The 121,896-nt window shown below is 45.6% G+C and overlaps 2 protein-coding genes and 1 pseudogene across 4 annotated transcripts in view; all 3 read right to left on the bottom strand.

Annotated features, from left to right (window-relative positions):
- Positions 1-485: 485 nt before the first annotated feature.
- Positions 486-67,059, bottom strand: LOC146337918 (IgGFc-binding protein-like). The gene is made up of 23 exons (XM_084816337.1): positions 66,897-67,059; positions 54,467-54,563; positions 52,211-52,261; positions 50,907-51,028; positions 48,910-50,136; positions 44,443-44,783; positions 42,219-42,792; positions 40,409-41,010; positions 39,194-39,761; positions 37,543-38,135; positions 31,507-32,086; positions 28,185-28,384; positions 26,697-26,838; positions 25,093-25,421; positions 21,021-21,594; positions 17,221-17,819; positions 15,469-16,033; positions 12,738-13,315; positions 11,831-12,401; positions 9,595-9,794; positions 6,489-6,869; positions 2,209-2,495; positions 486-712 (listed from the first exon to the last, which is right to left on the bottom strand). The coding sequence occupies exons 1-23, from the start codon at positions 67,057-67,059 to the stop codon at positions 703-705; spliced, it is 9,354 nt and encodes a 3,117-aa protein (XP_084672463.1). The 3' UTR covers positions 486-702.
- A 207-nt stretch (positions 67,060-67,266) lies between these two features.
- On the bottom strand, positions 67,267-69,177 carry LOC146337917 (fish-egg lectin-like; annotated as a pseudogene).
- Positions 69,178-109,981: 40,804 nt separating this feature from the next.
- The window catches only part of LOC146337916 (fish-egg lectin-like), a 37,257-nt gene continuing 25,342 nt past the window's right edge, over positions 109,982-121,896 (bottom strand). For 2 of the 3 annotated variants that reach the window (XM_084815452.1, XM_084815453.1), the window contains 3 exons: positions 120,403-120,636; positions 117,018-117,357; positions 109,982-112,619 (listed from right to left, as the gene is read on the bottom strand). In XM_084815452.1, the coding sequence (XP_084671578.1) occupies positions 112,475-112,619; positions 117,018-117,357; positions 120,403-120,636 (719 nt within the window). In that variant the 3' untranslated portion in view covers positions 109,982-112,474. The remainder of the gene's footprint in view (positions 112,620-117,017; positions 117,358-120,402; positions 120,637-121,896) is intronic. The other variant, XR_014785122.1, reaches the window with a different exon arrangement.

The following is a 121,896-nucleotide window of genomic DNA, read 5'->3' as shown; positions in this document are numbered from 1 at the left end:
ATGTGCCTTTCCTCCATCCTGGGTGCTCTAATTCAATCAGGGCCCTATAATTAGAAGTATTTTCTATCAACCCCCTATTTCAGGAAAGTGGAGGATGGGAATGTATCTCTCAAAGCCAGTTACACACTTACTGATGCATTGAAACTCATGAGTGAAGCTGCTAGATTATCTTCTTACAAGAAGATGTTGCAATCTGGCTATGTAATATGATTTTGATTTATATAATCCTCTCACCTGTATGACTAATTCCCCCCCCCCAATGTTACCTGTGGGGAATTGAAGCTGAGAGACAGACTAGCAACCAAGGCCCCCCCAAATAGTCCAGGACTGAGCACAGACTGGGCCCCCAATCGAAGTTCAACACTATCTGCCACTAGATCATATTGTTTCCTGACTTCCTTGTTTGTGTGTAGCTAACAGAGCCTCTTTTTTTCTTCATGTATCCACAGAACCAAAATCATGCAGACAAAATGATGTCACCCTAGAACAGTTTAAAAAAAAAAAAAGATTTATTGATACTTAGGAGAAAGGACCATCATTGTATTTGGCAATCAGAGTACATTTGATAAGGGGCTGAGCTGCATGAAATGTGACTCCGGAGAATACTCTACACAGAAGAGTTTTGCTCCAGAACTTGAGCGTGAATAGTTGCTACCGATGGTGAGCAGCGTAGAGAGAGATCCACAGTGGCTCAGATGGCTTTTAGGCATCACTGGAAGAGAAAAGTGTGAAGAAGTGAATGGTGAGCTACTTTGTGCCTCAGTGAGAATGAATAAGCTCGCCATTCTACAATTTTATTTCAAACATACTGGCTCTGTCTATGGGTATTTTGCTCTCTGAGAGGTAAGGATGGGCAAACAAGCAATGTTTGAGATTGCCAGAATTCTCTGAATGTCATCTCGCCACTCATCCCATCCCCAATTCCCATTCATGTTTGCAATTGCTGCTCGCTCTGTGCAACCGGGAAACTTGCATGAATCGAGCAGTGATCAAATGGGAGATTTACCCAAGTTTCCCCAAATTTGCGCAACTTTCCTAAACATGTGCAACTTTCCTAATTTATGCAACTTTCCTCCATAGACTGAAGCAGGGCTGTTTCAGTCTAATGGAGGAAATTTGAGCCAATCAAACTGGGAATCGGGCACAAGACGGACATGACAACATGCTCGACAATTTACAAATATTTTCGCTGGACACGTTCTCATGCTTGCATTGTGTTCAGAGCTTTGAACAGGGCATGCTCGCATGGTTTTGTGAGCAAAAAGGAAATTCTCATACATCCCTACCAAAAGGATTTATGGATGGGGGATATAACTTTGGAAGAGTACACTTGTTGGGGGATGTACTGGAAAAAATATGATGCTATGTGTATACTCTACACATACGAATTTTGCTCCAGACCATAAATGTGAATAGTTCCTTGCTTCCAAGGGTGAGCAGAATAGGTAGGGGGGCAGAGTAACTCAGATAACTTTTAAGCAACACTAGAAGAGGAAAGCATGAAGAACTTATAGTGAACTTGTTTATGACTCATTGAGAATCTTCCAAATACTTCCCCAGGCCGTTGTACAATTTTATTTAAAAATGTAAGAAGACCTGTGCTGTATCAGATCAAGGCCTGTATACTTCGGCCTTCTGTTGGCACTCATGTGGTACTACTATGATGATACAGGCTCAGTTGATGGGCATTTTGCTCTCTGAATTTATTCTAGGGATGTCCATCGCTGTGGAATCTGGCCCTTTGGGGGCTTGACAGACTCCCGGTGAGCACCTCATTTGGCTCACATTTGCAGACCAAGCCACTGGGCTTCTCCTGAGATCTGGGAACATTTTTCTTTTAAAAAAAATCCTAAATAGAAAGTGCACAAATTGTGGGGCACAATCTGTATGGTTTATTTGTGGACATTTCTATTTATGTAAATTAAAAAAACCCGGGAAAATCCACAAGCCCAACTTGATGCAGACTGAGTTGAACCAGCTTGCAGAGAAATGAGTCAGAGTCTGGGGTGCTGAGCTGATGGAAGCTCGGTGAGTTCCACCCCCTGGATGGATTCCTCCAACATTCCTAATTTATTCATCCATTCCTTCTGCTTTACGAGACTGCTGTCTGCTGCCAAATGCTACTATTTGCTAACTGTATGGAGTGCTTGAAGTGCCAGGTTTATCCTGTACCCTTCTTAGTCAAAGACCACCCATAGAACCACTCACCAGCCAGAGAAATCAATGGCCTTCCAGGCATCAATGACCTCTGCAATACTTCCTGCCACCTTCCCATTAGGCAGTTCCAGATCATCGGCACTATTCCCATTGAAGTTCCCACAGGAGGCACACAGTTTTCCTGTTAGGCTATCACTGACTTGCACCAGCAGTTCCCCACAGGGTCGGAGGAGAACTTTTACTTCAGAGGCCAGCTCAATCATGACCCCATCCTTAGAGAGGCTTACTGACACATCTTGAGAGGTCTTTACTGGGAGTGTCACTAGGTGGCCATTTACCTGAAATGCAGAAAGGCATTGGGTTACTGCTGCATAAAGGAAAAAAGAGACCACTTGCATATGCCCCTGCTAGAACAGACACAAATGTTTTGCCTCTCCTTCAATGATCTTGAGAAGTACTTGTGCTTCCTGAACCCCCTACTGCTTCGCAATATCCAAAACAAGTCTAAGAATGGAACCTCCAAGTTTGGACACAGTGACTCACTACCAGAGGTTAGGCACAAACAACACAGAATGGCTATTGCTATTAATCCCTCACCGTGAGAGACTGTCAGGATTGCCCATTGCCTTCTGAATCCTCCAGTAGCCAGAATCAACACACAGAAAGGGCTGCTTTCCAAGGCTTTAATTTCATTCAGCCTAACAGATGCTAATTGCCTGAGACTCAGAGGAAATACAAAGGAACAGCCTACCAGGGGTTTCTAAGAGTTAGGACATCAGTTCATCTCTGTTTGGGGAAAAGTGCAGCAACTCTCTGAATTTAAGGAGTAGGAGGGTAAGGTCTCCCCCTCTCTTGGGGCCTTGGGGCACAGCTGTTGACATAGAGCCAATTGGGCTGAGCACCTGAGCTCGGCTCCCACAACCTCTTGCTTGTGCCTGCGCCTGTGCCTCATGTCTAAAAGCTCAAGTTGTCCCTCCCTTTCCATGCCAGGGTCACTGTTGCTCCCAGGAATGTGAGCCAGGGGGGTCCCCCCCTCCAACTGCACCTCTGAAACCTGAGAGAGTTCCTTTCCCACATATTGTATCTCCTCCTCAGAATCAGAACTGCTTTGGGACTCTATGGGCTCAGATCCAACCCTGACAGAGACTAACCAATGAATAAGAAGCTCTTCTCCTCCCTCCTTACTGTTGGAGAGGTGACAACATGTGAATAGTGACATAGATGAATGCATTATTAATTGGTCTGCTTCAACAGTGGACCATAGCTTCAACAGTATGTAGGAATGAGCGAACTCACCTCCGTCCGGGTTCTCTGGATGCCTACCGAGCCCGTGCCCCCACGGTCCCCGGACCATGCTCGAGCCCCTCCCATGCTCGCAAGCAGCCTGCACTCACCTCAGTGGCCTTGTCAAGCTCCACTGTCACCATTTTTTTGAAAAATAAAATGGTGACGGCAAAAATGCACATGTTTTTGTATGTGTGAAAATGTGCACTTTTGCAAAGGTGCACATTAGTGTTTGTGAAAATGTGCATTTTTTGGAAAATGCTCATTTTTGCACATACACAAATACCCAATTTGCAAAATGCGCATCTTCACATGTGTGCAAATATGCGCATTTTTGCAATCACCATTTTATTTCTCAAAAAATGGTGACCGCAAAGCTCAATGAGGCTGTCGGGGTGAATGCAGACCAAGTGCGGGCAGAGGGCAAGCGGGGTCAGGGGCTCGGCGAGCCGAGCTCGGGGGTGCGGGCAGGAACAAGTCCGCTGGATTCCCGGACTGAATTGGATGCCCATGCCATCCCTAACAGTAGGCCTCTAATTGCTCTGCTCCAACAGTAGATGCAGGTGTAACCTATCTTATTGGTTTGACCTTTGTTTTTTGTTTTTTCTTCTTCTTTTTCTCACAGTTCTAAGCACCTTCTTCTCTTAACTCCCTATTTGTGTTTTTCTGCTTACATCATGCTGGGTAACATTCATTGCAGTGTTTTTGTGTGTGTGTTGTGTTTTTTTTGCAGTAAAGGAGTTATAAAATGCAACTTTGCTATGTGTGAGAGGCTTCCCCAGCTCTGTAATACTCTGCTAAAACTTACTACCTCTATGCGATGCAAATTCATTTCTTGTCTTCGGTACCTTTTGTTGCCTTTTCTGACTTTCTCCTGCCATGGTTCTTTTTCTACCTGGGGGCTTCCGCCCTGATCAGCAACCCTTCTTCAAATCCCCTACTTCAGACTCATATCATAAAGTTATCCCCCTCCCCATAAGATAGGCAGAGTAACTCATTTCCTGTAGGACTGCTTGAAGCCTGACTGAGTCAACAGAGGCAGGCACCACACCCAGATGAACTGACTCAGTGTGAGGCACATCCAGATGAAATGTGCCCAAGTATCCTACAGTCTTGCAACCATTTCATCAGATCTTTGCTCCTATCTGGCCTTCATCCAGGGCCAGCAATGTCGGCATCCTTGGGCAACAGCCAGGGACCACTGCTGATGCTTGCCCTGCCCACCACACCTTTTTTTCCCTTGGTTTGGCACTCCACTCTAGCCCCCATTTTAATTTCCCACAATGCCCTGACATAGCGTTTCTTTGGGGCACTGTAGGAAATTAAACTTGTGGCTAAACTCCGCCACGCAGTGGTGCTTGCACCACTGGCCTCCCCACTGCCAGTTAGACCTAGTGGGGCCCACTGATTGGGCCCACTAGAAGGCACTTTGTCAGCTTTCCCCTCCCCCCTAAAAGCCTGGAGCAGTCCCTGCCTCTGGCTTTAAGGTGATTGCACCTAGCCCTTTCCAGCCTTGATCTACCTGCACTTTGCTGCCATGCAACTTTGGCTTGGCCCATCACTGCTTGTTCGTTGATTGCTGGGCCCCTGATCTCTCTCCCCTCATCCCATCCTTAAATTATCCTTCATAACCTTTAGATTATATATGGGAAAATGCAAGGGCTGTTCTCTATGCAGCCCACAGAGCTGTGGGGTGCCCTGCCCACTTTCCCTCACTACTCAGCTGAACAGCCATCATCTAGGTGATGGGAAACAGAGAGGTTGCATAGTAGATCTCTGTGGAACACAGCCTGCCTTCCACTTCTGCATTGCCCCTGACTTTTCAGTTTTCATTTTGATCTGGAGTGGCAGTTTTAGAATAGGGTCACATGTCCTTCCTTTAAAACAATTGGTCATAGAATCATAAAAGAGTAGGGTTGGAAGGGGCCTATAAGACCATTGAGTCCCACCCCCTGCTCAATGCAGGTATCCAAGTCAAAGCATCCCTGACTAGGAATGGACGAGCCCATCTCCGTCCGGGGTGGGGGAGCTCGACAAGCTGCCCCACACAGCTTGCGCAGCCCGGGCCTGCTCAGCAAGCTTCCTTGCTCGCCCCACCTGCCCGCGAGCTGCACAAGACACCCCTCTTCCTAGTGCCGGCTGTCAAAGGTTGGCCCAGGAAAGAGGGGCCTCAGCTCAGCCAGCCCCCAGCCTCTTGCCCTGGCTTTCTCTAGAGGAGGCCAGGGTGTGAGCGCTGGGGTGCTGCCGTCGCCTCTCTTCTGTGTGCCGCCTGTCAAAGGCCAGCGTGGGGAAGAGGGGCCTCGGCGCAGCCGCCCCCCACCCTCTTGCCCTGGCCTCTAGCAGGTTGGGGGGCGGGAGAGAAGAGGATAGGTGCCTCCTTCTCCCCCCAACCTGCTACAGTGGTGGTGGCAAGGGACAAGCTGGTCGTTTTCTGTAAGGCCAGGAAAACTTACGGAAAATGACCAGTGTTTCCCATGCCGCTGCCACTGTAGCAAGGATGGGGGAAGGAGGAGAGGCGCTGCCTTCTTCCCCTCTCCTTGCTGAGGGAGCGGGCGCCTGAGCGCTTGCCCCACTCAGCACACCGCAAGTCAGGCAAGAGCTCAGGTCTGCGAGCTGGTGTCCGGGGGGTCAAACCAGCAACTTCTCGGTGGGCTTCGAGCCCCAACTGGACGCTCGCGACATCCCTATCCCTCACTGATAGCTGTCCAGCCTCATCTTGAATGTCTCCAGTGTGGGAGAGCCCACTACCTCCCTAGGTCATTGGTTCCATTGTCGTGTTGCTCTATGTTTTTCCTGATGTTCAGCTGGAATCCGGCTTCCTGTCACTTGAGCCCATTATTTCATGTCCTGCACTCTGGGATGATCGAGAAGAGATCCCGGCCTTCTCTGTGACATCCTTTCAAGTCCTTGAAGAGCACTATCCTATCTCCCCTCAGTCTTCTCTTCTCAAGGCTAAACATGCCCAGTTCTTTCAGTCTCTCCTCACAGGGCTTTGTTTCCAAAGGTCCATCCTATCTGATCCATCCTATCCTGATTTGGGCACTTACCCATGTCTCCTTGCTCTTTTTCACAGTGATGAAAACTCCTTGGAAAAATACATGTATTGTTGACACAGCTGCCAAATCCCACTCCTTGCATTCCTGGACAACCGCTATGATCCTGAACCAAAAGGGGTCATATTCATTGCAAAGGGAAGCCATATCATAAACCCCTTTGTAGAGTATCTCCCCAGAGACACCATCAAAGGAGGTCAGCCGTGCACCAGGGATGACTATGCACTCGCCCTGCTGGCCCATGCAACCACGCACTCCATTATGAACAGTGCATATGTCTCCTTCCTGGCAGCTAGTTTCCTCACAGATGAGCTGGCTTGATGTGTGACAAGTGCAGTTCTTCAGACAGCCTTCTAAGACAAGACTTTCTCCAGCCTGCAATGTTTACAGCAAAAAGGGAGTAAACATTAACAATTAAGATGCAAACTTTTGCGAATTGACAGTGAAGCAGAGAGCCTCTGCCAAACATACCCTGCAATCTCTAAAGGAAGAACAAAATACTGTGCCAGTAGATGCAGTACAGCACATTAAAAAAATCTTATGATTATTCTGTATATCTGAGAACCAGGTGGGTGGCTACAAGAGAGAGGGCCTTCTCAGTGGTGGCACCCCATTTTTGGAATAAACTCCCCAAAGAGGTTCTCCTCACACCTACATTATCTTTTCGGCACCTGGCAAAGACCTTTCTTTTCTCCCGGGCATTTTAGAGACCTAGTTCTAGGTTATGGCTGTTTCATCAATTGCTGTGCTGTTTATTGTTTTGCATTATATTGCGTTTTATTCTTTTAAATATTTGTATTGCATTTTGTATTTTTAACTGTGTTTTAAAATGGCATTTTAGTTTTTTAACCAGTTGTAATCTGCCCAGAGAATATCAGTTATTGGGCGGATTAGAAACGTACTAAATAAATAAATTAACTAATATATATTATACAAAATAAGAGTAAGATCCTGAAAAGAATTCTATCATACAATGAAGTGATGGGCTGCCTGCCCCCTCACCCATTCAATTTGGAACTGATCTGATCAAAACAAGTTTGGGGAGGGGCCGTAGATCAGTGTGACAGAGCACCTGCTTTGCGCATGCAGTAGGTCCCAGGTTCGATCCCCGGCTTCTCCAGGTAGGGCGAGGAAAGAATCTTGCCTGAAACCCTGGAGAGCCGCTGCCAGTCAGTGTCAACAATACTGGGCTAGATGGGCCAAGGATCTGACTCAGTATAAGGCAGATTCCTATGTTCCTAAGTTCTTTTGGAGGATACTGTGATGCATCCCTCTGGAGCTATTGCCCTTCTCAACCTGGATGGGACCCTTTCTACCACCTACACACCAACTACACGTTGCTTCTTTTAGGCGGGCGTGCTGGTGGTGGCAGAGGTGGCCCCCTCCAGGCAAAGGCGGGCCGTCTTGGCTGCTTCCATGTATGTGTGGCTCATCCAAGGCATCTAGATTAGGGGTGCATGAGAATTTCATTTCTGTTCACAAATCATTGGCATTTGCCCCATTCGCAACTTCAAATGTGAACCGATTCCCCCCCAAGCTCACACATCATCATCATTTTATATAGTGCCATCAGTGCAGATGGCAATAAAATGGCAAATCCCTGCCCCAAAGGCTTGCATTCTAATTAAAACCAAAAGGAAGGGAATGCACCGAACAGGCACAGGAAACGCTACAAATATAAATCATCAACATGACTAAACAGTAAATAAAATCTAAAGTAAGGTTCTAAAAGGGTTGGAAAACAGATTTGTTTAAAAAAAAATGAGATTTAAAAACAGGAATTGAATCTTGCTACCATGTTCAAAGTAATCTTGCTATCATGTTCAAAGTAATCATGTCCACCCCTCCAAAATGGGCCCAAAAAGCAGCCCCCCCACCCCAAGTATAACACAACACAATGGATGTGTGTTTCGAGTTTAAAAGCCCTGTCATTCCAGATAGATTATTAGAGTTTAGTTTTGTGAACAGGCACAATTCACTTCCTGTAGTGACCCTTAAGTGTGTTTTGGTATGGGCGGTGAGTAGAATTTCATTCTTGTTCTCAAATCATGCAAACGTAACCCATGCTTCAGTTGTTCCTCCCAGCATTGTTAAAAGAGTGGTGACTCTAGCATGCCTGTGTTTGCTAGTACTGGGTGGGGTCATTATCCCCCCCTCTCTTTCCAGAACCAGCTGTTGGAGCATGTTCAGTAAGTGCTCTTCTGCCTGGGTGGGCTGGCTTCAGTTCTTTGTGAAGATTCCAGCAGTCCAGCCTTGCTCAGAGCTGCTCCAGAGGGAAGGCCCTCTATGCAATTTGCAGGCCTGCTTTGCTTGTTTTTAGGATACAAGCAACTAAGAATGAAGATTTAGATTCCTGCACAAGAAAGCTGCAGGAACTATGAAAGGACTGTGAGCTCATTGTATTGTTCTTCTTCTGTGCACCCCGTTAATAGCTGGAAGAAATTGTGACTTCTCTGCTGCTATGAAGCAACAGCGACCAGACGGTCAATGATATCGAGCGTATTGCTGTCACTTGACTGTGTATTACTGTTCTGTGTCCCAATGAGAATTATTTCTTTTATTTCAATATACATTTAAATTTCATCCCTATTGTTGTTTCTTTTCTTTGTTATTGCAAATATGGATGGGAATCACACTGTCAGAAAAGACTGAACCCGTCCGCTTCTCCTAACTAATGCAGAGATGTTGTGGGTTACGCAAACGTGTCCTGTTTGCAAGCCCAAACATGAATGCGAGCAGGAGCATAATTTTTTTGGGGGGGAATTTGCGACTTCCCAAGCTTGTGCATGTCCACACTTTCAAAGATGTGCACGTGTGCAAGTGCGGACTTCCAAAAAGGTGCATTTCCCCCAAATATGGATCCCCAGTTACTCTTGTAACTTCAGCAACAGGCTTCTTTGTTACTTCCAAACACAAGAAATGAACACTCACTCCTGAAGAACTCCAGTACACACTGAGAGAGGGAGCACATTGCATCTCTCAGCTTCAAAGCCAGCATTAAGAGAGAGGCCTCAAGGAGAAATTAAACTAGCTCTTACAGGCTTACTTAAAGCCATGCACACATCTGCATATAACACAACTTAATGAGGGCTGCGTTTACCTTGACGTATCTCCCATTATGTATACAGCCACAGTCCTCCATTGCCACACATCTGTTACCATCAAACAGAAAATCGCTGTCACACTGGCAGCCTTCAAAGCATTTTTTGGTGCATTTCCCTGGGGTAGACAAGCTGGTGCAGGTGAAATCACAAGTCCTTGTACACAACTCATAATGGCTACTGGATGGACAGGTGAGGGCTGAAGAGAGAGCAAAAAAGAGAGAGGACCAATAAAAGTAGGCAGGAGTGGGCAAGTATGTATGGAGTACTAGCCAAACATTCTTCTTAAAAAACAAAAAACAAACAAACAAAAAACATTTCACCCATATTCATCTGAGTGTATGATATATGCACAAGGTATCATAGAAATTCAGTAAAATACGTATTCTATTTTCATAAGTTGTGACAGCGCTCATGCATGTCCATTCCTTTATTATTTTAAGCCAGAGTACTGGTTTACCTAATTACACCTAATTTTTGCTCTAATTACACCTAATTTTGCTCTAATTACACTGAGGGCATCTCTGCCTGTATTCTCTACAAAAGTCCCAGAAATTCACTTTCTGGAACAGACAATATGAATCAACTACACTTTTTTAAAAGGGTGTTTTTTTTTTGGGGGGGGGTGCATAAAATCTCTCAACCTGATTACTGTATTGTGAACTGGATATTTGAATCATTGGCTTCATTTGTTTCTCTTGTTCTTGACCATGGACAATCTGTCAGCAAGAGGATGAAAGAGGGCAGTAGGATGTGTGACCTTCAGCCAGGAGGACAGAGATCCTTCTAGGACAAAGCTGCTGCACCATCTAAATGCTTGGAATATTTGCCAATGTTGCTAATGCATATTTACACATATAGCCAGAAACAGCAGTGCTAGAAATTTGCTTTTGCTTTTCCTTTTGTTTGTTTGTTTTTGTTTTTTAAGAAAGAGCTCATGTTATCTGCATTTCACATCCAGGTGCCATTCAAAAATCTACATTAATACCATCATGAAAGAACAACAATTCATGGTGTCAAGAATGACTGTACCAAACTGCCCACTGCCTTCTCACTTATGGCATCACTTTCCTCATACTGCATTGCCCAAATTGCACCCACATGGTTACCTTTGGAAACTTCAGTTAACATAAGAACATCAGAAGAGCCCTGCTGGATCAAGCCAAGGGTCCATCTAGTCCAGCTTTCTGTGCACTCGGTGGCCAAGCAGCTGCCCACAGGAAACCCACAAGCAGGACTTGCGTGCAACAGCACCCTCCCACCCATGTTCCTCAGCAACTGGTGTACACAAGCTCACTGCCTCTGATACTGGAGGCAGCATAGAGCCATCAGGACTGGTAGCCATTGATAGCCTTCTCCTCCAGGAATTTGTCTAACTCCGTTTTAAAGTCTTCCAAACTGCTGGTGACCATCATCACTACGTCTTGTGGTAGGGAATTCCATAATTTGACCATGCGCTGTGCAAAGAAGTCCTTCCTTTTAGCTGCCCAGAATCTCCCACGAATCTGTTCCATGGGATGATCCCAGCTTCTAGTATTATGAGAGAGGGAGAAAAATGTCTCCCTATCCACATTGCCCAGTCCATTCAGAATGCAGCAGGAAGAATACTAGTGGGCACTTGTCTTGAGGAACATGTCACATCGATATACTGCAGCAGCTCCACTAGTTGCTGGTTTGTTTCCCAGCACAAGTCAGAGTGTTGATAATTACCTTTAAAGCCCTAGATGGCTTGGGTTCAGGTTACCTAAAGGACGACCTCCTTCTCTACCACTTGGTGGGGTGTCCTGCCTATGATGGAAGCAAGGTTGCCTGTGGCAAGAAATAAGGACTTCTCCATGGCCACACCAAAATTATGGAACCGCTGGCTTGCCCCATGAAACCCAAGTGGCTACCTCTCTTGCTGCCTTCTGCTGGTTGGTGAAGAGTTAAAAAAATCCATCAGGATTTTGCCTTGCTGGACAGAAAATGCTTTCATTTGAAGAGTTGTTTTTTATCCGTTATGCCCAACTCTGCTGTATTGTATCTTAATGTATTTTATTTGATAACGTTGTTTTATTGTGATGCTGTATTTTAATTGTTGTAAGCCATGCTGAATGCTGCATAAGCATTTGAAGGGCAGGGGAGGTATAAATCACTTCTGTTGACCTTCTATAACACAATGGACATCTGAAACATCAGTGTGGTGGGGGAAACAGGGGAGTGAACATGGAAATGTAGATTGCTGTGCAAACTTACGGCAGAAGGTGTTTGTTCTCCAGGCTTCAATCATAACTCCAGCAGCTTGGCACACTGCCACGTATGCCTGAATGCTCTGACACAGGGTCTCCCCTGCTCCGTTGGACACACACATATCATAGAGACAGTAGTTGAAGTATTCAGTAGGATCCACTAAGGAATGACAGTCTTTGAATGGGCCTGATTTAGCTTGGATCATTCCACAGGAACTCTCAGGTCTGTATGGTGCAGTCTTGGATGAATCACAGACAGGACATTCCTTGCCACACCCATCAGAACAACTGGTACCATCAATAGGAACCTTCCAAGAGGCCCCAAACTCATCAACATTCTGGGTGTTTTTTCCACTGGGCAGAGTGAAGTCATCTGTTTTGTTATTATTGAAATTACCACATAGGCCACTGATATGCCCCTGATAGGTGCTGGGCACAGACACAAAGACATAAGAGAATGAATCATAGAGGACTTTGAGGCTGAAGTCAGACTGGACAATGATGTTGTTCCCTTCCTGGTTGGCCCAGAGTTTCCCATCATTTGTACTCATTGGCAATGTATATAGCTCTCCATCCACCTATATTAATAACAAAGAATGTGACTGCAGACACTTTCATTACATGCACATATGTCCAAACATAGGCAAATTCCCAGAGTCACAGCATCAGATGCAAATATCTTCAAAATAGAGATGGGTGAGCCCTCCTTAACTCAGCAGGAACAGCAATTAACACAGGGAGGGAGAAAAGCAGAGGGAAATTTTCTCTCCTCCCCTCCCCTCCCCTTCTGCAGCACCCTGTTGCCCTTCCTAACATTGTCATATGGCATCGGAGATGAAGTTCTTGCAATTATAGGCTCTTGCAATTATAAAAATTTCAGGTGAACTTTGCAGGTATCTTATTTAGAGACTTACCTTGACCTGCCACTTCATTGCCTTCTCAATGACAACAGTATATCCATGAAAAGAAACCACAACTGTCTTTGTCAGGGATCTCTCATTCTCCACTAGCACAGAGAAGTTAGCTAGCCAAGAATCCTTTCCATCAACTTTAGCTAAAGTGTAAGTGCAGGTACCGTGGAAGTCATAGCCCCGTCCGTCAAAAGTCAAATAGTGGGATCCTGCTGTCACACTGCATTTGCCAGAGCCCACAGGATGGCAGCCTTGGATGCCATTCTCCACTTTGCATTCCTCATGGGGCCCACAAGAGATTTTCTCGCATTCAACAACTCCATTGTCAGTGCATTGGCATCGCTCCTGGCAGGAGGAACTGGGGTAGAAATCCTCTCCTTTCTTGTAGTACTTGCCCTGGTACACACAGCCACAATCACCGATAGGAACACACTGGTCCCCACTCAGGACAAACCCAACATTGCAATAGCATCCTTCTTTGCATGATGCCACACAGCCATTTGGAGCTGAGAGGCCATGGCAGGTGACAGGACAGCCATTTCCACAGAGCTCATAGTGAGAATTAAATGAGCAGGCAAGGCCTGGAAGAAAGGACAACACAGACAATGGAGAATTTCAAGCTAACAATGAAGTTATTTTGGAGGAAAGATGGTCCTTTGGGGATGGGGAGTGGAATAGGTCTTCAATGCTCTGTTGCTGGTTCTGTTTATGGAGTGACATCTGCTGGTTAGATTAGACATTACATTAGCTCAATCTATAATCTGACTAAAAAGTTGCTTTCTCATATTGAGCAATCCATAGAGAGCAATCCTATGTCCCCTAGACAGCATCTGGGGGAGATAGGATTTTTTGGTTTCCCAGCTCCGAGCTCATAAACAGACAGCACTACTAGCTCATAGCTGAGAAATTGTGCTCCCCATCCACCCCCTCCCCTTCCCTCTCATAGCTGGGGTGGAGAGAACCACTCTTGTAACACAGAGCATGGACAGGGCAAAAAGGAGGCATTCCTGGGGGCAGGGAGGGGAGGAGACCATGGAAGCTGTTCTAGACAGCTTCCTATGCAGTTTCCAGCCCCATTCCCGCCCCCTCCCAGAAGCCGAAATCGGGCATCTAAGGAAAACTGCAGGGCAGCCAGAACATGGAAGGAATCCTCTCCTCCGTGCTTTAGCCACCCTGCATTGGATAGGTGATCACCTTTGACTTTAGAGGAAGTTGGAGGAGACGGTCTATCTCAATAGGATTGTGCCCTTAATGGATTAGCTTTGTTTTACAAGAAGACATATCTCAGTGCAAATAATTTTTCCTAGCATTGTCCTATGAGCCTTGAAACTGCTGAATAAATACAAAACCAAGCTGTTAAAGATGTAGCAGTATCTGCAAGGGTGGGATAGACCAAGAATATGCTGTTCCCACACCTTGCTCAAGATTTAATAATGAACATACCTGGATTATCAAAGGTGAAATGAATTTGATATTTATCATTTAAGAGTGCAATCCTATGCATGTTTAGATATATTTAGGCATGCTGGCTGTGGAATGCTGGGAGTTGTAGGATGATTTGTTTGTTTGTTTCATTTCTATACCACCCAATAGCAGAAGCTTTTTTTTCTGCCTAAACATGCATAGGACAGCATCCTTAAATGTTCAAACTGAATCTGAATGTGGATACCAGAAAATTCAAACAAATCTGAATTTCAGATTCATTCTATGCATTTTAAATTCAGGTCAGTTTGTTTTTAGTGACCTGTATGTATCAGGACTTAGATGTTATAACTCGGCCCCCCCCACAAAAAAAAACCCAAGTAGCCTTTGAAATACAGTTAGTATGTTTCTCTTCTCTTAACCCACTATATTCCCTGAACTTATGTGTGTGACATATTTTAAGCCCTTGCCTCTGCTGAGTAACAGAGAGAAGTCAATGATTTTTGGTACAATGATCATATTCAAGCATTCTAGTTAACTGTTAATGTTGGAATAGATTTGGAAGGGTAACTCTCCAAACAAAACCTCATATTTGAAAAGTCTACGAATGTCATATTTTTGCAACCTGTTCTTTCAACTCCTTCAAGTTTACATCTGGAATGTGCTTGCTTAGTAGGGGTGTATGGAACTCACCTCCGAGTCCGCTGGGAGGGTCCGCGGGGGGGGGGAGGCGATCTATTCCTCCCCCCGGAATCCTCCCTGGCTGGCTCCACTCTGTGGCGAGTCTGTGGAGCTGCCGGCTGGGTCTGTCCGCTGCCACCCTGCCTGTCTTCCGACGCAAATGGCATCCGGTGTAGCAGATGCCATTTGTGTCCCTGCCATTTGCCGTGATAGGCTACATAAATCTTAACGTAGCCTATCACAGCGAACGGCAGGGATGCAAATGGCGTCCGCTACACCATTTGCGCCCCTGCTCTTTGCTGTAATAGCCTACATAAAGATTTACATAGCCTATGATGGCAAACGGCAGGGACGCAAATGGCATCCACTACGCTGGACGCCATTTGCGTCCAAAGCCAGGCAGGAGCAGACAGGACAGGTGGCAGTGGACATCTGGCAGCAGGTAGGATCTGCTCCTGCGTGGATTCCCCCAGGTGGTGGAGGTGAGTCTTTTGTTCCGCTGCGGACTCTGGGTGGGCGGATTCTTAGAATCCGGTTTCATTGGAGTCTGTGGCGGAATTCTCCGCCATCCCTATTGCTTAGCCATTCCCTACAGAACTGTGCTAAAGCAGGTTGAAGAGATGACACTTACTGCAGAATGAGTCCGATCTCCACTGTTCAATCTGAATGCCCAGAGCCTGACAGGCTTCCACATAAACACTGATGGCTTTACACAGAGCATCATGCTGACCATGGTACTGGCAGGTGTCAAAGACGCAACTATTAAAGTAGGGTGTTGGGTCGATGGTCGCATGGCATTGCCTGAATGGCCCATCCTTTTTGATGAGAATTCCACAGTATTGGTCACCCTTATACATTTCCTCCTGTGTCTCTCCACATACTGGGCAATTGTTAGTGCAACCCATTGAGCAACCGGGGACGTCTGCCACTTTCCAGCTCTCTGCAAACTGAGATATGCTTGATGCTTGGCTTCCATCCTTCATGGCGAAGTCATCATTGGGGTTCAAATTGTTGTTGCCACAGAGGCCACAGACAGCATTGGCATATGTGCTGGGTACAGTGATTTTGACATAGCTATTCCAGTCAAAAGTTACTGTCATGTCAAAATCAGTCTTGATGAAAGCCTCATTCCCCTGGATGTAAGCCTTTATCTTGTCTTCATGGTAGAAAGGCAGGTTCACAAAGATTTTATTAACCTGAAACATGATGAAACAGGAAGGAACTGTCTTTAATGTAATCTTACCCCTTGGTTTTTAAAGCCCCCCCCCTAGTGAAACTGTCTTGAGATGCTCAACTAAGATGAACACATTTGAAAGTCCACACCTGAGTAGACCTGTATAAATGTGTGATTTCAAAAAGGCTTAGCAAAATAGTTGGTGACTGTTAGGGATGTCACGGATGCCAGACTGGGTCTGGGAGTCCGTCAGGAATCCCCCCCCCGGCTGCAACCCCCAGACCACGCCCACCAAGCCCCTGCCCTTGCTCACCCCCCCTTGCACTCTCCCAGACTCACCTCGATCTGTCTGGCGAGCACCCACCATTTTGCAGCCTTTTATGGAAAAAAAGGAGTGTACAAAATGTGCATATTTAAATATGCTCAATTTGGGGCTGGGAAAGCTTAATATGTGAAATATTGGAGGTATTATGGGTGGGCCCGGGGTGAGTGCAGGTGACTCGCCAAACCCGTGGGGGCTTGAGCGTGGGTCCCGAGTAGGGAGTGGGGGTGGCACTTCAGCGGGTGCCTGGAGAACCTGAGTTGGGGTGGGTTCTCATCCCTAGTGACTGCTTCATTCTATCTTAATTTTAAAAGGATCCGTAAAGCAGTTCCAAAAGGTCTGCATATAAGGCAAAAGTGGTTCTCACTGGGACCTTACAGAACAAGCAATGTAGTTAAAGCCCTCACATCTTTGGATGGTGAGATTGGATTAGATCAGCAGCAGCAGCAGCATCCTTGCCCCCTATAAAAGCTTCTGGGTCAGTGCTGCTCACCTGAGCAATGAGGAGTCCTGTTCTTGCTGACCACAAACTACTGTTGTGCTTCTCCCATGCTCTGGATCTGGACCTGACAGCACTCCATTGGCTATCAAATGCATATATTTGATGAAGAGTCCTGATGGCTCTGGAGCCTTACCTCATCAACATTCTGAATGTCAACAGACCCAATAAGGGCTATGAATAAACCCAACAATTAAAATCACAATGGCTGAAGAGATTTCTTACAGACTGCCACAACTGAGCCCATCGCCTCTTTCAAGATTCAGCCAGGAGCTATTAGTCAGTGTTTGCAGGATCTGCAACTGCTTCAGCAGCCAGCCCCTCAAAAGGTCCTGTAGGAATACAAAGAACCTCCACATGCATCCACCAATGTTGCCTATGTCAATACCTTGATCCTACGAGGATGCTCCTGGCTCAACACCATGCTTAAATTGTAAGCCTCCAATGTTACCACTTTGGTGTAGGACACCTTTTTGTTGCCTCGGTTGTTGTTCTCCACATTGATAGTGAATGGCTGGAGAGTTGGGTCAGCAGAGCAATGTCCAGCCAGCTGGTAGATACAGGTGCCCATGAAATCATATCTCTTTCCATCAAAGGTGGTATAGTGAGGGTCCCCAGATGCTGAACAAGTAGCAGAACTGATGGGATGACAACCCCGGACCCCGTCAATCACAGTGCACTGCTCACTAGCTTTGCAGCCAGCTGGTTTACACACCACTATGCCCACGGTGGAATCACACATGCAGTGAGTGCCACAGTTCTCATCAGCCCAGAATTCCTCCCCGGGCTTGTAGTAGAAGCCATTGTAGCTGCAGCCACAGCTCCCTACGGGCACACACTTGTCGACGCTGAGGACGTAGCCATCGTCACACTGGCAGGTCTCCACGCATGGCTCTTGGCAGCCAGATGGAGCGGTGGGGTCAGAACAGCTGGCTGGGCAAGCATTACCACAGAACTCATAGTGGCTGTTCTCAGAGCATGGCAAAACTGGAAAGAGGAGCGAAGAAGAAGAACAGCACATATTTAACGACTGGCAAAATATGTGCTAAAACCTCAATCTGATAAGAGCCAATGCTAATGTTGTATACCAGGGGTGGGTAGACTTCAGGCTTGTGGAATCTACTTTGTTTTTGTTTTTGTTTTTAGTGGAATCCTGAGGTCCATCAACGAGCCCATGCTCAGCTTGGGAATGTGTAGGAGTGTCCATCATGTGCAAATCTAGCCCTTTGGGGGCCAGATGGATTCTCATTGTCCACCCAGCTCAGTTTGCATTCTCTAGCCAAGCTGTGGGATTTTTTCCTGAAATCCAGGAACTTTTTTGGTTCCCACACCCTGCCCCCATAAATAGAAATAGAAATTCACACAATTGAGCCTGTGATTTTCATAGTTTGCACAAATTACAGATCAAATTTGGGTAAATCACACACATTGTGGCTGCAATTTGCACAAATTTCTATTTATGAAAAAAAAAGAAAAGAAACATGAACATCTGCAAGCTGGCCTGACTCGATGCAGAAGGCTAGCTTGCAGGGAAGCAAGCTGAAGTTCAAGGGACCAAGCTGATGAAACCTTGGTGAGCTCCACCCCCGCCCTGCCCCCAGATGGATTCTTCCGACATCCCTAGGAATTTGAGATCAATACCAACGCTCAAGCTTACAACTCCTTTCACACACAAATCCACACCTGGATTTCCCTCAAGTGTTCTTTTTTTTCCAGTGACCTAATTTCAGGGGAGAAAAATGTTTGAGCTTTTGATATTGTTCGACAAGCTGGGAATCAGATCTAATGCAAATCACCCAGAGATCTACTAGTAGATGCCGATCTACCTTCTGCTCCCCACCCCTGTTGCATATTATACATACAGAAATGTTTGGATTTTCTGGGCAAAAAATGGCGTATAAGAATTGTCAACTAAGAAGTCTTTCCCCCCGTCCCGAACACTGAAGAAATCCTTGCAGGGTGCTCGGGGAGAGATGAGGCAGTTGATGGCTATCTTGTGTGTTTGCTCAACCACAAGTTCATCCAGAGCTAGGGATGGCCGTTGTGGGGAAATCTGGCCCTTTTTGTGCTTGCTGGATTCCTCTGGAGCCACGAGCTGAGTCATGGGCTTTGCAAGCTGAGCCATGGGCTTCGCAAGCTGAACTTTCTTAGGGTTCTTCTCCTCCCTTAAAATCACAATTAACACAACTTTCGGCTATAATTTGTGCAAAGCGTGGCCAGAACATGCTTAGTTTTGTGCAAAGTGCATCTGCAAGTTGCTCAAAATTAAGCCTATTACAATGTCAATTTGCACAAATTACACAAATTATGGCTGAAATTTGCATGAATGGCAAGTTTAAGGGGGAAACCTCCCTGGAAATCCATGAGCTGGCCTGATTCGATACAGATCAAGTTGAGCCAGCTCACAGGTAAGCAAGCCGGAATCCAGGGGGCCAAGCTGCTAAAAGCTCTGCAAACTTCACCCCCTGGACAGATTCCTCTGACCTCCTTATTCAGAGCAAACAAGGTTAGATACTCAAGATCTAATCCAATAAGGGACAAATAATCTTTCTGACACATACAGAACCTAGCTGTCCTCCTGTGCATGCACGCTTGTCTCAATGGTACATAAAATATAGTTCTGAATCATTAACTGCAAATTTCTTCCCCTTGAGCTGATCAAACTTCCCTTTTTATTTTTAAAAATGCTACTCTTAAACAATGTGCTGCCAAAAATAAATAGAGGCCATAGCATGATGTAGTATTATAATGAGTGATTATTGAACCAGTATACTGCTATTAAAAGCAATACGTCCCACCGTTATTAGAAGAGCAATGAGCCAGTGTGGTGTAGTGGCAAGAGTGTTGGACTACGAGCCGGGAGATCCGGGTTCTAGTCCCCACTCGGCCATGGAAGCTCACTGGGTGACTTTGGGCCAGACACAGACTCTCAGCCCAACCCACCTCACAGGGTTGTTGTTGTGAGGATAAAATGGAGAGGAGGAGGATAATGTAAGCCGCCTTGGGTTCCTTGCAAGAGGAAAAAAGGTGGGGTATAAATGCAATAAATAAAATAAAAAATAAAATAATAGTGGGAAAAGGCCAGGAGAAACCTTAATCCAAATCCCCTGCTGTCCATATGATCTATCACTCTACTCGTTCAATCCTGCTATTACCCACTGGAAGGATTTCTAATTAGGCATGAGTGAGAATTTTGTTTGGTTCACATTTTGATGCAAACCTATATAATTTGTATTCCCTGAATTTGTACACAAACTGGAATGCACTTGAGCTACAAAATCCGCACTTTTACAAATGTTGTAATCAAGCTGGTCAGTTTAAATTTTTATTTTCCCAGTGATAGGCTAATAGCAGCCACCATTAGCGTATCGCCTTGTATAGGGAGCTGGAGAGTCGCTCTGTGAACTGCCCCAGACGGGGAGCAACTCTGGAGGATTTTGAGGGGCCTTGGGTGGCACGGATGGCCCCTCTACAACCCTCCCAGACCAGAAAGTGGGGGGTTTGTACATCACTAAGTCTATGTGAACTATCCCTTTGCATAGAACAGCAGGAGCTGCTGCTGTGTCATAGAGATGTGCAAATCATCATAGCTGCTGTAGGGATGTACAGATTTTGTAAAATCTGTTCCATCTGTGTTTCATGAATTGTCAGGTGCCTTTCTGTCTGCTCATTGGCAGAATTGGATTTTTGCCATTTCAAATTTGTGCAAATTCACACTCATGCAAATTCACATTTGCAAATACGTGCAAATTCCCCCCAAATGTGCAAATTCCCCCATGGGCATTTTCATGCTTTAGCCTATGGGGGAAATGTACATTTTTGGCTGTATGTGTTTTTTTAAAAATATTTTTCTATGACTAAATTTGCATAAAATACCAGAAAGTAAAACAAATAAACCAAAATCTGGTCTGCAAGTCCACGGAATCTGTGCAAGGTGGGAAAAGCCAGTCTGCTGTAGGTCAGATTCATAGAAATCCAAACTCATTTGATTCAATTGAAGATTTCTCCGATATCTCTAAGATGCTGCTACCCTGAAAAATGTTGGTAATCTTATCAAAATGATGATAATGTTCCTCACAATGTCTACAGATTTTTTTTTTTACCAGAGTAGGACCTTCCAAATTCACTCAAGCTATGTGTGTAGTTAAGTGAACTCAGGCATTTTCCTGTTGGGGGAAGAGTACTCACCACAGCCGGATGGTGTCCTCCAATCGTATATTATGGCACCTGCTTTCCTACATGTTTTTGCATATGCCTCCAGTGCTTGGCAGAGGATGTTCTTGGCTCCCCCATTTAGGCACACATCATAAATGCAACTATCAAAGAAGTTGTTTGGGTTCACTTTGGCATGACATTCTCTGAAGGGTCCATCTGAGGTTTTGCTGATCACCCCACAGTACTCTTCCTTTCCATACAACTCCTTCTTGTTGTCATCACATGTTGGGCAATTCCCTTGGCAGTAATCCCAGCAGAAGGGGTCCCGATCCTTGACTTTCCAGCTGCTGGCCCAGCTTACGATGGAGGAAGCCTTGGTCCCATTGGGAAAGGCCATATCATCCCCAGGGTTTTGATTGAAATTTCCACACAGCCCACACGTGGCATTATAGTAGCCGCTGGGGAGATTGATCACCAGGTGCGTATGCCAGTCATATGTCACTTGGAGGCCAAAATCTGTTTGCAGAACAGCAGTGGGGCCACTCTGGTAAAGCTTGATTTTTCCATCTTCAAGAGTCAATGGCAGGCTGAAAATTGCATCATTTAGCTAGAGGCAGGATGACAAAACAGAACAAAACACACACCGGGAATTATTGCTTTGGTTTTCTAGAGTTCTGCTCTTTGGAAATTGTGCCAAACAATTCCATGCAGCCTTCTATTCTAGGAAAGAGGAATAAGTGAGCTAATGTTTGGATTGGAAGAAACAAGGAAGTCAGGATGTGCAAACCCGCCCCTGTCTGGGTTGTCCAGGTGCCCGCCCAGCCCCTGCTCCCACTTGCTGGTCCCCAGACCATGCTTGAGCCCCTCCCGTGCTCAGTGAGCATCCCACAATCACCTGAGTGACCTTGTCGAGCTCCGTGGTCACCATTTTCTGAAAAATAAAATGGTGATTGCAAAATGCAAATTTTGGCAAAAATGTGCATTTTTGTGCATACGCAAATATGTGCATTTTTGTGATCACAATTTTATTTCTCAAAAATGGTGACCACAAAGCTTGATGAGGCCACTGGGGTGAGTGCAGGCCATTCTCTGAGCGGGGGCAGGAGACAAGCAGGGGCAGGGGCTCAGCAAGCAGGGCTCGGGGGTGTGGGCAGGGGCGGTTCGTCCAGATTCCCAGATGGAATTGGGTGCTTGCACCATCCCTACAGGGAAGTAACACTTACCATGCAGCAGAGTGAAGCAGTCTGCTTCAAGCAGCAGAATATAGGGGTTAGATGAAAGTAGGAACTGATGTCTGAATGGTGTTGCAAAACTTTTCTTTAGAGTTGGCCCTTGTGAGTTGGATGTTTGGGAGGGGGGAGCACAATTGGGTGCATTGCTTCAGGCAGCAAGATGTTTGAGGCTGTGTTTGGGAAGAATTTTTCCACATCTCTAGCCTCCATTTCTAAGATTAGAGGAAACAAACAAACATCTTAGGTGAGATCCAACAGACCCCTGCTGCTGATGGCCAGCACTGCCAGGCACTGTTGGATCCTTCCCCTTATCTGGAAGCCAGGCCTGCTGATCTGGAGAATTTGCACTGAATTTCAAATATGTGGGCACAGTGTCAGATGGGAATGAACTTTTTCCATGCTCAGAGGCAGCCTCTATTATTATTTAACACGCTCTAGGAAACAGACTTTGTACCAAACTCAGGTTCAAATAATCACTGGCACATATTAACCCCAATCTTCCTTAGAATCTGTCCCTAAGTGGTGGAAGTAGGATATTTAATACTGAAGTAGGTTGGTGTTAATTGTATCCCCCTTAAAAAAAAAAATGCTGGTGGTGAGGGGTGGAGATAACGTTATATGTGTGGAAAGAATTATCTGCTCATCATGTAAAACTATTCAGGGAGATCTGCCAAATCCAAGCCTGGATGTTTTTCTTATTTAATTGGCTTGGTGTGATGCCTTTGTATTGGACTCTTTTGGTACTCAGTGGTTCTTGTCATCATCATCATCGAGCTGAGTCACTGTTCCTACTCATTCTTGGCTGTGGTAGTCATGTCTCAACTCATCCCAAGTGACCACAAAGATGAGCTTATTTCCATGAACAGTGATTATCCTGAGTCCTTGTTTATACGCAGGCTGGGAATCTACAGGTATTTTAACCACAGCATCTAACCCATTGTTACAGGTCACCTCTCCACCGATCCCTAATTGTCTCTTTTGGTAGCTTAATTTTGTCTGTTGTTCTTGAGCACATTACTTGGCAGACCAGAGAAGTCTGGCTGGTTTAAGAGCCCCCCATGTTTTGGCAGTGTGGTCACAGAAGTGGTTTAAAGTCAGTTTGCACAAACATTTAGCATGTGAGGGATGGATCTGGATTTCCACTCAGCCTACATTGATGGAGTGCTGAAGTTAGGACAGGGACACGTCTCTTCATGAAGTAGCCTCATCATCTCATAATGGCACAAATGCATTGTAGGTACAAGCTTCCAGAAATAAGACTGCTGTTCTCACTTCCTTGTGAGTTCATCTTGAGAGATGGAGACTAAGAGAGTCCATCTTGACAAAAACCAACAAACCACTTGAACTGGGGCCCATTGGACAATATGTGGAATGCCTACACACATTTTGACATATTGTGAAACCAACCCAAGCCCAGACGTATTGGCAGCTGCTCTTACTCTGGCTTCAACATGTGAGGCCAAAACAGGGATCCATACTGCCTTTGCTTGCATGCCCATCTTGTAGGATTTAAAGCCTCCCTTGAAAGCCTTCTCCAACCTGTCTTCCAGATGTTTAGGACTTCAACTCCCATCCACCCCAGCCAACATGTACAATGGCCAGGGATGATAGGAGTTGCAGTCAAAAACCTTTTGCCAGGACCCTAGCTGGGGAAGGCTGATGTATAGCATTATTACTCAGTGTGAACATCACACAAGATGAACTGTAGGATGGACCCATATTGGATCGATTCAGAGCTCATTTTTGCCATGTTATAGCATGCATCTACCCCAAGTTCATTTGATCTTGCTAGGTTGGGTAACTAGATCTGATAAATTGTGTGACTTCAGATTATTCCATTCATTTTTCTACATGGGAGCAAATGGGCATTATTTTCTTGGGATAAATCATCAATAACACCATCATAGCCAATTTGTACTTCCCCCCTTCTGCACCCTACTTTAGTCTACTGTCCTTATCATACTGCATAGTAACCCTAAGATAACAACATTTTGAGAGCACATCTACTCTGATGTAAGACCTATTGAGTTTGATGAGACATTCTCCAAGGTAAGTATGTACAGGATCACAGTTATAATCACATCAGTATCTGATCTCACCCCCCACCTCATTCTTCAGTCAGATTCAAATTCAAATGCAGAGTGAGCTGAAAAATGAGATCGAATGTCCCTGGATAATCAAGGCTTTTGGTCATTATCTCAATTATTTAGAGATGAATCAGATTTATTTATTTATGTATGTATTTATTTATTTATTTAAAAGGTTCAAAAGCTGCTTGTTAGGCTAATCCCTTAAACAAAGTTCCTGAGAAGGACTTGCAATAATTGCTTAATATCCCTCATTCTGCTATATTTATTCTTTTTATTCTACATAGCCCAATATTGGTTCTTTAAGAGGCTATATATAAGCATGAACTTGATTGTATTCCATGGGGTCATTCCTCCTAGCTATCTGACACAGGGATGGGAGAAACAGAGATTTTCAAGCTCACCTACACTTCAAAGCTCAGTTTTGGCTCACTCATGTTTTTGTTTTTGACCTTTTGTTTCATTTGGCTTGTTCAAACAGGAAAGGTATGCATTTCAAATGGGGAAAGTGCAAATTTCTGTGCATATTTTTCAAAAGTGCACACTTTTCCTCCATTGACTAAAACATGAAAATGTGTATGTATATATATATATATATATATATATATAAAATGTGTGTAGAAAGGTGTGCATTTTTAAAAAAATATACATTTTTTGAACACAATTGCAAATATGGGAATTTGCAAACATTTTTGGGAAAAAAGTGCTCCTGCTCATGACATGTACACATTCAAGATCGTGAATGGGACAGAAAGGAAATTCTCACACATCCCTAATCTGACATACCCTGATTCTTCCAATTTCCTGCTTGTAGATTGAGATCTTGTACCCGTAGACATAGACGTTGGCCAGGCGCACATAGGACACAGCTTGATTGCCCCTGTTGTCATTCTTCTCATCTATAGTAAAAGGAACCAGCGTAGAGTCATTTCCACAGTACTTGGCAATGGTGTAAGAACAGGTGCCCTGAAAATTGAAGTCCATCCCATCAAAGGTATGGTAGTGCGGATCTCCCCAGCCCCAGCAGCTTCCTGTGAAGTCAGGGACACATTTGGCTTGGCCGTTCTCAATTTTGCATGTTTCCTTTTCTCGGCACTTCAAGGCTTGACATGGATCTGAAATGAAAGGCAAAAACATGAGTGAGTGCTAAAATCCATATAGCATGAATATATGTGCAGAGGAGGAGGTGAGTTTTAGCCATAGATCCAGGGGAAAGCAAAAGACAAGAACAACATGTAATCCTCACTTTCTGTCCCTGTTTTACTAGGTCAACTGTTTATGGGTTTGACCAATCATATTCTCCATCAAAAGTGCTGAAAGTGATGTACAGCAGGTGTGAGCAGAAGGTAGATCAAGATCTCCCAGTAGATCTTGCAGTAAATCAGCAAGGATTTCTGAATCCCAATGGTTTAATAATAGTGAGAACAAAAAAACAGTGTTTTGAAAGCCACCATAAAGGGAATCATTTTGCTAGCATCTCTTTATGGGGCAGGCAGCTATAATTGCCTGGCATGGGTCACCATCCAAATGACAGCATTCAGTTAGAAACAGGAAGTGCTGATCAAGCATCAGCCAAGCAATTACATTATGGTAGCCCTTTCTGACAAGATGTCAGACAAAGGCAATCCCCAAGGGAATTACTTCATCTAAGGCAGAAACCTTCAACTCAAGTTGTTGTTTATATGTATTGGGAGCAATGATACTGAACTCATAGAGGATGTGGTATCAGGAAGAGGAATGAACACCTTTCCTGATAACACCAGATTTGTCATGGTGGTGTAACAGAACCTGAAAAGAACTCTGTGGCCAGAGTAATAGCAATGTGGGCTAGAGCAACCAGTCACCGCTGCCAAATAACAGCTGAGGAGGGCTAAGAGCCCAAGTGCTTGCTGACTGCCACTGATAAATGGTCCCAGGGGTGAGCTCAGCATGGGGCAGGGACTGCCATGCCACAGCTGTTCAGAAGCTTATGATGGCCTACATAGTGGTCTGCATTGTCATGAAGTAATTATATCACTGACCTTTGCTTATTCACCTGTTTTAACCAAGAGTGGCTTAGAGGAGAACAGGGTGCAGCAAGAATGCAGCACAGATGGAATCTGAATCTCTGGGGTCCCAAGGGGTGTGTGTGTGTGTGTGTGTGTGTGAGAGAGAGAGAGAGAGAGAGAGAGAGAGAGAGAGAGAGGATATGAGTTATGGAGAAGCAGTGGTTATGAGGGAAAGTGCCTTTGTGGGGGAAAGATAAGGTCTCAATCAGTGACAGAGGGGACCATGGCTCTTGACCAAACAAAACAAGCCTTAGGCTTTCAATCTTAGGTTTTCAACCATCTGGCCAAGACTTTCACTGAACCTCTACTCGCCTGAGTGCTTAAATGAATATATCACCTTACCCTTATTTATGCAACCCATGACTCCATCTTGGATCTTGCAAGTCTCATCGGTGGCACAGCTGTGGGCCTCACAAATTACCCCTTGGCCTGGGATGCAGCGGCAGCTCTCTTGGCAGTTATTCAGCAGAACCTTCTCATTGGGCTGGTAGGAGATTTGAAAATAATGCAATATAACAGTAATGGGATTACAGCTGAGGACACTGGAGAAATTTGAGATGGACTAAAAGGAGCTCGGATTTCTAAAATTCCAACATGTGGAATCGGCTGCAGAGCAACCCCCTCAGGCAGCACGGAGCCTGTGGACTTCCAGATGATTTTTTTTTTTACTTTCCCCAAATTTACGCATATAAATTCACAGGAAAACATGTAAGTTTCTGCTGAGGAAACGTTGAATGGAATGGGGGACAATATACTAAATGTTACGTACTGAGGTAAATTATGTAAATACTTACATAATTATTTTGAATATTTTCCCGCACAATGGAAAAAAGGATATTTACATCAGTCTGTGGGCAGACAATGGAATAAAACTGGCACCTGACAATCCGCGAAACACAGACAGAGCGGATTTTACACAGCCGTACATCTGTAATTACTGCTGAATTAGATCTACATCATCCATCAAGAGAGATGTGTAGGTGCTGTATCATAGTTCTGGATGATTCTGCAATTTGATTCATTTCCTTGTATCAACTAAAATTCATTTACTAGGATTTTATCTCTTTTGCATTTTAAAGAGAATTATTTAGGTATTTCAAGACAGCTTTAAAAAAAAACATGGCTGGTGGCTCCGATTAAAAGTAGGGATGGTGAAGAATTCTGCTGCAGACTCAGATGAGGCTGGATTCTTTGGAATCTGGCCTCTGGAATCCACGGTGGAACGGCACCACTCACCTCTGCCTCCCAGAGATTCACCATGGACCGGCACTCTGGCTCCAGCTCCTTTGCGATACGGTAATGGCAGCTGCTGTTACTGTATTCTTTGGAGAAATACAGCTGCGAATGGCGTAGTGGATGCCACTTGCGGCCGTAAAGCGCTGAGTTTAATCTAAATGCAGCTGTTTATGGCTCTATTTAGGTGAAAACCCGTGTTTTACAGCTGCAAGTGGCGTCTACTATGCCATTTGTGGCAGTATTTCTCCAAGGGATATAGTAATGGCGGCCACCATTACTGTATTGCAAAGGATCCAGAGCCAGAGTGCGTCCCCTCAAAATCCTCCGGATGCAGGGCCACTTTGAAGGATTCCAGGGGGGAGGAACGGATCACCTCCTCCCCTGCGGACCCCCCCCCCCGGAAGGTAGGAGTTTCATACATCCCTAAAAAAGGCTTCTGAGAGCTGATCAGAAGTGGTTTTGATTTTTGGTTGGAAAGAATATGGAAATGAGGAAGCATGGGCAGAAAAAAAGAAAAACATAACCTGATCCCTGATGATGAAAAAAAGAAGGGAGGAAGCGGGATGGAAAATGAGGTCTAGAAGATCGGCCTACCTTGTAGTAGCGTCCATTCTTGAAGCACCCACAATTTTCTGCAGTAACACAGCCAAGGCCATCAAAGAAGAAGCCATCATCACATTGGCAGCCCTCAGCACAGGTCTCCGGACATGGTCTGGGGTCTGAGATCTTGGCACAGCTGGTGGAACCGAGGTCAGCACAGACCTTGTAGTGACTGTTAGCTGGGCACTTTAGAGCTAAATTGGAAGGAAAGACATATTCGATCTAAATCTGAAGATCCACAGTGCTACTCAAGATGAGAGGGCACAGGAAAAGTTAACCTGAGAATCTGTTGGGAAATGAAGACAGAGTGAGGGACTGGTAAAGGAAGGAACAAATCACGGATGGCTGTTGTTTTCTAAAGCACTTAGAGAAAAAATTAAGAACATAAGAAGAGCCTTGCTGGATCACACTGAGGGGCCATCCAGTCCAGCATTCTGTTCACACAGCTGTGGACAGGAAACCCACAAGCAGGACACGAGTGCAACAGCACCCTCCCACCCATGTTCCCCAGCAACCAGTTCACATAGACATACTGCCTCTGATACTGTGGGTAGCATTTGGCCATCAGGTCTAGTAGCCACTGATAGCCTTCTCCTCCAAGAATTTGTCTACCCCCCACTTTAAAGCCATCCAAATTGGTGGCCATCACTACATCTTGTGGAAGTGAATTTCATAGTTTAACTATATGTTGTGTGAAGAAGTAATTCTTTTAAGAAAAATGGGTTTCATAAAAAGCTGGAGCTGGAATGAATTTGGGGCAGAAACTTTATTTTTTTTCCCATAACCCCCCCCCCCCCATTACCAGTTCTGGATATTGTTGGATTTAGGAAGTTTAGAGAAAGCAAGGTGTAAAGCATTGAAATTAGCAACCTGATTGCTTCAAATTTCAAAGGAGCAGTTTAGAAACAAATTGCAGTCCTAATCATCACCTTTGAATTCTAATTTTTTAATAAATTTCAATTTTGAACTGTATTTCATTTCATTTGTAGAAAGATTCCCTGACAAGTGACTCATACACTTGTTAAAAATCCCTTATCAACCATGAAAGATGTCTGATACTACGTTTGTTTTATATACAAATACTACAATACTACTATACAAATACTACAAATTTATATACAGATACTACGTTTGTTTTATTACATTTATTCATCACCTTGTAAGAAGATTCTCTTGTATTAAACAACAAGCATGCTTTCCAATAGCAAACTTAGGTGATTGAATTCCCATCAGTTGGAAATAGGGATGTTGCAGGAGTCCGAGAGAGGGGTAGAGTCCATTGCCCCCCCCCACTTGGCCTCTTGGACCCCATTCTCTCAGCCATCACGCTTCCCAGGCCCTGCTCGCCAAGCCACCATGCAGTCCACAAGCACCCGGCAGCCACCCGGCCCCTCAACGTGCTGCCATTTTTTGAAAAAAAAAATGGCAGCTTGGGTTTTTCTGTAAACAATGTTATGTAAATGGTGGCCATAAAGGGGCCATTTACTCAACATTACAAGCATAAATGGTCCATTTACGCCTGTAATATTGCAGAAATGGCCCCTTTATTGCTGACATTTATGCAACTTTACATTAATGGAAAACCCCAAGCTGCCATTTTTTCACAAAATGGGGGCTTGCTGAGGGGCTGGATGGCCACTGGGCACCTGCTGACCATGTGGTGGCTCATCCAGGGTGCTGAACAGGGGCGGATGGGAGGCAATGGCTCAGAGGGCACCTGGCAGTGCGGACAGAGGTGAGTCCGTCCATTCATAGTTGGAAATGAAATTAGGGCCACTCAAAAAATAAAGTCTTAGTAACTATATACTATGAGGACCCTCTAGGTACACATATGTAAATAAATTTGTAAATAAAAAGAGCAGTTTATAGTTTAAAAATAATAATAACCAAGTTGTGCTGTCAACTTCTAGGACCTAAAGCCGAGCAAAGGGCCGGATGTGCCCAATTTCGTCTGATTTCATAAGCTAAGCAGGGTCAGCCCTGGTTAGTACTTGGATGGGAGACTGCCTGGGAATCAGGCTTCCTGCACTGAGCAGGGGGTTGGACTCGACGGTCTTGTAGGCCCCTTCCAATCCTATGAGTCTATGTCTATGTCTATGTCTATGACCTATGAATGTTGAGGAATAGAAACAGGAAAATCTAGAAAGCAATTCTATGGTCCTATGGATTAGTCCCTGGAGCCATAGATGAAGCTAAGATCTTGAAGTGTCCCCCCCCCCATTTTAGAGTCTTCCTTCCAGACCCGTTTAGAAGGTTTCCATGGTGGCTGGCTCCGTCTATGAGGTCAGAGCCCTGCCCTTCTTCATTTGCCAGCAGGGCTTGGGATAGATCTGGCTCCTTGCCTTTAGGATTTTAGGGCCTACCACTAGCAGAAACACCACTGGCAGCAGATCTGTGTCCACACAGGGCTTTCCATGGGGCTATCAGAGGCCTCCATGGTAGACATGCTCTCCCACCTGCTACCAGCAGAGCTCCTTTCTGCCAGCAGAGGGACTCTTCTATAACATCCAGTTCCAGACTTCCTCCAGCCAGTGCATCTATGAGTTTGTATTACTCTGCCCATTACTGAAAGAATTTGATATTATCCACACAATAACTAAGATTTGTTTAACCCCATCCATTGATAACTAGCCCATATGAGACAATTTTACTGGTGGGTTTGAAAATTCTCAAGTGTCTGTAGGGGAAGGAAGGGACTCCATAACAGAGGGGCAGTACAGTCAGTGTTTCAGAGATCTGAAACCAGCAACTCTCACAGTGGAACCCACCCCAAGAGTTTTTCAGTCTCACCACAATGGTAGGCTATCAAAGACTGAAGCTGCTTGCCCACTCTTCTGTGTTTCAGCACCACTATTACTTCAGATGGCCAACAGGTGGTATTGCAGCTTCTAACTCAAAAGAGGTCCAATGAGGCAATATGTGTCCTTATAGTCCTATAAAGTTGCTGTCTCTGACCTGGCTCCTCAAGCTGAGCATTTTGTCTCTCAGGCACAAACTGAGCTTCCTGAATATTTCTGCTTGCCTGCATTCCAGCTTATTTCCAGACTGCTGGTTCAGGCAAGAATTCACCAAAAAAGCTTTCTAGATGCCTTTGTTGTTTGAACTTGGCACTAGGATGGGTGAGGGATATAATCAAGATGGTGCTTTCAGAATTTGAAAACTTTCCTCTGAGGCAATAAGGCCCAAGAGACTTAGGACATTAAAAATGAAAACACCCAATTTTGTGTCCCAAAGTAATATCTAGTCAGGCTAAGATGCTGCTCCTATTACACTTCTCCATGTATATATATCCCAGTATTCAGTCAGCATTACTCACGACAGAAGGATGGGCTCCTCCAGGGTTCCACAGAGACCCCGGCCTCTTGGCAGGCTGACATGTAGCTCTGGATACTCTGGCACAAGATCGTGTTCTCCCCATTGCCCAGGCAGAGGTCATAGATGCAGTTACTGAAGTAGACACCGGGGTCCACCTTGCTGTGGCAAGCTCTGAAGGGGCCATCAGAGGCAGTGAGGAGCCCACAGTAGTTGCGCTGTTTGAAAATATGCTTCTTCCTTTCCTCGCAGACTGGACAGTTACTCCCAGAACATCCATCTGAGCAGGATCCATCTGCCCCAGGGACTGAGACCTTCCAGGCAGCGCCAAATGCAGCCACATCAGAGACCACCTGGCCATTGGGGAGGAGGAACTCATCATCCTTCTGGCCATTGTAGTTCCCACAAAGGCCTCGCATCTGGCCCTGATAAGTGCTTGGCACAGTGACTTTCACATCATAAACCAGATCATAGCTCACAATGAGGTCAAAGTCAGTTTGCATGAAGACTTTGGTGCCGTGCTGATAGGCTCTGAGCTTCCCAGTAGAAAAAGTCATGGGGAGAGGCTGGAAGACACCATTCACCTGTGGGAAAGAAGGAGTGCATTGAGCAGGGGGTTGGACTCAATAGCCTTGTAGGACCCTTCCAACCCTACTATTCTATGATTCTATGAGTGCATTTGTTGAGTGCAGCGGTTGCTGAAGAAGAGGTGGTTGTTGGTGGTCATGAAACACCTGAAAGGATCCTATTTTATCTCACTTCTCTCAGCCATATTGACCCAATGCTACAGTGCCGGATTTAGGAACAAGTAGGGATGTATGAAAATTCTGCCACGGATCTCGGGGAGGCTGAATGCCAGCACATTCGGCCCCCCGAAATCGGTGGTGGAACAGCCAGACCCCCCGCCCCCCCGGGACAAGACTTACCTTGGGCAGATCTTCCTGGCGGCGGCGGCTCCGGCGGCGGTGCAGCAGCAGCGGCTGCGGTGGCCGGTCTTCCGACTGGCTGCCGCCGCCGCCGCCATTTCCAGTTTTTTTTTTTATAAAAAAAAACACGTGATAGGCTACGTAAAGATTTACGTAGCCTATCATGGCTAGGTTTAAAAAAAAAACCGTGATAGGCTACGTAAATGTTTACGTAGACTAAGATGTGCCAAAATAACAAACGCAAATAACAATTACGAACGCAAATAACAATTACGCGCACAATTACGTAATTACACAATTATGTGCGTTGTTTTTTTTTTAAAGTCAGCTGTGATAGGCTATGTAAACATTTACGTAGCCTATCATGGCTGACTGCAGGGATGCAAATGGCAGCAGCTATGGCCGCCGCCATTTGTGTCCCTGCTAGCCAGCAGCCAGATGTCTGGCTGCTGGCGGAGCCGGCTGGTGGCTCGCTCCGCAGAATCCCTGCGGAGCACAGCTGGCCGGCCAAGATTCCGGGGGGGGAGGAACGGAGCGCCTCCCCCCCGGCGAGGATTCCGGGGGGAGGGACGGAACACCTCCCCCCCAACCATAAACATAATCCGCGAAAGGTAAGTGCCTTTCGTACATCCCTAGGAACAAGCCAAGTAAGCCATGGCTTAGGGCCTCATATTATAAAGGTTCGAAATACTTTGGAGATAACTAAGATGTTATCATAATTGAAATCGCTTTGGCTTAAACAATGTTTCATATACAATCCACCACCTAAATACTGAATCCTGACCTCCCCATCCCAATCCACACCCAGTCCCATTGACGTCCCTTCCAGGGCTGCTGGCAGCTCACATCATCCACAGGTTGCCCAGCCTTACCTCATAGGAGACAATGGGAGCTAGGATTGCTGCAAGTGTGTTTCTGTTTTGTTTAGAATACCAGTATTATTATTTTTCATTACAAGTTACGTTGCTGCTTCCATTAACTATATTCTGATCTCTGCAGTTGCTCTTGTGTTCTTATAAATTAAAAGTCTTCAGTTTCATATATGGCAATTAAGAAATCATAAGGTATTTCCTAATGCAAATAAAGCTTTTTGCAATAAGTTTCTTTTATTTAGTTGTTTCTCATTGCATCTTTGCCTATGTAAATATGCAGATATAATGGTTTACCTTTCTGTTATCATGTAATACATGCTTTTCTCCTTATTCTTTATGGTATGGGGCCCCTGAATCTTTTATTTATTTATTTATTTATTTATTTATTTATTTATTTATTTATTTATTGCATTTATACCCCGCCTTTCTCCCTCTCGCAAGGAACTCATCTTGACATGGGTTAGGGCCTCAGCATGACTTAATCTGGCCCTGCGATTCTATCAGACCCCTAACAGATATTTGGTCTTAATTACTCCATTATCAATTAGACAAGGCACGGGGAATGAGTGGCTCTTCAGATACTGTTGGACTGCAAATCCTATCAGTCCTAGCAAGCATAGCTGATGGTGACAGACAACGGAAGTTGCAGTCCAGCAACATCTGGAAAACCACATGTTCCCCATCCCTGTACTTTTTTGTTCAGTCGTTCAGTCGTGTCCGACTCTTCGTGACCCCATGGACCATAGCACGCCAGGCCTTCCTGTCCTGCGCTCTCTCCTGGAGCGTGCTCAAGTCCATATTCATTGCATCGGTGATGCTATCTAACCATCTCATCCTCTGCCGTCCCCTTCTCCTTTTGCCTTCAGTCTTTCCCAGCATCAGGACTAGACATATAAAATTTCTGGAAATTTTGAAGCCATGCCGGGGGGGAGGGGGGAGGTTGCATACACACATACACACACACACACACACACACACACACAGACACACACACATTGCTGACCTACATTGGAATATGAAACTTTTACTTACTACTTTAAGGACATGCAATGAATAGTATATAATTTGGTTAGCTATTAGCACATAAAATAGTACTGCTGAAGTTTAAAAAAGGGGAAAAAAGAGAAAAGTTTGTTTCCAAACAATAATTAACCCAGCATAGTGATATATGGCTTTTGTAAAATCTGTTCCGTCTGTGTTTCACAGATTGTGAAATGCCTTTCATTCTCTCGTCTGCTCAATGATCCCAACTTTGCACAGATTTGCATTTGTGCAAATTCACATTTGCAAAAATATGCAAATTCCTCCCAAAATGCATAAATTCCTTCCAAAAGGTGCAAATCCTCCACTCAGGAGTGTTTTCCTGCTGTAGCTTCTGTGGGAAATGCACATCTTCAGCCAGGTTAAAAAAAGAAGAAGGTATTTTTCTATGACTAAATTTGCGTAAAATCCTGGAAAGTGATTTTTTAAAAAAACATTCTGCAAGACTGCAGAATCTGTGCGACTCAGGAAAAACTGGTCTGCTGCAGAGTCTTTGGGTTGGATTCGTAGAAATCCGGTCATTTGATTCTGCTGTGGATTTCTCCCAGTGTTAGCGATGGAGCTGCATCGCTAAGTTATGTAAGCCAAACTTTATGCTCCTTGGCAAGTATGAAAAGATAAAACAAAAGCTGGAAATAGAATACTTTAATTGACTATAACACTGTCACTGTGGAAGCAAAAAAGGAAAATTATAGCATTTCTGCACAGAAATAGGGTGTCATCCTCAGTATTATTCTGGAACAGCTGTGTTTCTTCAAACCATATTTAGAAATGAATCTGTCCTGAATGTAATTAAGGTCCTCCCCCACCCCACCAGTTATATATCTCAACCAAACTACCAAAATGTTTGTACTGAAACAGAGGAAGAAATAGAGAAAAAGGAGTCCCCCTGGCCATTTTTCTATCCCCCACCCCTCACCTCAGCCTTTATAACTCTACTATCAATGCAAAGTTGAAGCTGATGGCCATAATTTGCATTTTGCTCCATTCTTAGGGATGTACGAAAGTCACTTACCTTTTCGCAGGTGTGATTCACGGTGGGGGGGAGCTGTTCCGTCCCTCACCTCAGAATCCTCCCTGGCCAGCTCTGCTTTGCGGTGGCTCTGTGGAGCTGCCGGCCAGGGCCATCCACAGCCGGAGTTCTGGCCGCGGCCAGGCTGCTGTGGACACAAATGGTGGCCGCCATAGCGGCTGCCATTTGCATCCTGCCAGGCTGCCATGATAGGCTATGTAAGTATTTACATAGCCTATCACGGCAAAGAGCAGGAATGCAAACGGCGGCCGCTATGCTGTTTGCGCCGCTGCTCTTTTCGTGATAGGCTACGTAAGTATTTACATAGCCTATCACTGTAAAGGCAGCCACGCAAATGGCGTCGTGGCCGCCATTTGTGTGGTTGCCTTTACAGCGATAGGCTATGTAAATACTTACGTAGCCTATCACGGAAAGAGCAGCAGCGCAAATGGCATAGCAACCGCCGTTTGCGTCCCTGCTCTTTGCTGTGATAGGCTACGTAAATACTTACGTAGCCTATCATGGCAGCCTGGCAGGACGGAAATGGCAGCCGCTATGATGGCTGCCATTTGCGGCTGCAGCAGCCGGCCGAAAGACCAGCTGCCACTGCCGGATCCGCCGCCGTCCCAGGTAAGTTTCATTCCGGGGGGATTCCACGGGGTGGCGGGGGGTGGGAGGCTGTTCTGTCATGGGTTTCGGGGGGCCAAATGCCAGTGCATTCAGCCTCACTGAAATCCGTGGCGGAATTCTCCGCCATCCCTAGTCTGGAGACTTAGCACGGTGATATGGCACAATCACCATTTGCCAGCGATGCGGAGCAGGCGGCCAGCTCCATAGGATCAACGTGGAGTGGAGCTGGCCTGGAAACCCGTTCCACCCGAAACCCATGGCGGAATGGCCTCCCCCCCGCCCCCCCGCGGAATCCTCCCTGGGATGAAAGCTTACCTGGGGCGGATGTTCCGGCGGCAATGGCTCCGGTCGCAGCTCCAGTGGTGGCGGCGGCGGCGGCAGCAGCAGCTGGTCTCTTGGCCAGCTGCTGTGGACTCAAATGGCAGCCACCACGCCATTTGCGTAGCTGCCTTTGCCGTGATAGGCTATGTAAATACTTATGTAGCCTATCACGGCAAGCAAAAACAACAACAACCGCGTACACAAATGGCAGCGGCTATGGCAGCCGCCATTTGCATTCCCTTTTTTTTGCTGATTTAGCCTACGTAAATATTTACATAAGCTATTACGGTGAAAAAAGGGGAACGCAAATAGCGTAGTGGGCGCTATTTGCATTCCTCCCCCCCCCCGCCGTAATAGCTTACGTAAATATTTACGTAGGCTAAAATGGCAGGAAAAAAAGGAATGCAAATGGCACCCAGTACACCATTTGCATCCGGAGACTTAGCACAGTGATACGGCATGGCAATGGCTGCCGGCCATATCACCAGCGATGCAGAGCACAGAGGGATCAGACCCAGACAGATTCCGGGGGGAGGCGGAGGTGAGTGCTCCATTCGGCCACGGGCCCCAATGGGGCCAGATTCTTGGAATCTGGCCTCATTGGGGTCTGTGGCAGAATTCTCCCCCATCCCTAATTTTAAATCTCTGCATCACTGCTAGGTTTTATTCTGGTTGTACTGTTATATTGTGGTTTTAAGCATTTATGTTTTATTTATGCCACTTTGTGGTTCCAATTTTTGTGAACCACCCAGAGAGCTTCAGCTATTGGGTGGCATAGAAATGAAATGAAATAAATAAATACACTTCACTTGCAAGTCTTGGGAGGGAAGTCAACCTTTTGCAACTGTTTACCATTCTGTGCTTGTTCACAGATTTATAGGGAGCAGCATTGCAATAGAATATTAGATGCATCGTGAAAGAGCCTCCCCTCCCCTACATGGATTGACTTGGGTGTAAACTTGGCCTTCTGCATGAGCTGCCAATCATGCAGAAGCCCAGATTTCGTTATTATTCCTCTACACACACACACACACACACACACACACAAACACACACATTGAAGGGGAAAATAATATGAACCAAACCCCTGCATGCCATTCCCAGAGTTGTCCAGATTCATACTGGAGGCTACCTGCCTGGTGGAAGGCTGAATATATGAACCAAAAGAATGCATTTATGCAAAAAGGACTGGCTAAAGGCCTAACGATCAGCATCTACTTGCAACATAATGGACTCACCTTCACCTGCCCCTGCTTGTTCTGCAATAATGCGAGTGTAATGCCATAGACTTTGACAGAGACCATCTTGGTAACAGAGACCTGTGAATTCCCCCAGGGCTCATTCTCCACATTCACAGTGAAGGATATCAGGGCCTGGTTATCTGTATTGGCTTTAGCCAAGGTATATGTGCAGATGCCCTGGAAGTCATAGGCCAGACCATCAAAGGAAAGATAGTGTGGGTCACCAGCAGCGGAACAGGTGGCGTTGCCAAGAGGGTAGCATTTCTGGATGCCACCTGTCAACCTGCATTCCTCGTGGGGTCCACAGGAAAATGTTGCACACTTCACAGTCCCCCCAGCTTGGCACACGCAGCGCTCCTGGCATGTTGGATAGAAAGTCTCTCCTGCTAAGTAATAGCGGCCTTGATGGAGACAGCCACACTGGGATAGCAGGACACATTGATCGCCACTCGACACGAAGCCCTCATCACACACACAGCCTTCCTGACATTGAGCTGGACAAGAAGAGTCTGGAACATAGATGCTGCCACAGGTCTGGCCACAGCCTCTAGCACAGAGCTCGTAATGGCTATTTGGAGCACAGGAAAGACCTGCCGATGGGAAAATGAAAAGGTGAGAGGAAGGACTGGAAAAAAGCTCCAGGATCCTATGCTAAAATGGGTTATAAACATGGCATGGGATTCTTAAAGGCAGCTTCGAGGCTGAGAGCTGTTCTCTGATCTCTTATTCCTATCTGGGTCCAGATCCCATCAAATACATCCTTGCATCCCCCCTTTTCAGTGATTGCCTCTGTCTAGAGCAGAATGCTCAGCTTAGGAGCAATGAGACATCCTAACAAGCAGCTTCAAGTAGGGATGTCAGAGGAATCTGATTGCAGGGTGGCGCTTGATCCCCCCCCAACCCCCAAATCCATTCTGACTTCTGCCGGTTGGCCCTACTTGGCCTGCAGTGAGAGTCAGGCCAGCTGGCAGATTTTCTGTCTTGAATATATATATATATATATATATATATATATATATAGAGAGAGAGAGAGAGAGAGAGAGAGAAAGTATATATGCATAAATAGGCATTTGCGCAAATTGCAGACACAATTTGCATGATTTGCATAATTTGTGCAAATTTCAAGCAGCATTTGTGCAACTTGTGACTGCAATTTGTGTGTCTATGTAAGCTTTTTAAAAAAAAAACCAAAAAAACCCTGAAAACATTTGTGGATTTCCAGGAAAATCTGTGGCTCGGCTTGCAAATGCCAGCTGAGCCGTGGGCGCCGTGGACATCCGACAACCTCCCACTGGATTTCCTGGTGGTGATGGGCATCCTTAGGTTCAACACAGATGATCAGTTATCAGTTATGATGTGTTAGACTTAAGGCCCTGTCTGAAATGGCACACAAATACACTACTTCTTCTTTTTTAAAAAATGCCATACTCTAACTCAGAACATTTGCTCGGGATATTTGCACACAGTCCAGAAACTGTCAGAGCTCTGAGCCTAGTTTTAATGAGTAATGTGTGCTCCAAGCCAGACTATGGTTGTTTACAGGTCTTATCTAAAATGGCATGCAAAGACACCACTGCTTTTCATATTAAAATCGTCTTGCTTTTGCTCTCTTTTGCTCAGAAACGTTGCTCTAGAAGGTTGCACTTACTGCAGAAGGTCTCAGATCTCCAATCATACAGGGTCACCCCAGCTGTCTGGCAGGCTGCTGCATAGCTGGCAATGAGCTGGCAGATCACAGCTTGTTGGCCTTCAAAGAAGCAGTAATCATACACACAATCTTGGAAGTATCCCTCTGGGTCAATTTTGCTGTGACACTCTCTGAAAGGGCCATCCTTGGCTAGGATGAGCCCACATTCCCTGCTGAGTTCCCGTTGGTGTTTTTCGATGGCTGATAGGTCAGAGCACTCTCCCTTGTCTATCTCCGTGCAGCCTGGCACCTCCCGCACTTTCCAGCTCTGACTGAAGGCTGATGGATTTGGAGCCACTGTGCCATTTTTCATGGTCATCTCATCTTGTTTGTTGTCATTGAAGTTCCCACAGAGACCACAAAGGGCACCAGCATAAGCACTGGGCACAGTCACAGTGACACGGCTTTGCCAGTCAAAGGTGACAGTCAGGTGGAAGTCAGTCTGGACCACTGCCTCTTGCCCTCTCCTGTACATGGAGATTCTGTTGCCTTTGATGCTGTTTGGCAGGTTGGTCAGCAGACCGTTCACCTGGGATTATTCAAACAGGGAGAAATGGGAATTTCAGAAGCGCCTTTGTAATGCAAGAAAACCGCAAAGCACATCAATGTGATTATTTCCAACTCATTTTTTTTCCTGCCCTGTTAGGTATTAATTCTCTTCTCAAAGATATTCACATACTAATCTAGAGTTTTTGCTCAGTGTGTTATCTTTCTTAATGCAAAAGCATGTATACTTGGTTTATCTGCTTCATTTCTCTGATCTCTGGAACCAACAAAACAGCTCTCTATATTACATTAATGAAGTATGATGATTTTCCTTTTGTAAAAAAATAATCACTGGCCAAAACAGATTTGTATGATCACAGTTATGAGAAAAATGATAATGTTTTCAAAAACTTTGAAAAAGGCAAAACAGCTCACTTAACCTTCCCCCGCCCCGGAAACTAGCCATGAAGATGAAAGGAATAATGCTCACATATCAAAATTAATGAACGTTTCAAAATGCTGAGCTTTATACAGCAAATAAAGCCAGACTGTAGATTTCCCATGACTTGTTGGGCATCTAGCTAGGGATAGATAATAAATAGATGTGGAAATGAAGGAAAAAAACAGATGACATAACTGAATGGAAAAGTAATCATCCATAGAAAAGGAAACAATATCTGGTCAACTCACCATGACTTTTGCAGGGTTTTTTCTACTAATCACAATGGATGTCTCATACACATAGATCTCTACATCCCGGGTAAAGGACACAGCCTGGCTGCCTCGATGGTCATTTTGGACAAGAACCAGAAACTCCACCAGGTCCTTTCTATTCTCACACAGCCCAGTGAGCTGATAGACGCAGGTGCCTTGGAAATCAAACTTCGGGCCATCAAAGCTAATATAGTGAGGGTCCCCTGAAGCAGAGCAGGTGGCATAACTGGTGGGGTAACAGTTCTGAATACCATCCTCCACCCTGCATTGCTCCCCAGTCTTGCAGCTTGCTGCCTGGCAGGTCACTTGTCTCGTCTGTGCATCACAGATGCAGACTTTGGTGCATGTGCTGTCTCCCCAGAACTGCTCACCAGGGGAGAGGGGCTTCCCCTCAAATACGCACCCACAGGCTGCCTTGGGGATACATTTCCCAGCATCCAGCACAAAGCCCTCATTGCACTGGCAGGTCTCCACACAAGGCAAGGAGGAACAGTTCTCGGGATCAGCTTGATCATTGCAGGTTGCAGGACACGGCACTCCACAAGCTTTGTATTGGCTGTTCTCAGGGCAGGGGAGATCTGTCAACGAGAGAAGGTACTAGTCAACAGTGCAAGATTAAAGGACATGGAGGCCATACGCTAAGCTATATTTTGCTAGTGTGGTATGGAGGACGGAGTGTAGGACTTTGACTAAGAATTCTGTTAGCCTAACCTACCTCACAGGATATTGCAGAGATAGGCAATCTGGTGTCTGCAGGCACCAGTCTGTCCCCAGACACCTTTCTTGGCTCCCACCAAGTTGCCCTACCTCTCCCATTTATTTTTAAATTAACACATTTTCTTACCAGCAGCAGGGATTGCTGTGAAATAGATTTCTGTTGGTGCTGAAAAATGTAGAATCAAAGAAGTCGCTCAGTGTGTTGGGTCTCAGACCTCACCTCTGCCTTGCACTTAGTCTTTTAGGCAGGTCACTTGTCCTTTGCCACATAGTGGCCATTTTGTGGTGGTTCCCAGGACAATTTCACAAATTTCCAAATGTGTCCATTGCCCCAAAAGGATGTCTAACCCTGGTGTCTTGTGTGGATACAATGGAATAGCCTCATGTACATGTCCTTGAACTGCTTGGAAGATGTGTGCAAAACAGATGCAAGCAATAAGATGCCCCTTTGCCTTCCTGGCCACATACCTCAATCCCCCTTCTGCTGATAACATGTAGATGGTCATACAGATTGACAAATGCATTTTCCTCTGTTCCATAATTATGAACATCATTTATATTGCACTTTTTAGTTTTGGATGTGCTTCATATGCATATACAAAAACCCTGTAAGGTAGATTGCTACTACTGTTGTCCCTGTACTGCAGATGCAGGGCTGAACTTCAAAGTGGTTTGCTTAAAGCCACATGGTGATTTGCAAGGGGCAACAGCATAAAATGGCAACGAAAACAAATGAAGAATGCTGTATAAATGAGTTATGAAGTGCCAGGTGGCCAGGCAAGGATGTTCTGCCTCTACTGTCATCTGTCATTCTGGAGACACTTTAAATCATGTCTCTGTAACAATGAGGACAAGAATCTTGCTTAACAATGAATGCTATTATTTTCCCAAGAATCCAGTTCTATGCTAGGTCCAGTGTGAAAATCCATATGGAGAGAACTGCAGAAAGTGAAGTGTTCTGGCTAGACCCTATGCATCTCATGATAACTGGGGAAACACCATATTTGAATCTGCATTACTAAAGTAAAATCTACTACTTTTTGCTCAGCACCCAGGCAGGAACACTCACAACATCCAGTTGGAGTCCTCCAGTCAGAGATAGCAACTCCCTCTTTCTGACAGGCTTGTGCGTAGTTCTTCAGTGCCTCACACAGCACATCTTTGAGGCCATCATTCAAGCAGAGATCATAGACACAGTTCTCCAGAAAGATGTTGGGGTCAATCACAGAATGGCACTGGCTGAATGGACCATCTCCTTCTTTGCTGATCCAGCCACAGAATGGCTCAGCTTTATACTTGTTGGCCATCTCCGGTGAGCAGGTTTTGCATTCCCCATGGCAGTCATCCCAGCAGAACCGGTCACCATCCTCCACCTTCCAGCTTTGCCCAAACTCCACAGGATTGGGAGCCAAAGCCCCTTGGGGGGTACTGAAGTCATCTGTGGGGTCTCCATTGTAGTTACCACAAAGGCCACACATGTTTTCTGAAAAGCTACTGGAGATCTTCACCACCAGGTAGCTCTTCCAATCATAGGAGACCCTCAGTGAGAAGTGAGTCTCAATAAAGACAGAGCCCCCACTCTGGTAGAGATGGAGTTTCCCTTCATTCAAGGAGATAGGCAGCCTAGTCCGTTGGTTATTTATCTGAAACAGAGGAGTCAGATGCAAGTGACAGTATAAGGATTTTTTCCACCCTCATGAAGTAATCATATGTTTTGCCAAAGAAGTTGGATTTACAGAGGGATGTTGGTAACAGAATATGGCTATCGAAGAAGAAGAAGAAGAAGAAGAAGAAGAAGAAGAAGAAGAAGAAGAAGAAGAGATGAATGGATTTAACAGGGATGTGCAGAACATCTGAGAAATCTCAGTAGCCTTATCAAAGCTCTTTTCTCTCTTGCAACACCTCAGATGTTTTCTACAAACAGTAATGTCCAAATTCATTTCCAAAATTAGACCCTATTCATATTGCTGAGCCAAAAGTTCTCAGAAGAGAACTTTCAACTTGAAAGGGGGAATGGAAAGTCAGGTTCCCCAAACGGGGGAATCCTCTAAACAGAGTAGGAGTCATAGCTGGCAGAATTGGTGCTGATGCTTGCCTTTTATTGCTTGCAGTGATAGGAACAATAGAGTGCCTCTGTGGCCTGGCAACCATTTTGTTCCCTCCATAATGTCAGTCTGAGGTAGCATGGAAAAAAGGGGCAACTGCTACACACGCATAAACAAACAAAATCAGCCTAGGCTGCAGAATAAGCTGATTTACCTTTCAGTCTTCAAATCCCAAGGATTACTCTGCCTCCACCAAGTCTTATAAAAACCCCAGTCTCAGAGAATGATCTCCAGGCCGAAAGCTACTTGTTTCACTGACAGACTCCTTGCTTAGCTAGGTTTCTGCTCCCTTCCCCCAGTATTGAGAAAGTGACATCTATAAATATGAAGCTGTCTATCAAAGCTTATCCAGAAGCAAGATTGCCTCAAGGAAGAAAAAGGGTTTTGTGCACTCTACAAATTCACCTGGGGAAAACGCTATTTGCATTAGCACTTCCTTGCTGGGACAATCCTGTCACTAGAAGATCTGCCAGACATTCTGAGAATCTTGGGGAATTAATAAAGTAAAAGGCATAGTGTTTATGACTCACATGTCACATGAAAACAATGTCGACACATCAACACAACACCTTCCACACTCACCAAAATGGTTTTGCAGTTCTCAGCATGAAGCTTGAGAAGGAGGACCCACTGCAAATGCAGTATTATGGACAGGGATGTTGTGAGTGCTCAGGTTGGTCTGGGAGACTGGCGGACTCTACCATGCCCTGATGGACCAGGCTGCCAAGCACCCTGGAGCTGGGTGAGCAGCTTGGAGAAGCACCGAGGACTTGTCCTGCCTCTGCCAGTTATCAAGGAAGCCCTTGACAGACAGCAGAGGCAGGATGGGCCTCGGAGCCCAAAGTGCTCTAGCCCTCTCCTTGTGAGGAGGAGAGGGCTAGAGCACTTGGGTGCATAAGTGCTGAGGAGGATGCTGGCAGTCAAGCTCTTGTGCACATAAAGCACAAGGGCTTGATTGCTGGAGTCCTTGGTGCACAGAGGAGGGGCGACTCGTGCTGCTTGGTGGGTGGGGGAGGGACAAGCAGGGAGGCTTGCCGAGCAGGTCCAGGCTCCACGAGTGGTGGTGAGTCCATCCATCCCTATTTATGAAAACCATTGCATCATGAAAACAAAGCAAACCCACAGCAAGTAGGAGCTTAGGAAAGTGAGAGAGTAATAGAGATGTATTTGCCTTCCAGTCTTACTTACCCTCACAAATCCGACCTCAGATCTGGCGACAGAGATGGTGATGTTATAGACTATGACTGTCACAAAACCAACATAAGAGATGTGGATATTGCCCCTGATCTCGTTCTTGGCCTCAATGCTGAAGGAAGGAAGAGATGCATCCTGTCCGCACGTCTTGGCAATGGTATAGGTGCAGGTGCCCATGAAGTCAAAGTTCCTCCCATCAAAGGTGTGATAGTGAGGATCTCCCTGTGCCCAGCAGGTGGCTTCAGACCGTGCTACACACACTGGCTGCCCATCTATGATCTCACACTTCTCCTCCTTCCTGCACTGGATCAAGCTGCATGAGGGCATTGGTTTGCCTAGAATGAAACAATTCCAGCATCATTGCAAAATCAAGAACAGTTGGTCACTAGTAGAGGGGGTGCCCATAGACAGAAATGAGACCTTTGTATAAATATTCAACAGTCCATATACACATTTGTGAAGTCACCCAGCTTCGGGTCACATTTTGAGTACTTACTTACTATGGTGATAGAGAGAGAGAAATGAGGCATAGGATTAAAGTAGGCTTGTGAGCAGCTGTCTATTTAGTTGTCATCCCCCATTCAGTAAGGATGACAGAGGAATCCATCCAAGGGTGGAGATCACAAGCTTTCATCAGCTCATGCCCCGCCCCCTGGACTTTGGCTCATTTCCTGCAAACTGGCCTGATTCAATCTGCATTGAGTTGGGCCAGTTTGTGGATTTTCCATTAAAAAAAAAGCGTAAATGGAAATTCTGCAAATTTTGGCCACAATGTGCATCATTTGCACAAATTAAAGTCTCAATTTGCATAATTTCTATTTATGTAACTTAAAATAAGAACAGAAAAACTTCCTGGATTTGGGGGAAAACTCAAATGTAAGCTGAGTCAGGGGTGGGAATGCGGGAGAAATGCAAGATGGAGTTAAATGAGCTTGGATTTCTAAGAATCCGGCCTGCAGAATCCATTGCAGACCAACCTCCTCAGGGCTCAGGCCATGCAGAGTCTGTGGATTCAGATCTCTTTTTTAAAAAAACTTTTTGAGGGTGAAAGTGGAGAGTGCAAAAGCTGGTTTGAAACTCAGCATTAAAAAAAACTAAGATCATGGCATCGGGCCCCATCACTTCCTGGCATATAGAAGGGGAAGAAATGGAAGCAGTGACAGATTTTATTTTCTTGGGCTCCAAGATCACCGCAGACGGTCAGTGACTGTAGCCATGAAATTAAAAGATGCTTGCTCCTTGGGAGGAAAGCTATGGCCAACCTAGACAGCATCGTAAGAAGCAGAGACATCACCTTGCCGACAAAGGTTCGTATAATCAAAGCTATGGTTTTCCCAGTAGTAATGTATGGCTGTGAGAGCTGGACTATAAGGAAGGCTGAGCGCCGAAGAATCGCAATGCGTTCAAACTGTGGTGCTGGAGAAGACTCTTACGAGTGACAAGTCCCCTGGACTGCAAGGAGGTCAAATCAGTCAATCCTAAAGGAAATCAACCCTGACTGCTCATTGGAAGGACAGATACTGAAGCTGAAGCTCAAATATTTTGGCCACCTAATGCAAAGAGAAAACTCACTGGAAAAGACCCTGATGCTGGGAAAGATTGAAAGCAAAAGGAGAAGGGGACAGCAGAGGATATGCAATGAATATGAACTTGAGCACACTCCGGGAAAGAGCGGAGGACAGGAAGGCCTGGCATGCTATGGTCCATGACTCCATGGGGTCATGAAGAGTCGGACATGACGGAATGACTGAACAACAACAATTCAAAGGAAAATAAACAAGTTTTTGCTGAGACTGCTAAATATACACAGGGAAAAGTTTAATGGAATGGAGGACAATGTGATAAGTATTACATACTAAGGTAAATTATGCGAATTGTTGCGAACCCTGTTACGTAATTATTTGCAGATTTTTCCGCATAACGAAAAAAAAGAAGAATCTGTCTGTGAACAGACGGTGGAGCAAAAGGTGCCTGACGATCCACAGAACACAGACAAAGTGGATCTTATGCAATCCATACATCCCTAGCCAGGGTGCTGTGGAAATCCAGCAAACCTCCAAAGGGCCGGATTTCCCCTTGATGTTGATGGACATTCCTAGTTGCCTGTGTTGAATAAGAATTAACTGCAGGTAGGGATGTGTGAGAAATTTGTTTCAGTTCATTTCTGATCAGGATTTACCTAGTTCACTCCTTCTGGACTGAATACAGACTTGGACACTATCTGCAGTTGAAGTTCATACATTTCTGAGCTCACAATGTAATTCGTGGACCAATTTGCTTTCGACAGCATGTGCACATTTGAAAAATGCATATGAAAAAATGTGTACTTTTGAAAAATGCACACAAATATGCTCTTATCAATAGAAGGGAAATGCATGCGTTTCAAAGAGGTGCACAAGTGCTGCATGCATCTGGAAAAAATATGTATGAAAATGCACACAGAATTTCATGGGAAAAGAGAACAATCAAACAAAGCTCACAATGTGATTCATTCAGACTCAAGTTGGAATGAGCCTTGAGATGGAATTCAGAGAATTTTGGTGAGCTTGAGTTTTGCTGATTCATACACCCCTAACTTCAGGCAATGAGGTAGGGAAGTTTTTATAAAAGTTGCATCTTCTTCTCTTGTAGGCCATAAACAAATCCAACAGGTGTGTGGAGGCAGAAACACTAGCAACAATGTTTGCAGACTAATGACTTATATGGACTTATTTGCAAGGCTGAATTAATAATGAACACAGAGATGTACAGAACAACTGCATGCTTGCTCATTTAGTCTAAAAATGGAATAAATGTCTGTAGTTGCTGACTGCAAGAGCTCTGTCTTCATTTGATTAAAAGGAGCTCTCCGTAGCCATTGGCTCAGTCACTGAAAGTGTTCTAAAATGAACACTCTAAGCACCACTGTGAATTCTGAGTGCTCTGAATGCTACTCAAACGTTTTTAAAAAGTTGTTATCACACAAAGTCTTGGAACAAGTGGGAATGACTGTAGCAGAGAAGGGAGTACACATCCTATACCAGTATTGGTCAGCTGAGAGACCAGTTGGTCAACTGAGAGAAGCATTGGTCAAGTATGAATGGAGGAGGATGTGGGGAAAATGAGGGGAAAATGTACACTGAGAAAGTATCACACACACACACACACACACACACACACACACACAAACCCACATCAACACATCTATGTGAATCTCCACATTCACATTTGCAACTAAATGTCAGATTAATGGAAAGATTGCTCCTGGAGCTTTCCATCTCCCAGCCCTAGCCTTCCTACAGCTCTTAACAAAATCTGTTGTCCCTTTCTGTTCTCCATGCCCCCTCCATCTTCTGCATCATTGTCATTTAGGGACAAGGCTACAGCAGAGATGGGCAGAAAGTAGATCTCCAATATTTTGGACTTCAGCTCACAACTAGGGATGTCAGAGGATATCCAGTTGGGGCTCAAACTGGGGAATTTCTCTCCAGCTCGGTCTCCTGGACACCAGTCTATGGATCCCTGCACTTGTCTGACTTGGCATGCGCTGAGTCAGGCAAGTACAGGGATCCCAGCTTAACAGTGAGAGCCATTTTGTATAAAAATCACAGGTAAGCTACTGATGTAAATGGTGATTTCTGCAAAACAGTAGCCATAAATAGCGCTGCTTATGCCAAATTGCATAATTCGACCATTTATGCCTGTAATTTTGCATAATTGGTGCTGTTTATGGACACTATTTGTGGAAATTGTGATTTACGTAAGTAGCTTGCCCACGATTTCTATGCAAAATGGTGGCTTTCAGGAAGAAGATGAGCCACTCGCCACTCACCGCACGCTTGCAGACTGTCTGGCACTTGCCCAGTGTGCCAAACAGGCTTGGGTAAGTGGCAGGGGTCTGGTGAGCGGCATGTGGGGTGGGTGCAGGGGGGTCGCCTATCTCTGCTCCCAACATTCTTGACCATTGGCCATGCTGGGAGGGATTTATGGGACTTGAAGTCCAAAACATCTAGAGATCTTCCTTTTGTCCGCCCTGTACTAGAGGAGACACAATTCAGTTAACTAACAATTGTGTGAATTGTTTTTTAAAAAGTAAATACAGGATGCAGGGCCCACAATCTGGATCAGTGCCCTGGAAAGCTCATAGGTTGGTTTTAACCCTTTGCTCCCCACTCCTGTTCTGATCCAGATTGGGGGAGAACATGCCTGCTATTTGCATTTGGTGGGGTATGTGTGTGTTCTCATTTGTGTAATTTAACAGTTCCTTTAATCTATATATGGAAGGTCTTCCAGCCTCAATGGAACTGAGATAAAAAGTAAACCATTAAGGTACCCATAAATGATAACTTACCTAAAATCTGTTCTGTATTTCTTCTTATCTCCTGTGGTATCTATAGAATTGGTATGCATATCTGCTCACTTTATGCCACATTCATTCACTGCATGAAAGCCAAAATATAATACACAAATTAGGATACTTACTGCAGTTGCATAGGGCCACGGAACCATAGCCATCGCCTTGTGAGACTCCAAGGATGAAAAGCCCAAATGGTGTGCTGGGGTGCTCTGCAGAAAAGGCACTAGCTTCTCTGCCCAAACTGTATTCACCCCATGAATATTGGGTACCCTGGACTGGTTTCCATTGGATGTTTCCAATGGCCTTCTTCTGCAATGTGATTCCACTGGATTCTGAGGTTTTGGCGATCATGACAGCATAATTATCATACCGTGCCATCCCATCAATGTGGTATGATACGCAATAGCTGGATAAGGATGGGATATTGATGATGAATGGGTCATAGGCTTCATGTCCCCTTGTGGCACCAGTGAAGAAGAAAACAACCTGGATTCCAGCATCAGCAGAGAAGTATATTGGCTGAGAAAGGTGCACATCAAACTTGAGAACTTGTCCAGCCACTACATTATGGGAGTTTTGTGTGTGCCCAGATTGGGATTTGATGCAAGTGACTTGGGAGGCAATTACATACACGAAGTCAAGTCTACTTTGGAAGGACAATGGGGGGACAATGAAGGTGTTACCCCAGCTGGGAACAGGCAGGAGCTGTTCAGCAACATGATCACAGCTGGTGAGACTCCAGGCACAGCTGTGCCCACTCAAGACAGCCACAGGTTCCTTTGATTCAACCATGCTGCCAGATAAATCATCTGAGCTCTGCAGCTGGATTGCTTGGAAGGCCTTGAGGTCAGCTACAAGCCTGCTTCCTGCAGGATATACCTGCCCTTTGAATATGACAACCCCTTTTAGGTGAATATCGACTCTTGTGGGAAATAAATAGGCGACAACGGCAAATTCCTTGAAAGTGTTTGCCATGTTACCCATTGGAGTTATGGCATAATGCAGTGTGCCCAGCTGCTGAACTGGGTACACCACTGTTGTAGCACTTGTTTCGGACTTGTAGTTGCGGGACAATACAGAGATGTCCTTGTCCGCTTGGATCAGCACGGTCTGATCAAAGAGGTTGGTCCCCACCATCTCTATGGAGGTAGGGACCTCAACTGACACCGTCTGTTCAGCATTGATAGGTGTGGTTCTCCGGAACATGGACTTGTTCACTGTCACTATGACAGTGGTTCCAGGATGATGTCCAGTGATAAGCAGCTGGAATTTAGGATGGGCTTGGTTTTTCCGGCCGTTATACATGAAGGCTGTGATGAATTCCTTCCCACGGGAACTTGCTCTGCAAGGACCTGAAAGAAAGAAAGAAAGAAAGAAAGAAAGAAAGAAAGAAAGAAAGAAAGAAAGTCAGGCAGACAGACAGACAGACAGACAGAGCGAGCAAGTGTCATAATGCAGTTATACAATTCTATGGTGATATTTAGATGACATTTGAAACACTTCATAATGTTCTGGTTGCCACATCTCATAAGGGAAAAAACAGCAACTAAGGGTGCAATCCTATGCATGTTTAGACAGAAAAAAGTCCTACAACTCCCAGCATTCCCCAGCCACCATGGCTGGCTGGGGAATGCTGGGAATTGTAGGACTTTTTTCTGTCTAAACATGCATAGGATTGCACCTTAAAATGATCAAAGGGCTGGAGCATCTTACCTGTGAGGAAAAGGCTAAAGTATTTTCGGCTATAACTGTGATACTAATTAACTGTGAACTAATTAGACCAGCTACACCTCTAATTTTGCATGAATGATGCTATTTATGGCCACCATTTTGTGCAAATATTGTGATTTCTGTCATATACCTGTGATTTTTGCACAAAATGGTGGCTTGTGGGACTCCCCATTGCTGCCTGCCAATCCTTTGTTCTCTCCTTGCAAGCAGAGTGTGAGGGGTTGACAAGCGGTGGGGGCAGGAGTCCCTATCGCTTCCTGCCAACCCTTCATGTTCTTCTTTCAAGGAGAAAACAAGGGGTTGATTGGTGGTGCAGAACTCCTGCCCCTGTTGCCTGTCAACCCCTCATGCTCTTCTTGCAAAGGAACTCCTGCCGCCGCCACCCACCAACTCTTTGCACGTTCTCCTCCCCGATGCATCAGCAAAGAGGTCTGAGGGGCTGGCAGGTAGCGGAAGTTTGCGAGCTGGCTTGACTCATACTGGTTGAGTGAGGCTAGCTCACAGATGAGTGACCTGGAATCCGGGGCAGGGGCGGGGGGAGGCAACCAGCAAAACCCCACAGAGCTCTACTACCCCCAAACCAGATTCCTCTGACATCCCTAATATTAATTTGGTATTTTGAGGACCCAGGACAAGTTTGGGTGTTGAAAGTTTAACAAATGAAAATAGATGCAATACATTGCTGCAAAGTATTATACATCAATGTGCTGCCTTTGGATGTCCCTGTCTTTCAGCCACAGATCCCCATCTGTAATTGCCCCAGTACCGCTTGAGTCATCCTTATTTCCTGCTCATTCAGTGCTGTGACTTAAAATCAGTGCAGCTTATTTCATCAGAGCCTCTGCAAGCAGAACTCTTACTGGAATATCCCCCTTCTACTGTTAGATCACTTGTTTAATAAGAGAGTTTGGGGGGGGGGTACACACACTAAAATTATTGTGCCCAAGGAAAAGCAATCATCACATACTCTATATCTCAATGTCCTATTTCCCAACCCAAGTATATTGTTCAAGTTTGCTAGCTCCTTCCTTCTCTTTTTAGTATATGGTTTTGCTCATGTCATCTGGAGCACCCAGTTCTGCAACCATTCTGAGAACTTGGAGATAATCTTCATGGGGTTGGAGAAGTGATGGACCTGTTATTTGGCCTCAAGAAAAGGGATTAAAAATGGCACTTTAAGCAAGTCCATCCTTGGAGTAGTGGAGGACAGGACTACTATACTGTCTGTATATTTTTCCTCAAAGGCTAGACTTGTGTCAAAGCAATTTATAACACACTGAGATCTGTGCCAGCTGCCAAGTAATCACGCTCATCTATTGGAATGCCATTTTTTGTCAAGAAGAATGTTGCCAGGGACAGGCACAGCAGGTCAGAGCAAGTCTGTGTTTTGTCAAAGTTCCCAGTTGCTCTAAAGCAGCCATCACCAAGTGAATGTCATCCAGATGTTGTGGACTACAACTCCCAGCATTCCTGACCATTACCCATGCTGAATGGGGCTGATGGGAGTTGGTCCAAAACTTCTGGACAACACCAGGTAAGGGAAGGCTGCTCTAAAGTGATGAGTGCAAGAATTGTTGCATTGCATAGGCGGCCTCAATAGGAACTAAAAGCAACATTGCCACCTAAGGGATGCTGCAAGAATGACATTGAAGAACTGGGTCAACCTGCATGTCCTATCATAGATATCAGACTCACCACATAGGAGTGCCAGCCAGGTCCAGAGCAGCAGCCATTTTGTTGTCATGACTAGAACATAACAGAAGAAAGAAGCTCAGATAATCCAGATTTATAGGCTGTCTTCCCCTCAATCTCATCAGTAGCACCCTGAACACCTAGAACTCCTTTTCCAGAAGCTAGATGAGACCAGAAGAGTTTGCACTCCCAGGGCCTCCTCCCCTCGCTGTGAGTTCAAGCCACTCAACCCCATTTCTTCCAAAAGGTTGTGTTTTACTCCCATTATATAGCATGCCATATTAACATTTGGTCTTGGTTATAGAAAAAATGGATCTGCCTTTATATAGTTTTGCCATATATTTGTAGTATATTTGATTTCAAAGGTCTGACTTCAAGACTGTAGAATGTCTTTACTGCTTATATGGTACAGGAGTTAAGGCAGGAGAACCTGACAATTCCCATGCTTTCTGATTTACAAATAAACCTAGAAAAGCCCCAGTCTTGCCCTAAATGGAACATTTTTTTTTAAATCCTAGAATTTCCAATTTTGAAAAGAAAATCCCTGAATTATGTCAGCTTTCAGTGTGTTGATGGGAGAGGGACACTGTAGGGTGGCCGTATGTCCTATGTAACAGAGGACAGACCTCTGAAGGTATCCTCTATTTGATGTACCAAGTCCAGTTTAAAGAGAAAGAACCACAAGGAGGGAGACCTTGAAGTTGCCCATCAGCACCTGAACAGCAGACAAAACGGGTAGACAGGAGCTCACTTGGTCACAGTTTCCCCCACTATTGCAAGATCACTATACTTCTATTTACATGATAATCATCTTTCCTAAGTATGCATCGTATACCTATGAATTAGTGTATGCAGATGTGTCCTCTTTTTTGGGCAATGCCTAAGGGACAGCAACAAAAACGCAACTCCATCATTGCTCTATCAGATGTCACATTAATACTCTGCTTGGCAGTGTTCTCATCACTTCACATACATAGGGATGTCACAAGGAATCAAATACGGTGCCTGTAAAAGCAAGCACCCCTTTTCATTTCCTCGTGAGGAGGTGTGGGTTGAACAGGGCCATGCTTATGGCTTGCTTTGAACAGGCAAAGAGCAAGGATCACTTGACCTGCGCCTCGAGTGCCTTCAGCTGCTGATGCTGCCTCTGCCTTCTCCTTCTCCTTCTCCTTCCTCATCTCTCCTAGGGATGTTGGAGGAATTTGTTTTGGGGGGTGGAACTCAGCGAGTTTTCGCCATCTCGACCACCCTGCACTCCAGCTTGATCATCTGCAAGTTAGACCAACTCAGCATGTGATAAGTTGGGCCAACTCACAGATTTTTTGGAGTGTGGGGGGGGGGATGCACAAAAACATGATTTGTGCAAAAATGCAGCCATGAATGATGCAATTTGCACAAAATTGTGGCTACAAATGGTTTAATTTGCACAAATTAGACCATTTACAGCTGTGATTTTGTGCAAATTGTGCTATTTACAGCAGGTATGTGTGTGTGCGTGCAAACTGGCCCACAATTTTGCACAAAACCCCCTTGGTAAAGTTCCCGGGTCCATCTTGGGGATCTCTCAGGCCCCCAAAGGGCCAGATTTCCCCACAACAGACAACCTGAATCTCTCCCAAGGACCCGCCATATTTACCTGGTCAGGAGAAGGGGAAGATAGAGGGAGTGGTGGGTGACCCCAGTGCTACTTTCCATCCAGAGCAGGCACTGGGACTCCAAATCCCAGCAGCCCTTCCTTTGATGGGAAGTTATACTCTGCTTTTCTCACTAAGGGAGAAATCCCACAGGGGACCTTGCAAATGGCACAGAGTGCTTTTTTCTGCTGGAGATGCAGACCGGGGATGTGAAAACAAGCAATGTTGGTGTTCACCCAGATTCTCTGAACATTGGCTTGCTGTTCATCTGTCTTCAGTTGGCACTTGCAGTTGCAATCTCTGTTCATTTTGTGCAAAGAGGGGAAATTGCACAAAATGAGCGTGATTGAATGTGAAAGCTGTGCCAGAAAAATCTGAAATTTCCCAAATAGACTAAGCGTGAAATGTTGTTCAGTTGTGATCTTTATTTTTGTCAGGATTTGCATATGTTTCTAACGCGAGCAGGTGTTTTAGAATTTGCAAACATTTTTGGAGAACTCGTTCTCCTGGTCTCGCTCATGTTCAGGATTGCGAACAGGGCATGCTCACATGTGTTGCAAGCAGAAATGAAATTCTTGTACATCACTAATGCAGAGTCCCCAGTGAGGAAATATGCTCCACTCACCTTTCCTGCTGAGGGAAAAAGACCTCTGGGGCCTTTTCCCACAATGGGAATGGTGCCTTCAGTATCTCTTTCTCTCTAGGGAGGGGACAACCTTCTGCTGGCAATTTTAAGGCAATGCATATCAGGCATATCAAAGAGGCATATCTAAAATGGTTGTCTGAACCAAAGTTTGCTTTTGACCTATTTCTGGCAGGAAGCTTTATGTGGGGAAAAGACACATTCTTCCTCGATAAGGTTCATGATCCAGACAGTTCAAAACCACAAAGGACAAGTTGGGAAATGTCTATGGAATTGTACAAGTAAAAACAAAACACCATCAAATACGAGTAAACATGAAGAGGTTGGATTAAAAGGGAAAGTAGCTGATCAGAGTACATCAAGCAATCGCATCACACACCATGTTCAAATGTAAAATTATAAAAGTAAAGGGAAGACTGGTTGGGGTTGCTCCTGGCAGGGAGTAATCTCTGCTGACAGAAATCTGTATTGGTAATGTATGCATGGTGCATCGTATTGTTTTCTTTCCTATTGTAACTTTTGTCAACAAATACCATGGTATCAATTTCTTTCTATAATTCTCTTAAATACACTTGCTTGGTGTTAATAAATGTTGAAATACACTTCTGTGCATTTTAAATCTGTGAGCATCTATTTGTAAAGCAACTGTGCTGAGGGTAAAATGGCGTAGACGCGTAGTTCTTCTCAGCATCAGGAAAGCCGCGTCTATCTATATGGACCCAGGGATAGACAGGAAGTAGGACTAGAGTCCGTCAAGGTGACAAGAGTTCTGCTGAATTAGATTTATTACCCATAAATTATTTTTCCTACACTCCTCAGGGGGAATATGCTACCGAGAGCACCCACATACTCTACCTGCGACTTCTCCTGTCCTGTCTAGTGGGTGGCAGGGGAAGGAGGGGGCAGAGGCTGCACAGACTTTGCTCAAGTGCTTTGGGGGCATTTGCAGGCATTCTCTTGGAAAGAATGTATCACCATCAAGACTCTGTGCACATTCAGATGGAACTTGTGCAAAGCCCGGCCCCCTTTCGCAGCAAATGGGCGTGCATCTATTTTTTATGTTGTCTAAAAAAATCCTTTCCTGGCTCTGTAAGACAAGGCATTTTTATTATTATTATCATCCATGTGTTATCCCCATTTTTATTATTGCCCCCATAGTTTTCCAATGCTTAGAGAAGAGTACTCAAGATACATCAGCTCTGCAATGTAGTCCATTACTGTTATCTCTACTGTGGACTGCCAAGGGGCAGGGTGTGCCTCAGCAGTGAGGCTGAGACAGAGTCTCATACAACAATCCTCCAATGTAGTCCTGGGTTGTTATCCTATAATTGCCCGTAAGGATTGGGGAGTGAGGCTAGGGCTGATCACAACACTGCTCCAACCACTTCCACCCAAACATACGTCCTCTCACACTCTGTATTGGAGATTGATGGAGCTTCCAAACCCAACCAGAAGGTAGTTTGTATGTGTGCTAAGACAATCTTTTTTTAAAATATCTCAAATATTTTCCATTAAACAAAAAGTGGCCTCAATGTTTTATTTCAATCCAGGAAACATTGTAGCACACCTAGATCTTCAAGCAAGTTGGGCAGCACACAAGATAATTCCTTGAATGGCCCATTGCACAGATATTCATTGTTTCAAATAAGTAATTTAGCCAGGGAGCATCAAAGTGGAGAGAGTGAGGTGGTGCATGGATGTTCTACTCACCACACACACGTATACACACACACACACCAATTCACCTGCTAGCTACTACCACTGCTGTGTCTACCACCACCACCTCCCTCCTCTGCCACTGAACATGCCTGGTTAACCTTTTTTGGCAGCAGCATGAAGGCCATTTGAAACCGCATGACACTCAGTTGCCAGCTTTTTCCTCCTCCCACTCTAGCTTCTCTGGCCAAAAAGTGACCTGTGCTGCATAGCATACCCACACTTTCCTCTTCGATGAGTAAAACGGGGAAGTTTCATCCTCCTACTCAGAAATTTTGACGGACCCTCCTAGGGCTTTCTTCCTCACAAATTTCATAACGATAGAACAAATTGTACCAATTGTATAAAGATCACAAGTGTTGCACTTTATCGTGGTAGAACTCTAACCAGTGGTCACACCTTAACTACAGAACCATTCTCAGAACTGTATCTTTAGAGGGATTGCATTCCAAATGCCATGTCTACAAGCCAAGGAACAGATGACATGGTAGTTACTTATCTCTCCTCCCCATAGCAAAGCAACATGAAGTTAACAGGGAAAGGAACAACGTCACTTACCTGCTGAAAGCATCTGGCTGGTTCAGTACTCAGAGTAGCTGGACTTATATAGTAGCTTACTCTCTAATGCCCCAGCCAATGCTGGGGGTGGGGTTGCTAGGGAAAAAGACAGCATTTGGCATAATTTTCTGAGCAGGAAAAGCTGATAACATTATTTAATCAACTGGCAGCCCAGCCCTTGCAAGATATATATGCACAACTTATAATGACAGTTTATAAAACCTATATTATGTAATGAGGATATGGAAGAGGGCAGAGCTCAAGGGAGGCAGGAAGTTTCAGAGTAACCTTCAGAAGCAGGAAGAAGAGTTTGTACCTGTGAGGCTAACTCCTTTCTAGCCATCAAAGCACATTAAAAGCCACGCAGATGGTCTGTATTTGTATGTTGGCAACTGCTCATCTGTTCAGGAATTATTGATCCATGGGCTCAATGATTTATAGCCATTGCACCTAAAATTTCAGAATTCCTGTGTGTTTCTCAGCGAGAGCTGTGGCAGACACCTTGGTCACTGATCTCAGCAGCTATGACTGCCATTCATCCTCAATGCAGCGAGAACAGGTGGTATGCACCAAATGGGACCACCCATCTATTGATTCTAATTCATCTCCTACACAGTAAAGATTTCAGTGCAGATAGGAGTTAGCCACTTCAGCTAGTCCTTTTGAATTGTCGAACAATGATCTTATGGACATCTGAAGATGTCTTACAGTGAGCCAGACTATGGATCCCATTTAACGCAGATTGTCTCCTCTGACTGGCTCTTCGAGGTGTCAAACAGTGGTCTTTCCAGACCTTCCTACCTGAGATCCTTTAACTGAAGAGGCCTTGAATGCTTCATGTTTCCACAGCATGTACATTCTATCACTAAGCTATGATGGTGGAAAAGGCATATGTGGATATGGTGGGAAGGGAAGGCTACAGGCAGCAAAGCACTCCTTCGTTTGCCAGGTCAAGGTTCAGTGGAAACCACTCCAGCTACCAACCTTCATCACCAAGGCCATCAGAGGGAGGAGAGCTTGCTAACTTCTACTCCGCCATCATGCTCAGATCCAGCTGAGAATCCCCTCTGTTATAATCTGAGGCCATTGACACTGCAGAGGCCCTTTTCTGTGTACTCCTGGAGAGAAGGCCTTGTCTGCCATGGTGTCCAAATTGTGGAATGTTCATGCTCAGTATCTTAGCCTGGCATCAACATCAAAACCTGCTTGTAGAGATCCAATCTTAATCCTGCAAAGAATCTAGAAACAGAAGTAGCAGGTTAAAAAGCCTCATCTAGAAAAGCTCAATATTTCCTAAGAGAACATTGGCTTTTTACATTGCACCAATACTTTGAGCTGACATTGTCAGGGAATTTTTCAATATAATTACAAGATCTTTACCCTGGGGTGGTCACAGCTTGTGCAGACCCCATCACTGTATATGTAAAGTCAGAACTTTTTCTTTTCATTTCTGCCAATGTATATTTACTTTGTACTTATGTTGCATTTCATCTGTTATTGTGTAGACAACTTGCCCAAGTCTGTAAAGGCCCTTTTGTAGTTCTTCTTAAGTCCTATTCAGACATTTGGTACCCATGGGTACTGAATGCATGAACACATAAATGGGGCCAGTGGGAATGTGAAGGGCTAATCCTGCCCCCTTGACACCATGTGCACTGGCCATGCCCCCCACTGACATGTCGGCAGTGTCTATCTGCCAGAGGCTGCTTCTATGAGCATAGGATTCCCTCCATGGGAACAGAAACTATGATTGACCTACACTGGAAACCCTACACACATATAGAAGCCAACCTCCTTCAGGCTGAGCCAATCACACATCAGCCAAGAGAGTCATGAGCAGCTCATGCATTACTGTCGAGAAGGTGGAGTTAGTGTAGCACATTGCAACTGGACCCTCGAAGACCATCAAGTCCAACCCCTGCTCAATGCAGAAATCCAAGTCAAAGCATCCCTGACAGGTGGCTGTCCAGCTTCATCTTGAAGGCCTCCAGTGTGGGAGAGCCCACCACCTCCCTAGGTCATTGATTCCATTGTCGTATTGCTCTAACAGTCAGGACATTTTTCCTGATGTTCAGCTGGAAACTGGCTTCCTGTAACTTGAGCCCTTTGTTTCTTGGGATGGTACTATCTTGAATAACTTGGTGTCATATGCAATCTTGTCAGCCTCACTGTTCACCCTGACTCCACACCAGATAGTCTGCAAATTATTAAGTAGCACCAATCCAAGTATAGTCCATGTTCGGTCTGGAAGGTGCAAACTGGGTAAATCTTGATCAAACCCCAACTGAAACAAATTTCTTATGCATCCCTAGGGACAATGGGGGGGGGGTGTCAAATGAAGCCTCCATATGTTTAAGGAATGTGTGAAGGGGGTAATGGGAATGTGCCTGAAAGCCATGCCCCCTGTAAGCCATTGTGTGAGAGCTAGTGGTGTCAGTCCCAGAAACCACTGGCTATGCCCCCTGACTGCCAGTTGTTGGTCAAAGATGCATGTGGATCAGGGCAAGGCTGTAGCTCAGTGGTAACTACATACTTTGCATACAGAAGATCACAGCTTCAGTCCCCAATATCTTCAGATAAGGTTGGAAAGACCCCTGCCTGAAACCCTGGAGAGCCGCTGCCAGCCAGTGTCAACAGTACTGGGCTAGATGGACCCCTGGTCTAACTCAGTATAAGGAAGCTTCCTATGTTCCTATGCCTTCACCATATAAATGGGCTCCTGTTCATATAGAGGAGGCCTGTACATTGCACATGCATCTATATGAGTGTAAGCTCCCTTTTACACTAGTGCTGAATGTGAGGAGGCTGGAGGTGAGGCATACAGGCATGTTGGTGTGTGTGCGTGTGCATGGGGATTGTGACCCACTCCCCACTCACATGTTCATTGAATGTGTGTGGATGTACACTTGAACACTGCTTTTGTCAAATGCCAAAAGCCATCTGAACATTTAAATTTACTATGTATCAGATACTTCACCCTTGCCGGAATTCTTAAATAATGAATAAATGAACCTTTATTGTTCAAAGCCATGGGCCATCACAAATTAAAAACAAACTGGAAAAAATAGAATAAAAAACAATAAAAAAAACCAGTACACAAATAATGGTTAAAATGACATGTTTACATCTCACTAGGGATGTATGAATCCCTTACCTGGCTCCGTTCCAGGGCATCCGTGGTGTGGGGGAGGCGCGCCATCCCTCCCCCCAGAATCCTCCCTGGCCGGTTCCACTCCATGGTGACTCTGCGGAGCAGCCGGCCGGGGCCGGCTGCAGCTGCAAACGGTGGTAAGTATTTACGTAGCCTATCACGACAAAAGGCAGGGATGCAAATGACAGCCGCTACGCCATTTGCATGGCTGCCTTTTGCCATGATAGGCTACGTAAATACTTCCGTAGCCTATTGCGGCAAAAAGCAGGGGTGCAAATGGCGTAGCGGCTGCCATTTGCACCCCTGCTGTTTGCTGTGATAGGCTATGTAAGTATTTACATAGCCTATCATGGCAAAAGGCAGCCACTCAAATGGCGGCCGCTATGACGGCCGCCATTTGCGGCTGCAGCAGCCCAGCAGTGGCTGGAACATGAGCCAGAGCCGCCGCTGCATCCACCACTGCATCCACTGCTGCATCCACCACCTTATCAGCCGCCTCCAGAGCTGCCGCCAGATCCACCGCCGCCGCCACATCCACCACCAGGTAGGCTCCATCCCGGGGGGGTTCCTCAGGGTGGCGGGGGGGATTGCTCCGTTCTGCCATGGACTCCAGGGGAGTCAGATATTGGAGTCCATGGCGGAATTCTCCAACATCCCTACATCTCACTTCCCCTCCAGAGTACCAGCCACAGAGTCCTTCCCCCTAGATTTATAAGAGGGTACAGTATGAGTAAGGGGTCGCGGTGGCTTAGTGGTTAAGGTGCTGAACTGCAGACCGGAAGGTCAGCAGGACAGTAGTTCGAGACCCGAGTGCTGCGTGACGGAGTGAGCTCCCGTATTCAGTCCCAGCTCCTGCCAACCTAGCAGTTAGAAAGCAAGAAACTGCAAGTAGATAAATAGGTGCCTCTTCAGCGGGAAAGGTAACAGCGTTCCGTGCACCTCGGTGTTCAGTCATGCCAGCCACATGACCACGGAAGCGTCTTCGGACAGTGTTGGCTCTTTGGCTTAGAAATGGAGATGAGCACCACACCCTAGAGTCAGACAAGACTTGTTACCTTTACCTTTACGGTATGAGTAAGCAAATTAGTAATACGTTTATGACTCAATCCAAATATCATTGCAAAAGATGCAAGGTTAGAATTTAAAATGCTATTATGCAATGTCAAAATTTACACATAAAGCTAAAACAACTAAACTATAAAATACATATCAAGTCTTTACTGAAGTTAAAATAGGGTGGATATGCAACAATAATATAGCATAAAGGAACATTTAATCAATGTCATGGCAGTCACCATATATCTCTGAATCTTTATAGCAGTTTACGCCAATAGCATCCAAAAACTTTGCTCTACATCCAGTGGCTTTCACCCCAAATACCGTGACCCTCTGTACCACATATGGATTGGTTGATTGTAATAAATAAATCAGTTTCTCCTTTACACTGCTATATTTCACTTCCTTTACAAGAGGCTCTAAATAACTTTCTCTTACGTCTCTGTATGCATGACAGTCTAGTACATAATAAGCCAGTCTAGGGATGTACGAAACACTTACCTGGTTTTGTCCAGGGACATCCGCGGTGGGGGGGAGGCGTTCCATCCCTCCCCCTGAAATCCTTGATGGGGGGGAGGCGATCTGTTCCTCCCCCTGGAATCCTGCCTGGCTGGCTCCGCTCTGCGGCCAGGCCGCAGAGCTGCCGGCCAGGCCAGCCTGCAGCAGGGCCTCCAGCCACTGCTGGGCTGCTGCGGATGTAAATGGCGTCCTGAGTAGGCGATGCCATTTGCGTCCCCGCTTTAGCTGTGATAGGCTACATAAATATTTACGTAGCCTATCACGGGCTACCATAGGGACGCAAATGGCGTCCCCTACTCAGGACGCCATTTGTGTCTGCAGCAGCCTGGCAGCAGCCGGAGCCACCACCGCCACCAGAGCCGCTGCCGGAGTTGAAGCCGCAGCCGGAGCCGCAGCCAGTTAGGCTCTGTTTTGAGGGGCTTTCGCGGGGTGGTTGGGCGGGTTGCTCCATTCCGCCATGGATTCTAGGGGGCTGAATTCACTGGAATTCAGCCCCCCCTGGGATCCGTGGCAGAATTCTCTAACATCCCTATAAGCCACATCCTTGAGGATTAGTTCTCCACAAATACACAACCTATCTTCTTCTACTAGACAAGACTTTTTACAGAAACATTGCTGATTCTTCCTCAGCTCAGCAAGACTCTATGTTTGCCCATTCTAACCTTAGTAATTTATCAGGTACAAAATGTAGACTAAGAAGTCCGTAGTTTCCTGTATTGCCTACAGCTCTCTCTCTCTCTCTCTCTCTGGGTGAAATGGTGTTACATTGGTTCCCTTCCAGTCCCATGTTCAAGGGGCTGACTTTCATGCTAATATACATAAAGAAGTACATTTTGGCAATTTCTGGATCTTTAATGAAGGTGCCATTAATGCTGTTGTTCTAGATGTAGTGATGGACTACAAGGGTGGGCTGGGCTTCTGTTCACTTCTATGAGGATAATAGAATTCGAGTCTTAACAATGCAATCCTATATACATCTGGTCAGAAGTAGGGCTCATTCAATTAAATTAGGCTTACTCCTAGGCAAATGGGTATAGGATTGCAGCCTAAGGGTGCAATCCTATGGGGATAGTCGGTCGCCTCCGAACTCAGACTGTTCAGTGCAGGGTGGGAGGAGTGCAGAGGGCATGTTCTCCTCCACCATGCTCTGGTGGTCCTGCCTTTGCGGCTAGACAGCTGATTTCTAGCCACAGTGCATCAGAGTGGGGGTGGGGGGGACTCCGCATAGGAAGTGTGGACAGAGTGCAGAGGGAACGTTCTCCTCCATGGTCTGGCAGTCCTGCATTTGCAGCTAGACAGCTGATTTCTAGCCACAGTGCGTCAAAGTGGAGGTGGGGCGGTGGGACTCCACATAGGAAGTGTGGACAGAGTGCAGAGGGAACGTTCTCCTCCATGGTCTGGCAGTCCTGCATTTGCAGCTAGACAGCTGATTTCTAGCCATGGTGCGTCAGAGCGGGCGGGCGGCAGGACGCACATAAGAAGCATTGTAACGGCACTTCCACAGTCTTCTCCCCTCCCCACTCCCACGAATGCCCCCTTTTTGGCCACTCTGCATTGCTCTTATGAGTGCGGAGCCAAGGATGAACTCTGCCACATACAAGATGGTCGGGGAGGGGGTAAGGAGTTGGGTTTCTGGGAATCAAGCTTGGAGTATTGGCTCTGAGCTTGGTTCCCAGAAACTGAAAAATCCTTTGGCTATCTAGACACCATCTAGCAGCCATAGGATTGTGCCTTAAGCCATATTTAGTTATGAGGAACCAAATTAGAGTCTGTGTCAGACTGAGCTAGGATGCATCTTGTGGAAGGGCAAACCTGGAGTAATGTTCCTTCAATTTTAATAAACAATTCATTATTTCTGTTCATGTTTAGTATAAGCAGAAATAGATTAGGTTCACAAAGACAAATCTATCTGGCCAGAATTGCTCTCTGGCTAAACTAAACATGGAAACTATTTGCTTTCTTAGATATCCTTCTCCTGGTACTTAACAAACATTCAAATTGCATAGCTCCTGTTTGCAAAAGATGTTAGTAGACAATTTTCTATAAGGGCAAAAGCTATCAGTAACAGTATAATATCCATCACTGTCTCTCTAGCATTGCCAGTGTTCTGTATAGTGCAGAATGCAAGAATGGCAAAGCATGAAAACCAACACAGAACATTTAATTAGCAAAGAGATGTCCTTCCCCAGCCATCATTAATGCATCCAGCTGGATACAGCTCCCCAGTTCCATTGGTAAAGTGCACAGATGAATGGTTCAGTCTGCAACGTGTGGGCTGGTGCTAAATGAATGTAAGAAGACAACATTCTTATGAAAATCCTCCTATTTCTAATTCCTTGGAAATATTCAAATTTATATTCTAATTATTTTCTCCCACAACAATCCCAGTTAATGATTTTATTGGATTTAGAGATTTCCAGAAGGGATAAAAGAGACAAAGGAATGTAGGTTGCAATCATATGCACACTTACCTGGGAGTATATCCCATTGAACACAATAGGGTTTACTTCAACAGGAACAGGGTTGCACTGTTACTTTATCAGGTTGGTCTTTAAACTCAACAAAGGTCTAGTGTTAACAAACCTCCAGGTGCAAATTTCAGAAAGAAAAGCATGAAAATGTTCACAATTTTAAAAAGTTGACTTCTGAAATGCATCCGATTTTGATTTTTTTTGCAAGATTTTGTTGCAAGAAGGTGTTTTGCAAGAAGCCGTGAACCCCTTACACTATATTGTTGTGCTGCCCCAAAGAATCCTGGGAGTTGTAGTTTCATGAGGCCACAGAAAGTTCTCTTGTAGAGGTTCCTGTCACCTCACAAAAATATACCCCCCCCCCAAGTCCCCTGGAGATAGAGAGGATGAGTCTTAAGCCAGTAAATCTGTGGCGTTGATATGATATGGCACAGCCTGAGATAACAGTTAATGACAGGCTTTAGCTAAAGAGGGCATTGGGTGGGGGGAGGGTTCAGAAATTAGATTCCTAGGATCTGCCCCCATCTAAACCAGGATCAGATTCAGTTAGGAATCAGGATTAGAATCATATCCAGATACATCCAAAGTCCAGGGATGATCCGAATGGGATCAGTTTCTCCCTATCCACTGCAGCACCCCAACCCTATCTCTTCCTTTCCCCGGGGTGGGAGGGGAAGGGGAGAGAGACAGCTTCTATCAGATATGGTGGTAGGCCTCTGTTAGGCCAGATGCTCATGTGAATATATGCACCATAGCTTCCAGAGATGTTGGGAACTGTGGGAACTACTTTTCCCATGGTTCCCAACATCTCCAGGTACTGCTACATAGGATTATAGCAGCACTCAAGGCAAACAGAGGTCCTATTGTACCACCCACCTAGGAAAGCTAGGTTTTATTCAGGTTGTACTGTTATACTGTGGTATTTATTTATTTATTGCATTTATATCCTGCCTTTTTTCCTCTTTCAAGGAACCCAAGGTGGCTTACATTCTCCTCCTCTCCATTTTATCCTCACAACAACAGCCCTGTGAGGTAGGTTGGGCTGAGAGTCTGTGACCGGCCCAAAGTCACCCAGTGAGCTTCCATGGCCGAGTGGGGACTAGAATCTGGATCTCCCGGCTCCCAGTCCAGCACTCTCACCACTACACCCCACTGGCTCCCACACTGGTTTTAAGCTTTCATATTTGATATTGTTTTATGCTGCACTCTGTGGTTTTAATTTTTGTGAACTGAGCTTCGGCTATTGGGCGGTATAGAAATGAAATTAAATAAATAAATGAATAAAAAAAAAAAAAAATAAAGCTTGAGCGAATTGATCTTTGTGAATTCTAATAAGGACTGACCTGATCAGCAACTCCCAGGGCAATGTGCAGATCAGAACATAGTTACCCACCAGCTTTTGCATTTCCCAAATGTTCTAGCGCAGTTCTGGACTCAAGAAACCATATCAAAATGCATTTAGTAATGTGTGTTTGGGGAGAAAATATGCTTGCAAATATATGTTTAACTGCAATTTTCACATGCTTCTTTAAAAAATGCTGGTGAATGAGGGAATGTGATAGAATGGATTTATGAGTGAACACATGAAAATAACAAATAAAATAACAGGGACCAGAGAAATAGGCTGATTCTTCCATCCCAGTGACCATCCCAGATCTTCTCTGTAGCCTCACCCCCCCCCCCACGTCGATACATTATGGAAAAGGGAGGTACATTAGGAGAAGGGCTTGCATCAGGTGCTGTGTAGGGGGTCCAATTTTCTCCAGACCAAATTGAAACCCAGGTTATTTTTCCAAATGCCAAATAAGCTGGGTTCCCCAAATTATTTTTGGAACAGAGGAGGGTGGGGGTGGGTCCATCACTACTCACAATTTCCCTTCATGGGACACATTATGAAGTCACGTAGTTACAAGTTCTAGCCAATAGCAGGAGCTATGCCCACAACCAGCACTGCTGAAACACAGGCCCTTGAAGAAGATGATTTCAGTAGGGGTTCCTTTGTGTTTGAAGTGGGGAAAGGAATTAAATAACCGAGGCACTAGCAAATCGATGGAAGGCGGGGAGAAGCAGTAGTTCTGCAGTGCTACAGCTGGCATCGTAGAATCTTGTCATCCTGGGTGATCAGCCATAGAGTATTCAGGTCGTAGCTCAAGTGCTTGACCCGGGCATTGATGCATCTGACTTGTGTCCATGTGGTGCCTACAGCATTGTTATCTGTGTTCCCATCCCTAAAATAATGGTCAGAGAAATGGAGATAATGCTAATTTGATAGGCAGTCACAACTGTCAGGATCCTGAATTCTACCCCACATCACCCAGCCCTGTCTGCCACTCCTTTGGTATTTATCTTAAATGGCAACCCCTAAAATATACCCCAGCTCCCTTTTTTTTTCAGGGCGGATTGATACAATGTATGCATTCTTTATTATTAACAATTATATCATATAGAATACTAGGGTTGGAAGGGGCCTACAAGACTAAAAAGCCATCAAGGTGGTGCCTTTTGCACACAGCTAGTTAGGGTTGAGTAAATCCTTATTCAACCTGACCACATGGAAAGGTGTTGTGTGGCTTCACCACTTGCTTACCTTGGTAATATACATTTGAACATAGGGATGTCAGAGGAATCCAGTTTGGGAACTAAGCCCAGCGAGTGTTCACCAGCTCAGCTCCCCAGATGCCAGCTTGCGGATCCCTGAGCTTGCCAGAGTCAGCACATGCCGAGCTGGGCAAGCTTGCAGTTCCCCGCTCCTCTGTGAGCTGCCATTTTGTGCAAAATTGTAGGTGAACTATCAAAATTGCCATTTCCCACAAAATGCCAGCTGTAAATAGCACAATGAAGCAAAATTGCAGATGTAAATAGTCTAATTAGACCATTTACACCTGCAATTTTCATAAATCATGCTATTTATGCAAACTGGAGATTTCCGTAAATAACTCACCTGCGATTTTGCACAAAAGGGTGGCTTGCAGACAAGTGTGATGCCATGAGCTTTCGCCAGGTCCCTGCAGAGCTTCTGGCAGCTTGTCCCACACACCCGCCAGGGTAGAGAAAGCGGCGTCTGGCGAGTGGCACACGAGGCAGGTGTGGGGGAGTTCTCCCATCCCTATTTGCACATTTCCCCCTTTGTGAGCTGGTGTTTGAACTGAGCAATGGGCAAAGCCTTCATGAAGAGGCCACTACTTTTCCCTGCAGAAGTCAGGTACTGGTCTCTGTTTTCCTGTACCCCACCATCCCACTATACAGAGCTTATCCTGGAGAACCTAGGATTTCCCTAGAGAGGCACTCAAAAGCTCTCCAGGAGGCAGCCATTACCTGTGATAGACAATCCTAGCTGTGTGGACACTTCCATAATTCCCAGTCTCTATCATGGAAAATGGGGCTGGGACTGGGACCTGCTCCCAACGGGTTCCCTGGCACTTGTGTGGCCAGATACCATGACAAAACCAGACTTCATTGACAGAGTTCGTGTCCCAACAGCATCTCCAGCCACAGCTGAAGTATCTCAGCTGTCCATCCATATATATTAGTCCAGGCTACCAGGGAGCCCGGCCCCATTGTGACTAGTCCAGAACTGGAAAGACACGAGGCTTCGGTGTACGGGTTGACTCCAACCACAAAGAGACTTCCTCCAGCATCAATCTGACTAAATAATCCTGGGAAAGAGAGAAGGAAGAATTGATACAGTGAATTCATCATGCTTGTCACTTTATTACTACTGCTTTATATTTGCTTTCCCTGATGGTTCCCAGAAAGCTGGGAACTCTATTCTCTCTAGAAAAACAGCAATCACATGGTAAACCTGCCCCTGGACTGTACCACTTCCGATTGCTGGTAAATCATTACAAGGCATGATTGAATGTTATGCACACAGACAAAACTCTGCACAGAGAAAATTAGCAAGACCAGGAGAAGACTAGGCCTTCTCCCTAACCTCTAGTTTTCTATGTCCAAGGGAGTTTCATAAGGGGAACATGGCCAGCCCAAGAAATTTTGCTTCCTGAGGTGAAGGACAAGATGGCACCCCCTCCCCATTCCATGTACGAAAAGTTGACTGGACTGGCTGTTCAATCTTTCTTCAACACTGACAATGGGGCAGCACCCTCCACCACACTTGAAAACAGCAGGCTAACATTGGGGGTGCAGGGCAAGCCACATGGCCACAACTCAATTCTCCAGTATCTTGCTGCCATCTCCCAGCATCTGCCACCTGAGCCACCTGCCTCAATCTGCCTAATAGTAGGGTTGGCCCTGAAGGGGGAAGCATTCAGTCATTCCATCTCCCATTTGTAGTTCAGGAACAAATTCACCCACATGATAGGCTATTTGTCTAGGGAGTCTCTAAAGCCAGAATGCTGATTATATATATTCAAATATTGGGCCTTCAGTCACACCCTATATTGTGAGGTTCTGTACTTCCTCTTCCTCTCTTCCTCTTCGTAGATACCTGCAGGGCCAGCCCAAGACATTTTGCTGCCTGAGGTGAAGGACAGCACCCTCTCCCCAGTCTACATACAGAAGGTGATGGGACTGGCAATTGAACCTTGCTTCAACACTAGGTTCCCCCATCACACTCAAGGTAGCAAGATAGTTTAGGTGGGTCAGGACAGGCTGTGTGGCATATACACCTCTCACCTCCAATAGAGTAGAACAGCTGGGAGGCTGCTACTGCTGCTCCCTAGCATCTGCTGTCCAAGGTAATTGCCTCACTCTGCCTAATGATAGGGCTGGCCCTGAGTACCTAATACTTTTTCCACTTTGCCTCCTATCAGCTGATAGGCACGGTCATATATAGTTGTCGATCATCCACACACCACCGGTGCCAGCAGACACATGCTTCATCCCTCCTGCCAAATAGAGGTGGTTTTCTTTTCCAAAAAGCATATACATCTCCTATTGGATCCAGGCCAATCACAAGCCCATCACCAGCTGTTTTAAGCTTCCAGGAACCTGGGTGCAGAGCTGGGCTGGATAAACACAAAACGAAGTTGACATGTAATTCAGGTACAAGAGTTGGGAGGGGGGAATGGATGAGGGAGATGTTGAAGGTACTGGACTGAATTTCTTGTGTCTTTAGTGGATTTTTGTTCCCTTCTCCACCCCACATATCTCCCATTATGGGGAAACCAACTAATCTTAGCCTAGAATAGTTAGGGATGTGTGTCCAACCAAAACTCAAGTTTGCTGAAGTTCTCTGATTTCTACCTGGAAGCTCGTTCCATCTGGTGCCTAAAGAAGATTGTGATCTTTATTTTTTGTTTTCTTTTTGCATGAAAATGCATGCATATTTTTGTCCATATTTTTTTCCAAATGTGTGCAGCAGTAGTGCACATCTTTGAAATGTATGCATTCTTCTCCCATTGATTAAAGTGTGTTTGTGCACATTTTTCAAAAGTATGCCCGTCTTTGCACAAAACGTTTCCTTGAGATCTCCAATTTTCTTGAAGAAATCTCTAGTCTTTCCCATTCTGTTGTTTTCCTCGATTTCTTTGCATTGTTCATTTAAGAAGGCCTTCTTGTCTCTCCTTGCTATTCTCTGGAACTCTGCATTCAGTTGGGTATATCTTCCCCTTTCTCCCTTGCTTTTCGCTTCCCTTCTTTCGTGAGCTACTTGTAAAGCCTCATCAGACAGCCACTTGGCTTTCTTGCATTTCTTTTTCTTTGGGACGGATTTCGTTGCTGCCTCCTGAACAATGTTACGGACCTCCGTCCATAGTTCCTCAGGCACTCTGTCTATCAGGTCTAATCCCTGAAATCTATTCCTCACCTCCACTGTATATTGAGAAGGGATATGACTGAGGTCATACCTGAACGGTTTAGTGGTTTTCCCAACGTTCTTCAATTTAAGCCGAAATTTTGCAAGAAGCAGCTCATGATCTGAGCCACAGTCAGCTCCAGGTCTTGTTTTTACTGACTGTATGGAGCTTCTCCATCTTTGGCTGCAAAGGACATAATTCTATCATTTTTAAGATTGTACCCCAGTACTGCTTTTCCCACCCTTTTGTTGACTATGAGTGCTACTCCATTTCTTCTAAGGGATTCTTGCCCACAATAGTAGATATGATAGTCACCTGAATTAAATTCACCCATGCCTGTCCATTTGAGTTCGCTGATTCCCAAGATGTCGATGTTCAATCTTGCCATCTCATGTTTGACCACCTCCAGCTTACCTTGATTCATTGATCTGACATTCCAGGTTCCTAAACAATATTGTTCTTTACATCATCGGATTTTCTTTTCACCACCAGACACATCCACAGCTGAGTGTCCTTTTGGGTTTGGCCCAGCCGCTTCACTCTTTCTGGCGCTACTTGGAAATACCCTCTGCTCTTCCCCAGTAGCATATTGGACACCTTCCGACCTGAGGGGCTCATCTTCCGGCGTCATATCTTTTAGCCTTGTGATACGTTCCATGGGGTTTTCTTGGCAAGAATACTGGAGTGGGTTGCCATTTCCTTCTCCAGTGGACCACATTTTGTCAGAACTCTCTGCCATGACCTGTCCGTCTTGGGTGGCCCTGCACGGCATAGCTTATGGCTTCATTGAGTTATGCAAGCCCTTCGCCACAACAAGGCAGTGATCCATGAAGGGGCAGGAAGCATATATCCCCTTCTATATGCTTTCACCCTCAACAAGAGGCTCTTTAGATCTTCTTCACTTTCTGCCATTAAGGTGGTATCATATTAAGGTGGTATCTGCGTATCTGAGGTTGTTGATAATTCTCCCAGCAATCTTAATTCTGACCTGTGATTCATCCAACCTGGCATTTCTCATGATGTACTCTGCATATAAGTTAAATAAGCAGGGCGACAAATCAATATGAAGCCTTGTCGTACTCCTTTCCCAATTTTGAACCAATCGGTTGTTCCATGTCTGGTTCTTACTGTTGCTTCTTGTCCCTCGTACAGGCTTCTCAGGAGACAGGTAAGGTGGTCTGGTACTCCCATCTTTTTAAGGATTTGCCACAGTTTGTTGTGATCCACACAATCAAAGGCTTTAGCATAGTCAATGAAGCAGAAATAGACATTTTTCTGGAATTGTCTTGCTTTCTCCATGATCCAGCGAATGTTGGCGATTTGAACTCTAGTTCCTCTGCCTCTTCGAAACCCCGCTTGTACTTCCGGTAGTTCTCAGTTCACATGCTGCTGAAGCCTAGCTTGTAGGATTTTGAGCATAACCTTGCTGGCATGTGAAATGAGCTCAATTGTATGGTAGTTTGAACACTCTTTGGCATTGCCCTTCTTTGGAATTGGAATGTAAACTGACCTTTTCCAGTCTTGTGGCCACTGTTGAGTGTTCCAAATTTGTTGGCATATTGAGTGCAGCACTTTAACAGCATCATCCTTTAGGGATCTACGAAACACCTACCTGGCTCTGTGCCAGGCAATCTCCAGTGGCGGGGAGGTGCTCCGTCCCTTCCCCCAAAATCCTCGATGGGGCGGAGGCGATCCGGTCCTCCCTCCTGAAATCCTGCCCAGCTGGCTCCGCTCCGTGGCCAAGCCGCAGAGCCACCAGCTGGCTCCGGCCGCCCGCAGCCAGACATCCGTCCACTGGGCAGCCCTGCAGGGACGCAAATGGAGGCTGTCATAGCCATTTGCATCCCTGCATTGAGCCGTGATAAGCTACGTAAATATTTATGTAGCCTATCACGGCAGGGGGGAAAAAACCCAGCATACGCAAATGGTGGTAGCCGCCTCCATTTGCGTAAGCTGGGTTTTTTCCCCCCTGCCATGATAGGCTACGTAAATACTTACGTAGCCTATCATGGCCTCTGCAGGGACACAAATGGCGTCCCTGCATTAGCCATGATAGGCTATGTAAGTATTTACATAGCCTATAATGGCTATGAAGACGAAGCAAGTGGCAGCTGCAGGATGGCCGCCATTCGCAAAGCAGCGTGGACACGAGCAGGTAAGTGCTCTGTTTCGGGCGCATTTTGTGGGTTGGGGGCAGCGGGGACTTCGTCCCATGAGCCTTTCGTGGGTTGAGGGGGCAGGGGCTTCGTTCCGCGACAGATTTTGGGGGACCGAATACACCGGCATTTGGCCTCACCAAGATCCGTTGCGGAATTCTCTGACATCCCTATCATCTATTAGGATATTAAATAGCTCAGCTGGAATACTGTCATCTCCGCCAGCTTTGTTGTTAGTATACTTCCTAAGGCCCACTTGACTTCACTCTCTAGGATGTCTGGCTCATGTTCAGTGAGTTAGTTAGTTCATGGCTATCGGGGACGTTAAGATCTTTCCTGTATAGTTCTTCTGTGTATTCTTTCCACCTTTTCTGAATCTCATCTGCTTCTGTTAGGTCTCTGCCTTCTTTGTCCTTTATCATGCCCGTCTTTGCACAAAACATCTCTGATTTTCTTGAAGAGATCTCTAGTCTTTCCCATTCTGTTGTTTTCCTTGATTTCTTTGCATTGTTCATTTAAGAGTCCTTCTTGTCTCTCCTTGCTATTCTCTGGAAATCTGCATTCAGTTGGATATATCTTCCCTTTTCTCCCTTGCTTTTCACTTCCCTTCTTTCCTCAGCTACTTATAAAGCCTCATCAGACAGCCACTTTGCTTTCTTGCATTTCTTTTTCTTTGGGATGGATTGAGTTGCTGCCTCCTGAACAATGTTATGGACCTCCATCCATAGTTCCTCAGGCACTCTGTCTATCAGGTCTAATCCCTTAAATCTATTCCTCACCTCCACTGTATATTCATCAGGGATATGATTTAGGTCATGCCTGAATGGTTTAGTGGTTTTCCCTACGTTCTTCAATTTAAGCCGACATTTTGCAAGAAGCAGCTCATGATCTGAGCCACAGTCAGCTCCAGATCTTGTTTTTACTGACTGTATAGAGCTTCTTCATCTTTGGCTGCAAAGGACATAATCAATCTGATTTCGATATTGACCATCTGGTGATGTCCATGTGTAGAGTCACCTCTTGTGCTGTTGGAAAAGCGTGTTTGCTATGATCAGCGTGTTCTCTTGGCAAAACTCTATTAGCCTTTGTCCTGCTTCATTTTGTACACCAAGGCCATGCTTGCCTGTTATCCCGGTGATTTTTTGACTTCCTACTTTAGCATTCCAATCCCCTATGATGAAAAGGACATCTTTTTTTGGTGTTAGTTCTAGAAGGTGTTGTAGGTCTTCATAGAACTGATCACCTCAGTTTCTTCGGCCTCAGTGGTTGGGCCATAGACTTGAATTACTGTGATGTAGAATGGTTTGCCTTGGATTTGTACTGAGATCATTCTATCGTTTTTGAGATTGTACCCCAGTACTGCTTTTCCCACCCTTTTGTTGACTATGAGTGCTACTCCATTTCTTCTAAGGGATTCTTGCCCACAGTAGTAGATATAATGGTCACCTGAATTAAATTCGCCCATGCCTGTCCATTTTAGTTCGCTGATTCCCAAGATGTCGATGTTCAATCTTGCCATCTCATGTTTGACCACCTCCAGCTTACCTTGATTCATTGACCTTATATTCCAGGTTCCTAAACAATATTGTTCTTTACAGCATCGGATTTTCTTTTCACCACCAGGCACATCCACAGCTGAGTGTTCTTTCGGTTTTGGCCCAGCCACTTCACTCTTTCTGGTGCTACTTGGAAATGCCCTCTGCTCTTCCCCAGTAGTATATTGAACACCTTCCGATGTGAGGGGCTCATCTTCCGGCGTTGTATCTTTTAGCCTTGTGATATGTTCCATGGGGTTTTCTTGGTAAGAATACTGGAGTGGGTTGCCATTTCCCTCTCCAGTGGACCACATTTTGTCAGAACTCTCTGCCATGACCTGTCCGTCTTGGGTGGCCCCGCACGGCATAGCTTATGGCTTCACTGAGTTACGCAAGCCCCTTCGCCACAACAAGGCAGTGATCCATGATGGGGTTCTTCTGCTTAGTGCTTACAGGGCAGTTAATTCTAAAGGCCATAAAAGAGGAAGCCAGCTGGATCTCTCTAGGAGGGAAGTTCATAACCAGACTGCTGCAACTGAAAAAATCATCTCCAGGATGGGGAATGTAAAGAATTAAATGTTAATGTTAAAACAATAACAATAACAAGTCAAAAGGGATCCTAACTGTACTGAAAAGACACTGCTCATGAATATTATAGAATAGAAAACTAGAAGTTCACTGTTCAGGGCTTGGCCTCATCTTGTTCTCTTTCTTTCTCTCTACTCATTAGCTCTCTTTATGGCTGGCCCACTCCCTTCATAGGTAAGCTGTACTCCCAAGGTACAGCAAGCATGATGCTGAAGCCAGTTGCCAGGTTCTAGAGCTATATCGCCTCCCCCACCCCCCTCTCCTTTATCAATTAGCCTTGACTACAATGGCAGGTTTCTTTTCTTCCCTGAAACAAAATGAGAAAGCAGTACAGTTAAACCAAACCAGAAAAATATGCTCCAAAAAATGAACCCTGGAAACAGTTCTGGCTTCCACACTTTGCACCAGCTGCAGCTTTCAAAATCTTTTCAAGGGCAGCCCTACACAGAGTGCATTGCAGTCATCTAATCTAGATGGGACCAAGGCATGCGTCGCTGTGGCCAGGTCTGCTTGACCTAGGAATGGGCTCAATTGGCACAGTAGCCAAAGACACTCACACAAGCATATAGATTGGAACATCCTCCACCACTTCTCCACTGCAAAGGAGTGGTGGTGAGGAGGAATATTTGAAGTGAAGAACTGGAAGGCAAGATAGGGATGCCTATCCCTATCCCCACCCACCACTCTTGCAAATCTCTCTGCTGCTTTTCTCCACTTGACAAGGTTCCAGACACATGCTAAACATGCCCATTGTAGACTAAGAACTAAGATACCATCCTCAAATATTGTTAAGGTGACCATAGCGGTCTCCAGATTTTTTTCTGCCCAACCCACGATCTGAGCTGAGGGGTGAGGGAGAGAATCTTATGCGGTGAGAGACAAAAGACTGAGGTGCAGTGCCCTCCCATGTTTTGAATGGCTGGAATCTGACATACACAATCCCCAGGGAGGTCTTTCTTACCAGAAGCAGAATTCAAAAGCCAGAAGAGAAGGGAACTGAGGAAAGGTATCATCTCTTCCCACATGGCTGGTAATAGCTTGAATATATATATATATATATATATATATATATATATATATATATATACACACACACACACACACACACACACAGTATATATACACACACTAGCCAGTCAGCACTAGCGAGGTCAAATGCCACATCACCTGTGGACAATCCCACACTAATCCTTTAATTTGATACATTTTCCTGCTGTCCTTGGGATTTCACCTCTCACTTGGTTTCCAGAGAAAGTCCCACACTCGTCTGTGCTCTTCAGACAGGAGGTCCATCCAAGTGCAAACAGCTTTAACTGGCAGATGAGATAAGGTAGGTAAAATTACCATTCAGGCTAGGAGGACAGTGTCCAATTTTGTGACTTAGCTGAGCTCTTAGTGAAATGGACTTCAGCATGTACTTAGCTGTTCTTGATTTTGCAGCACCAAAAGTAGGGATGGATGAAAGCCACTTACTGTTTAGCGGATCTGCTTTGCGGAGGGGGGGAGGCGCTCCGTCCCTCCCCCCGGAATCCTGCCCGGCTGGCTCCGCTCCGTGGGGATTCCTCAGAACTGCCAGCCGGCTCTGCCCGCAGCCGGACATCTGGCCGCTGGGCAGCAGGGACACAAATGGCGGAGGCCATAGCCACCGCCGTTTGCGTCCCTCTAATTAACTGTGATAGGCTACGTAAATATTTACGTAGCCTATCATGGCAAAGTAAAAAAAAAAACGCTAACACAAATGGCAGCAGCAATGGCGGCTGCCATTTGCGTTCGCTATTTTTCTCCGTTCTAGCCTATGTAAATATTTACGTAGGCTAGAACGGCTAAAAATAGCGAACGCAAATGGCGGCCGCTGTAGCCGCTACCGTTTGCGTATGCTGCGCCCAGCCGTGGCCGGCCAGGAGACCAGCCTCCCGCGCCGCTCCTGCCGCCGCCGCCCCTGCTGCCGCCGCAACTGCCACCCCCGCTGCCGCCCCTTCTGCCGCTGCCGCCGCCCCTTCCACTGCTGCCCCTGCCGCCGCCACACCTGCCACCCCTGCCACTGCCCCAGACGACGATGCACCTTCTGCCCCCGCCGTGGTACCTTCCACCACCGCGCCGCCGCACCGCTGCCGAAGCTGCCACCGCATCCGCCCCAGGTAAGCTTCATCCTGGGGGGTTCCGCGGGGTGGGCGGGGGGCAGGAGGCTGTTCTGCCATGGATTCCGGGGGGCCGAATGCCAGTGCATTCAGCCTCACTGGAATGCGTGGCGGAATTCTCTGCCATCCCTAACCAAAAGCGAGTTTGAAAAGTGAATGAGCTGTGTAAGTGTAGACAAATCATCATGGGGTATTCCTAGGAAGGCCTGCACATGAGACTTCATGCTTTACAGATAGGGATGTCGGGGGAGTCTAGGACTGGGGTGGAGTCCAGGGGAAATCCCCCTGCTTGACCCCTTGGACTCCAATCCATGGACCCACACACTTGTCCCTCACTGAGCTGCCTTTTGCATAAAAATGGCGGCTTGGACTTTTTCGTACATGACCATGTGTGCAAATGGCAGCCATAAAGCAGCTATTTACACACAATTACATAGGGATGGACGAAAGTCCCTTATCTGTTCTCGAAGCTTGCTTCGTGGTGGGGGGGAGGCGCTTCGGTTCTCCCCCCGAAGTTCAAGTGAGGGGGGGGAGGCGCCCCGCCTCGCCCGGCCGAAATTCAGGCCGGGGGGGAGGCGCCCCATCCCTCGCTGGTGAAATTCAGGCCGGGTAGGAACGCCCCGTCTACCCGGCTGCGAAAAAAAAAAGTAAAACACACACACACACACCCCTGTGATATGCTACGTAACGATTTACGTAGCCTATCACGGCTAGATTTCCAAAGTCAGCTGTGATAGGCTATGTAAATTGTCACGTAGCCTATCACGGATGACTTCGAAAAAAAAAAAAGCGCGTATGCAAATGGCGGCGCCACCGCCATTTGCGTTCCTTATTTTGACACATCTAGTCTACGTAAAGATTTATGTAGACTACGGCGAAAATAAGGGCAACGCAAATAGCATTCCCTTATTTTCGTTGTAGTCTACGTAAATGTTTATGTAGACTAGACGTGCCAAAATAAGGAATGCAAATGGCGGCACCCATAGGCCACCGCCATTTGCGTACGCGCTTTTTTTTTTTCCAAAGTCACCCATGATAGGCTACGTAAATCATTACGTAGCCTATCACGGGTGTGTGTGTGTTTTTTTTACTTTACTTTTTTTTTTGCAATGGCCCTGCCCCCAACAAAACGCCGCTGCACCGCCGCTGGGACCCGCCGCCGAGAGGGACGTTCGGCCACAGTAAGTCCCATCCCGGGGGGGGGCGGCGGCGGAGAATTTCCTCACCAATTTCGGGGGGCCTAATGCATTGGCATTCGGCCTCATGAAGATTCGTGGAGAAATTCTCTGCCATCCCTACAATTACAGGCTTTGCAGCTACCATTTGCACAAATAGGCCTTTATGAAAAAAGCTGAACCAGCATTTCTATGCAAAATGGAGGGACAGTGAGGGATTGGGTGGCTGTGCACCACCCGCTGGGTGCCCACGGACTGCCCAGCAGCTCACTGTATGTGGCCAGCAGGGGTGGGCAGCTGGTGGGGGTCCAGCGAGCAGTGAGTGACCCAGACTAGGGTTCCCATCCCTATTTACATTTTACAGTAAAGCAGGGTGGGGTAAAGACATGACAGAAAGCACACTGATGTCTGCAGGATTTCATCAGTGATGGGGCTTGGGAGAGAGGGGGGTTTGTAGATTCACCGGGGGTGGAGGAGTTGCAGGGGAGATTAGATACTGTCATGCTCCTTTTGTCATCACCAGGGTGCAATAGTGTCTGAATTAGTTTCAGAATCAGTCTTGGTATAAATTGAGATATTTTCTGGTTCAAGACATTTTTCTGCCTAAAGAGGAACTAAAATATCCGCTCTCCTCCCACCCCACTACAATAAACACATAAAAAAATAAAAATTAAAAATTGCTGTACCATTTAGGGAACAACTCCCAGCATTTCTTCAGCAGCCATGCTGGCTGGGAGGTGCTAGGAAACATGGGACTTTTTATGTTTAAACATGCCTAGGATTGCAGCTTTAGATTCCAATTCCTGCCGCTCCCACCTGCGCACCCTGCCCTTCGTCTTGCTGCCTGAAGCAGGTCACTTTGCTGCATGGGAGGGCATGTATCTTTTCTGTATTGCTGAGAAATGGTTCAGTTCTTCCAAGCCAAATGCTGAGCCTCACTGGATTAGAGATGTCAGAGAATTCCGCCACAGATCTCGGTGAGGCTGAATGCCAATGCATTCGGCCCCCCGAAATCCATGGTGGAACGAAGCCCCCCCCGCCCCCTCATCATGCGAAATGGGCCTGGAATGGAGCACCTACCTGCTGCTGTCCACGCTGACTTGCGAATGGCGGCCGCATCTGCGGCCGCCATTCGCTTCTTCCATGTAGCCATGATAGGCTACGTAAATACTTACGTAGCCTCTCACGGCTAACGCAGGGACACCATTTGCATCCCTGCGGAAGCCGTGATCGGCTACGTAAGTATTTACATAACCCATCACGGCTTAACTAAGGGAACAGAAATGGCGGCGGCTACAGCGGCCGCCATTTGCATTCCCTTTTTTTTTGCTGTTTTAGCCTACATAAATATTTACATAGGCTAAAATGGCAAAAAAAAAGGGAATGCAAATGGCGGCCGCCGTAGCTGTTATGTCTGCTGTTTTGGTTTTTTTTTTTGCCATCATAGGCTACGTAAATATTTATGTAGCCTATCATGGCAAAATACAGGGACGCAAGTGGCGGCAGCTATGGCTGCCCAACGGCCGGATGTCTGGCTGCGGGTGGCCCCGGCTCGTGGCTCCACAGAATCTTGTGGAGCGGAGCCAGCCAGAGAGGATTTCGGGAGGAGGGACGGAGCGCCTCCCCCCCACCGTGAATGTCACCCATCAAAAAGGTAAGTGACTTTCGTACATCGTACATCCCTACAGTTGAAAGCCACTTCAAACGTTTGAGGAAAGCGGCCTAAAAACATTTAAAACAAATGCCACCATATGCCTTCCTGGGTGGCTAATGTAGTTTGGAAAGCAGAAGCCATAAGAAAAGACTACTTCAGGATGATACTTTTCAGATAAAATCCAAACATTGCTAATTTGCATTCGGTGTTCCAAATGGTCTTTTTCTAAAAACACAATAGAAATGCTACCTAGCTTGAGGTCTTTTGGACTCCTTGCAATATTGAAATATATTTAGGTTTTAGATACTGAACTGTATTTGATTGCTGAATTCCAGACAATATTTTTTTAATGCTAACAAAAGGGAAAACATCTGTGACTGAATACCTATCTAGCAGTTTTCTGTTCTGTTCAGACAAGAAGACTATCACAGAGTGAGTGACAAGGCATCTGTTGTCTGAAGGGGAGCTAACAAATGTTTTCGATGAGCTAGACAGGTTTGGATATTTTTGGAAGGACAGAATATTTTAACAATGATATATGAAGTGAAGGGAAAGGAAAGGGAGGAGATTTTTAAAAGAAGTCTGCATCGTGGTTTTCATCATTGCTTTCTACACTGGAAGAATTCTCCCCATCACTACATTTCATATGTGTGCGATGAGGCACAGCTTCAGGTAGGGATGGCAGAGAATTCCACCACGAATCTTGGTGAGGCCGAATGCCAGTGCATTTGGCCCCCCGAAATCTGTGGCGGAATGGCCTGCCACCCCCCCGCCCCCTCACGGATGCCCCCCGGGATGAGACTTACCTGGGGCGAATCTTCCGGGTGGCGGTGGCTGCGGCGGCTGGTCTTCCGACCGGCTGCCGCCGCCGCCATTTGCAGTCTTGTCAGTTTTTTTTTTTTTTTACAAGATGTGATAGGCTACGTAAAGACTTATGTAGCCTATCACATCTGGCTTAAAAAAACAACAACGCGCGTACGCAAATGGCGGTGGCTACAGCCGCCACCATTTGCGTTCCTTATTTTTGGCCGTCTTAGTCTACGTAAATATTTATGTAGACTAAGACGGCGAAAATAAGGGGAATGCAAATAGGGTAGCAGACACTATTTGCGTTCCCCCTTATTTTCGCCGTCTTAGTCTACGTAGATATTTACGTAGACTTAAGACGGCCAAAAATAAGGAACGCAAATGGCGGCGGCCGTAGCCACTGCCATTTGCATACGTGCTTTGTTGTTTTTTTAGTCACCCTGTGAAATGGGCCTGGAACGGAGCACCTACTTGCTGCCGTCCGCGCTGACTTGCAAATGGCAGCCGCGTCTGTGGCCGCCATTCGCTTCTTCCATGTAGCTGTGATAGGCTACGTAAATACTTACGTAGCCTGTTACAGCTAATGCAGGGACGCCATTTGCATCCCTGCAGAAGCCGTGATAGGCTACGTAAGTATTTACATAGCCTATCACGGCTTAACTAAGGGAACGCAAATGGCAGCGGCTATGGCGGCTGCCATTTGCATTCCCTTTTTTTTGCCATTTTAGCCTAAGTAAATATTTACATAGGCTAAGATGGCAAAAAAAAGGGGGGAACTCAAATAGCGGCTGCCGTAGCCGCCGCCATTTGTGTCTGCTGTTGTTTTGGGTTTTTTTTGCCATCATAGGCCACGTAAATATTTACGTAGCCTATCACGGCAAAATACAGGGAGACAAATGGTGGCGGCAGGCGGCAGCTGCCATTTGCGTCCCTGCAGGCTGCCCAGCAGCCGGATGTCCGGCTGCGGGTGGCCCCAGCCGGCGGCTCTGTGGTATCTCGGTGGAGCGGAGCTGGCTGGAGAGAATTTCGGGGGGAAGGATGGACCACCTCCCCCCCCACTGCAAATGTCACCCTTCAAAAAGGTAAGTGACTTTCGTACATCCCTACACTGGATGAATTCTCCCAATCACTACATTTCATATGTGTGTGATGAGGCACAGCTTCAGGGCTGTGGAGGCCCATGGGAAATTATGTTCGGAGAGACACACTGCAATGTTAGGCCTCCCTCCTACCAGTGTTACCTGTTTAGGGCCTCCTAACATGGGATGCTGGAGAAATCTGCTGCGGACTCGAATGAGGCCTAGGGATGGTGGAGAATTCCTTACTTACATAGCCTATCATGGCTAATGCAAGGATGCCATTTTCGTCCCTGCGGAGGCCGTGATAGGCTACGTAAATATTTACGTAGCCTATCATGGGGAAAAAAAGGGAACGCAAATGATGGCCACCGTAGCCACTGCCATTTGCATTCCATTTTTTGCCATGATAAGCTACGTAAATATTTACATAGCCTATCACAGTAAAAAAAAAAGGGACGCAAATGGCAGCAGCTACAGCTGCCACCAATTGCGTCCCTGAGCAGCCCAGCAACAGCCGGATGTTGCTGCGGGCAGCCCTGGCCAGCCGGCGGATCCGCAGAGTCACTGCAGAGCGGAGCTGGCCAGCGAGGATTTCAGGGGGAGGGACGGAGCGCCTCCCCCCACCACGGATGTCATGAAACGAAACAGGTGAGTCATTTCGTACATCCCTAAATTGAGGCCGGATTCCAAAGAATCCAGCCCCCAGAGTCTGCAGCGAACTTAGCTCCATGTCCAGACGAGTTCCTGCGGGGTGGCTCTCCAGCTTCCCAAAGAGGTGATATTTCCCATTAGCAGCTGTAAAGCACTTACTTTTACCTAAATAAAAGGTAAAATTTTTAAATAATAAAATAAACCTAAATAAACCGCTGCAATTTAGGTAAAGTTAAGTGCTTTATGGCCACAAATGGCGTAAAATATGCCATTTACAGCTGTAATTTTCCCACAATAGGCTAATGTTGTTGTTGTTGTTGTTCAGTCGTTCAGTCGTGTCCGACTCTTCGTGACCCCATGGACCATAGCACGCCAGGCCTTCCTGTCCTGCGCTCTCTCCCGGAGCGTGCTCAAGTTCATATTCATTGCATCCGTGATGCTATCTAGCCATCTCATCCTCTGCCGTCCCCTTCTCCTTTTGCCTTCAGTCTTTCCCAGCATCAGGGTCTTTTCCAGGGAGTTTTCTCTTCGCATTAGGTGGCCAAAATATTGGAGCTTCAGCTTCATTATCTGTCCTTCCAATGAGCACTCAGGGTTGATTTCCTTTAGGATGGACTGATTTGACCTCCTTGCAGTCCAGGAGACTCGTAAGAGTCTTCTCCAGCACCACAGTTCGAAAGCATCAATTCTTCGGCGCTCAGCCTTCCTTATAGTCCAGCTCTCACAGCCATACATTACTACTGGGAAAAACATAGCTTTGATTAGACGGACCTTTGTCGGCAAGGTGATGTCTCTGCTTCTTACTATGCTGTCTAGGTTTGCCATAGCTTTCCTCCCAAGGAGCAAGCGTCTTTCAATTTCATGGCTACAGTCACCGTCTGCGGTGATCTTGGAGCCCAAGAAAGTAAAATCTGTCACTGCTTCCATTTCTTCCCCTTCTATATGCCAGGAAGTGATAGGGTCAGATGACATGATCTTAGTTTTTTTAATGTTGAGTTTCAAACCAGCTTTTGCACTCTCCTCTTTCACCCTCAACAAGAGGCTCTTGAGATCCTCTTTGCTTTCTGCCATTAGGGTGGTATCGTCTGCATATCGGAGGTTGTTGATAATTGTACCCCAGTACTGCTTTTCCCACCCTTTTGTTGACTATGAGTGCTACTCCATTTCTTCTAAGGGATTCTTGCCCACAATAGTAGATAAGATGGTCACCTGAATTAAATTCGCCCATGCCTGTCCATTTGAGTTCGCTGATTCCCAAGATGTCGATGTTCAATCTTGCCATCTCATGTCTGACCACCTCCAGCTTACCTTGATTCATTGATCTGACATTCCAGGTTCCTAAACAATATTGTTCTTTAATATCACGTTCTTTAAAAAGCTGGAGAGCTGCTCTGCCAACTCCAGCAGATGCGGCAGGGCTCTGGAGGACTCCGCAAGGCCCCAAGCAGCCTGAATTGCCTTGCAGCAGAACCCCCCCCCCAGGACCAGACAGTGGGAGGTTCGTACATCCCTACTTCTAACACTCTCTAACAAATAACTTTGTACCTCTAAAAGAGCCATTTTGGACAGACATTTTGCTTCACCCTACCAAATGTTTTGGAAGTGATTTATTTCTCTGGTTTTGTCCTAGATTTTTAGGAAACAACAGATTTTGCATTATAAGACTTGCTTGTAGGGATGGCACAGGTGCTTGGCTAAGTCTGGGACCCCAAGGGACTCCCCCCTGCTCATGCCTCCAGGCTGCACCTGCTGAGATGCTGCCCCCGCTTGCTCCCCCATGGGTACCAAGCTGCCTGCACCTACTCTGAGCCATTTACAAGCACCTGTCATTCCCACAGTTACCATTTTGTGAAAGAAATGGCAACTCAGGAACTTCCATAAATCTAATATTGTGCACGTAGCAGCCATAAAAGCCCCATCTACACAATGTTGCAGGCATAAATGTCCCATTCGCACCTGTAATATTGCATTCATGGGGACTTTACAGCCATTATGTGCACAGTCTTAAATTTACGGACATTCCCGAGTCACTTTTTTTTTTTTTCAAAATGGCGACTGTGGGAATGACAGGTGTTCGAAAATAGCTCAGGGTAGGGGTGGGTGGCTTGGCACCTGTGGGGGCACATGAGTGGTTCTGGGGGGGGCAGCAGCTGGGTAGGCACCCAGAGAACCCCGACTGGGAGGGTGTTGGTGTCCATCCATCCCTACTTGCTGGGAAGACTACTGAGAAAATGCTAACCGAACTCTCTTAAAACAATATAAGATTATGAAATTCAAGTGCCAAATGCTCAGATAGATAATTAAGAATTTTAAAATGTAATTAAGTAAAAAGCAGTGATTGTATTAAAGGGAAGACACTGGTTCACAAGCAGGTTTGCAATGGCTTCTGGGTAACTGGCATAAAAATAATGGCCTGGTTGACCTGGATGATATCCAAAGGGAAAATGCAGCGTTAAAGCTCTATCACTTGGGCCAAAAAAGATATCTGTTGACTCTGTTGTTTTAAATCTGTTATTATTGTAGTTTAAATGTCTGCAGTGCTGCTAGGTTTTATTGTGCTTTGTACTTTATATTGTAGTTTAAAGCTTTTACATTTTATATTGTATTTTATGATGCATTTTGTGGCTTTAATTGCAGTGAACCATCCAGAGAGCTTCAGCAATTGGACAGTATAGAAATGTAATACATACATAAATCTGAGCAATGAACAGCTGTGAGACTGTATTATTCCAGGTCAAAGGGGTACTTAAAGTTTGTTTATCAATTAATGAGCACAAAATATTGTGTACGCTATACACATTTAAAAGCTTGATGCGAGATGCCTAGAAAAATGTACAGACTTAAGTTTAATTGGCAAATTTTGAGTAAGGAGTTATCTTCTCAAAGGTATAATTCAAAATTGATCTTATCTAGCCTGGAAGTCGTACACGTAAGCGTTTTCTGCATATTCCAATTTTTAAAAGAATGTTTAATAATAATGAGATAATTAAGACTATGAGCCTTGATTTATGGGACAGTAGATAATACTAGTTATGAAGTAATTTCTACACAAAAAAAGGTATAAGTACCTGTTGATTTTAGAATGTGGGACCTTCTTATGAGACGTTCACCAGGACTGTGTATCTGTTAGCTGAATACCTTATCCAGGATTGAATGGGGAACTTAAAATTAGATCTCTCCTTTTTAAGCTATTAAGGTCTAAGGGCACAATCCTATGGGAATAGTGGGCAGCCTCCCAACTTGGAGGTGGCTGTCTATCCAATGCAGGGCAGGCGTAGCATGGAAGGGACCTTCTCTGTGCACTGGCCATCCTGCATTTGCAGCTAGACAGCCAATTTTGGCTGTCTAGCCAGGGAGTGTTGGAGCAGGGAAGGGGAGGCTGGATGGCACATAAAAAGTGTCGTAACAGCGCTTCTGTGGTCTCTCCCCTCCCTGGGCCCAGGAACTCCCCCTTTTCACCTGCTCTGCATTGCTCTTACGAGTGCGGAACCAGGGACAAACTGGGCCGCCTATGAGGCGGGGGCAGAGGGGCCAGGGAACTGGGTTTCTGGGAACCAAGCTTGAAGCCCTGACTCTGATCTTATTCCCTAGAAACCAAAATTAACATCTAGACACTCTTAACCCTTTCTGCCACACACACTGTGACCCTCTCTGAAAACCACCTTAATTTGTTTTGGGAGGGGAAAGTTTCCATGGGCAGCAATGAAAGCTTTTTTTCTAAGCTAATTTCATGCTGGGAGGCAATTTTCACTGTGTGGGAAGAGAGAGAAGTCAAAAAAGAAAGAGAGTGAGAAAAGGGAGAAAGAGAGAGAAGAGGAGAGAGAGAGAGAGAGAGAGAAAGAGAGAGAGCGAGCACTGGCAGAGGGAGAGGGTGAGATAAAGAGAGAACATTCTGCCACTGTCTATGCATGGCTTTGGCTCCTTTCACCCATGGTATGAAGCCCCAGAGAAATTGCCCCCAGAGCCCTTGATATAAAAAGGGTCCCCCACCCTCACTTTTGGAGTTACACAGAAGAAAACAACAAAAACCCATAAGAATGTAAAAAGAGGCATGCTGGATCAGACCAAGGGTCTATGTAGTCTAGGATTCTGTTCGCATAATGGCCAAACAGCTGCCCACAGGAAACCCACAAGCAGGACTTGAGTGAAACAGCACCCTCCTGCCTATGTTCCCAAGCAACTGGTGTACATAGGCTCACTGCCTCTGATACTGGAGGTAGCATATACCCACCAGGGTTAATAGCCATTGATAGCCTTCTCCTCCAGGAATTTGTCTGATCCCCCTTTAAAACCATCCAAATTGGTGGCCATCGCTATGTCTTGTGGTAGCGAATTCCATAGTTTAACTATGTGCTTGTGGGAAGAAGTACTACCTTTTATCTGTCCCGAATCTCCCACCAATCAGCTTCATGGAATTATCCCCATTAATCAAGTAAATGATTACAGAGCTTCAGCTACTGGGTGTATAGAAATGGAATGAATGAATGAATGAATGAATGAATGAATGCTGCCTTTTCCTTCCACAGTACTGTGGTAATGGGAGAAGCCAGACCTCCAGAATTTCCCCTTCTATGCATTTTAAAGGTCTAGGAGCTCTCTGGATTCAGCGCCCCTCCAGCACGCATCTTTTTAGCCCATAATGTCATCATGCCACACCACCATCCAGTATGGACGCGAGTTTGTGGTGGGGGGTGGGGGGAAGTGAAAGTCAGTTTTACAAGGCTTGTGAAATGTGATAATGCTTTCACAACAATTAAGCAATGAGCCAGCTACAAAATGTTGGGTGTGACCTGTTTTGCTAACTCAAATAAATGGCCATGCAATAATGCAGTATAAAGCAAAAGGAAACTCTTGGTTTTCAGTGGAATTACATGCCAGCAGAATATGTGGCTTCTGCCAGCTGGACCAGCCTCCAAGATGTTCTTTCTTTCTTTCTTTCATTTAATTTCTATACTGCCCAATAGTCAAAGCTATTATAGCATTTTCCTATAAAAAGTATTTCTTAAATGTATGTACCACCCTACTGGCAAATGCCCTCAGGGCAGTTTACAATTATTAAAAAAAAAAACCCAAAGCATCAATAAAATAAGAATAAATAACAATGAAAATATCAATATAAAATAGTTTAAAATTAATGACATTAACAATATCAAAAATAGTGCTGTGCTGAAAATTTCTCGCACATTTTTTTTACCATTCTCATTCATTTTGACAGAAGAGAAATTGTTTTCGAAAAGACAGTCAATGGTGAAGACATTTCGGAGAAATTCTCATGTGTTGGGCTTGGTTTTCTTGGGCTTACCTTACTTAGGATGTGGCCAAGGAGTGAGCGCAAATGTCCTGTTTTTCATTGTACAATCATCTCTCTGGCAGCCTGTAGCCTCCTCAGCTTCCCACACCTCAGTTAAAGCCCAGTGGGAGGCACCATGAGGTAATTCCTCCCATAGGGCTTCTTCAGGTCAGGATGTGCAGGCAGCCTGGGAAGCTAGCTGTGATGAGGTAAGCTCAAAAATACCACACACACGCACACTTATAGATCATCCTGAATGAGGCAGAACAATGGAAGCCTCTTTCACAGAAGGAGAAAACTTTCAGGAAATTGGAGAGCAGATTTTGGCAGAGCACAAATTCCACCTCATCGTTGGAGGTGGACACAGCACTGCCCCCACCACCTACGTTACAGTGAATGCAAACTGGGGGCCAGCACCTGCCAAGACAGTTGATGCTGTTGCAGCATGAAAACCTCCCCAACCCTTACCAAAAAAGAAAGAAGCTGTTCTACAAGCTCTGTCAATGGGGAGCCTTGCCTTGGAGAAAATGTTGAGCATTTCTTCTCCCCCTGGAGAAATTCAGTGAAATTGTCGCCCAAATTTCTCTGCCCACATGTAAGGTGGGAAATTTCAAGAGGCCATTTGCGCACAACTCTAATTAAAAATATAAAAGACCCAGCAGTACAGTTAATAATCAAAGAAAGAAATTGAAGATTAAATGCTTGCTGGAAGTGCAAGGTCTTAACTTGGCATCTAAACGTATACAGAGAAGGTTTCAGGAAGATCTCCCTGGGATGGGCATTCCAGAGACGGGGGGCTGCTTAAGAGACGGCTATTTCCCTGTTAGCCCCCCTTCACACCATTGTGTGTAGTGGCACCCAGATAAGAGCCTCTGAAGATGATCTTAGCTATTGGGCAGGAACATATGGGAGAAGCTGCTCCTTCAGGTAGACCTACCTGGGATTTACTGTATTTCTTCTACAAGCCAGGGAAAGGAGACTAGATCATCAGTGATCCTTCTGACATGTTATGTGAAGGTAAACTTTAGTTTGTTACTACTATGTGTACATTCAGCAGGGTGCTGCAGCCAGTCCTGGCCCCTAGTACCTACACTTGGTATCTCAGCCATGCTGATCCTAATAAATTGGGCATTGTGCTGTTTCCTGCTCTTTGGTGTGTGTGTGTGTCTGGTGGGACAGAAGGTGAAGCAGCTTAATCCTTTGGATTTTTAAAGGTGCAGACAAAATATCTGGGTTGATAATTAACTATGATAACCGTGAATCCCCCCCCCCTCTCCCTAAAGTGGAATGGGTAAAACATCATTTGGGAGCTAGAAGTGCCTGGTGATCTCCATGATGTAATTAAAATGTAAAACAAAGGGAATCAAAATTTATTGCCACTTGATTACTCTTGATTTATTACCACTTAACATTCTGAGACTCCACCCTTCACCCCAGCCCAAGGAATTTGTGCTAAAGCTCCTGTGCAAATATTTGTCCAGAGGAATGATCTCCATATGGAAGATATGGTCGACTCTTTTTATGGTCGACTCTTAAGGGTTATTGACAGAGGCCTTGTAAAATAGGGCAGGGCTTGTTTTGCAGACATGTACCATTCTGGCTGGCATGGGCCAGTGTCTGAAGTCAGCTAGGCAGATGTGCAGCTGTTCTAAGGATGGAGCTTATGGCTATTCAAAACCTGCATTTGCCAAGAAATTAGGAAACAGCACAGGGGAAAGGTTTGCTGTATTGGTGGGGCATTTAATCCTCCTGTGTCTGTCAGTTCTGCCCTGAAAATCCTTTACTCCGGCCTGCCCCACAGCTAGGTTTACTATTATTTTAAGAGCCGAGCTGGGTAAAAATAAAAAAAAATCAATTCATTTCTGGTATACAATTTCTGTCCCTATTTTGGGATGGTGTGTGTGTGTGTGTGTGTGTGGGTGGGTGGGTGGGGGGCATTTAAAGTGTTTTTATTTGGGGCAGAGGTGTCCCAGAATTGTTTTGTTTGCATGTGTGTCCATGTTTTGCAGATTGCATGTTTTAACTCCATTCCTCAGGTCTCTAGAATATATATCTCTGACTTGGGTACGGATGTACCTTACAAGGGCATCTTTAAATCAGCCTAAAATCCTGCATTTGAAACGGGGCTTTCTGCTTCCATTGTCAATGCAGGATCACAATGACTCCCTTTTTCACCCACTTCCTTTCCCCCCTCCCCTTTCCCCCACCTTCTCTCCATATCCAAGTCTTCCATTTTCTTTCATTGATCCGGCTCCTTTTCTTGCCGCTATTCCTCTTTTCACGGACGGACGGAACTCAAGCAGAACACAATGGGGTAACCTGATAGCTCATTATCTGAGATCTATTTAAAAATGGAACAAAGGGCATCTAGTGCGGGAGATGCCCTGGAGGTTCATGGCATCATGGCCTGCAAACTTCCATGAAGGAGCAATCTCAATTGCAGAATTAAAGCTCTGTGTGAAGAATGCCCAAGTGTACATACATGTAAACAATTACCTATGCTTGAACGCTAACAGCATAATCCTCAATTCTGCCATGCTGGATGAAGATTAGATTCCTGCATTGAGCAAGGGGTTGAACTCGATGGTCTTATAGGCCCCTTCCAACCCTACTATTCTATGATTCTGATACTAAGTCGATAGGGTACTTACACCCAACATCAACTCTGCTCATACAACTGGGCTGTGGATACAAGGACAAGGAATTCCACACTAGTAAGCAAGCAAGGTGGAATCTGTTAGGGATGGGTGAGAATTTCATTTAGTTTGTTTTTTCTAAGAATTTAGCAGTATTAAATAATTTGATTTTTTTTAATGATTATGGGAGAAACTGAAACTCCTGGATTCATCTATGCAGGCCCAGGACTTCGACTGTTTAACTCTTAAATGTCTGAGTTTGGTTCCACATGGCCCAATGGCCCGACTGGAGTCCACCCAGAGAAGAGCCTTCAGTGTGGTGGCTCCCTTCTAAGGAACTCCCTGCCTCTGGAGGTCAGGCAGGCACCAACAGTCCAACACTGGGTTGTTTCAGCACCTCCTAAAATCAGTTCTTTCAGGAAGCCTTCCTTAGTTAACCAGCCTCAGTTTTATCGGCACTCTTTTTTTAAAAAAAGAATAATTTTAATACTATGTTTCATTCTTCTTAGATTTTGTTCATTTATCTCTTGTTGTTCACCACTCCGGAATCTGTTTAGATGTGGAGTGGTATACAAATGTTGTAAATAAAATAAATAATAAATCCCTGTGTATTTAACTAAGTTTGTGGTGCTGAATTAAGAGTTACTTTTCTTTTAGTCCCCAGTTCGGCTTCTGGGAAATGAACATTTTGTGACTGGCCGTGTCCACAATGGAAGCCATTTTATGAATGGGCAAGGCATCCCATGGCAGCCATTTTACCCAAATCTACAAATTTCTTCATATACGGGTTGGAAAAAACTTGAGATTTTTAACCCAACAATACAGGAGAAAATGAAACTGACCAATTCCTTGATCACTCGAATCTGTACCTCTGAAAATTTCCACCATGTTCCCCCATTACAATATGGGGGGAAAGGTGTACTGGATAAACTCTCCTTCCTCCTTGACAGGTAGCAAGAGTGATTCCCATACAAAGAACATAGCGTAAGTATTTACAAGTGGTTTCTCCAGCATGGTGCTTGTGGGCAGCAATGTATCCACCAGTGCTGTGCCGAAAATGTCTCCTACATTTTTCCCCTGACCATTCTCATTCAATTTGATAGAAGAGAAATTGTTTTTGAAAAGAAATTCAATGGTGAAGAAATTTTGGAGAAATTCTCATGGGTTGGGTTTGGGTTTCTTGGGCTTACCTTACTTAGGAAGTGGCTGAGGAGTGAGTGCAAGTGCCCTGTTTTTCATTGTATAATCATCTCTTTGGCAGCCTGTAGCCTCCTCAGCTTCCCACACCTCAGCCCAGTGGAAGGCACCATGAGGGAATTCCTCCCATAGGGCTTTTTCAGGTCAGGATGTGCAGGCAGCTTGGGAGGCTAGCTGTGATTAGGTAAGCTCAAAAATACCACACACACACACACACACACACTTATAGAACATCCTGAATGAGGCAGAACAATGGAAGCCTCTTTCACAGGAGGAGAAAACTTTCAGGAAATTGGAGGGCAGATTTTGGCAGAGCCCCACCTGCATTGCCATGGGTGCAAAATGGGGGCAGGCCTGCCAAGACAGCTCATGCTGTTGCAGCACAAAAACCCACAAACCCCTTAGGAAAAAAAAGAAATAAGCTGTGCTACAAGCCCAGCCAATGGGGAGCCCTAGCTCGGAGAAATTGTTAGAGAATTTCTCTTCCCTCTGGAGAAATTTGGTGAAATTGTCTTCCAAATTTATCTTCCCACAAGTAAGGTAGAGAATTTCAAGAGGCCATTTGCACACAGCTCTAGTACCCACAAACACCTCTCTTGGCACCCACCAAACTCCCTGCCCCTCCTGATTTTTATTTCTTAATCTTTTTGAAATTAAAACGTTTTTTCAATTGGCATCCTACACGGTGAGGCTGGCATGCTGCAAAGCAAAGAGCCGCCCTCTTGCACCATTGTTATTTGGGTTCCAAAGAGTTAGTTTTGTGCTTTGGACCCCCCTCGGCCTTGTACTTGGGTTCTTGGACAGGTTACTTTCCTTTTCTGTCTCACCAGTTTCTGCTTCTCAGAAATGGGTATTTTGTGACCCATTTCCATGACCACCATGGAAGCCTTTTTGAATGGAAAAGGTATCCCATGGCAGCCATTTTGTGAGAGTGTCCACAGCACTCTCAAAATTCCAAGTGACCCAAAAAGGTTTGGGAGTCCTCATGTATGGTGAAATAAGGGGTACCCAGTTAGCCATTGTGACATATCCATATGATATTAATGTATGTTTTTACATTGTTAAATTTAACCCAGGTAAGACAGGGTAAATAGTAAGCCAGAGAGCGTGAGTGAAATGTAGGAGGGGCCTCAGTGTATCTGAGGATTTTGAGGTAATATAAGGAATGACAGTTAGAAGTCAGATAGGGCCTTAGGGATTGAAGATGCAACCTCTAGGTAGTGGGGTTTGTGGGGGGGCTTTTAGGAGGGGTAGAGTAGGGCTGGTGAGGGTACCCAATTCAGCCCAGGAATCTGGTGGAACCATCCCTGCCCGCACCCCTGAGCCCCGCTTGCTGAGCCCCTATGCCTGCTTGCTCCCTGCCCGCACTCGGCGAATACCCTGCACTCACCCTGGTGGCCTCGTTGAGCTTTGCAGTCACCATTTTTTGAGAAATAAAATGGCTATTGCAAAAATGTGCATATTTGTGCACATGCGAAAATGCACATTTTTGTGGATGCGTATATTTGCATATTCATTGATGCAATGAATATGGACTTGAGCACACTCTGGGAGAGAGCACAGGACAGACTGGGAGAGTCGGACATGACTGAACGAGTGAACAACAACAAAATATTTGCATATGAGCGAAAATGTGCATTTTTTTTAAAAAATGCACATTGTTGCATGCATATGCACACACACACATGAGCCTTCTCAAACATGTGCATTTCGCACATGAGAATATGCATATTCACAGAAATGCGCATTTTCGAGCATAAAAAGACATGCATATTTTTGCAATCACCATTTTATTTTTTTTTAAAAATGGTGACCACAGACTGAGCTTGACAAGGCCACGGGGGTGAGTGAGTGCGGGCTGCTTGCCAAGTGTGTTAGGGGCTTAAGCGCGGTCCAGGGGACTGGCGGGCAGGGGCAGGGGCTAGGCAGGCATCCAGAGAACCCAGACAGGGGTGAGTTCGCACATCCCTAGCGTAGAGTAGGTAGGGAATTTAGGAACAAGCATTGATTAATAATAACTTATAACTTTTCATGTTTTAAAGAAATCTTTATTTGATTTTAAAAAACCAATTTCCCACATGTTGATTGTTTTTTTACGGTACCTTTATTATATGTATTTCCTGGTTACTTCTCATGTAGTGGGTTGAGAGAACCAATTGAGCATACTGAGTTTCTCTGGAAGCTTCTGGCTGAAGCTTGTGGGGCGGTGGGTACAGCTGTCCTAAAGTGAAAGCAGGTGTCCCTGGAGGGTTTGGTTCTCAGTACCTGAGGAGGAGGCTGGGGAAAGGTGGAACCATGGGCGGGAATGCCACAGCCATCAATCTCAAAATTCAGATAAGTTGCTGCCATGACCTATGACCTTCCACTGAGGCCCTGTTCCATGTTCCTTCCTTTTCGGAAGTGTATTATGCAATTACAAAAGACAAAAAAGGGCTTTCTCCATGGTGCTCCCTTGGCTTCAGAATGCCCTCTTTAAAAAAGTGTGCCTGGCACCAACTTCACAGGTTTTTTGGCCGTAAGTTGAGAGGCTTTTATCCATCCAGACTTTTTAATTTGTGCCATCTCGTAGCCTGACTTGACATTTTAAACTGCTGTCTTTTTATCACGGTAATTATTACAATCGTAATATAACCCCCCCACACACACACACACACACCATTTATTATCTAAATGTGTTGTACTGCGCTGCACCCCGAAATCTGATCTGAGAAAGGGTGGTAGAGAAATGTATTAAATAAATAAAAATAAAACAATGGCCAGTATAGAGGGCACAGCTTCCTTTGCCGTGAATGCCAGGCACTTCTCTCTCACTGGTGCTACTGATGGCCAAACACTGATAGCTCCTAGGGTTGTGTGAATCAACAAAACTAGAACTCACCAAAGTTCTCGAATCCCATTTCGAAGCTTGTTCTGACTTGCATCCATATCACACTGACTGTGAGCTTTGTTTGTTTGTTTTCTTTCTGCATGAAAATCCATCCATATTTTTGTCCGCATGATTTTCCCAAATGGACTCATCAATTGTGCACAGCTTTGAAATGTACACATTCTTCCCCCATGGATTAATGTGTATTTTGGTGCACATTTTTCAAACTTGCACATTTTTCAAATGTACGCATGCTGTTGAACGCATTGGTTTTGGTACATGAATTGCATTGCCAACTTGGAAATGTACTAGGGATGTACGAAAGTCAGTTACCTTTTTGCAGCTTGGCTTCGCGGTGGGGGGGAGGCGCTTCGCTTTTCCCCCCGAAGTTCAGGCGAGGGGGGGGAGGCATCCCGCCTCGCCCGGCCGAAATTCAGGCCAGGTGGGGAGGCGCCCCGCCTCGCCTGGCCGAAATTCAGGCTGGGGAGAAGCGCCCCGTCTCCCCGGCCGCGAAACAAAAAGTAAAAAAAAAAAAAAGACCACGTGATAGGCTACGTGACGATTTACGTGGCCTATCACGGCTAGATTTCCAAAGTCAGCCATGATAGGCTACGTAAATTGTCACGTAGCCTATCATGGGTGACTTTAGGGGAAAAAAAAAAGTGCATACGGAAATGGCGGTGCCCATGGGGCGCCACCATTTGTGTTCCTTATTTTGGCACGTCTAGTCTACGTAAAGATTTACATAGACTACGGCGAAAATAAGGGCAACGCAAATAGCGACGCAAATTTTCCCAAAGCAAACAGTGTGCCCTTGGAACCGCCCACTCCAGATGTTCTTACCACCCAGCTGCAATAATTCAGACTTCCATCTCCTACATTTCAGTGGCCAAATAGTATCTCTCAGTATCCACTTAATGTGTTCTACCTAGCAGCTAACAGTTATGAAAAGTCGTAAGTGCACATTTAGGGAAACATATTTCTACAGTGCCCTTGAAGGAAGGACCTGTTGCAACATTACAACAATATATAAGTGATTTCCTCTTACATCTGCACAAATTAAAAGTAATTGCCATTTCACTGAAGGCTAGAATTTAACAAATAGGTATTTCTGCATTTTAATATTATTCTTAACAACAGAAGCAAAGTTGGCCATAAGAACATTTCCAAAATCCACACTAATACTTTTATTAGGACAAACTCATGTTCAACAAGTGAACAAACAAAACTATACAAGCTTTTGAGATCCCCAGATCGCTTCTTCAGGCAAGATGTCATAAAAAAGCCAGGTTGGGGATGGGAGGGACGGAAAATAAAACAGTGACTAGATGATAAGGTCACATTATCTTGGACACATGGACCCATGGCCCGATTGGAGTCCACCAGGAAAAAAGCCTTCAGTATCATGGAGGCCCTTCCTGTGGAATTCCCTACCTTTAAAGGTCAGGCAGGCATCAACATTGTGTTCCTTCTGGCACCTCATGAAGACATTGTTCTTTCAAGAGGCCTTCCTTGCATGACCAGCCGTGGTTTGTTAAACTCCACTTTGTTGGGGTTTGTCTCTTAAAAAAAAAAATGTTACTCTTTTAACCATTGTTTTATTCTTTTATCATGCTGTTCATCACTCCAAAATCTTCTGATGAGGAGCGGTTTATAACTGTTGTAAATAAATAAATAAATAAATAAATAAATAATCTGCAGGTTCAGACTAGGGATGTCCGTTGCCAGGAAATCCAGCCCCTTTTGGGCTCACTGGATTTCCATGGCGCCCCTGACTCAGCTTGCCTTTGAGAGCCGAGCTGAGGGTTTTTCTGGGAATCTGGGAACTTTTGGGGATTTTCTTTTACTTTGCCTAAAATAGACATTTGTGTAAATTGCGGCTACAATTTGTGTAATTTGCAGAAATTGTAGCCAGGATTTGCACAAATTAATAAATCGCAAATGAAATTTGTGCAAATTTTGCAAACTGTGGCTGCAATTGGTGCAAATGTTTATTTATGCAAATAAAAAGAATTCAAAAATCTGCCAGCTGGCCCGACTCGCTGCAGACTGAGTCAGGCCAGCTGGCAGAAGATGGACAGAAAGGAGTCGGGGGGGGGGGGCAAGCCAATGAAATCTCTAGTTCAGACAAATTCCATGGTGTAGTGTGGTGGGAGGAGGAGGCTGCAGGGTCAGCATAACCTCTCTATAACCATAACATGGCCTGCTGACCTGTAGACCCCTCTGCCTGCACTGCATCTTGAACTTGCAGGGTCAGCCTTAGGCCACTGTGGTTTTTAACAACCTTTCTCATTTCATGGCTCTATTGTAACACCAGAGGTTACACACAATACATTCTGAAAGGCATAGTAGCACCTTAGGGAACTGTATGGTTATTTCGAAGGAAATTTGGGGCCATTGTACAATTTATGCACATTGTGGTGGTTAGGGATGTCTGAGAATTCCACAATGGATCTCAGTGACGCTGAATGCCAGTGCATTCGGCCCCCCGAAATCCATCTCGGAACTAAGCCCCTGCCCCCCCAACCCACGAAAGGCGCGCGGGACGAAGACCCTGGCACTCCCAACCCACAAAAGGCACGCAAAATGGAGCACTTGCCTGCTCCCGTCCATGCTGCTTTGTGAATGGCGGCCATCCTGCTGCTGCCATTCAGTTCCTCTTCATAGCCGTGATAGGCTACGTAAATACGTACGTAGCCTATCACGGCTAGGGGTGCACCACGAAAGTCACTTACCTGGTCTCGCAGCTTTTCGCGGTGGGGGTGAGGCGCTTCGCTGCTCTCCCCCCAAAGTTCAGGCTGGGGGGGGGAGGCTTCCCGCCTCGCCCGGCCGAAATTCAGGCCAGGGGGGAGGCGCCTCGCCTCGCCCGACCGCGAAATAAAAAGTTAAAAAAAAAAACGCCCCCGTGATAGGCTACGTGACGATTTACGTAGCCTATCACGGCTGACTTTGCAAATCTAGCCATGATAGGCTACGTTAATCGTCACGTAGGCTATCACGGGGGCATTTTTTTTTTTAGTTTTATTGGAATGGCAGCGGCGGCAGCCGGTCGAAAGATCGGCTGCCGCCCCCGCCCCTGACGAAGACCCGCCAAACCGCCGCCGGGACCCGCCGCCGGGAGGGACATTCGGGAAAGGTAAGTCCCGTCCCGGGGGGGGGGTGCGGGGGGTGGGGGGGGTGGAGAATTTCTCCCCGAAACCTGTTCGGGGAGTAATTCTCTGCCAACCCTAATTCACGGCTAATGCAGGGACGCTATTTGCGTCCCTGCGGAGGCCGTGATAGGCTACATAAGTATTTACGTAGCCTATCACTGCAGGGGGAAAAAAACCCAGCGTATGGAAATGGCGGCAGCTACCAGACTGGAAAAGGTCAGTTTACATTCCAATCCCAAAGAAGGGCAATGCCAAAGAGTGTTCGAACTACCATACAATTGTGCTCATTTCACATGCCAGCAAGGTTATGCTCAAAATCCTACAAGCTAGGCTGCAGCAAACCCACCCTACAAGCTCAGCTCGCTTCCTTTGATGGTGCCCAAGGGGAGTATCTCTGCATTGGGCACTATGAAATGGCCTTTCTTTGTGATAAAAGTGCCCCCTGTGCTTCAGGGTGGTAGTGCACATTGAAAGGACAACGATGCTGATGCTGATCTCTTTGCTGATGCCATTGCAGTTCAGAAGCTTTTCCATATTTACTTTCAGGATGTCAGCATTGCTGTTAAAAATAATAACATATGGGTAAGAACCAGAAGGAAACATACATGAAATCCTTAGAACACTAGAACATTGACCATACACCTTAGAACCTTAGAATATTGACCATACATCATTCTAAGGCTTGTGGACATGATCTGCTCTTCAACCTTGCTGAAATGATTAGGGATGTCAGAGAATTCCGCCACGGATCTCGGTGAGGCTGAATGCCAGTACATTCAGCCCCCCGAAATCTGTGGCGGAATGGCCTGCCCCCCCGCAGATCCCCCCCGGGACGAGACTTACCTGGGGCAGATCTTCCGGGCAGCGGTGGCTCCAGCGGTGGCTTTGGCGGCGGCGGCGGCGGCTGGTCTTCCGACCGGCTGCCACCGCTGCCATTTGTCTTGTAAAAAAACAAAAACAAAAAATGACATGATAGGCTACGTAAAGATTTACGTAGCCTATCATGGCTGGGTTAAAACAAAAAACAAAAAACCATGTACACAAATGGCGGCAGCTACGGCCGCCGCCATTTGCGTTCCTTATTTTTGGCCGTCTTAGTCTACGTAAATATTTACGTAGACTATGACGGCAAAAATAAAGGGGAACGCAAATAGCGCAGCGGGCGCTATTTGCGTCCCTTTTTGATTCGCTGTTTTAGCCTACGTAAAGATTTACGTAGGCTAAAACGGTGAATCAAAAAGGGACGAAAATAGCGCCCGCTACACTATTTGCGTTCCCCTTTATTTTCGCCGTTATAGTCTACAAAAATATTTACGTAGACTAAGACAGCCAAAAATAAGGAACACAAATGGTGGCAGCCGTAGCCGCCATTTGCGTATGCGTTTTTTTTTCCCCAGAGCCCTCCGCGGCCGGAAATCCGGCTGTGGACGGCTCTGGGTGGGGCTAGGCCTGGCCGGCTGCTCCATGGAGCTGCCGCAGAGCACAGCCGGCCATGGAGGATTCTGGGGGGGAGGAACGGAACACCTTCCCCCCATCGAGGATTCCGGGGGGAGGGACAGAACGCCTCCCCCCCACCATCAACATAATCCACGGAAAGGTAAGTGACTTTCGTACATCCCTAGAAATGATCCAGGAGATAATCATGCGCTACCTCAAAGTGAAAGTGAGGAAACTCATGATTAATCTCTCTCTCTCTATTTTTTAATCAAACTCTAGTTTGGACTATTTATGAAATTAGAATGTTCAGGGAAATAGAGGAACCACATTAACCACTGTATAATTATCTCAGGCATACAGGACTGTATGTCTGTTAGTGTGTGCCCAAATTTTGCATGTAACCATACATTGTTTCCAGAGGAACCTGAGCTAATAAGCCAGGATTCCCGGGCTTTGCATACAAGGGCTTTTGTTTGAGGACAAAGTAATTCCTTTTAAAATAAGTAAACATTACATTCACTTTCCAGTCAAACAGATGGGCTGCTTCCTGCCACATGCAGATTAACAGGAAAAGACCCTGATGCTGGGAAAGACTGAAGGCAAAAGGAGAAGGGGACAGCAGAGGATGAGATGGCTAGATAGCATCACCGAGGCAATGGATATGAACTTGAGCACACTCCGGGAGAGAGCAGAGGACAGGAAGGCCTGGCATGCTATGGTCCATTGGGTCATGAAGAGTCGGACACGATTTAATGACTGAACAACAACAGCAACAACCCATCACAAATGGCAGGGGAGAGACTCTTTGGCAATTATCATTTGCTGTGTACAGCTGGCTTTTTTTTTTTTTTAAGGAACCTTAATAATCATCCAACCCCACTGTTCTCATTGTTTAAGATAACTGAAACTCCACCCATCCAAATAGTTTCCCTCTGATCTTTTGAAGGCCAGTTTCTTTGGGACTTAGAAGGCAGGGTCCACATCCAAGGGAGGCAAGGAAGCCATTCACAGTTTTTAAACTATGTGATGTTAGAATGCTTCTAACATTCTCTTGTGAATTTCTCCCCAGATGCTGCCGTTCCAAATTACTTTGTCTTGTTTCTGAAGAGAAATGAATGCATTAGGAATTGCCCATTTTTCTGTTTAATTTCTCAATGTTCTATGGAGCAGTGTGTGTATTAAGTATTCCTCAGCATTCCCTTCCTTCATTTGCTTCTCAGCCCTTCTACGTCAATGCATTACACATTACACAAAAGTGACCTTGATGCATTTGTATGGATGATTGCAGGTCTGAAGGGGTCTTCTACTCATGTTCACTTGAATGTGAGTAGAACCCTCTGCAGGACTGGGAACCCTGCTTTATCAGCCTTGTGATGAGATTTCTACCTTAAGAGATGTTATAATGTTATTTCTATAATGTGTGGTTTACTGGCAAGGCTGAGAACAGGGAGAGTGGGGCCAGAAACATTGGGGATTGGCCCAGCATGTGCACTTCTGTGTTCCCTCTATGGATTCAGATTCCCTATTCAGACATAATGCCTGAGTAGGGCTCACATCAAACTAGAATTCAGGAGAGGGCAACACACTAGAAACTTCCAGAGCATCACAGGTAATAGCATACCTGTGACAAGAAGGAATACAATACAAAAGTAAGCTCTGAAGAACAGAAGCCGAAGAGCCTGAAGCCATACAACAGCTGTGTAGATAGTTAACAGGATTGTCTGTGTTTAGTGTCACTATTAGGCCACAGCAACATTCACTTTCTATGCTGAGTCTTTCAACTGAAATAACCTACCACTAGAAATTTGCTTACTAGGCAGGAAACACTACTTGTAAAAGCCATCACTCAGAATCTGAACTGATTGATTAAAACACACAAAGTAATTTAATAAACTAGGTCTGATTTGCACATTGAATGACGTGTTCCCTCACTATCAGGGCCAAAAATATTGTACCTTCTGAGAACTGCCTGCCTGCCTGCCTGCCTGCCTGCCTGCCTTCTCTCTCTCTCTCTCTCTCTCACACACACACACACACACACACACACACCATTTGGGATTTGGGATTACTCTGCCAAAACATTTGGAGATGCTTTGGGCAGAGCAATGAGAGAGAGAGAGAGAGAGAGAGAGATGATAGATAGATAGATAGATAGATAGATAGATATAGAGCTACATATAAATTCATGGATAGCAATGAGCACCTTCTGAGAAGAGGCTTCCTTCCTTCCTTCCTTCCTTCCTTCCTTCCTTCCTTCCTTCCCTCTCTCTCTCTCTCTCTCTCACACACACACACACACACACACGTGGGATTGCCTTTTCTAAGATGAGACACACACATACAGTCAGGGCCAGAAATATTGGAACAAGGATAACTGTATTGGCAGTTGGCCTCTGTACACCACCACATTGAAGTTGAAAGGAAACACACCCAGATGGGAGTGAAGTCAGGACTTTCAGCTGTAATTCAAGGGGTTTGACAAAAGTGGGGCACTAACCATCCAGGAAGGACAGCCAGTGGCATACACACACACCCATCATTGGTGGCTCATAAGTAATGGAACGAATAGCTGACAAGCAGCTGCGTGGCCAGGTGTGGCCTGTTTCCTGGATACCCCATGACCAATCAAGCAGATAAAAGGCCTGGAGGTGGTTCTGAGTGTTATATTTGCCTTTGGTAGCTGTTCACTGGAACTCCCAACATGAGGTCCAAGAGGTGTCCATGTGAGTGAAGGAGGCCATCAGTAGGCTGAGGAAACAACATAAACCCATCAAAGAGATAGCAAAAACATTGGGAGTGGCCAACACAACAGTTTGGAACATCCTGAAAAAGAAGGAATTAACTGGCAAGTTCAATGACAGCAAAAGGCCTGGAAGACCACAGAAGACAACTAAAGCGGATGACCACAGAATGCTGCTCTTGGTGAAGAGGAACCCTTTCACAACATCTGGCCAAGTCAAGAACACTCTTGCAGAGGTAGGCATGTCATTGTCAACATCTACAGTCAAGAGATGGCTTTATGAATGTAAATACAGAGGCTTCACAACAAGGTGCAAACCACTGCTAACGCTCAAGAACAGACAGGCCAGATTAGCCTTTGCCAGCAAACACCTAAAAAAGCCGGCCCAGTTCTGGAATAAGATTCTTTGGACTGATGCAACCAAGATTAACTTGTACCAGAATGATGGGAAGAGAAAAGTATGGAGAAGGAAAGGAGCAGCTCATGATCCAAAGCAGACCACATCATCTGTCAAACATGGTGGAGGCAGTGTTATGGCCTGGGCATGCATGGCTGCCAATGGAACCGGGTCACTGGTGTTTATTGATGACCTGACTGCTGATAAAAGCAGCAGGATGAATTCTGAAGTGTATAGGGCTATACTTTCTGCTCATATTCAGCCGAATGCTGCCAAACTGATAGGACACCACTTCATATTGCAGATGGATAATGACCCAAAACATACAGCAAAAGCTACCCAAGAGTTTCTCAAGGCAACGAAGTGGGATGTTCTTCAGTGGCCAAGTCCGTCACCTGATCTCAACCCAATAGAGCATGCTTTTCACTTACTGAAGACAAGCCTGAAGGCAGAAAGACCCACAAACAAGCAGCAGCTGAAGGCAGCTGCAGTAAAGGCCTGGCAAAGCATCTCGAGGGCGGACACTCATTATTTGGTCATGTCCAAGGGTTCCAGACTTCAGGCAGTCATTGACGGCAAAGGATTTTCATCCAGGTATTAAAGGCGATCTGTAAGTTTGAAATGATGTTGGTTTGTTCCATTACTTATGAGCCACCAACGATAGGGGTGTGTGTATGCCACCGGCTGCCCTTCCTGGATGGTTAGTGCCCCACTTTTGTCAAACCCCTTGAATTACAGCTGAAAGTCCTGACTTCGCTCCCATCTGGGTGTGTTTCCTTTCAACTTCAATGTGGTGGTGTACAGAGGCCAACTGCCAAAACAGTTACCCTTGTTCCAATATTTCTGGCCCTGACTGTATGTGTGTGTCTCATCTTAGAAAAGGCAATCCCACGTGTGTGTGTGTGTGTGTGTGTGTGTGTGTGAGAGAGAGAGAGAGAGAGAGAGAGAGAGGGAAGGAAGGAAGGAAGGAAGGAAGGAAGGAAGGAAGCCTGCCTCTTCTCAGAAGGTGCTCATTGCTATCCATGAATTTATATGTAGCTCTATATCCATCTATCCATCTAACTATCATCTCTCTCTCTCTCTCTCTCTCTCTCTCTCTCTCTCTCATTGCTCTGCCCAAAGCATCTCCAAATGTTTTGGCAGAGTAATCCCAAATCCCAAATGGTGTGTGTGTGTGTGTGTGTGTGTGTGTATGTGGGGGAGTGAAGTGATGGATCAACTGCCACTCCCCAAACCCTGTCAGCTTATGCTAGCTGGGAGGAGGGGTAGACCCTCCCTTCCTCCCTCTCTCTCCCATCCTCACTAGTTTTTAAAAACTTTATATATTCCTGCCTGTTGGTTGCAATGGGGAGGAAGGGCTGGATGTGCCTGATCTCGTCTGATCTCGGAAGCTAAGCCTGGTTAGTACCTGGATGGGAGACTGCCTGGGAATCAGGCTTCCTGCATTGAGCAAGGGGTTGGACTCAGTGGTCTTATAGGCCCCTTTCAACCCCATGGTTCTATGATTCTATGAAATACAAGGTGGCCATATGTCCTCTTTTACAAAGGACAGTCCTCTACTTGAAGGGTTGCCAGAAGACAGTCCTCTATTTGAAGGAATCCTCTGTTTGAAGGCCTGTCCTGTCCAGTTCTGGTCTAAAGATAAAGAGCCATAAGAATGGTTGCCCATTCCCAGTTAGCACCTGGACACCAAACTGACCAGGCAGTCACACAGGTAATCTGGTCAGTCTTCCACATTATGGTGAGATGTAGTGCATTTCTATTTAAATTATAATGTCTAAATTAGCATATGCAAATTTTATGCATATCACACATCCCTTTTGTCCTCTTTTTCAGTGATGCATTTCCTTTTTTGTGGGTGATACATAAGTGGCCACCCCAATACGTACATCAGCCTGACACTGGCATAGACAGGGGACCCAGTTCTGAGGCCAGATGGAGGAATGGAGAGGCCTTGTATCCAGCAGATCCAAAGCTGCTTTTTCCCTAATTTGTGGCCTACTACCAGTAGGAACTACTGAAGCTGAAGCTCAAATATTTTGGCCACCTAATGCGAAGAGAAAACTCTCTGGAAAAGACCCTGATGCTGGGAAAGACTGAAGGCAAAAGGAGAAGGGGACAGCAGAGGATGAGATGGCTAGATAGCATCACCGATGCAATGAATATGAATTTGAGCACACTCCGGGAGAGAGTGCAGGACAGGAAGGCCTGGCGTGCTATGGTCCATGGGGTCACGAAGAGTCGGACACGACTGAACGACTGAACAACAACAACAACAACCAGTAGGAACACCACCAGAGGTAGATATATAGTGTGGAGGTTTCTGCAAATGTACTGGGGGCCTCTGCAATGAACACCCCCCCCATCACTAGCAGAACTCTTCCCCACCAGTGAAGGGACACTTTCATCCTAACCCAAGTCCCTTTTGATGCAGGCTAGAACTACATTAACCTTTTTGGCTGTTGCATCATACAGTTAACTAATGTTTAACTTGTGGTCAACTAAAATCCCTAGATCCTTTTCACAGACATTGTTGTCAAGCCAGGTGTCATCCATCCCATATCCATGCATTTGATTTTTCCTGCCTGAATGCAAAGCATTCACCTTTACCTGTTGGAATTCATATTGTTAGTTTTGGCCCTGTTCTCCATTCTGTCAAGAATTGGAGATGTGACAATATATGCTGTAGTTGCACAAACATTCAGGAAATGTGTGATGTATGTTCTAGCTTCTTTCTGGTGAATCAGGGTTATCCTCCCAGATGTCAATGATCTGATTGTTATGAAATATCCTTTTCCCAAAAAGCAGACACTGGACACACATTATTGAACTCATCAATTGTAAATGAGATGGAATTTTCCCCGTAATGAATCCTCAGACTGTGACTGAAAGATATCCATACACATACTCTTATTTATTAATACAGCCAGTGCAGCTTTACATTGTAGGTGATGCGTTATCAAATTCGACGTCTTCTGAAAAATTCTGAGCATTAATGTCTTGGATCCCTTTCCAGGACCATCTATTGAAAGAACACTAGAAGACTCTTAAACTGATGGTAATCATCACACTTTCCTTTGAGTCAATCCTCAGTAAAGTGGAAATATTTCACATAGCTGATCAATTCCATTGTGGAAGAACTTCTTCACTTGGAGTTTCACTGAGTTTGTAAACTTCCTGCACATTTTTTTTTAACATTTTATGTTTTGTTTGTTTCAATCACATGGTACAATTCAGTCCTTTCCATTTTATTGCATTGATTTGTTTTCATTTTTAGAAAGACTAAATCCAGTATTTCATATTGTCTGAGTTTGGAATTCAGGAAATTTCACTGGAGAAGAAAAAATTGGAGAAGAGATGATCCTGATGATCTTAAGGCATGGGCAGACTGATTCAGGGAGAGGAGTTCCTTCAGAAATTTGTGTCCCAAGCTATTTGGGGCTTTAAATGAAAGTACTAGAACCTTGAATTGGGCTCAGAAGTGAATGGGCAGCCAGTGCAGTTCTTTTACAATGGGTGTGATCTTACTCCATCTGGCAGCACTGGTTACATTCCTGGCCACCATAATCTGCACTAGCTGAAGCATCCAAGTCATTTTCAAGGGCTGGTGCACATACAGTGTATTGCAACTGCAGTTTTATGGCCATCTGGAGAACCCCCGAGATGGATTGAAATTCCTGGAGGGGCAGATTTGGCCCCTGGGGCCTGAGTTCCTGCACCCATTCTGTACACTTTGTGTCTGCCCACCTAGCTCCATGCGATAGTGACTCAGACGATGACCAGAGCATGTGGGGAGGTATATAAGGGGTGTGGGAAAACTTGGCATCCCTCCCCACATGCTCTGGTCATTATCGGAGCCACTACCGCATGGAGCTAGCTGGGCAGACAGTCTTTTAGAAAGACAGTATTTTAGAAAGACTTTAGAAACAACTAATATGAGAAATAATAGCAATAATATTTTACTAATATGTAAAGCCTGCATCTAGGGATGTCAGAGGAATCTGTTTGGGGGGTGTAGCTCAATGAGCTTTCACTGGGTCATAAGCCTCACAATTACTGCAATGTGTAGTTAGGCCATCAGATGTTCATAAGCACAAAAATGGAAGACAGGAAGCTCAAATTGTTGTAGATCACAAGCTGGATATGAGCCAACAATGTGATGTGGCTGCAAAAAAGGCAAATGCTATTTTGGGCTGCATTAATAGAAGTGTAGCTTCCAAATCATGTGAAGTACTAGTTCCCCTCTACTCAGCACTGGTTAGGCCTCATCTGGAGTACTGTGTCCAGTTCTGGGCACCACACTTTAAGAAGGATGCAGACAAACTGGAAAGGGTTCAGAGGAGGGCAATGAAGATGATCAGGGGACTGGAAACAAAGCCCTGTGAGGAGAGACTGAAAGAACTGGGCATGTTTAACCTTGAGAAGAGAAGACTGAGGGGAGATAGGATAGCACTCTTCAAGTACTTGAAAGGTTGTCACAGAGAGGAAGGCCAGGATCTCTTCTCCATCATCCCAGAGTGCAGGACACGGACTAAGGGGCTCAAGTTCCAGGAAGCCAGATTCCGGCTGAACATCAGGAAAAATGTCCTGACTGTTAGAGCAATACAACAATGGGACCAATGACCTAGGGAGGTGGTGGGCTCTCCCACACTGGAGGCATTCAAGATGGAGCTAGACAGCTGTCAGGGATGCTCTGACTTGTATTCCTGCACTGAGCAGGGGGTTGGACTTGATGGTCTTACAGACACCTTCCAACCAACTATTCTATGATTCTATGACCCCCTGGTCTCTGGTCTGACATCTCTGGTCTGACATCCCCCAGCTGGCCTGAGACTTGGCCTGCACTGAGTTGGGCCAGCTGGTGGATTTTCCGCCTTTGCACAGTAATGCAGCAGCAAGGGCAGGAGGATGAGAAAGGAGTGGTGCCCCCCTGTCATCCTCCATTTCGTACACAGCAGTGGGGCCACTGTGCACAAGTCTCTCCTTCTCCCTCCCGGCCCCAGGAGGGAGAATGAAAGATTCACGTACAGCAGCCCTGCCACTGGGCCTAAATGGTTCCTGCTCTCTCTTCCGGGACCGAGGAGGGGGAGAAGGAGCCATTTGTGCACAGCACCCGTGAGTTCCAGCAGGGAGCCCACAGCTTGGCTCGCTAAAGCAATCTGAGCTGGGGGCTCCGGGGAAATCCATCGGGCCCCAAGAAGGCCAGATTTCCCTGTGCTGGACATCCCTACTTGCATTCAGTTATGACTGTTATTGTTTTAAAAACAAACAAACAAACAGACAGATAAAATAACAAAGTGCAATTCGTCAAACTTGCTTAGGTTTCAAAAAGGAGTGATACAACAAGGATGCAGGTCATGGTCTGGAGGCCCATGAAACAGCCACCTTGTTGAAGCTAAGCAGCTATGGGCCTGGTCAGTTCTTGGAGGGGAGATCACCTGGGAACCGCAGATAGCCACCTTGGCTTCCGTGATGGAAGGGAGGTGGGATATAAATGTAATAACAAGACCCTACTATATTATCAACTATCAAAGTATCTTTAAATATACGGTATAAACTTAAATAATTTCTCAGTCCAAGTGTATCACCAATAAGCTTGATTTTTTATATATATATAATGAACCAACTTCTCCTGAATTATAAGGCTCTAGACATTTCTGTATTCGGAAACAAAAAACTTCATTAAAAGGCCTTGTAAATAACCATGTGATCTTATATGAGAAAGTAATTGATAAATTGGAACCAGTCTTCCAATATTTTAAAATAAGACATATTATAAACCAACTTTTGTCAACATATGGACATCTATGAACTAGTCCATATGTACAAAGATTCTGGAAAATCATCTTGGACAAAATGAAAGAAATGACGGGCTATGATATTCCATTTGATCCAAAGATGATTCTGTTGTGACATTTAACAGGAAATGTGGAAAGTAGTATTAAACTTGCAGAAATTGGTATTGCAGAATATAAGAAATCTACAAACTCCCAGAATGTCAGATTTTTTTTCTTTTTAAAAAACACACATCTGGGACATTGCTTTATTAATATTCAATTAAACAAAAAAATCAATTTAGCATGTTGTGTTAAGGGCTTTCCATGTTGAGTCAAGCTCTGAAATGCTGGGGAATTACAGCTGCCAAAGGCCACATCCTTAATAGGTGCTTTATTTAGGCAATATGGATGTGGCATGGTATCCTATGCTATAGTTAGTTCACCACTGCCTTGGAGCTGGATGGCTATCTGACATTGTGATGGACTTGCATCCCAGTTGTGTCTGTTTACTGGACACGACGGATTCGAAGCACAAACAATGATAAAATGAGCAGTGTGTGCATGTGTGTGTGATTAAGTTGGCCTAATAAAGTTATTACAGCAACACAGATTTTGAAATATGACTGATGTTATTAGTTATAGAACAGAATAAATGCTTTTCTCAATATGTATGACCATCACCATCACATGGGCATGCAGCAACTGGCTATATGGATAGGAGACCGGCATGCACAGAAACTTCAGGCATGCTTCTGTAGTTAGCACTAGGGCTGTGTACCACTTTGGCCAGAGGCACGAACCCCGAGTTGAAGCAGGCTGCTTCGGGTCACTTTGTGCCCCTTCCGAGGTGAAGTGGAGGGGGCACGAAGCGACCCAGAGTGGGTCAGGGGCTCACCAAAGCACTTGGTGCGCTTTGGAGCTTCAGCCCCCAGCCCAGCCCCCCCCCGGCACCTCCAGGTCCTTACCTGAGCCACCTTCTCCGCCACTGCCTTTGCCTCTCTGCCTTCTCCGCCACCTCCACCACCTTCACCTTCACCACGCCGCCTTCACCTTTGCCACGCCACCTTCACTGCCACTGCTGCCTTTGCCACTGTTTTTGCTGCCGCCACCACCTTGTCCACCACTGCCACCTCCTGAGGCCTGGATGCACAGCAACTCGTCTTCTTCCAAGGAGTCGCATTTTTAAAATGGCAACCTCCTGGAAGTTCCAGGACGTTGGTATTTTAAAAATGGCGACTCCCTGGAAGAAGAGTTGCCGCACATCCAGGCCTCAGGAGCTGGTGGCGGGCGGCGATGGGGTGTCGCTCCCACTTTCGCTGCCACCGCTGCCTTCAGTTGAGTGCAGGTGGGGGTTGAGGATGGTTCAAGGGGTGCACGTGTGGGGGCAGAGGCTCAGCGGCACCTGGAGAACCAGGACCGGGTGGGCACCCGCCCATTCCTACCCTGGGCGTGAAGCTGTCTTAGAGAAATTCTGCCTCCAAGCAATCTAGGCAGGCTCTTTTGTGAAATGCGAGTGAAACAGCAGCATCTGCAAACAAAACTCTCATTCAAGCAAATGTGCTTTATTTTAGAGAAGATGCAGACCAGACAGCTTTAAAAGACCAAGCTAAAGCAGTACTTACACAAACGCCTTCTATTTCTGCTTGGCTTGGAGAATGTCCAACAAGAAAGGCTCAAGACTTACAGACGTGTTCAAAAATCCTTTATTTCAGTCTGTTTTTTTTCTAAAGCCAAGATGGTTCAGATTGTCATCCCCAAACCTGGGGCCCCATCTACATGGCACTGCTTTCACCCTCCACTCCATCAAACTGCGCACCATTGCAGCTTTGAAGTAGCTTCTGGTGGTATACACTCGCGATTTAATGTGCGTTTCCCTAACCGACTCCGACGTGCCCTTTTTTTTTTGCCATTATACTTAAATGTGCAGCTTAAATGCGCAGCAGTCCCGTGAGCATGGGGGTGCAACACATCAGTGGCTGTTTTGCATTTTAGGGGCTCTGCTGTGTCTTTCCATCCCTAGTTAGGTAAAAAAAAAAGTGAGTGTTTTGTGCTCCTTCATTTCCACGCCGTTTGTTTGTCAGTTTGTCCTTCATAAAAGGATCATACCTTTATGGCTCCAGATCTTTCAGCCAATTAGTCTCTGCACAATGAAGATCCCATACAGATTCTTTGAGCAGCTGCGCAATGAGAACAGGACAGAACCACATGGAATCTAGTTTTGTTTTGCTTTTTAATCCAGTATAAGAATCTTCCAGTGTGACTACAGATTTGTTAGAGATAGGTTAAGTTCGTTGCACCGATAGAGTTACAACGAAATCTTGCATTAGTCCTGTTTAAGGTTGGTGTCAGGAGGAATGTGTAAGGTTTCGAGTTTCACAGAAAGCTTCATCAGGCAAAATGGAAAGCAAGCAGAATTTTTATATTATATAGAGCAAGCAATGCTGTCAATTTATAACCCTAGAAACACTTGCACTTACTGGAAGTAAGCCTCACTGTGAGGTCCAAGTAAAAATGGTTAGGAGGATTATACTAGGGAGGGGAGGGTCCACCCTTTTAGCAGTTTTATCATCCTCACTGTGAGTATAATGGCATGATTAAAGTGTCTTAGGGCACAATCCTATGCATGTTTAGACAGAGAAAAGGCCTATGACTCCCAGCATTCCCCAGCCAGCCTGGCAGAGGAATGCTGGGAGTCGTAGGCCTTTTCTCTGTCTAAACATGCATAGGATTACGCCCTCAGTCTTCTCCACTCCCCAATCTAATCTACAATATGGGGAGGGATAATAATTTAGTGCTAGGCTGAAAGTGCCTCCCCATCATCAAAGCCCCATTCTCAAACTGTGAAGGGGGAGAGGCACTGTCTGCATTTCAGCAGTGAGTGGGTGAAATTCTTGTACATTTGGGGTACGTGGGTGGAGAACTTATGTTTGTAAAGCTCAGAAGCACAGACGTCTCTTTTCTAAAACTCATTTTCTTCTTTCTCTTTTTTTCTTTTAAAAAAAATTGGCACTGCACTAAAGCAGCAGAAGTGTTCCTATACTGATACTGATTTTGCCCCACAATGCCTCTGTCGAAGGCCAAGATGTCATGATGTTCCTCCAGGTGCACGGTTGGGAGTAGGGCGGGGAACATGGCTGCCCCAATAGAATCTATTGATGGGGAATTCCCAGCAATCCTGATTGTGGATGCTGTTGGGTTTAGGGATTTCAGGACAAGGAAAAGACATACATGTGTTTAATTTAGCAAGCTGATGTTTATGGCCTTCAAACTCCTGAAAAAGTTCTGATGTTAAGAATCCATCAGGTTCAAATGGCAAGAAAGAGACAGACTTTGAAAATGTTGAAAAACCAAAACAAAACATGAACAAAGTTGAATTCTGAGGTGTTGCCTATTTTTAAATTGTTGTGATGTTGTTTGTTTTTGTCTTAGTGGAGGACTTGAACCCCTTCCACCTTGGGCATATGTATGCTACAATGTCGTAGCAGTTTATTTTGGTGGGTCTGCAGATTATCTTGAGAATTAAAGCTTGAGGCTGCTGAGAATTCCCTGTTGGAGATCTCTGTTCCACACTGTACAGAAATGTAGCTACCCAGAATTCCTCCAGACAGGATGCATGTCTGTTAAAACAGTTTTCATCCGTGGTGTATATGATTCTGAGTTAGTGGTGGAGTGTAATTGTAAACAGAAAAGGTTCATACACCAGTTTCTTTGTATCTGTCTTTTTCCAGTCCAGTTAGGATAAGGGACAGACTCCTCCAAAATCTAGACTAGATTCTACTGAGATCAGTTTTCCCTTCACCCATTACATCACTGAAACAGCAAGGAGCTGGACGTGCCCAATTTCATCTGATCTCGGAAGCTAAGCAGGGTCAGCCCTGGTTAGTACTTGGATGGGATGGAAGACCACCTGGGAATCAGGCTTCCTGCATTGAGCAGGGGGTTGGACTCGATTGTCTTGTAGGCCCCTTCCAACCCTATGATTCTGTGATTCTAAGTCCTCACCATAATTCCATTTTGCCTAACTTACTAAAGGGGAGCAGGAGAGCCTGCTCAGGTACAGTGGGAGGATCTCCATAAGGTCTGTGAGCTACTGCAAGCATGCACAGTAGCTTCCAAAGACCCTGGGACCCTGGGAAATACATTTCCCATGGCTCCCAGCATCTCTGGACAGGGCTTCTATGTTTATGGCAAAGAGAAGACTTATTGCAACACCAGTTACAACTCCTCCCTATAACTCCACTCCCCCGTCTCAGTAAAGTAAGATCCCAACCTGCTGTGGATGAAATTCAGACCTCGGCTATTTTGCTGGATGTCTAGAGGATGTTCAGCAAAATAATATGAGTTCCCAGAATTATTTTTGCAGCATACTGGACATTTTCCCAAGCCATATCATTGCAAGGTTTAGCCAATAGTGAGAGCTATGCCTACAGACCCGGAAAGAGATGGGGTTTCATTGAGACTGGGGCAAGTAAAGGGAAAGAACTGAGCAGAGATGGGAAGAGCATTCAAAGGAGGGTGCTGGAATATGTGAACACCCCTACTTGAATGGCCAAGAATGGAATTGAGGTCAGCACAGCCCCCCACCCCGCTTGATTATGTTCATGCTTCACCCCTGGCCAGTCTACCCACACACCACCACCTCAATGGTGTGTCCCTTTTGCAGCCCAAGAACCTGGATGCTGACCACATCCATGATCATGGGTCACAAAGCCGCAACTACAAAAATGACTGGAGTAAGACAAAACTCAACCCACCGCTGAAAACCCTCTTGGCCTAAAGGTGTCTAGTGGTGGGTTACTTTTTGCCCCATTCCAGATGTTTTCAGAGCTGCTGCATCTTTAGCTCTTCCTATGCAAAAAAACCAATGAACACAAAGAGCTTCTCCACATGGGGCTTTTATCCTGAAATCGAGATTGGTTACCCATGGAAGTTTATGGGTCCTTTACATGACATTGTGACCCTCCAGGGCCTCTCCTGTGCTGTGACTTTATTTGAAATGGAAATAATGAGCTAATAAAAAAAAAGCAATCTGAATTTGTCCATGTGTAAAGAGGGAGTTGTTCTATAATAGGAGCACCATCTAGTGGCTGCATAATTAAACATATAGAACTTGCAAATAAAGGCAATCCCTGGGGAAAAAAATAAAATAAAAGAGGAAGTGCATGTGAAGGAGCCGATCTTAATCCCACAAAGAATCCGGAACCAGAAGCCTCAAGCCTGGGTAAAGCTGTGGGATAAAAAGCCTGGTATGGAGAAGCCCAAAGTCTCCGCTAAATCGAATAGGCAGACTTGGTGCTTGCAGCTCTGAAAATGGTTGGTGTGCAAATCTTGGGATTTTGCAAGCATTTTTCCAAGTGCTTGAAGGAAGTGCTCACAAAAACCCAAATAGTTTTGAGCCAAACGTCCCCGTCTTTCTGAATCCTTGGAACAGAGGAAAAAAGGCAATAGCAAATCTATGGGAGGCAGAGGAAGGCAAAGAAATGTAGCACTACAGTTGACATCGTAGAATCTTGTCATCTTTGGTGATCAGCCACAGAATATTCAGGTCATAGCTCAAATCCTTGGCCCGAGCACTGATGTTTCTGAGTTTCATCCATTTGGTGCCAGTGGGGTTGCCGTTTGTGATCCCATCCCTGAAATAATGGTTAAGGAAGCGGGAAGAAGGCTGTTTTGATGGACAGGTGGAATGTAAGACTCCGTTATACATCTTAAATCAAAAGCCTTGAATATACCCCAGCCCTTGCTTCAGTTTGCACAAAACGTTCTGCACAGGGTTAGATCGAGGATTAAATGAATCCTTGTTCAGACTGACCAGAAGGCAAAAGGATCAGGTGGTTCCACAGCTTCCTCTCCTTGTCCAGTAGTATTCAGAGAAATCTGTACTATTTTCACCTGCCCACCTATAGTGAGCTGGCATGTGGGCTGAGAAACCACTTTGCCTGGAATCCAATCCAGGCTGAATTTAAGACTCCGACTCCGTTATACATCTTAAATGAAAAGCTTTGAATATGCCCCAGCCCTTTCACTCAAGTCACATCCAATTGCACCCACAGGGTCCTATGAATTATTTAACCCATCATCACTCCAGGGCAAAGGAGTAAGGGATTCTGGACAGTTTATTGACACCTATGGCTGTACACTGTCCCACATTGGGCTCTATTTGATACTGTATGAATTAGAGCTGTGCACAAATGGCCTCTCAAATTTCTCCAGCCTATTTGAGGGCACAGAAATTGGAAGAACAATTTCACCAAATTTATTCTAGGGGAGAAGAAATACTCCAACAGTTTCTCACAGCTGAGCTCACTATTGTCAGGGGTTGTCACACACAGGTTCTTTCTTTTTTCCTCAGGATTTTGGGTTTATTGCACCGCTTCTGTAGATGGCAACAGCATCAACTGTGTTGAGGCTTCCACTTTTTTGAGGCAGAATTTTTTAATTTCTTTTGGTGATCCTTTTAAGCTTACTTAATCACTGTGAGGTGGCCGAGGGTGTTGTGTGTGTTTTCTCTCTGTATTACACATCTTTCCATTGCTCTGCAGCCTCACAGGCCACCTGCACTTCCTGAACTGAAAAGGCCCCATGGAAGGAACTGCCTCATGATGTAGCTTCCTCATGGTGGCTTTACCTGAAGTTTGGGAAGCTGAGGTGGCTACAGGCAGCCACAGAGATTATTGTACAGTGACAGACAGGACACTTGCCTGCACTCCTCAGCCACCTCATAAGTAAGGTTAGCACATGAACCCCAGACCCAACCCATGAGAATTTTCTCCTCCTTTGAATTTCTTTTCAAAAGCAATTTCTTTTCAATCAAATTGAATGAGAATGGTCGAAAAAAACATGAGATAAATTTTCGGCACAGCACTAGTATAAATCTTATCTACCCTATAGGAAAATAGCATATGGATATAGGGGAGGAACCAATTTCTAGGTTTGTGTATAGTGCAGCTAGCACTCAATCTTGGGGCCAAAGTCCAAGGCCATGAAGCTGGGGGGGGGGTGATATCCTGAGAGAGTGGCAGGTCAGGTGATGTGGACATCAGAGCACTAGAAGCAAACTCCATTTATTCCTGTAGTCATTACGGTGTTATGATTTAAGTGAGTTTAAAATGCAAAACTGCACATGCTGTGTGTGTGTGTGTGTAGTGTGTGATATAGGATAGATGATAGATAGATAGATAGATAGATAGATAGATAGATAGATAGATAGATAGATGATAGATTGATTGATAGATGATAGATAGATAGATAGATAGATAGATAGATAGATAGATAGATAGATATCTCAGGGTTGGCAAACAGTTTTGCTGCTGTTGTTCTTCTAACATATCAGGAATATAGAAGCAATTTTAAGGCATGAAATGGTGGTTGGAAGGAGAGAGATTAATGTTAGCTGTGTGCTTCATAACTAAAGTAATACACATGGTCACCTAAAGCCCCTCCCCCTACCACAAGACATTCAAGTTCAGGGTCTACAACTTTCTAGTGGAACCATTCATTCTGAGGAAAACAGTTTTATGTATTTAAACAACACTATTGGGGGTTGTTGTTGTTGTTATGGACTGAGATGGCAAAGGTGAATGAAGAGATAAAGGCAATTAGAGACATGAGTTGGATAATAAATAGAGTAGCAGCCATGGGAGAGGGTCAGGAAGCCCTTTCTGATTCTCCTTCATTTTTTTTTAGTCTTGGCCAGGGAATGCTCATGATTTCTCCAATATTTTCTTTACAGCCATCTGGGCTAGCACCTTGTCTTTCCTTCACAGCTCATCTTGAGAATGTCAAGATGTACCACCACACCACACCACACCATTAGAAGCTACACTTGGACATCAAATCCACCTTTCATCTCTTAATGCTGTTTAAGGAGAGAATTCTCAAGCATAGGCGAGCCAAGACACTTTGGACATCAGCATTCCCTGCACTTATGTTATATTTAGTGTTGTGCTAAAAATTTCTCCCACTTTTTTTTTTTTTTTACCATTCTCATTCAATTTGATAGAAGACAAATTGCTTCCAAAAAGAAATTCGGTGGTGAAGAAATTTCAGAGAAATTCTCACGGGTTGAGATTGGGTTTCTTGGGCTTACCTTACTTAGGAGTAGAGATGGCAGAGAATTCCGCCACGGATTTCAGTGAGGCCGAATGCACTGGCATTTGGCCCCTGAAATCCATGGCGGAACAGCCTGCCCCCCCGCCCCCCCGTGGATTCCCCCCGGGATGAAGCTTACCTGGAGCAGATGTTCCAGACGGCAGCAGCTCCAGCGGCGGCTGCGGCTGGTCTTTCGACTGGCTGCCGTGGCCGTCATTTCCATTCTGGTCTTTGCCATGATAGGCTATGTAAGTATTTACATAGCCTATCATGGCAAGCCAAGAAAAAAGAAGGCGTACGCAAATGGTGGCAGCTACAGCGGCCGCCATTTGCTTTCCCTATTTTTTGCTGTTTTATCCTACGTAAATATTTACGTAGGCTTTTACGGCGAAAGAAAAAGAAACGCAAATAGCGCCCACTACGCTATTTGTGGTTCCCTTTTTTTTTTTGTCGTAATTGCCTACATAAATATTTACGTTGGATATAAAACGGCGAAAAATAGGGAATGCAAATGGTGGACAAGGAGTGAGCACAAGTCCTGTTATTCATTGTATGATCATCTCTCTAGCCGCCTGTAGCCTCCTCAGCTTCCTACACTTCAGTTTAAGGCACTATGAGGTAATTCCTCCCACTGGACTTCTTCAGATCAGGATGTGCAGGCAGCCTGGGAGGCTAGCTGTGATTAGGCAAGCTCAGTAAAACAACTAATATAAATTATAAAACATCCTGAATGAGGCAGAACAATGGAAGCCTCTTTCACTGGGAAAGAAAACTTTAAGGAAATTGGAGGACAGATAATGGCAGAGCCCTAACTCCACCTCATCCTTGGTGGACACAACACTGCCCCACCTGCATTGCAGTGGATGCAAACTGGGGGCAAGCCTGCCAAGACAGCTGATGATGCTGCAGCACGAAAAAACCAAAAAACCCTCACCCCCAAAGGAAGAAGCAGTGCCACAAGCCCTGCCAATGGGGACACCTACCTGGGAGAAACTATTGGGAATTTCTCCTCCCCCTGGAGAAATTCGGTGCAATTGTCTCCCAAATTTCTCTGCCCACAAGTAAAGTGGAGAATTTCAAGAGGCCATTTGTGCACAGCTCTACTTATATCCTACACAGGGCCTTTATTGTAACAGCTGCTTGAACCTTGTCTTGACAGACCTGCTCATTCTTCTTTAAAGGGTGTATCAAAGATACACCATTTGAGAGAGGACCTTCTCTCTTACCAACCTGCCCGGTCACTGTGGTCATCCTAGTACTTCTGCATGGACCTGAGGTCTGGTTGGGGAGTCCACCCAGAGGAGAGCCTTCAGCATATTGGCTCCCTCTCTGTGGAACTCCCTTCCTGCTGATATCAGACAGGCAGCAATGTTGTTCTGCTTTCAGTGTCTGCTGAAGACATTGTTATTTAAACAAGCCTTCCCTGACTGACCATCCATGCTTTTATGGCTCTAATTTGATTTTAAATATTTGTATTCTGTATTTTGATTCTCCCCCTCCACTTTCTTCTTACTGTTCAGCACTCAGGAATCTTATTAGACAAAAAGAAGTGTGTAAATATTGGAAATAAACAAATCTCATTGCAAAGATTCCCTCACCTGTCTGGACAAGCCCAGTTTCCAGACGGAAACAGAAGAACCCTGGTTGTCTTCAAGATCTTGTATATCTATTCCCCTCTACTCCCACTATCACTCTTCGGAAAAACAAAAATGTCTATGAAAACATAAGATTCTCCTAGAGGAGGACTGGGCAACACATGGTCTGTGGGCCACATGTGGCACCAGAGGACACCCCCCCCCTGCTCATTTTTAAACACTTTTTTTCTTCAGGGCACCCCATAGACTGTGGTCCATGGGGGGGGCAAAAATGGCCCCTTGACCTCCTGTAGTTGCCCAGCCCTGTCTTAGAGGGACATTCCAAAGCTCTCCAATAGCACTTACCTGCCATAGACAAACCCATCTGGTTTGATCCCGTAGACACACCCATCATTCCCAACTTCAACCATGGAGAATTTTTGCGGGATGCTTTCCCAGCGGGTTCCCTTGCATCTGTTTGGCTCGATACCATGACGAAAAAACACATCATTGTCAGTGTTCACGCCCCAACAGCTTCTCTGGCCACAGCTGAAGTATCTCAGAGGTGCATCCATATTAATCCAGGAGACTGAGGCATTTGGCCTCAATGTGACTAGCTCAGGACTAGAAATACATTGGGTTTCACTGTTGGAGTTAACACCAGCCACAAAGAGATCTCCTCCAGCATCAATCTGATGGAAGGATCCTGAGAAAGAAGAATCGGTAGGATCACATGGAGAAAATGCATCCATTACTACTGGGAAACCAACATCGGCTTCCCCATCCTCCAGTTCCTAGGAATGTTGGAGGTATTAATCTGGGGGGGGGGGTGGAGCTCGATGAGGTTTCATTGGTTCAGTCCATTTTCCATCATGGAGCCCAACACGGTCTGCAGCGAGTTAAGCAACTCGTGGCGCTTCTATATTTTTAATTTGCACAAATTATGGTCAGATTTTGTGCAGATCTTGGTACTTTGTGCAAATTGCACAAACTGTGGCTGCAATTTGTGCAAATCACACAAATTTCAGTTGCACTTTGAGCAAACTCCTCTTTGGGCAAATTGCAGCTCGCCACAACAAAAATATGCAAAACGCTCACAGAGTTTGGGTTAAAAAGCTGCAGTTTGGCCTTCAAAGGCAGACCGAGTCAGGCACATTGAGGAACTCTGTTGAACTAAAAAGAGAGATGGATTTCCTGCCGATGAACATCCCTACCAGTTCCCCAATGACAGTGAGAAAAAGCCACTTTACACACCCACATAAAGTCTCAAACTAGCGCCCTGAAAGTGGGAATGTTTTATGACGTGTCATATGCCCAGGGTGTTTTCAGCATCTCAAGTATACTACTTTTACAGAGGACAGTCCTGTATTTGAAGGTGTCCTCTGCTGGAAAGCCTGCCCTGTCCAACTCCAGTTTAAAGATAAAGAGCCACGAGAAATCTCACCCAACCTCAGCCCCTGAACAATAGACTCGATGGCCATGCACACAGGTCACCTGGCCACAGTCTTCTCCACTAGGGATGGTGTCAGAGTTTGAGGAGGGGGTGGACTCTGGTGGACTCCCCCCCACCTGGACCATGCTCGCCGGGCCATGGGGGGCTTGCTTGCCCACTTGGCCACTGGAGGGAAGTGCCGTAAGTCCGTCCGTTGCCTTACCAGCTCCCATTGTGTTCAGAAATCACAGCTCAGTTACTTCCATAACTCTAATGTTGCATCTCCATCTACCTTAAAGGGGCAATAACTCAACATTACAGGGGTAAAGGGCCCTTTACCCCTGTAACGTTGAGCCATTGCCCCTTTAAGGCAGCTGGAGATGCAAAGTTTGATATGTAGAAGTAACTTGAGCTGAGATTTCTGAACACAATGGGAGTTTGGTAAGGCAATGGACGGACTCACGGCACTTCTTGGGTGGTCGCCAAGCCATCCTGTAGCTCCTGCAGTGCTGCTTGCATGGGCGGGCAGCAACGATGGCTCATCAATCACCTGAAGGGACTGGATGGAGGTGAATCCGTCCATCCTTATGCTACACTATGATGAGATGTAGTGTATTTCTATTTAAGTTATAATAATTTCTAATTAGCATCTATACATTTAAGGTAGCATATGCAAATAGCACTCAGATTGTTGTTGTTCTTTGTCCACTTTTTTGGTGATGCATTTCTTTCCCTTTCTTCTTTTTTTGGTGATTCATGTGCAGCCACCCTATTAAAGGCACAGAAATGTGGCATTGTCTTATTCCAGCGATAACAGCTATAGAAGCTCATTGAAAGTTTCCACCCTCTACCAACAAATGGATTCTTAGTACAGGGGTAGCAATGTGGTGCCCACAGATACCAATGTGCCCTGGGCACCTTTCTTGGTGCCTGCCAAGGTGCCCTAACCCTCCCACTTTAAAAAAAAACAAAAACCAACAAAATATATTTCTTCCTGGCAGCTGGGATTGCTGCAACATAGGTTTCTGCTGGTGCCAAAAACTGGGTTCAAAGGAGTTGTTTAGTGAGTTGGGGCTCAGAGCCCACCTCTGCCTTGTACTCAGTCTTTTGGGCAGGTTGCTTGTGCTTTTCCATGCCACCCATGGCAGCCATTTCGTGATGGTGTCCAGGACAGTTCCACAAATTGCCAAATATACTCATGGCCCAGAAAGGTTGCCTTAGCCCTGTAGTACAACTGGCTGTGGCCATTTCACCTACAGCCTCTGGATTCATCAAGTTTATTAGTTGAGGATAGGCTGTACAGGTGATATACTTACAGGCATATAAGCAGACGTCTACTGGAACAGCTGTCAGTGAGCTGCTGTTATTGTTGTCCTTGGAACAAGACAGTGTTATATTTCCTCCAGGGATGTCAGAGAATTCTGCGGCGGATCTCGGTGAGGCTGAATGCCAGTGCATTCAGCCCCCCAAAATCCATCGCGGAACGAAGCCCCTGCCCTCCCCCACGAAAGGTGTGCAGGACGAAGTCCCCACCACCCCCACCCCACGAAAGGCGTGCGAAACGGAGCACTTACCTGCTCCCGTCCGCGCTGCTTTGCGAATGCCGGCCGTCCTGGCCACCATTCACTTCCTCCTCTTCAAGCTATGATAGGCTATGTAAATACTTATGTAGCCTATCACAGCGGGGGGGGACCCAGTGTATGCAAATGGCGGCAGCTACCACCATTTGCGTACGCTGGGTTTTTTTTCCCCCTGCCGTGATCGGCTACGTAAGTATTTACGTAGCCTATCACGGCTCAATACAGGGACGCAAATGGTGGCAGCTACGACAGCCGCCATTTGCGTCCCAGCAGGGCTGCCCAGTGGCTGGATGTCTAGTTGCAGGCGATTGGAGCCGGCTGGCGGCTCTGCGGCTTGGCCGCGGAGTGGAGCCGGACGGGCAGGATTCCGGGGGGAGGGACGGAGGGCCTCCCCCCCCATCGAGGATTCCGGGGGCAGGGATGGAGTGCCTCCCCTCCACTGTGGATGCCCCTCAGCGGAGCAAGGTAAGGGATTTGTACATCCCTAATTTCCTCAGCCGTGAAGAAGACTAGGCTGTCTTTAGGGCAGCTAGTTTTCTATGTGCAGATGGTTTTATAAAGGGGGGGGCAGTCACTCCATCTCCCACTTGCACTCTGGGAACATTTTCACCCAAACCTGATAAACCATGTGGTGAGAGAGCTTCCAAGGAGAGTTAACTATATATCCAAATGTCGAATATATTTCACACGTTGGGCCTTCAGTCACATGCTATGCCTGTCAGAGGTGCTGTAGACTTACCTGGCACTTTCACCAAATCACCTCCGATCAGTTGATAGACATGGTTGCCGTTGTCAATCATCCACACACCACTACGTCCAACGGTCACATGCTTCATGTCCCCTGCTAAATAGAGCCAGTCTTCTCCATTTAACATGAACACATTTCCTGTTGGCTCCAAGCCCACCAGAAGCCCATTCCCAGCATCGATCTGTTTCAGGGACCCAGGATTAGGAATCTCAGTGCAGAGTTCAGCTGGAATCAACACAACAGAACATTTACACATAGTTCTTGTGCAGCTAAGATTAAAAACAAACAAATAAAAAGGGTCATGAGAGGTTGAAGGATGTTTCCCTACCCGCCTCTTTCATACATTCCCAACTTTGGGAAAGAGAGTGGTGAATGGAACATGAAGGGGTCTTTTTCCTTTTCTTTCCAAGATATTAATCATTTAAAAAAAAAATTAAATTTTTTATGTTCCAATAACAATCCGGAAGCAGTAGCACGCACAAAACCAGGTGCCTCACCCCCCCTTTTTTTTCTTATTTCCCTTTTGATGTAATTGCAACACAGTGTTGTTTGTGTGTGCACATATATTCATTTTTATTAGTCTTTGATATAACCTCAACCGTTTTAGACTTTTATCAATATAAAAGAGTTATTTAATTGATAAATATAACACTACACCAAAGAGTTATATTTATCAATTATTTGGCTATGGGGGCAGCCCTCTCAGCCCACAGAGGACAATATCATTTGATTGGTACCTGAACTTCGAAAGCGTCACAGACTTCTCCACTGCAAAGGACGTGTGTGTGTGTGTGTGTGTGTGTGTGTGAATATTTGCATTGAAGCAGCAGCAGATGGGATGCCCGCCCCCCAGGGCTCCAACCCTGCAAATTCCGTAGCAGTTGCTCCCCCTTCTGAAGTTCCAGACACAAATGAAGAATGCCCTGCTGTAGAATGGAAATACTAGGGATGTCAGAGAATTTCGCCACGAATCTCAGGGAGGCTGAATGCCAGCGCATTTGGCCCCCTGAAATCAGTGCGAAACGGTCTGCCCCCCCTGCCCCCCCCGGGACGGGACTTACCTTGGGCGAATCCTCCTGGCAGCGGTGGCTCCGGCGGCGGTGGCTCTGGCGGCGGCTCGGTGGCAGTTCGGTGGTGGCGGCTGCGGCTGCGGCAGCCAGTCTTCCAACCGGCTGCCGCCGCTGCCATTTCCAGTAAAAACAAACAAACAAAAAAAGTGATAGGCTACGTAAAGATTTACATAGCCTATCACGGCTAGACTTTTAAAAAATACCGTGATAGGCTACATAAATGTTTATGTAGCCTATCACGGCTGATTTAAAAGAAAAAAAAAACATGCACATATGCAAATGGCGGCACCCATGGGCGCCGCCATTTGCGTTCCTTATTTTGACATGTCTTAGTCTACGTAAACATTTACATAGACTAAGACGGTGAAAATAAGGGGAACGCAAATAGCGTAGCGTCTACGCTATTTGCGTTCCC

This window comes from Heloderma suspectum, chromosome 10 (genome assembly GCF_057233095.1).
Source record: "Heloderma suspectum isolate Gila_16-S chromosome 10, 16-S_ref, whole genome shotgun sequence".
In the NCBI taxonomy this organism is placed as follows: Eukaryota; Metazoa; Chordata; class Lepidosauria; order Squamata; family Helodermatidae; genus Heloderma; species Heloderma suspectum.
The sequence above is the reverse complement of the archived record's forward strand: the minus strand, read 5'-3'. Positions and strand labels throughout refer to the sequence as shown.

Bases quoted from the DNA above. Each gene is read 5' to 3' on its own strand.
- LOC146337918 (XM_084816337.1), bottom strand. From the start codon at position 67,059: ATGGGAGAACTCCCCCACACCTGCCTCGTGTGCCACTCGCCAGACGCC. The intron at 28,385-31,506 runs GTGAGTAATGCT...CTTCCAATTTAG, and splicing joins GAGGAGCCCATCCTTCTGTC to CTCTAAAGTGCCCAGCTAAC. The intron at 13,316-15,468 runs GTAAGTGTCATC...CCTTTCTTCCAG, and splicing joins GAGATCGGACTCATTCTGCA to GCCTTGCCTGCTCATTTAAT.